The sequence below is a fragment of the Myotis daubentonii genome, chromosome 4 (assembly GCF_963259705.1).
Source record: "Myotis daubentonii chromosome 4, mMyoDau2.1, whole genome shotgun sequence".
Classification (NCBI taxonomy): domain Eukaryota; kingdom Metazoa; phylum Chordata; class Mammalia; order Chiroptera; family Vespertilionidae; genus Myotis; species Myotis daubentonii.
In genome coordinates this window covers 20522806-20666984 of record NC_081843.1, presented here as the reverse complement: position 1 = coordinate 20666984, position 144179 = coordinate 20522806, and the positions used below count along the sequence as shown (strand labels likewise).

General features: G+C 45.7%; 1 protein-coding gene, 1 non-coding gene and 2 pseudogenes across 5 annotated transcripts; 1 reads left to right on the top strand and 3 right to left on the bottom strand.

Moving 5' to 3' along the window:
- Positions 1–37770: 37770 nt before the first annotated feature.
- Positions 37771–37915, bottom strand: LOC132233950 (small nucleolar RNA SNORA57). Its single transcript, XR_009452794.1, has one exon. It is a non-coding gene; the product is annotated as a small nucleolar RNA SNORA57 (small nucleolar RNA).
- Positions 37916–90277: 52362 nt separating this feature from the next.
- HAPSTR1 (HUWE1 associated protein modifying stress responses) lies at positions 90278–125053 on the bottom strand. 4 transcript variants are annotated; one of them, XR_009452550.1, is made up of 5 exons: positions 124158–124981; positions 123512–123592; positions 112077–112352; positions 97104–98632; positions 93221–95151 (listed from the first exon to the last, which is right to left on the bottom strand). XR_009452550.1 is itself a non-coding variant. In XM_059693143.1 (4 exons), exons 1-4 carry the CDS (start codon positions 124381–124383, stop codon positions 91412–91414), a joined length of 852 nt encoding a protein of 283 aa, XP_059549126.1. In that variant the 5' UTR covers positions 124384–125053; the 3' UTR covers positions 90278–91411. The 4 variants fall into 4 exon arrangements, 2 of the variants coding, with proteins under 2 accessions (XP_059549126.1, XP_059549128.1); XR_009452549.1 differs by lacking the exon at positions 93221–95151 and adding an exon at positions 95604–95735; XM_059693143.1 differs by lacking the exons at positions 93221–95151; positions 97104–98632 and adding an exon at positions 90278–91680 and having other exon boundaries at positions 124158–125053.
- LOC132234037 (U2 spliceosomal RNA) lies at positions 112650–112809 on the top strand (annotated as a pseudogene).
- A 17090-nt stretch (positions 125054–142143) lies between the features above and the next one.
- LOC132232485 (mitotic spindle assembly checkpoint protein MAD2A-like) lies at positions 142144–143238 on the bottom strand (annotated as a pseudogene).
- Between the last annotated feature and the right edge of the window lie 941 nt (positions 143239–144179).

Sequence of the window (144179 nt, the reverse complement as noted above, 5' to 3'; positions counted from 1 at the left end):
GTGGACTATGTTGACCTGCACTGTGCGCGGCACTGAGCGCTATGGAACCCTGGCCTCTGGCCAGCAGGGCGCTGCCATAACAACGCGAGAGGCCTCGGCTGCTACTTGAAGGCCCGAAAGGTCCTTCTGATCAGCAGCTGAGTCAGCAGCTCATGGGCCCCCGAGAGCAAGGACATCATCCCAGCGCACAGCACGCCAGGCCCACGCCGTCAATGCTTGAGGAAGGAATGCCCAGCGCGGCTGCTTGGAGCTGGGCCCCCCAAGGCCGACAGGATGGCTCCTGGCCAAAGTGGGCAAGGGCCCAGGGATTCAAAAGTCTGGAGTGTGTGTGAGGGACCAGCATGCGGTGCCATCCAGCAGGGGCTGGATCTGGGACAGAGATAATCACCATCTGAAAATGGCCAGATGGTACATGCCTGAGGCTTTGCAGGCCGTGGGGTCTCTGTCGCAGCTCTTTCTGTGGCAACTACTCACCTTGCAACCTGAAAGCGCCATTGACAACACGTCATCAAATGAGCGTGTTGTGCACCAGTCGCACTTGATCTACAATGTGCTGTGGGCTGGACTGGGCATGATGAGAGGTGGCCGATCCAGAGGAAGGAGAAGGAAGCTGAGATGGAGCCGTGGAGCGAGTGCAGGAGTTTGGACCACGGAGTGAGACCCGGTCAGAGGCCAGCGGGGCAGAGCCTTTGGCAGACGTGTGTCTGGGGGGGAGATCAGGAGGTGCGGACACGGGGACAGTTAGGAGATGTGGGGATGGTTCCCAAGAGAGCTGGACGATGGAGAACGACAGTGAGGGCTGCAGAGGAGGCCTGGTGTATGTGGGACATTTTAGTGGCTGGATCCACAGGGCTCAGGTAGGGAGGGGCCAGAGAAAGTCACAGACAAAGTCTGTTTCTGGTCACTGGGGTGATGGGGGGATGCTGTGGCCAGAGGCAGGAGAGCCACGTGTGGGAGCTGAGGGAAGTGTGTGGCCTGCAGCCAGGTCAACTGCAGCATCACCCCCCTTTCCTGACCCCCACCCCCCTTCCCATCACACCTGAGTGCCCCGGCAGCTGGAGAAAAGCAGAAGAAAGGGCTAAGATGCAGGCGCTGCCTGAGGGCTGCTCTCTGGTAGCTGTGGGTCTGGGAGCTGGAGCTCACACAGGCATGGGTTAAACCCCAGTCTCCGGGGCTGAAAGGTGCCTGGTAGCTGAACTCCTCAAACTTCAATGCGCCACGAAATCCTCGGAGATGCTGTGAAGGAAGATTCTAGTTTCTGACAAACGCAGGTGTTACGGATGCTGCCGGCCTTTGAGAAGCTCCGCCTTGAGGATCATTCCTGCCACCCCCAACCAAGGGCAGTGAGGCCCCGTGAGTTACTGCTTGTTGGGCACCTGCTACATACCTGACCCTGGACACACTGAGAACGCAGCTGGCACTGGAGTCCCTGTGCGGCAGGCACTGCTGTAAGAAATCCACGTCTGTGACTCATCTATTCCTCACCGTGGCCCAGGAGGAGGCTCCAGGGGTGCCCTGTTCCCAGAGGATTCAGTGACCTTAGAACAAGGCCGCCACACTCCAGAGCCAAAACTCGCACCGTGCCTAAGGCCCAGACAGGGGAGCAACGAGCCACCTAGGGCAGAGCCATGAGCCTCAAATCGGTGCCTTTCCACCCAATCTAAGCTACCTCCCCTGGAAGATTCAAACCTTTAGCTATGACATTGGACCCAAAGCCTAATGGCGCCCGAAGTCCGGTAGGGTGGGGGAACACGCCAGCTGCAGGGCCACCACCGTGCTCAGGCCATTTTTTAGCTTCGCTTCCGAGGCACTAAGACAGCCCTGAGGAGAGAGGCTTCCGCGGAGCTCCTGCAATGCAAATAAACGCCCCAAATAAAAGGGAAATAATTTAGTGGGGAATTTTGTGGCTGGTGCGTATTTTATGGGCATCATTTTCACAAGTGGCTCTTTGTTACGGTCCTGGGGCGCGGTCCCCGCCGCGCGTTGCCATGCTGCCACCTAGTGGTGGCGGGGAAGGCTGCTGCGGAAGTCGAAGCGTCCACCGTCCCCAAATGACTGGGGAGGCTGCATCCTGTGAACATCAGTCTGGGCGGAGGCTGTTTTTAGCTGGGTCTCTCCTTCTGTGCCACTTTCATTATGGAAACTGGCTCTCCAGACCCAAAAAAAGCTGCAGCGTGCTCTGTGAAAGCTGTTCGAGGGCCAATTTTAGCTGCATTGGAATTTGGGCTCCCGGGAGGCAGGAGGGATATGCAAGTTCCCAGAAGTTGGGCATCTCCTCAGAACCTGCAGATCCTGGAGACTGGTTCTGGCCATGAGGGTGTAAGATCATAGATCCCTTGGCTTCCAGCTTCTGCACTGGGCCCGGCAAATGAATATATATTTGGGAGGGGGGGGGCGGGGGGTTAAAGGCAGCAGTGACTGTGTTCTGGGAGCTTTCACATGTACTGCTAAGAGCCTTCTTTACATGCACCATCTCATTGATGCCTCCAGATAACCCGAAGAGGAAGCCTAGAACTACATCCATTTGACAGATGAGGAAATTGAGGCTTGGAAAAGTTAATGCCTTGGCCAAGATCATAAAATTGGTAACTAGAAGAGCCATGATTTAGTTGTTAGAGTTTGTATATTAACCCAGAACCCAAAACAGCAATGAATCGAGAGCTGAAAGTCGTGAGTTCATCACTGTGTGACCTTGGGCAAGTCACTCAACCTCTCTGGGTCTCCATTTCCTCTACGGTAAAACAGGTAGGTTTTATTTCACAAGATGAAGTGAGGATCCAAATAAAAATCTGATATGCTTCAACCAAGAGGTTCCATTGCCTGGCCTGGGAGCCACTTAGACACCCAGAGTCTCCCACAGATTCCAGGGGATGGATGGATATAGGCTCAAGACTATACACACACACACACACACACACACACACACACACACACACACACACACACGAAAGAGCCTGGTGGCTCATTGTACCATAAAAATGGGCATCGCCTTTGTTTAGCCCCTGGGAATCAATACAGCAAATCAATCAGAGCCCCAGAGTCTGGGCTCCCCATCCAGTCCTGCCCCTAACTCGTCCCTACACTCTTAGGACCTGGTCCTGGCCTGTCGAATAGGGTTTAACACTGGTACTGATTGTACAGGGTTGTTCTGAGGATTCAATTGTGTAATATACTGTAACTCTCCTAGGCTGGTGCCAGCGCTAAAATAACCAGCCCGTTCCAATTTGCCCAGAACTTTCCCGGTTTTCATCTGAATGCTCTCCAGCCCAAGAAACCCCTCGGTTCTGGGGGAACTGAGATGGTTGGTCACCCTACAGGACACGCAGCTCAACCCTGACCACTGGGCTAGATGTCCCCACTCTGTCTGTGCTCTGACACCCTTTGTGGCTGCTTCTGTGGCTGGAAATGACGTAACTTTCTGTGTCTGGCTTCCCCCAGAGACGTAGTGCCATGAGCCAGGGGCTGTGTCTTGTCTGAGCACCACTGTGCCTGGCACAGGTAGGTGATCAGCAAAATGCACTGAGGGAAGAGATGACCACCTACTATGTGGCAGGCCCATGTGCTAGGCACTGGGAGTACAGAGTTGGACAAGAACCAGAGGCCATGGCCATGGGACAGAGACTGACAAGTCACCAAGTAGAACTCGAAGCATTGAGGACTGTGATGGGGTAAGCATGGGGGCGGGAGTCTCGGAGGAACCCCAACCCAGCTTGAGAGGGTGGGTGTCAGAGAGAGAAGCCTTCCTGGAGGGTCTGGCCCAAGTGGGGTCGATGGAGCTGAGTCAATCAGGGGGGAGAGAAAGAGGGAAGGGAAGCTCTGGGAGCTTTTCCTGACCAGGTGACAAGCGATGTCCTGAGTGTCAACCTGATCCAGAAGAGGGAGGCTTGGCCACATTGCACAATCTCCAAAATCCCAGAAATCTCCCAGGCAGCCCCGTTCCCTCCCGCTCCCAACGTAACCCAGTCACTACTCACCAGATTCCAGAAAGGGAATTTACATTAGCCAAGAGCTCCCAGCCTTCGTCTTTGTCCCCCAAAGTCCAAGTTCATGCCTTAAGATTTGGGTCGGTCATCGGAAGAATCCCTGCTGCCCCTATGCCAAGTCTCAAAACCCTAAATTATTGATTTACTACATAAATGGAATGACAGACTTGTCTTTCCTAGCCTTTACTCCTTGCCAGGCAGCTATCACCCAGACAGGACCTGAGGGCACAGCTGTTCAAGGGAGTCAGGACCCAGTAGATCTTAGCTGGAGTCATGCAGTCTTCCTGGGACTATTCAACAATGTCTGGAGGTGTTTGGGGTTGTCACAACTTGGGGGGTGCTACTGGCATCTAGTGGGTAAAGGCCAGGGATGCTGTTACACATCCTACAGTGCACAGGACAGCCCGCAGTCCAAAGCAGCAATACTGCCCAGGCGGGGAAACCTGTCCCGTTGGTGGCTGGCCACAGAGGGCACTAAAGGAAGCTATTAGGCAGCGGGTGCACTGTTCAGAGGCCTCCTGGACAGAGGTTGAGGGAACAGGGTTGGGCCTGAAGTTTTCTGTCCAACTCTATTTCCACTTGACCCCATGAATCCTCCATGTGATTCTCAACATTTTACCCCATCACTGACCACCAATGTTGACCTCATCCCTGCAAGAGGAAGACCAGGTGGGATCTCAGCCCTTCCCTGTTCCATGCACCCACCCACATTAATTGAGCATCTAGTATGTGCCAGGCACTGTGTGGGGTACTGGGCATACAGTGGTGACTAAAGCTAGACCTTGGCCTTCAGGAGCATTCGGTTTCCTGGATATGGCACCGTTTGTCCCCTTGTGTGACTGGAGGTCCATGGAAACAGGACCACCAGAGGCACACGATGAGGGGCCACCTGTCACCTTGTGGTCTATGGTGGGGGCCCCTCCAGCATGGCTCCAGCAAGGCAGATGAATGTTGCCTCCCTGAGGTTGGCAACATGATGGCCCCGTGAAAGGCTAAGACAGGAAAGGACAGATCGTGGAAGGAGGTGACTTAAAGGGAATGAGGGAGGCCAGGGGCCGACAGGAAGTGGATGGATAGTGGAATCAGTGGACAGATGTTTAATAGAGAAACAGATGCCAACCAGATGTTACAATATTACTTTAGCGCACAAAACTCATTGAGGGCTTTCTATGTTAGGGGCCTTATGTGAATGATCTTGTTTTGCCCTCACATCAACTCTGAAGTAGATATTATTATTATCATCTGCAAATTGCCAATAAGAAAAGTGAGGCTATGCTGTTACATGATTTACTCAAAGCTGCCCAAATCAGAGCAGGAACTGACCCCATGGAGGTTAATTCCAGAAACCATATGCGTAATGACCCCGTTAGCTGAGAAGAAACCTGTTCAAAAGCTCAGTGAGGAATGAGCATGTTGGAGCTCAGGGAACTGCCTGAGGCAGAAAATAAAGAGAGGCTCTGAAAAGCCACGAATGTCAGTCTGAGCAGCTTGACCTTGACACTGGAGACCTGGGAAGGCATACTGGTTTCCTCTTGCAGCCAAGCCCCGTTCACAGCCAGCAGTGGGAGAAGCCCTGCACAGAGGAGTGTGAGTATTGCTGTAATTGACTAGTGATGTCTGCCCAGGGTGCGGGAGTGGGGAATAACAGCACATGCACACAGAGACACACACACACACACACACAGACATACATATGCAAACACAGAGACACATAGGCACGTACATATACACATGTTTACACATACATGTGGTCACATATATAAACACACATGTATACAGAGACCCTGATGCATGTGTGCACATACACAGGTGCACACATACAACCTATAACATTTTGTGTAACACACATGAAGCATGCATACATAAACAGATACACATGCATAAACACACAAAGGCCCATATGTGTGCACACTAACATACATGCAGAGAGATGCACGCATAAGCACCCACATGCATGGGCATGTGCATACTTTAGCACACACAACTCATTTAGGGCTTTCTATATACTAGAAAGCCCTAAATGAGTTTCAAGCATATATGTATAATACACATACATACATACAGAGGTATACATACAGAGATATACACACATACACACAGAGATACACACATACACACACCTATGCAAATACACATACCCATACACTCAGGGACATGTAGAAGCACATAAATACACACAGAGACGCACAAGCACACGTACACAGTCATGCACACACATACACATATCAGGACTCATTACATAAGCTGCTGTGGACAAAGGAATCCCAGCTCAGGTCACCTGGAATGACGACCTCATGCACTTGGGGTCCATTCTCCCCCTACACAGTTTAAGGCCATTCTTCTCAAATAAGATCCTACATTAAAACCACCTGCGTGTTTACCACCCTCGGTGCTGGCACTGGCTTCTCACATCACCATGGAAACTGTGCTACCCCAGCCCTCGCCATTCACAAATTTTGTGCCATCCAAAAATTCAAAATGACGTTGGTACCCTCCAGACAGGTGACCCTCATTTTGAACGCAGTTCTGAGGACACTTTGAAGATAGAACGCAGGGTGACCTTGCGGCCACAGGCTGAGTCACCAGGAAAAGAAGGCAGCACTGTCTGTCCGTGTTTCTTAGATTCCTGTGTTTTAATGCCTCGGGCAGCCCAGCCCAGGGAAGAAAAGATGCCCCTAAGGAAACAATCACCTTGTAGCCTCTGTAATAAGTGCTTCGCTTTACATCCTCAACAGATGTCTGTAAAAACATAATGGCCCTAATCGGTTTGGCTCAGTGGATAGAGCGTCAGCCTGCAGACTGAAGGGTTCCAGGTTCGATTCTGGTCAAGGGCATGTACCTTGGTTGCGGGCACATCCCCAGTAGGGGGTGTGCAGGAGGCAGCTGTTGGATGTTTCTCTCTCGTCGATGTTTCTAACTCTCTATCCTCTCCCTTCCTTTCTGTAAAAAATCAATAAAATATATAGTTTTAAAAACATAATGCAGTTCTATTTGGTGTTCCTGGTCACTTATAGGATTTTATGTTATAAGGTGGGCCTCAGAAATAAATTCTCAGTGGATAACATGCTGCTTTTTCGGAAATATAGGTGCTCTGAGGCTCAGAGAAGTTAAGTAACCAGCCCAAGATCACATAGTAGAGCCAGATTTTAAATCCAAGGCCCCCACTCCATAACGCTCCCTTCCTATGTCAGGGCAGTTGAAGTTTCAAACCTAATGCAGGACCCTTACCTATTTATTTATGTCCTTGAGATACCCCCACCCCAAACTCCATACTCCACTCTTCCAAACCACTTGCATTTGTCTGTGTATTGGTGTCCTGGAGCTGCCATAACAAAGTACCACCAACTGAGTGTTTCAAACAACAGAAACCTATTGTCCACTCTTCTGGAGGCCAGAAGTTCAAGATCAAGGTGTCAGCAGGGCTGGTTCCCCCTAAGGGCTTTGAGGAGAAGTCTGTTCTAGGCCTCTCTCCTAGCTTCTGCTGGTTTGCTGGCAATCTTGCTTTTCCTTGGCTCATAGAAACATCACCCTGATCTCTGCTTCTGTCTTCACGTGGCCATGACCAGGCTCCCAAGGCACTAAGCAGCTGGCCATGGCCATTTGGGGCCCCAGTCCAAGAGCGCCCTCTGGGAAGGCCTCCCGGGAAGGTGACCCAGCTGGCAGGCAAGGGGAAGGCCCAAGGACACCTAAGCTAGAGTCCCCTCCAAGGCTGCAGAGTCGCCTGATACCGGCTTATGAGATGGGCCGAAGTAGCTTGACCCTGATAAGTAACCTCATGGCTCTGAGGGAGATGGGCAACGGAGGTCTGCTCTTTCTCATTCAAGACACACACACACGCACTGTCCATGCTCTGCCAGCAATAATCAACCAAGATATGCTGTGTTGCAAGCAGTTGTGAGCTGTATTAGCAAGTAATCTATTGCTAACTTTAAAAAGTGCTAAATGTTGCAAATGTGTGTTCAAGTAGACTCAAGGTTATTCCTATACAACATCAGTTTCACTCGCTGCATTCTGATTAGGGCTCGTCAGTGGGAGAAGGAAGGAGGGAAGTTACAGAGTCTAGATATGCCCACACTCGATGGAATAAAAAGCCTGGGACTGCCTCTCTGTATCCCATGTCCTGTGAGATCCACACAGAAATATCAAGCTTTCTTCTTGGTAACATATAGGGGTTGGGTCCTGGGAGGGAAGGAGGTAGGCATGGGCAATCGAGATCAGGAAAGATTCCAACCTCACCCGCGATCCAGAAATGCCAGTTAGAAAAAGGAGGCACCATTATTCATCCATCCAATAGATTAACATGTTGTATTTGATCTACACAGGTATTGGTCAGGGTGGAGGGGTGGACAGGGGGATTCTGCAAACTTGGTGGAGTAGAGTATAATTGACACATCTATTTTATGGTCTTTGGAGGACCTAGGATGCCATTACCTTTCTGATCTCAATTCCTACTACTCTCCCCCTCCTCACTCTGCCCTAAAATCTTCTTGAACTCACCAGGTATGTCCCTGCCGCAGGGCCTTGGCACTTGCTATGTCCTTTACCTGGAATGCTCTTCTATATGGCTCATTCCCTTTAGGTCTTTATTCCCATGTCATGTGTGTTCCTAGGCACACATTCATTTACACACACCTACATACACTCTGTCCCTCTCTCTCCCTCACTCTCTCCCTCTTCCCTGCCTTCTCTTTTTCCATAGAACCCACAAAACACTAGAGCTCTTCATATGTTGTACACGTTGCTTTTATTATCTGCCTCCCCCCGCAGAAGACCCCCCCCCCAGAATGTCAGCTTCAAGAGGCTCAGGTTTGTGATTGCGTTGTTCCCTGCCGCGTCTCCAAAGCCTGGGGTGCACCTGGCCCGGATGGGCAACACGTATCTGCTGAATGAACCCAGGTTTTAAGTGCAGATAACTATTGATTCTGCCTTTCAGAAACCATCTGCATTCGTCTTCTATTGCTGTGAAAGGAATTGCCAATGAACGCAACTCCCACTTATTAGCCTACAGTTCCCCGGGTGAGAAGTTCACCCAGTGTGGAGTCCCCGCGCAGACTGAAGTCACGGTGCCGGCCACTGCATCTCAGGGACCTCGGGTCCTCTCCAGGCTCGTTCCTGGTACGGGCAGGATTCGGTTCCTTGCAGCTCAGGGCTGAAGTCTCCAATCCAGAGGCCCTCTCAGCTCCTAAAGGTCACTCGAATTCCTCTTCACGTAGACTCTCCATCTTCAAGCCAACAGCAGCGTGCTGCACCTTCTTTTACTTCACATCCTGCTGGCTTCCTCTTCTGCTCCCAACCAGAGAAAACTCTGCTTTTAAAGGGTTTGTGAGCCTGGCTGGTGTGTGGCTAGGAACACATGTGACAACCTATGAACCAAGAGATCACGCTTCGATTCCTGGTCAGCCTTGACTGGGCCAATCAATGATTCTCTCTCATCATTGATGTTTCTATCTCTCTCTCCCTCTCCCTTCCTCTCTGAAATCAATAAAAATATATTTCAAAAATAATAATTAAATAAATAAAAGGCTCATGTGATCAGAAATCCACCTGGATAATCTTGGTATCTGAGGCGAGCTGGCTTGGAACTTTAATGACCACTATAGCATCCCTTCCCAGAAATGCCTAGATTGGAATAACCCGGGGACTGGCATCTTGGGGTTGTCGTTAGGACCTGCCCACCACACCATCCTGGAAAATGCTCAACGGTGCGCACTAGCAGATAGCCACATGCAGGTATGTTTCAGAATTATTTATAACAGGAAACCATGGGAACACCTGCACATCCATCAGGGAGGAACTGTTCAATGAGCCACGACACAGCCATGCTATGGGATACTCCACAGGCACAAAAGAGAATGGGCACGTTTTCACCCACCAGGCCAATGCAAGGGGCCGTGTCTTCTCCCGAGTTGAAAGCTGCTGCCCTGGATTAAGGCTCCACTTCGTTGCTTCCTAGCTGCGCGAGCGTGGCAATTTTGAAAGCCTTTCTGTGCCCCTGTTTCCTCATCTGTAACATGGAGATGATAGTAATAGTATTTTCCACAGGGGCTGCGTGAGTTAATTAAGGCGATGCACATAATACAGTGCCTGGTGCTATATTGGTACAGAGTGGATGCTAGAAACAGAGCAGCCATCATCATCATCATCATCTTTATTTCTGTTATTTCAGATGCACCAATGAGGACTCTTTTTTCTTTTAAAAATCGTTTATTGATTTTTAGAGGGAGCAGAAGGGAGAAGAGAGAAACATTGATGCGAGAGCATAACATCAATTGGCTGCCTTCTGCACGCCCCCTACTGGGGGTTGGGCCCACAACCCGGGCATGTGCCCTGGATGGGAATTGAGCCAGTGACCTTTCGGTGCAAGGGGATGACACCCAACCCACAGGGCCACACCAGCCAGGGCAAGGACTCTTTCTTCTGCATAATCCATGCTGGTGTGCCAAGATTTCATATTTCTATACATCCCAATACAATTGTTACGCCGCTGTAGATGGGAATATGGCATATTTTCACCGCATTTTTTATACCCGTCAGGCAAGTGCCACTGTTGGTTACACATACAGCATCAGGCACTTTATTCTGTTGTTTTTGGCAATGGTTTCTGGATGTTACTTATACGGTTAGGAGAGGTGTGTGTTTACTCCCCACAGTCCATACGTCCATCAGGAAGAAATGGGTTCAATAAGCTACGACATGGTCCTTGCCCTGGCTGGTGTGGCCCTGTGGGTTAGGTGTCATCCCTTTGCACCAAAAGGTCACTGGCTCGATTCCCATTCAGGGCACGTGCCCGGGTTGTGGGCTCAATCCCCAGTAGGGAGCGTGCAGAAGGTAGCTGGCATGTTTTGCTTGGTGACATATACTTAGCTCGTGTCACTGGCATACTAGTATACGGTGATGAGAGCTCAGAAGAGATTGGAAAAGACTGAGGCATTACAAAGTGACAAGGGTTCCCCGGACACAGGACTTTCAGGTTTAAAACCAAGAAAATCCCAGCAAACTGGAGCCAGCTGGTCACCCCAGACACAACTCTGGCCAGTGCTCCCCAAACACCACTCACTTGTACCCCACATCCATAACTAAGTAGGAGTACGGACTCTGCAGTCAGGGGTCTGGGTTCAAATCCCAGCTCCACCACTTACTAGTCACACAAGAAAGTCAAGTCTCTGTCCCTCCGGGAAGGCAGGGGAGGGTGGGTGGGAGGAGATCATCCAATGAACTTGTATGCATATATGCATAACCCGTGCACACAGACAATAGGGCGGTGAAGGCCTGGGGCGGGGGGTGAGTGGGCTAGAAGAGGTCAATGGCGGGGAAAAATGGGACACATGTCATACTTTCAACCATAAAGATTTTAAAAATAAAAAATTTTAAGATGATTTTTTAAAATTTAATAAATAAATAAAAGTCTCTGTCCCTCCGTTTGCTCCATTGTACAGCGGAGCTAGTAGTAACCAACCTCAATGGTTGGAGGATTAAATGAGCTAAACAGAAAGTGCTTAGAATCCTGGCTGGCCCATTGTAAGCACTCCATAAACCTTTGCAATTATTGTTATTGTCATATCTGCTACCATCTCTATTATCTATTCAAATATTTTTATATCTACACAATCTTAAGAAGCTTAAATGGATTTACTGTAAAATAAAATTGTGTCTCACTCCCCTAATTAGAACGCCAAAACTCTTAGCCATAAAAGAAGGTAACTGTAAGCATGATGCATAACTACTTACCAAGTCCAAGCATCGCAGGCCCATTTACGGGGCACTGGCCCTTGGGAAACCTAACTGTTCTGCACAAATGGAAACAGGCTCAGACAGGGAGGGGCACAAGGGGTAGAATCGGGGCTCAGAACTAACTTGTGACTGGCCTGTGAGCTGCAATTCAGACCTAAACACATCACACTGTGCCCTAGGCCGTTAAAAGGAGCCATCTCCTGGCCCGCATGGCTCAGTGGTTGAGCATTGACCTATGAACCAGGAGGTCACGGTTCCATTCCCAGTCAGGACACACGCCCAGGTTGCAGGCTTGAGCCCAAGAAGGGAGCATGTAGGAGGCACCTGATCAATGATGTTTCTTTCTCATCGATGTTTCTATCTTTCTATCCCCCTCCCTTCCTCTCTCTCTAAAAATTGATAAAAATATACATTTTTTTAAAAGCCATTCGAAGGCAGAAATTTCCATGGCCTGGCCCTTCACGGAGCAGGTCTCTAAAATGCCTCTGTTCTCAGCTCATTTGGTCTTCAACAGGCAGGTTGGGTTGTGGTTGGGACACCTCCCTGCTCTGGTCTGCCCCTTAGGACTAGTCACATCATCTCTGGGCCTCAGTGGTCCCATCTGCAAAAACAGGCATCACAATGCCTGCCTCTCAGGGTTACTAAGGTATCTACTAAGGTAACTAAGAAGGGATAAAGGTACACACACTTCATGACCTTCGAAACATCCAGGCTCACCATCTGGCCTTTTCAAATACCAAGAATGATTCTGTGAGGCGTTTCATCGCTTGGTGGAAATGATCTCATTGCCCAGCCTCAACGGCCTGGGTGAGCCATGAAGGCTCTGTAATCAGAAAGCTCTTCAGAAAGCCAAGCATGAAGGGAAGTTAATTTTACCACTTTTAGGCAATTGTTCTTTTTTTGTTTCCTGCACTTGAAAACCTGAGCTCCCACTTTAAAATACTTTAAATGTTGAGCTTTAATCACGGTATAAACTTCAAGTGACAGACTCATAATACAATTAGGGCAGCTGCTTATTATCTCCCATTATTGAATAATATGTTCATTAATCGTTCTTCCCTTCCTTCGCATAACATTTCCCTGCTAAAAATAAACATAAACTACCCGACGGTGCAGCTCAGTGGTTGAGAATCAACCCATGAACCAGAAGGTCACGGTTTGATTCCTGATCAGGGTGCATGCCCAGATTGTTGGCTCGATCCCCAGTGTGGGGCGTGTGGGAGGCAGCCAGTTGATGTTTCTCTGTCATTGATGTTTCTATCTCTCCCTCTCCCTTCCTCTCTCTAAAATCAATAAAAACATATTTTAAAAAATAAACATAAACACCAAGACCCAGCATGACTGAGAGCTGAACTTGACCTCAGAGTGGCCTGTGGGATCTAAGAGACGTGAAGTGAACATGACCAAATTCAGGAGCCCCCAGGCCATGCAGACACAGTAGGAATGAAAGGCCTGCACATGTTTTATCTGGTGTCATTCTAACCACATCCCTGCACACAAGGTATCATTACTATGACGTTCCATTCACAGATAAAGAGGTTGAGGGTCAGAGAGTTCCCTTGACTTGCCTGCCCAAGCCAGAGCAGTGAGGAAATATCGGAACCAGGATGTAAATGCTGCTCTCCACCTTGCAAATGTGTGTGACTGTGTGTTTGTTCTTTCCCACAAAACAGGTCGTTATCTGTATCACCCTCCTCCTCCTCCTCCTCCTCCTCCTCCTCCTCCTCCTCCTCCTCCTCCTCCTCCTCCTCCTCCTCCTCCTCTCCTGCCTCCCCTCCCTCCAGCAGGGACCTCCAAGGCAAGCACGGAGCCTCTCTGTAGGATTAGGAGAGACTGTGCCTGTCTATGTGCTCGGAGCTTGCACCAGGAGGGCTGTGCTTTCTCCCTTCTGGGGCTGAAATCATCTTTGTGGAAGAGCGGGGAAGTCATATAAATAGCTCTGGTACATGCCAACAGCCACCTTCAGGCTCTGATGTTACATTCTCCTCCCCTGAGATGACTCAGGGATTCAGGGAACGAGAGGCCTCAACTGGCAGGATCTTCTGCCCCACAACAGAGAGGAGTCTCCACCCAGAATCATCTTCATCCTGCTCCTCGGCACGCCCTCACTCACCCCCTGCACCCTCCTGTCCATTCTTCCCATTTATAGAAGAGCAGCTTGAAGGTCAAGGCCGGGACTGGTCTCCCATTCAGTGGGGCAACTGAGGCCCACAGAAACTGCCTCAGCAAATGGAACAGGTCATTTTGCATCAGCTTGTTCGGGCTCTGGTGCCTGGTTGTCTTGGTCAAACACTAGTCTAGATGTTGCTGTGGAGGTAATGTGTAGAGATGACTAGCATCTATAGTCAGTTGACGTTCGGTAAGGGAGATTACCCTCCATAACGCAGGTGGGCCTTATCTAATCAGTTGAAGGACTAGATGGCAAAACTGAGGTTTCCTGGAGAAGAAGGAATTCTGCCTCGAGGCTGCAACATAAAAGCTTTGCCTGAGTTCCCCGCCTGCTGGACTGCCCTACAGATGTCGGGCTTGCCAGCCGCTGCCATTGTGCAAGAGGTCCCTTGACTTGCCTGCCCATGAAATTTAAATTCCTTAAAGAAATTTAAATACAGCATACATATTTAAGTGTATGTTTATATATAAACTTATGTACACATGTGCTTATATATATTTATTTAACGACCTATAAAAATTTTTTACACACGCACTAGTGGTTGTGTTTCTCTGGAAGATGCTGACTGGTTAACAGAGCCGGTAAAGACAGAGCACAAGAAGACGGAGAGGACAGAGGACTTGTGTGTGAAGCACGTACTAAATGCCAGGAGCTCTTGCCCACGTTATCTCATTAAAGCCACACCCACCGCCCATAAAGGCAATTTTCTCCGTTTCAGAGGGCTTAAGGGACTTGGCCAGGGTAACTCAACTGGGAATCAACCCCATGCCATCAGCCTCACTGTCCATGCTCTCCATACACCAGCAGGAAGATGGGACCCAAGAGCCTGGGAGCCTCATTCCTTTCTAGGACCAGTGGGGAATTCTTCCTCCAGTCCTTCTATGAAAAGTCTTGAGGTCAGATGCAAAAAAAGGAAAACCCAACTCAAACTCTCTTTTTTTTTTTTTTTTTAATTAAATCTTTATTGTTCAGATTATTACATTTGTTCCTCTTTTTTTTCCCCCCCATAACTCCCCTCCTCCCAGTTCCCGCCCCACCCTCCACCCTCACTCCCCACCCACTGTCCTCATCCAAAGGTGCACGATTTTTGTCCAGTCTCTTCCCACATCTCCCACACCCCTTTCCCCCCCAAGAATAGTCAGTCCATTCCCTTTCTATGTCCCTGATTCTATTATAATCAACAGTTCATTCTGTTCATCAGATTATTAATTCACTTGATTCTTAGATTCACTTGTTGATAGATGCATATTTGTTGTTCATAATGTGTATCTTTACCTTTTTCTTCCTCTTCCTCTTCTTAAAGGATACCTTTCAGCATTTCATATAATCCTGGTTTGGTGGTGATGAACTCCTTTAGCTTTTCCTTATCTGTGAAGCTCTTTATCTGACCTTCAATTCTGAATGATAGCTTTGCTGGATAAAGTAATCTTGGTTGTAGGTTCTTGGTATTCATCACTTTGAATATTTCTTGCCACTCCCTTCTGGCCTGCAAAGTTTCTGTTGAGAAATCAGCTGACAGTCGTATGGGTATTCCCTTGTAGGTAACTGAGTTTCTTTCTCTTGCTGTTTTTAAGATTCTCTCTTTATCTTTTGCTCTTGGCATTTTAATTATGATGTGTCTTGGTGTGGTCCTTTTTGGATTCCTTTTGTTTGGGGTTCTCCACGCTTCTTGGACCTGTAAGTCCATTTCTTTCACCAGGTGGGGGAAGTTTTCTGTCATTATTTCTTCAAATAGGTTTTCAATATCTTGCTCTCTCTCATCTTCTGGCACCCCTATAATTCTGATGTTGGTACGCTTGAAGCTGTCCCAGAGGCTCCTTACACTATCCTCGCATTTTTGGATTCTCTTTTCATTTTGCTTTTCCGGTTGGATGTTTTTTGCTTCCTCGCATTTCAAATCATTGACTTGATTCTTGCGCTCCTCTGGTCTGCTGTCGGGCGTCTGTATAATATTCGTTATTTCAGTCCGTGTATGCTTAATTTCTAGTTGGTTCCCCAATATAAGATCGAGGGTCTTATTAGTTTTCGTGTAGATCTCATTAAGTTTATCGACAGCTTCTAAACAGTTCTTGAGAGACCTTAAAAGTGTGGTTCTGAACTCTATATCTTCCATTGACAATTTTGTCCTGTTTCTTTGTCTCCGCATTTTGTTATGCTTCCTTGGTGTACCCCCTAGTGGTCTTTGTTCGAAGTCTTATAGTTAAATCTTGATTGTTGTAGCTAATTCCAGGGAGGGTTTGACCTCCAGGCCAAGTGGCTATGAGAATCAGCTGTGTCAGCAGTGAGAGAACTTCTGTCCTCTAGGGAGGTGCTAATCTAGCCTTTGCCTGAGGCTATCCGGCAAATGCCTCTGTGCAGGGCTTGGGCGGGGCGGGTGGGTCGCACAGGATCAACAGGGTGGGCCGGAGAGAGCAGTTATGGCGGCTCTCAGTCCTGTGCCCAGGGGCTCTGCCTCTCTGAGTCCCAGCACCCGCTGCAAAGCTGGGAGAGAAAGCTGCACTCGCTCTGACCGAAGCCAGACAGTCCCGCTTCTCCCGTTTGAGTCTGGGTCCCTAAAGACTCGCCCGGATCTGGTGCTTAGAGTCTGGGACTCCCTCCCGATTGAAAACAACAACCGCGCCCTCCGCCGCCAGCCCGCTCCGCACACTCCGCACCTCAGAATTTGACTTCAGCACTGCGCCTCCTCTGAGTGTCCGTGTGCGTTTCTCTTTCCTCCTAGTTGTAGGACTTCCACTCAGCCAGCGTTCCTGTGGTTCTAGGTGATGTCCGTTCCGTGTTTTAGTTTCACTTTTGAAGTAGTTGTTCAAAGCAGCAAACTCCGGCGTTAACCTATGCCGCCATCTTGGTTCTCAAGGGTGTGTCCAACTCAAACTCTCTTAAGCAATAAAGGGAACGTCTTGGCTCATATGTGTGAGAAGCCTGGAGGTAGAGGCTCACACATGGGCGGAGATGGGGTGCCAACAGCCTCCTCAAGGTCTCCACAGGAAGGCCCCGTCTCTCCCCAGGTGGCAATAACCTCGTCCGGCTATGCACGGTGGCCATGGAAACATCCAGCTTTCATTGCCTGAACTGCTGACTGTTCCTCTGGAAAGAGAAATCCTCCCCTACATCCTGAGGCTTGGGATTAAGAGCCTTGGGGCTGGCTTGGCTGTCTTCTCCTGCACCTGAACTAATTGAGATGCAACCCAATGTGGTGGTCAAGAGCCAGACTACCTGGGTTCGAATCCCTGCTCCTCCACTTGCCCGCTGGGGACCTTGGACAATAGCCTTAACCCCTCTGTGCTTTCATTTTTCCAGCTGTAAAATAGGAAAAGGAATTCTACTTCCCTCCAAGGCTTGTGGTGAAGATAAAATGTATACGTTTGTAAAATGCTTAGCCTAGTGTCTAGTGCACAGCACACAGGATATGGAAGTGGCTTTGTTAAGTGACTGGAGCTGGGGTTGAAACGTGCTAAGTTGACAGGCCTGGGGTGCATACCCCTCTCTGGGAGGCAGGGGCTGCTTCTCCAAAAGGAAATGGCTGTGCTGTCGGCAAAAGGAGGGGGGTGGGGAGCAGGAAGGCAGAAACAGCAGCTGCCTCACGGAGTGGCCTCGGTGACGCCACCGTGCCTATTAGCTTCTTTCCCGTTGGGCACAGACCTGAGGTGGGAACTGCCTTAAGTTGGAAAGATCAAAAATAATATATCCTAATTATGTGCAAGAATAAAATGGGCAGGTCGCTCTGTCCTATTCTTGCACTTCTCTTTGTGCTTCTCCCCACTGAAAGCGAAACCAGTCAAATCAGGCATTTAAAATCTGCCTTTAACTCATCCGCTCATTCAGCAGACATTTAATGAGCTCTAGAGACGGTTTTGCCATGAAACTAAGAAGTCTTTAGCTTCAGGGGCCCGCTCTTAGCTGGGTCCCTTCCAAGGCCTTCTACCTAATGTATTTGTAATTCTGCATTCCTTTACGTAAAGAAGGCCCCCCCAAATTTTATAAGCTCCAGGATTCTCAAACCTAGATTTGCCCTCTATGAGCTCCTATTAAGTGCCAGGCCAAGAGGCCCGGCAGGTACAGAGATGACTGAGTGACGGTCCTGCCTTCAGGAGCGCCCTCTATTGAGGGAGACTGGGAATGAGAATGAGGAACATTTCCCAAGAAAAATATTCGCTATTCATTAACCCATTGAAGCCTATGTTTTGTGTGCCAGACACTGGGAATCCTGGGATGAGAAGGTAGGGAAAGGCTCTGGTCTCAAGGAGCCTACAATCAATTAATCACTCAATACAAAAAAAATCAGTCTCTCTCCTCCCTCCCCCACCCCCCAAAAAGGATGAGATGATAAAGAATGGCTGGAAGGACACTTTAGATCACGAGTCAGAAAAGGCCTGGTAAGATACACATTACGAACAAAAAAAGAAACACAAAAAATCTTGAACTGTTTTCATGGTCAAATCCTTAACGGTAGTGCTGTTCTTGTTTTCCTGAGACCATTCTCTGTGTGTTATGAATAAAGCAAATGAATCATTATGTCGGTTTCTTTGGGAATCAGGAATTCGGGTGTGGAAGAAAGAAGAAACTGACATGAAAGGGAAGATGTTATGTAAAAACATACTAGTCCTGAGTCTGAACTGAAGCCTCTGTATAAATTCAAGTATATCTCCTCCCCACCCCACCCCTACCCTCACCCCCCAAAAAAATCCCTGGCTCTAACCAATAAAAGGACTAGCAACAATGTTCAACCCAGGAACAATGAGCACCCCTAGCACCCAGACTGTAGTCCCTAAGCACCATTCCCAATTAGGAGAAGCCAGGGACCAATGGGAAATTGGCTGGCCCACATCTGGGCCAGAAGATAGCAAAGAATTGGAGAAGGGAAGTGAGAAAGGGAAATTGTAAAGTAGCGGCTGATGAATAGGAGGAAAACCAAGAGAGTGAGCGGACACTAAAGCCAAGAGGAAAAGGTGCTCTAAAAGGGCAGGAGTGGTCTACTGCTTTGAATGCTATTAATATGAAAAAAATAATAATAATAACAATAGCAATGCTGACCACTGAATGTGGCAATCTGGACCCGTGGCCTTGACAGGTGTGGTCCCTGTAGAGTGGCAAAAGCCCGATCGGAATAGTGAGAAGAGAATCCAAAGCATACTAATCACGTATGCCAGCCCTGGCCAGTTTGGCTCAGTTGGTAGAGCGTCAGTCCTCAGACTGAGGGGTCGAGAGTTCGATTCTGGTCAAGGGTACATACCTCAGTTGCAGGCTCCATGCCCGGCCCCGGTCAGGGTGCGTGCAGGAGGCAACCAACCAATGTGTCTCTCTCACATCGATGTTTCTCCTCCTCCCTTCCACTCTCTCTAAAAATCAATAGAAAAAATACCCTCAGGTGAGGATTAACACAAAATAAATGAATGAATAAGTAAGTAAGTAATCAAGTATGCCAGCAAAATTAAAAGATTGTTCCGGAAACTTCTTGTGACAAAATAAAACAGCCAAAGGAAAGAGATCCAAGCCCTGCCACCTGCAGAGCCCCCTCTAACAGGAGCCTGGCATTTAGAAAAGGGAAGGGAAGAAGATGCATACTCTTCCTTATGCCCTTCGTCAGAATGCAGGCGTCACCTCTGCCCACGGTGGGATTTACGCAGGAGAGCTTTATCTTGGCTCCCCTGACCCAGGCGAGGCAGTGAGCGCTCCATCTCTGAGGGTGACCCAGCTGAGGAAGGCGGGTCATCCTTCAGGGATACTCTAGAGGTGTCCCAGCCTCGGATACTGAACGAAGGCTCTTTGAGTATGGGCTCTCCAGAGCGGGAAAGCAATATGGCCCAGCAAACAACGGGCTTAATAAATGTTCCAGGCTGGTGTGTAGAACTGTCCCACTGTGCCTCCCATCTCCTCCAGCTCCAAGATCTTGTGATTGCTTGGTTTGTTTGCTCTGGATAAGGAGACTCCGATTCCTGTCCATGGAGCCTTTCTCCAGGTACTTCTCTCCACTGGTATCGCCTCCCCTCCGTCTGCCGGGGTGTCTCCTGCACATTCTGCTGCCAGGATTAGCCACAGAAAAATAAGCAAAAAGGCACCTTGGATGACACCACCAGCTGCACACGGAGCCCCAGGCCCTTCTGCAGACCCCCCAGCCATGGGACAGTTGGGCAGCAATCCAGGGCACATCTGTGCTTTCTTCTTCTCTTTACTCACAGAGATGGAAAGGGGAAATGACCCTTTCTCCAGCGTGACATCTGTATTAGTCAGGAATCTCCAGAGAAACAGACCAATAGGGGATAGAGCTCACACCCCAGGCATGTGTCCTAACCAGGAATCAAACCGTGATCTCCTGGTTCATAGTTTGACGCTCAACCACTAAGCCATACCGGCCAGGCAATAAAGTTGTTGTTGCTTTTAAGTGTTGGCACCAAGGGCCCCAGTGGACGAGCTGGAAGCAATTCCCATGCCAGGAGAACAGACAAGAGGCGCTCCAGGCAGAGAGAATGCAGCCCCATCAGCTGGGTATCAGGACCCTGGGAGCAGCAGCTTCCCCGGATGCGGTAGCCAACTTCCTGGTGAACATACCGGAGCACCCCAGGGTCCCACTAAATATTTAAAAGGGATTTCAGGCCAGAAGGAGTTTTGTTTCATTATGTTGGTGAGAGAAGGCATGGGGAGGGATGAGTTGCGATGAGGACCAGGAAACCATCCGTAGCAGGTTTAGAGTGACTCAGATTTAGGCTTGCTTTGCTTGACAACGGGGGCAAAGGGCAGGGGCGGTTTCCAGGATGGCAAGAGCCTGTTTCTCTGCAATTTATTAGTTGTGCCTGGCTGGATCCTTGTGTTGAAATGAATTCGTGATGTCTTCCATGGATACACGAGTGGGAGCATGAGCATGTGTGCTATTTATTTGCCAACCTGCTTAGACACTCAGAATCATTGCCCTGGTGAGAGAGGGAAGTGGGTTAGCCTGAGACACCTGGGAGGCCGGAGAGCATGATCCAGCAGAGAAGAAAACCCACCATACCAGGGGGGCCGCCCTGGTCTCAATGCCTCAGAAGCCAGAAGATAATTGTTTTCCCTTCGAGCCTTGTTCACACAGAGAATGTGCTAAAGAGAAACCATCCACTGGCACCAGAACGTCTGAGGAGCTCTATTTAAACTGCCAAATTCTCATTTCCTTAGAAGCAAGGAAACCACAAAACAAGGAGTGTGACCCCATCTCCCCCCAGCCCATCAGTGCAGTTGGGGATTTTTTCACAGCTCTTTATTTTAAAAATGTCTCATTCTATAGAAAAGTTAATGTAATAGGATAATGAAAACCTTGATAATGCTAGGATAACTATTTACCCATCATTAACAATTGATTATATTTGCTTATCTCTCTGTATATTTTCTTGCTGAACTATTTGAAAATAACTTTTAGCATCATGATATTTCAGCATGTATTTCCTAAGAACAAATGCATTTTCTAACATAGTCCACTGTGCAATAATACCACTATCACACCCAAGAGATTTAACAGTAATACACTACTACCTATATGCAGCCCACACTAACCTCTTCCCAACAGTCCCAGTATTGTCTTTCCGGGTATTTTTTAATATATTTTTATTTACTTATTACAGAGACGAAGGGACAGGGATAGAGAGTTAGAAACATCGATCAGCTGCCTCCTGCACACCCCCCACTGGGGATGTGCCCGCAACCAAGGTACATGCCCTTGACTGGAATCGAACCTGGGACCCTTCAGTCCGCAGCCGACGCTCTATCCACTGAGCCAAACCAGTCAGGGCTCCAGTTATTTTTAAAATCCAGAATCCAATCAAGGGTCATGTATTTTACTTAGTAGTCATATCTCTTTCATCTCCTTTAACCTAGGACTGCCTCACTGCTTTGTTTTAACTCTCATGTCATTGATGTCTTGATGCTTTTTCAGAATCCAGGCTAGATGACTTGTAGGAGGACCCCATCTTTTTGAAAGGGACACAGCTCTTCAAACAGGCTTCGCCTCATCCTCCTGCCTGCGATTATGAGATTTCAGTAGGCATCCTATGCATGGCTGATTTCATTCTGATTCTTCAGTTAAGAATGGATTTGAGGCACCTATCTCTTCCCTACACATTTTCCTCATTAAAGGTGATTGCCAATGGCAAGGCAGGTCCAAAGTCAAGTTAAGGTCAGCTGGCTGGCCATTGCCTACCCAAAGAAGAGAGAAACCTCGCTTAGGTTTGGGACTGTTGATACAGCTTGATGCGTTCCCAAAATAACCTTCTCGCTGCCTTATTAACTCCAGTGTATGTTTCATAACAGGTGACAGCTTTGCCCTTTAATTGTTGAGGGATTTTAATTACGCACTGCTGTTTGCTGTTCAAAATGATTTACCTTGGTTCATAAACACTTGAATCACAGGGACTTCCTCTATGGTTAGAAAAGTAAACTTGTGGGACGTGTGATTTGAACACACCCACGCACACACTCATAGCTTTAATTAGGGCAATAGCTCCTAGCATGAGAAGGTTCATATCACCTTCACCATGTGGGGCAATATTTGTGATTAGTATTTTTCTTTAAATGAAATTGCTCTTCTTACCTAAATAAATAACTTTTCCAGGAAGACCTTTAGCCTTAATGGGAAACTGGCATTCTTTTCCATAACTGGCTGTAAAATTAAATACAGTAAAAACCTAGATATCAGGGCCCTAGAAGGTCTGAGCCTGAGGCCCGTTCTGTCTTTTCTAAATGGGAGGTCATGAAGAGTTAAAGGCCAATGACCACCCTGGGACCTTCAGCTTTGAGTAATCAGAGGAAAGAGTGGAAATTGAAAGAGGATTGATTTTCACTATAAAGTTTGAAGTTATTTGAAGTAATTTCATGTTGGGTCAGGTGACCACCTAGAATGATTTTTCATGCCCACAGAATGGCACACACTCTATACTTTGCTTACCTAAAACACTGGATTTAGTCTTGCTATTGGCGGTGGTTTAGTGTTTATTTTTGTGTGTGTTTTTAATGTTCTATTCAAAGATCAATTCCTAGTGTTTGGAAAACTTGGTTATCATATCATGTCAGATGGATGGTTAGTTGGTAAAAACTTCAGCAAGAACTAAGGTTGAACTATATTGAAATCGCCATTTTTGTAGATTGACAATGGTCTATTGCTAGCAATTTCACATAATCTAGCCTAAAACAACCATCACCATGATCATCACCCATGGTCTTCACCATTGCCAAGTGCCTTCACAAACATCACCTCCCTTTGTCCCAACAGTATACGTTGACACAGCTTTATTTCTGTCTTCCTTTCTTCCTTTCTTTTCATGCCCCTTTCACAGAAGAGAAATTCCTCAAAGAGAAGAATGGGGTGTCCTGAGCCTAGCAGGGGGTCAGTGGCGGCCCCCAGGCTGAATCAGGGAGGCTGGTCCCAGGTCCTTCTTTTCTATCACAGCCTCATTGCCTCCCCAAGTTATCATTGTGAATATCACGGTAAACAAGGAACGGGCATCTGAAGCTAGTCTCCTGCTTTCCTGTGGCTCTGAGCCCTTCCTACTGGACTGAGTATTGCTCACAGTCTGAGGTTGTGCCTGCTTTGTACCCTCACTAATTGGCATGAATAAATGTCTCAGAAAGGAAGAGAGGGAGGGAGGGAGGGAGGGAGAGATGGCAGGCTAAATGCAGAATTTGATCTCTATTGTGGCTTATTTGGATATCTATGGGAGGGAAATGTGGGTTTAGGATTGAGGCAGGTGAGTATTCAGCTCCAGTGCCTCCCTCGCCCAGGTGTGACTTGGGCAAGCTACTCCACCTCTGTCGGCTGCAACTCTGTCATCCTGATAAAGCAGAAAAGAGCACCTATCCTAAGGGAGGCTGGGAGACTTTGAAGAGAAAATGAGCGCACAGTGAGTGTGTTGTTGTTACTGTTACTGTTGTCGTTGCTGGACTCCCTTCTTTTTGCTCTAATATTTCATCCGTACCCTTTGGGCAACCTTCCCAACTCAAGTCATTCTGACCTCAGATTTGTCCACAAAGAGAAGGAAAATGGATGAGAGCTACGGAGATGGTCACCCTGGAGTTGCAGCGGCCACCTGCATCAGAGGCTGTGGTCTGGGCAATGCTTCTCTGGGAAAACCTAAGCAGCGGGGTGCCCCTCTGGGTCTGAGAGGAACAAGCCGCCACCCACCGCTCTGTCTTGGTATAACCTTCCTTCAGGTGGTGAGCTCGGCAAGGTGGGAGCTTGATAAATGTTTGCGGAGCTGAGCCATTGATCGAGCAGGGGAGTAGGGCGTACAAATCACCATCCTGAGGCCCCTGTGGAGCTGTCAGGGAGAAAAGGTTACAAACTCATCCAGCCCAGAAGACAGGACAAGAACCACTGTCTGCAGCTTAGAGAGAAGCAACTCCCACTCTATATAAAGAAGCCCTTTCTAATAACTAGGATTTCCAGAAATCCAGTCCACTGCCTTTTATGTGGCAAAATGAGCCACTGGGTACGTTCAAGCAAAGACTCCCTGATCATCTAACAAGCACCCACAGGACTGGAGATCGGATTAGAGCGGATCTGAAACACTGGGCCCGTGTGGTCCACTATGGAAGCCACAGCCACGTGTGGCTTTCAGACACCTGAAATGGGGCTGGATTGATTAGTGTAAGCTGTGAGTGCAAAACAGACAACAGACTCCAGGGACTTCAGACCCAAAAAAAGGGTTCAAATTACCTTGTTAATAATTTTTATATTGGTCGCATGTCAAAGTGATGATATTTGGTATTTATTGTGTTCAAGAAAATATATTCTTAATATTCATCTCACCGCAACAAAGTCTAAGCTATAGAAAAAAGAATAGGATTCAACTCAGGTTTTTCAATATAAAAGTGGATGCAGGGTTACAACCAATACATTTAACATGTTAAAACACTGAAATGTGACAGTTTGTAATTTTCGTTTTTCTATATATTTTTTTCTATATAAGATGGACCACAATGAAAATCTTGGAGAAACAAATACAACAAGAAGAGAAATCAAGTCCATAAGATTTTGGAATAAAAATGGAAAGTAAAGTTAACAAAATATGTTGGTATGCTTCGTTTGGGGCAAAAAAAACACACACACACACAAAATAAATAAATATTAATAGTGGGAAAATTGATCTCACCTGTTTCTTTACATTTTTAATGTGGCTACTAGAAAATGTTTTACTGCACGTGCAGGCTCCCTTTGCAGTTCGTGTTAGAATTCTGCAGGATTTTTTTTTAACATCGATTTGTTTTTCTACTTACTCACGCATTCATTGCTTAATACTTGTATGGGCTCTAACTGGGGATCGAACCTACAACTCTGGCGCATCAGGACGATGCTCCAATTAACCAAGCTACCGAGTCAGGTTGGGATAGGGTCACTTTAGCGTTTAAGGCCAGCTGCTTCTCTCTGAAACAGTAGCACAATCTCCAAGTCAGAGTCCACAGTGGGAGAGAGAGAGAGAGAGAGAGAGAGAGAGAGAGAGAGAGAGAGAGAGAGAGAGAGAGAGAGAGAATTAGAAAGTATCTTAAAATGCCCATTTCACCCTTCCATTATCTAGTTTGGGAGTCAGCAAACTATAGCCCAGAGCCCAGCCCTGTCTACTGCCTTTCCTGGTTATTGAGGTGAGATTCATATCGCATAAAATTCTCCATTTGAAAGTAGCAATTTATTAGTGCCTTCACATTCTTGTGCAAGCAGCACCTCTATCTAGTTCCAAAACATTTTCATCACCCCAAATGGAAACCCAGCACCGTGAAGCAGCCACTCCTCATCCCCCCCCCCCCTTCTCCCCTGCCCCTGGCAACCACTGATCTACTTTCTGTACCTTTTGGATTTGTCTGTTGTGGCTATTTCATATGAATGGAATCCTACAATATATGACCTCTTGTGTCTGGTTTCTTTCACTGAGTATAATAATTTTGAGGCTCATCCCTATCAGAGCATGTATCAGTGCTTCATTCCTTTTTATGGCTGCATATTATTTCATTGTGTGTTTAAACCATGTTTTGTTTATCCACTTGTCTGTTGATGGACATTTTTGGTTGTTTCCATGACCAGCTGTTTTTGTAAAGACAGTTTTGTCAGAACACGGCCTCGCCAATTCATTTACACACCATCTGTCACTATTTTCCCACAACTATAGACTTGAGTAGTTGCAACAGAGATCACATGGTGCATAAAGCCTACAGAATTTACTATATGGTCCTTTGCATAAATAATTTGCTATCCTTTAATCTAGTAAAGGCAACTCCTTAAACACCTTTTTTCTTTTCTTAGACACCTCTTTTGAGGTGAAGGAACTGAGTCTAAACTGCCACCTACCCTTCCCTTCAAAAATCAGCTTCCTTTCTGTCATGGATTAAATGTTTGTGTCCCTTACCTCAAATTTTATATGTTGAAGCCCTACCCCACAATGTGATAACATTTGGAGCTGGGGCCTTTGGAAGGTGGCTAGGGTTAGATGAGGCCATGAGGATGGGGCCCTCCTGGTGAGATTAGTGTCCTTATAAGGAGAGAAAGATCTCTTTTTCTCTTTGCTTAGGCACAGAGGAAATTATAGCGGAGGGGCAGCCATCTATAAAATAGGAAGAGGGCTCTCGCCAGGAGCCAAATTGGCCAGCACCTCGACCTTGGACTTCCAGTCTCCAGAACTGTGAGAAATACACTTTTGTGGTTTCAGCCTCCCCATCTATGGCATACTGTTATGGTAGCCCCAGTGTCCACAGACATTCCTTTTGTTGTAAATGGAACCAACATCTTGGCATCTGGTGGCAGAGGCAATGGTTGGTGTTCATTGGCTTGTGTCACTTCAGTCTCTCCCCCGTCATCACATCATGTGCTCTTCTGGGTCGTCTCCTGTCCTAAATCCACTAGTCATTGAACCAGATAATCCAAAATGATCTAATCTCAAGGTCACATTCTCAAGGTCACATTCGCTGGTTCTGGGTGGACATATCTGCTGGGAGACTGCCCTTCCACACACCACAGGTATCCAACACTGTGACCCCGGCACGAGCAGCTTTCCTTCCGCAGAGGCACACCAGCCAGCATTTGCAAAGTGTTTATCAGGAGCCAGACTCTGTGCAAAGTGATTTCCACCCCTTAGCTCCTGTATTCCACTCGCGATTTGTTCCATCTCAGCACAGGGAAGTGTGGCCGTCATTTCCCCAGGCCCTCAGTGCCTGCAGAACAGTGGCACGTGAATTAATAAGTGGCGCCATCTGCAAGGGGAAGAGAGCGGCCGCCCTTCCTCCCCTGCCGTCCATTCTCCTTTGATGGCCCATAATTTGATCACTTACAGCATGTAAGTGATAGCTTCACAAGAGGCAGCTCTTTTATCTTCTCCACGGCTTTCATTCCGATGGAGACAAGGTTTCAGAATTCCATCAAACTGGCTGGTTTCTTTACAGCTCTCGTAATGGTGCTGGTGTGGGATGCGAGGGGCCGCGGGGAGGGGATACAAGCAAGTGTTTAAACAATGTCCAAGCTTGGGATTTCCAGCAGCACTTGGTGCCAAGGAGAAGTCATAGCAGTAAAATAATAATAGCAGCAGCAATAAAGGCTGGAGCGTCTTTACTGATTGCTTTCCAGGCTCGCTCCGTTCAATCCCGCAACAATGAGAGGGGAGGTACTAAATCCCTCCCCATTTTACAGATGAGGAAGCTGAGGCTCTTTGAGGATAAGCACTTTGCCTGCAGCTATGGAGCTAGAAAAGAGCGAGCTGGGGTTTGAACCCAGGAGAGCTGGCGGCAGGGGCATGGTCTGCACATCTGCGTTGTTCTACAGCAAGGAACCAGGTAAGTTCTAAGTCAGTGAGTGAGGAAGCAATCACCAAGACTCAGAATTGCTCTAGACAAGCCTGGACATAGTCTATAAAGCAGTGGGGGACCGTGGCTGTCAGAGAGGGAGAGCATGCATGTACAGCCTACTGGGTGGAGACCCTGGCTCATTCAAGAAGAGCTGGGCAGACACCCGGCTTGCTGGCAGGTGAGAGAATCCAGGCAGGGAGAACAGCCCACGCAAAGACCTAGACCCAAGAGGGAAGCCAATGAGTGAATCAGATATTGCTATGAATTATGAATATTCCTTGGGAACAGCTCTTGAGGACACACAATAGCAAATGCCTATGTGGACCTCAGCCACAGTCCTGGGCACTTTGCATATATTCCCTCGTGTGATCCTTGCAGCAACCCTGTGAGCTGGGTACTACCATAACCAGCTTTTTCAGCCTCCAGCGGACGGACCATTTTGGGCGAGCTGCCAAAGCTCCCGTTACGTGGTCACTACAAAGACAAATATTGAAAGTTCCGGTCCGCGCGATTTTCCTTCTCCATGCACATTTCTGGTGCTGCAGAAAATATTTTGACATCTGCTCATAGCCAGTTCTAACAAGTACCTTTTTCTCTTCCTTGTGCTAAACAGAACTTGAAAATTAAACGTAAGTAGCAGACTTTGCAGGTAGGACCTTAAGGATAATATGGGTCTCAATGGTTAGAGCACAAACTGAATCAGACTGGCCAGAGCGCTAATCCCAGCTCTGCTGTGTGATCTTAGACAAGCAACTTTGCCTCTCTGTGCCTCAGTTTCCCCACCTAGTATAAAGGGGGGTGATAATCAGGTTGTTATGAGAATTAAATGATTTAACATCATAAAGGAAGATTCAGCATACTTTTTCGGTAAAGGACCCGGTAGTAACTATTTTCAGCTTAGTATGCCACACCATCCCTATTAAACAGGCCATGGGCTAGGATGGGACTATTGTTGGCTGGCTTCCCATCCCAACTGAGCCTCTTATTAGCTGGGTGACTTGATGCAAGTTACTTAATGCTCAGGAGCCCAGGTATAGGGGACAGTTAGGTTCAGGGCCTCAGGTCTGGTAGACTTAAGCTTCACCACATCCCAGTGAGGTGGAAATTGTGCCTATTGCAGAAATTGCTAGTTGCTTCTCAGTATCCTCCCTTCTTTTAATAATATAGCCTTCTCCAAAGTTTAGCAAGATGCATATAGATAGAAATGACACTTCCCAGCTTCCCTTGCAACTAGATTTGACCATGTGACTAAATCTAGCCAATGGGAAATAAACAGGTGATATATGAAGCTTCCATGTCACCTCCTTAAAAGGAATTGCTAGTCCCCTTCCTAGATGTGTTGCTGGGAGCCCACTTTTGCCGAGCTGATGTTGGCAGAGTGACGGAGTAGAAGGGACCTGGATCCTTAAATGACTTCATGGAGTAGAGATTCCAGCCTTGAGGCATTCACCCTAAGATTCTTGTGCAAGAGAAATAAACTTCTATATACTTACAATCACTGGATTTGAGGCCTCTTTGTTACAGCCCTGTATCCTAACTGATACATTTGTAGTACCCTAAAAAATGCATCCATCTGGTGGATGAGGAGATGAGTCACAAAGTGATCATGTGAGTTGACCAAGAACTGTGTTTGACCCCAAAGTCTGTTATTGTCCTGGTCATGCTGCCTCTCAATTATGAAATTATGCTGTGCATGCTTCATCAATTTATAAAGTCCTTTCACATACAAGGATGTTGGGGGGGTTTTAGGCTCCTGCTAGCCTTGTGAGCAAAAGATTATGCCTCTCATTGTACAGATGAGGAAACTGAGGCTAGGCAGGTTTAGTCGGTGCCCAAGCTTATGCAGGTGGCAAGAGACAATGCTAGGATTTGAGCAGAGTCCTGGCTTTAAAGGCAGTTCCCCCTCTACTGCCCCACAGCTGCCCAGCTATTTCAATATTGACAAGATCCCCTAGAGAAAGGCTTCACAGGGCTGTCCCCACAGTAGAGATGTCATTATAAAGTCACAGGTGGCCGGCTGTCTCTGGCTGGGTTCCCCAGGAGCAGGCCCTGAGACAAGGTGTATTGGTCAGGGTTCTCCAGAGAACAGAACCAATGGGATATATATGTATTCACCATAAGGTATTGGCTCACACAGTTATGAAGACTGAGAAGTCCCACAATCTGCCCTCTATGAGCGGGAGAGTCAGAAAAGCCAGTGGTGTAGGAAGAGTAAGAAAATCAGTGGTGCAGGCAGAGTCAGGAAAGCCAGTGGTGTAGGAAGAGTAAGAAAATCAGTGGTGCAGGCAGAGTCAGGAAAGCCAGTGGTGTAGGAAGAGTAAGAAAATCGCTGGTGCAGGCAGAGTCAGGAAAGCCAGTGGTGTAGGAAGAGTAAGAAAATCTCTGGTGCAGGCAGAGTCAGGAAAGCCAGTGGTGTAGTGTGAAGGCCTGAGAACCAGGGAGCTGATGGTGCAGATTCCAGACCCAGGAGCCCGAGGGCAGGAGTAGAGCAATGTCCCAGCTCAGCCATCAGGCCCAGTGAAGTCGACACCTAAAACGAGCCATCACACCAGGATCCTAGTGCAAGTACTCTATTTGGAAGGAGATCCAGACGCGTCAGCAGGAAGAGTAGGAAAGTGAGACAGGGAGGGAGGGGCAGGCAGCCAGGATGCACCATGGAGCGCCATCCCACCATCCCACAATGCAGAACACCCCTCAGAGTCTCTGCCTAAGGCAGTGGTTCTCAACCTTCCTAATGCCACGTCCCTTTAATACAGTTCCTCATGTTGTGGTGACCCCCAATTTCATTGTTACAAATTGAACATAATTAAAGCATAGTGATTAATCACAAAAACAGTATGTAATTATATATGTGTTTTCCGATGGTCTTAGGCGACACCTGTGAAAGAGTCATTCGACCCCCAAAGGGTCGCGACCCACAGGTTGAGAACCGCTGGAAGGGGTGGTGAATCGGCGGTATTTTCCACCAACGCCCAGCCTTTGTGGGCTGAGGGGCTGCTTCTAGCGGGCTCCCTCTGACACGTCCAGCCGCCCCCACGCACAGGCACGCTGTGTTGTCAGCTAGAGGGTCCTCAGGTAGTGAAGCAGCACACAAATCACAGCGACCAGCCTGAAACCGTCCTGTCCCTTACAGCAGAGTGGGGGGTGATGCAGTCCGGGGGTTATTTTACAGACGGCACTGTGCTTGCGTCACGTCTGTCCCCGGGATGACCCAGAACCAAGAACCTTCAGTCTAAGGAACTCAAGAAATGGAAGTGCGGCCACTGGGGCCCTTCATGAAGCGAGGAGTCCTTCAATAAGGATGATCCCGTGCTTGGACCAAATACCGATAAATACAGAACTCGCCAGCCAAACCCTGCCAGGTGGGAATTGGCTTTGTGCTTTCTCTTGACTCTAGACAGTAATTGACCAAGTTTCAAAACCCTCCAATCAAAACTTGCCCCAGCCCTGGCAGGTGTGGCTCAGTTGGTTGGGCATCATCTCGTGCAGTAAGAGGTCGCCAGTTCAATTCCTGGTCAGGGCACAAGCCCAGGTTTCCGGCTCAGTCCCCAGTAGGGGGCATGCAGGAGGCAGCTCATTGATGTTTCTCTTTCACATTGATGTTTCTCTCTCCCTCTCCCTTCCTCTCTCTCTTTAAAATCAATAAAAACTTTTTTTAAAAAGCTGCCCTTAAAACTTGCCCAGACCCCAGACCAGGGAGACGGATTGGAGCAGTGCCGCCTGTCTTCTGCAAGGTGGCTCAGCATTCAATAAAAAGCTCTTTCTTTTCTCAAAGGCCAGTGTCATCACTGTGGCTCCTATGCACACAGGGCATCCGGCCCTTGCTCAGTAACAATAGAAGCACAGGAAGAGGGAGTCAGGTGGAGATAGAGGCAGAGGGCCTCAGGGTGCCAACATCTCCCACCATAATAGTGCTGGGACACTCCGTGCTCACTGGTCTACCTCCTCACAGTTCAGAAAAGAATGAGGAAATCTCATGTTAGACAGATAACTGGTTCAGGGAGTGTCAGCTCTGATTTCAAAACCACATTTGCTTGATTTTAAGGTACTATTGCCTGTAAGATGCACATTGGGTATAATAACAGCTTTTCCCAACTTTATTTTTTTAAATATGTTTTTATTGATTTTAGAGAGGGGAAAAGAAGGAAGAGGGATAGAGAGAAACATCAATGAGAGGAAAACATCATCCATCAGCTACCTTCTGCACAACCCCTACTAGGGATTGAGACCGCAACCTGGGCATGTACCCCGACCAGGAATGGAACTATGACCTCTTGGTTCATAGGTCGATGCTCAACCACTGAGCCATACCAGCTGGGTGCTTTTTCCAACTTTAAAAAAACTACTGTAAATGAGTATAAAAACCATACTAAAAAAAAACAACAACAACAACAACAAAAAACACACCTCATTTCAGATGTGTTAAGAAGCTTAAAAGAAAGCATTTCAAACTCCAGATGCTATGGCTTAGCTTTGCTCTCCCCATAAGAACACTTGTACCCTCTTGACCCTCTGTTCCAAGCTGGACCTAGAAAATGGAGTTATTTTGTTTGAATATCAGTTCTGGCTCTGAAGTTCTGTATTTCTTCTTGCTTGCAACATCCCTGTCATGGCAACACAATGCACATTTGCATTTCAAAACTACCCCTCCCTCCTCCGCACCTTAAAAGGAGAATGAGGATCCCATTTTACCATTTAACCACAGACTACAAAGCTATTTCAGCCACTTTGTGACCAGGTGCCCTCCTGTAGGCAACAAAAGGAGCTGCAGTTCCGTGTCAGCATCTTTAACATGCACATTTAGTAATTAGAGGGATCAGGAGCTGGCTAATTTTGTTGTAAAGGGAAAGTAAGGGAGCTAACATTTTTTTTTAACTTACTAGTGCATATACTTAATGTCTTCATCCATTTATGCCGCTATAGCAAAATATCATAGATTGGGTAGCTTATTTTTTAAAAAAAATTCTTTTTCATAGGTCTGAAGGCTGGGAAATCCAAGATCAGAGTGTCAGCAAATTAGGTGTCTGGTGGCTCTCAACCCTCTGTGGGATGCAGACACTGAGTTGGGTGGAAGGGAAAGAACTAACATTTCTTAATTGACTGCTGTGCCCAGATGCTGCATTAATGACTTGATCATTTCATCCAAGCCCCACAACCCCTCCAGGAACGAAAGAACCTAAATGTCAGCCGGGATGTGTCCCTTGCCCAAGATCACATCGCTGGCAAGTTGCAAATCTGACCTAATGTTGATGAAATCGAAGGGAGAGAGACGAGGGAAAGGGGGAAAAGGAAGAATTCCATCCCCAGAAGAGCTACCCTCCCCCGGGATGTTAGACCACCTGGTGTTGCTAAGGAACAAGGCAGGCTAGCTCTGCCTTCCGATTCCTAAAGATAGAGATGGAATCTCCCTGAGAACAGAGGTGGAAACTTTCCTTTTCCTTTCCCTTCCTTTCCCTCCTAAACATTCCCCAGCCTCCATCAGCAGACCAGAGTCCTTGGCTGTGAGATTTATCTTGTTATCTGTTCTCTGGTCCATGTAATTTAGCATGTCGATTTTATTGGTCTTTTTCTTTCTCCTTCGCTCTGAAAAAGTTTTAGAGAAGAGTAAATCTAGCCTCTTTATAATCCTACATGAATCTCTCAGACTTTGTTTTTCCACTTTGGGGTAATAAAATCAGTTGCTATATATTCAGCTGCATTAGCACAGCTGCCTGACAAGCATTGTATGTACGTGGCTAGTTGAGGAGGCTGCAGGCTGCTCCAGGCCCTGCTATCTATGCAATCCCCTGCAATATTTCCACCATTAAAGATTCATTCTTTTGGTTATTCAAAAGCCATCTGTAAAATCAGATGAGCCTGGGAGAAGGGACAGAGACCCAATATCCACTAATTCTTAACCTTCTTATGGTTTGAGAATGTTGGGGGTGGGGGGCGGGAGGAGGGAAGAAGGAAGGCTATGGATCTTCTTCCTAGAAAAATGCAGACAGATGCAAAATCCTACACAACCCTTGGACCCAGAGAGAAACCCTGCCTGACTCATCAGCTGATAGCTCAGGAAGTGAGCTGAGAGAATGGGATTATCCTACCTTGGCAAGAACTGAGGCCCTGCAGAGAAAAAAGCCGATAGGTTTAAGGAGAGTTGGGGAGGTGGGAGGAAACCAAAGAGCTTAAGGGACAAGGAGGGCAAGAGGATGGGAAAATTGAACTCAGTTTGTTGAAAGATAATCCTCAAGTGAGGAGGAAGCAGCTACCAGAATCTGAAGACAGAGTTGCAAGGAGAGGACTGTCAGGCAGGCGCTGTGACCCCTCAAGAGATGCAGTTGACCTTAATTGACCCTGCAAGGAGGGGAAAAGGCAAACAAATACCTTGCCTGGCCAGTGTGGCTCAGTAGTTGAGCATCAACCCATGAACCAAGAGGTCACCGGTTTGATTCCCAGTCAGAACACATGCCAGGGTTGGGGGCTCGATCCCCAGTAGGGGTGTGCAGGAGGCAGCTGATCCATGTTTCTCTCTCATCCATGTTTCTATCTCTCTATCCCTCTCCCTTCCTCTCTCTAACATATATAAACACATATTTTAAAAAGAAAATAAATGTCTTGACCTCACTGCCCCCTTCTTCTAAAGTTATTGTTCCCATTTTCAGATGAGCAAGATGAGGCTCAGGGAGATGAAGTCAACTAACTACCCAAGGCCACACAACTAACTACCCAAGGCCACACAGCTAACTATCCAAGGCCACACAACTAACTACCCAAGGCCACACAGCTAACTACCCAAGGCCACACAGCTAACTACCCAAGGCCACACAGCTAACTACCCAAGGCCACAGCTACCAAGCGCCAGAGCCAGGATCCACACCCAGCCAGGTTTTGTATTACCTGGGCTAAGCTTGGGAGGTAAGGCAGAGAACTAGGAACATTAGACGGGAACATTAGCAGTTTCTCTCCTTTTTTTTAATTTCAAAATTTAGTGTTGAAACAAGAGTGTTTTACTGTTAAATGGAATGGAATTACGGGAAGATGACCCTTCCCCCACCCCAATACTAAGCCAGGTGGCACCTTGGGATTGGAGGGGTGGGAGGAGTCTTCAGCCTGCTGTCTTCTTGGGGGACAGCAGAGCTGGGGGCAGGCCCCAGCAGGGTGCTGTGAATGAGGGAGACAAAAATCCGCATCTCTCCCAAATGCCTCCAAGTGACCTCCAGTCCCACGGGCTGAGGACACAATGATTAGTGGGTCAAGACCATTTGGCTTTATTAGAAATTTCGAGTAATCTGCTCCTGAGCCTGGGCAACTTTTGATGGGTGTGGGCACTACCCAGGGGCTGCCCTCAGGACTGAGCCTTTCATACCTTCAAATCTGAGGCAGGGGGGAAGGTGGAAGGAGGATGGGCCTGTTCTCTTTCTACAAAGCACCGCCATCTCCTTTGGGAGGGCAGGAGCACTGGGAAGTCTTTAAGATTCAGCCCAAACATCCTTACAGGTATGCAGGCATGGGCTAATCACAGCATAGGGTGCTGTGCCCAGCACTTACCTCAGTAAATACTGGCTGTTGCTACTGCCATTATGGTGGTTGTCATTATTATGATTATCATCATTACTATTGGGATCCTTGTGCTACACTGGACTATTAAAGAAATTAAATGAGATGATCCATTGAAAGCACTTAGCACATAGTAGAAACTCAATTATGATATCTATCTTTATGATTGTGATCACTTCACTGAGACATTAATGAAACAACCAACATTTTGGAAAATGTGTCCAAGGAACCAGAAAGGTAAATTGCCAGTTTTTGCAACCTAATGGCACCAGGCTAGCTCAGAGTAGCAACAAAAAATGGGACATTGTGGATCTCTTCTAATGAATATACAACCTCGGTAACCAAACCAAAGACACCTGTCCAAATATACACACGCCTTGGCCAGGTAGCTCAGTCAGTTGAAGCATCGTCCCATACACCAAAAGGTTGTGGGTTCAATTCCTAGTCAGGGCCTTACCTATGTTTCAGGTTTGGTTCCTGTTCGGGCACCTAAGGTAGGCAACTGATCAATGTTTCTCTCACATCGATGTCTCTCTATTTATCTCTCTATCTATCTTCCTCTGTCTCTCTTAAACCAATAAACATATGCTTGGATGAGGAGATATATATATATATATATCAAATTAATCCTACCATTTTCTAAGAAACAACCATTCTCTCAGCAGACAATTGAATTCAAACACTCATTCATTCATTCATTCAATAAAGAACTTTGATTTTGGCCTTGTGAGACTCGTCGAGCCAAAACACACCTGGACTTCTGCCCTCCAGAACTGCCACGTAATTGATAGGTAGTTTTTAAGCTGCTAAATTTGTTGTAATTTTTTACAGCAGCAGCAGAAACGAGTACACCCCCACAGGCTGTGAGAAGCTCAAGTCCTGGGGAGGGGTCCTGAAGGCTGAGACCCCATAGAGACAGAGGCGGAGCACCAGGAGCCAGTCGGGCCTTTGGATGACTCCAGCCCTCACTGTGCCTGAGTGAGCACTGCCTGATAGACCCCAAGCCAGAGCCGCCCAGCTGAGCCCAGCCACGCCACAGAAGTGGGAGAGGTGATGATCAATTGACTTTTTAAGCCACCTAGTTTCCCTGAATAGAAACCCAGAAGTCTCTGAGTATAAATGAGAGATAACACCCTAATACAGCGGTTCTCAACCTGTGGGTCGCGGCCCCTTTGGTGGTCAAAAGACCCTTTCACAGGGGTCGCCTAAGACCATCCTGCATATCAGATGTTTACACTGCGATTCATAACAGTAACAACTTTACAGTTATGAAGTAGCAACGAAAATAATTTTATGGTTGGGTCACAACATGAGGAACTGTATTTAAAGGGCCAGAAGGTTGAGAACCACTGCCCTAATGCATTTGGAACAGTAAGCGCTGCATCAATGTTGGCAGATGAAACTTTACTATGAGCACTTCCACCTGACAGATGAGGAAACGGGGACTTGGAGAGGTTCAGGGACATGTAGAGCTGGGACGTTCCACCGCTGTGTCTGACTCTAGATCCTACTCTTCCCACGGCCCTGGGCTGGGTCCTGACCCTCCCGCCTGCTCACAATGAAGGTGGTTATATTTCTTCCAGGGAAGCTGGCTTCCACGCTACCAGGCCAGTTAAGGCCATCCCCTTCTGCAGCCCATAACCTGGCTGCAGGAGGCTCACGCCCCACCCTTCCCCCCTGTCCCCCCAAGACTCTGGCATCCTTAGATTCCATTTCCTCTACCAGGGGCTGCAGGAAAGGTCAGCTGGGCATGAAGGGTGCACTAGCGAGCCTGGTGCCCACTGCTCAGCCCTGCCTCCCCCTCCCCTGTCTCTATGGTCCGAGAACCAAGCACAGGAGTCTGCCTCTGCTCCTAGGCCAGTGTCACAGCCAGGGCTGCTGGGCTGGCGTGGCTTTGAGCTCAGTAGATTCATTTCCACGTGAGCCTGCAGCGTCCAGCTTCCTGAACAGAATAGCAATGACCGGTTCCATCACCCACACTCCCTCCAGTGGAAGCTGAAAGACCAGATGTGTAGCTGAGAAGGGGTCCAGAGTGTGGGACCCGGGGCAGCCTCCTCCTCCTCCGTAAGAAGCAGGGGGAGAACACAGTGAAGAAAATAATGTGTTTTTCTGTTTTCTCTCTTCCCTTCCTTCACCTGCTCCTCTTATCATTTTCTCCCCCTCATTTCTTCACTCCTAGCCTCTTTGCTTTTTCTTTTTTTTAATTATTATTTTTCAATTACAGCTTACGTTCAATATTATTCTGTATCCGTTTCAGACATACAGTGTAGTGGTTAGACAATCATGTACTTTATAGATTCCCCCCACCCCATAATTCCAGTACCCATCTGGTACCGTAGTTATCATGATATTATTGACTGTATTCCCTCTGCTGTAATTTACATCTCTGTGACTGTTCTGTAACTACCAATCTGTACTTCATCCCTTCACCTTTTTCACCGGGTTCCCCAGCACCCCTCCCCTCCAGCAATGGTCAGTCTGTTCTCTGTAGCTTTGCGTCTGTTCTATTTTGCTTGTTTGTTTTGTTCTTCTCTCCCCCCCCCCACCCCCACCCCCCACCGCCTCCATTCTGGCTCTTGAGGATAGAACTGGCAGACTGGAAACCATTGGCACCCAAGGCAGGATGCCCAGGGGGCCGGGGCCCTTTCACTCTCCTCTGTACTTCAGGGCACCAGACCGTACGCCCAACCCCACCAAGAAGAGAAGGGTTGTCCATTTCGCTTTTAAGATTCCATATATAAGTGAAATCATATGGTATCTGTCCTTCTCTGACTTATTTCACTTAGCATAATGCCCTCTATGTCCATTCATACTGTTGAAAAAGGTAAGATTTCATGTTTGGGGTTTATTGTTTTGTTTTTTGCCGGGGGTCCAACCCCAGCCGGTCCAGGGGTCCCCAAAGGTGTGGACGGAGTCGGCGAAGAAGGAAGGACACGAAGACAGCGTTCAGTTGATCAGCAGCCTAGCCAGGATCTCCAGCCAGGATCTCCAGCCAAGTTCTGGTCTGGATCTCCAGAGAGGTTCTGCTTAGGATCTCCAGCCAGGTTCTGTCACCAGGTTCTAGTCAGGTTCTCTTGCTAATTTCTGTAGTCAGGTTCAGTCCAGGATCTTTTGCCATGTTCTCTCGCTAGGTTCTGTCTCTAGGTTCTGAGGCCAGTTTCTGTCCAGGATTTTTTGCCATGTTCTCTCCAGTGAAGTTCTTCTGTCTCTAGAGAACGTTCTGTGTAGGTTCTGTGCCTAGGTTCTGTGTTCTAAGTTCTGTGTCTTGCTGTCTTGTTACATCTGTATTTATACCAGTTGATTCAATCCTATCAATCTCTATTACAAAGGTTAGGGCGTTTCTTATCTCCATTCCAGGGAGTAAAGATTATGTAGCTTAAGCATGATTGTTCGTAGTTAAAGTGATTAATTACCCGCCTGGCACTTAGTTAAGAGGTTTTATTCCCTCCCTAACTTCAGGGGAAAATCCCTACCTGGGGAAACAACCTTTCTCAGAGACCTTGGTTAAAACACATAGTGCCAAGAATGTGAGCAAACATATTAAGAACAGTATGCCATAAATGCCAGGTCCCTTGAAACAGCAAGCATGGACCGGCTCCCGGCAGTTTTTTAAGTGTGTGTGTGTGTGTGTGTGTGTGTGTGTGTGTGTGTGTGTGTGTTATTGATGATAGAGAGAGAGGAAGGGAGAGGGATAGAGAGAAACATCGATGAGAAACATCATTGATCAGCCTTCTCCTGCATGCTCCCTGCTGGGGATTAAGCCCACAACCCAGGCATGTGACCCTATCAGGAATCGAACCAGTGACCTCTTGGTTCATGGGTCGATGCTCAACCCAGGCTCATGTTTGTTTTATTTTGTTTTGTTTTTTGGCCAAGTAGTGTTCTAGTGTGTAAATGTACCACAGCTTTCCTATCCTCTCATCTACTGATGGGCACTCAGGTTGCTTCCGTTTCTTGGCCATTGTGATACTGGGGGTGCATATATTCCTTTGAATTAGTGTTTGGATATATTGAATTAGTGTTTTGGATATTTTTGGATATATTCCCAGAAGTGGAGTCGCTTGGTCATAAGGAAATTTCATTTTTAATTTTTGAGAAACCTCCACACCATTTTCCGCAGTGGCTGCACCAATCTGCATTCCCACCAACAGTGGACAAGGGTTCCCTTTTTTCTCACATTCTTGCCGAAACTTGTAGTTTATTGACTTATTGATGATAGCCATTCTGACAGGTGTGAGGTGATATCTCGCCGTGGTTTTAATTTGCATTTCCCTGATAATTAGTGATGTTGAGCAACTTTTCACATGTCTGTTGGCCATCTGTATGTCTTCCTTGGAGAAGCATCTATTCTGGTCTTCTGCCCACTGTTCTCTCTTGTCCCTCTCTGTAAATCATTCTCTCCCTCCTCTCTCTCCTTTTTGTGTACACACATACGTGCATGGTCGCACACACACACACACACACACACACACGCACATACACACACACACACACACACGCACATACACATGCACGCACACACACACACGCACATACACACACACACACCCCATCTTCATAACCCGGGAGAGGGCACCAGCCCGGCCATGGAGCTACAGAGTGGAGGCTTGCCAGGCGGGCTCCTTGGATCTCGAGCGCAGAGGAGGCTGCTGTGGCCTCCAGAGGCAGCAGCCTCCTCCACCCTGAGGGCACCTCTGCCAAGCACCAGAGGAAAGGCTTTGCAGGGACAGGTGTCCTCGTCTCCCAGTCCCTGCTGCCCATCCCTGCCCACCTCTGCCCTCCGGCTATTCTAGAGGCCTGGGTGGTGGGGCGGACTCGCGGGCCACACTCAGAGGGGGTGGCTGGGTCCCGAGACGGCCAATGTTCCCTCTGTTGTAGAAGGCCGGAGGAAATCCAAGCAACACTTTAGAGAAGTGGAGTTGCACAGTTTATTATGCCAGCAGACCCAGAGGAATAATGTCCCAAGTCTGAGCAAAGTAACATGCAGGGAGCTTCTCCTTTATATTTTTCTGGTGTCTTTGTCCCCCAAATATGGATTATGCTTCCGGTCCTTTCTCGGGCTTTGCAAAAAAGGCCCCAGATGTTGGGGGTCTGGAGAGAATATCTAATGGTCTGGCCTGGCGCCAGTGCTAATAACCCCCACCCCCAGGGCTGTGCACTGTTCATAGTTTATGGCCTCTGTGAAATGTGAGCATTTAGGTAACAGGTCTTGCGAGACCAGTTTCTGGGAAAGAGGCAGTGACTTAATTATAGGTTATCAGGAATGTACACTGGGCTTGCTGGCGCAGATTCAGATTGCTAGCCCCTCCCCCACAAAGAAATATCAGGGTTACATTGGAATTAGCATTTTTAGCCTTCTCCCCTCCACAGAGACTGTGGATGGGGCCTTGGAGGTGAGGGGCCGAAGAGCCAAGATGTCAGAAAGCCCCTGGGCCCTGCCTGGTGACTGAGATCCTCTCCTTCGCCTGCCTCTCTTTCAAAATCTGGAGATGTGGCCAGGGCTTGATCTCCTCCAGAGGGCTGCGGGTGAAAGCTCACGTGTGGAGGAATTAAGCCGTATCCCTGGGGTCTTACAGTTAACCTGTGGAAGGTGGGAATTCTCAGATCACTCTCTTCCACCACACCCACATGCTGGCCACGCCTACCACCCCTCCTCCTCCTTCCATTCTGCATCAGAACTGGGCCTTCCCTCCCTTCTGTGTTGGGTTGGGATCCCAAAGATGAGGAACGAGCTGTTGGTCCCATACAGCCACCTCTCAGTTGTGTCCTTGAGGGGCTGCCTTCTCTTCTGGGACAATCGCTATGGCATGGGGGGGGGCGGGGAGACAGGGAAGAAGTCCTTGGGGAGACACCTAGGGAAAGTGATGGAGAAAGCCTCCAGATCTGAGTCAGCCCAGGAATCACCACCCATGTCCATCCATCCCTTCACCTGGGGGGAAGGGGACCTAGGGAAATAGTGTCATACAATTGTTTGTCTCCTTCAGTCCTAATAGCAGGCTCCACAGAACACATCTGAAGATCCAGAAGGGCCACCCTCCCCAGGTATGTGGCATCGCAGGAAGACAGCCTGTGACCAGTGGGATAAGAAGAGGAGCAGCTGTCATATCAAGAAACTCCATCTCCATGCCCCATAATCTGAGAACAGTGGAAAACCACACACTAACACCACCAGTAAATATCACTAGGCCCATTTTACAGATGAAGAAACTGACACCAGGAGGTGAGGTGGCTGCCCTGGGTCATACAGCTCATTACTGGATTCCAAATCAGGTCTCCCCAACTCCAAAACCATGGCCTCCACCCAGCTGAGGGCCGCCCGCCAACTTCCTTTCAAAACCTGTGTTCAGCAATGCCCCTGGAGGCCTCCAGGTTTACCCCAAAGCTGGGAGATTTACACAGCTAATTTCCATTAGGACTAATGGAAGGAAGAAAGAGCCATTTTTCTTATAATTAGAAGAGAATTCAGCCTTCACAGCCAACGAGTCTAATATCTCAGCTTATGTAACCAAAGAGAGAGAAAAGCAAATGAATATAATTAGGGAAGAGAGAAAAACAATTTGGATTACTGGCCACAGAAGGGATGAGGCGCAGGTATAATGCAATTCCAGATGGAAATCGTTTTCTGCTGCCAAGCAGGGCGGATTTCAAATCCCCGTCACCGTCCAAGCCTCCGCTTGTAGAAGATGTATGGTGTGCCAGCTGTGCCCAGCATCTGCAGCATCTCCTCATAACCCATGGCAACAGGCTATTATTATGCCCATCTCAGAGACGAAGAACGAAAGTTCAGAGAAACGATGGGCCTTGCCAATCATCACAACACGCATTCCATCATTCAGCACGTATTCAGCAGGCACCTACTCACCGCATGCCAGGCCCACACCAGGCACACAGAGGTACTCAGCAGAGCAGGGATGGCCCTGGATCCAAATCTGCACCTGTCTCACTCCCTTCAGAGTAGGAACTCGATCCGTATTTGTTGAATGAATGAATTCCTTCAAAGGTTTCATTCCGTGGCTATTTCTGTGTTGTTGACTAGAGTTCCAGGCCGGCCGAGGGGAGCGGACGAAACATCACAACCCTCTCAGGACGCAGCGTCCATAGGCTCTCATGCCCCAGGGACTGGATGCTTCTGCGAGAGCCAGGCCCTCATCCCGCAGCCCCTGTGAGCATCCCCACAGCAGCTCGCATTAGACAGCCTGCAGAAGGCGTTTGCTGATAGAGTATCGATTTACTTATTTTTTTTTTAAGAAACCAAAATCACAGGTTTTGCAGCAATCAATAGCCATGAAGAGGGAGTCAAAAGAGAGCATGGGCCCTAACCGGTTTGGCTCAGTGGATAGAGCATCGGCCTGCAGACTGAAGGGTCCCAGGTTCGATTCCAGTCAAGGGCATGTACCTTGGTTGCAGGCACATCCCCAGTAGGGGGTGTGCAGGAGGCAGCTGATCAATGTTTCTCTCTCATCGATGTTTCTAACTCTCTATCCCTCTCCCTTTCTCTCTGTAAAAAATCAATAAAATATATTTTTTTTAAAAAAAAAGAGAGAGCATGGTGAAAACTCAGCCCCTTAGGATCCCCAAAGCACATCCTCCCAGCCCTGCCAAGCTGATTTTCTCTCTGCAGCTGAGAGTCTAGGGACAGAAGAAGGAGCAAGAGGCTGGAAGGGACCCTGGCCAGGTAGCTCAGTTGGTTAGAGCATTGTCCCATTATGCCAAGGTTGCAGGTTCAATCCCTGGTCAGCATACATACAAGAATCAACCAATAAATGCACAAATAAGTGGAAAAACAAATTGATCTCTCTCTCTCTCTCTCTCTCTCTCTCTCTCTCTCTCTCTCTCTCTTTCTCATCAATAAATAAATGTCTTTAAAAAGAGGCTGAAGGGAAGTGGCACGTAGTGTGTGGGATCGTGTGCCTCCTGGAGCCTTTAAACAGCCCTGGAGCGGAGTTCCACCTCTACCTCATAGATGAGGAAGCCATGTGGAAAGGGGCGGTCCCTGGCCCAATGTCACTCAGCCACTGAGAGACAAAACTGGGACCTAAGTTTGTGCAGCTGTATAACCTGGGCTGTTTGTGCTGCACTGACAGCAAACTCCAGAAGCGTGTCTTGTCACGGAGCCTTGCTCAGGAGGGCCAGCAGCAAGGCCACATCCGAGCCCTGGGGCAGCTGGAGGATGTTGGGAACCTGGAGGAGTCAGGAAGAAGGGCCTCACACCTCGCTCAACAAAGATGCATTGGCTGCCCATTCTATACCAGACACAGGTGTTGTCCGTGGAAATTAGGCTCTTCCACGGGATCGCGAGAAAAGCATTTCACGAACCCACACAAGATGATTCATTTGTGAGGCAAAATCAAAAAAGTTCCCCTCCTGGCTTCCCAATGTCCCATCTCCACCCCTCCCGCCATGGAAAAAGTCCAACCTCGTCTTCATCAAGGCCAAAACGAAGGCCAGCGTCCAGAGCCTCTGCTTCATATTGAAGCTTAGTCCGGGAGCCGCGCTGGCTGCTGCAGGTCCCAGCAGCTGCTAGACCCGCATGGTCGCGTGCTCCCGGGTGGGAGAACTTGGCAATGCATGGGGGAGTGCGGGTCACCGCGCCAGACAGGAGAGCTTCTTGGTTCACCTGAGATTATAACCAGGAGGTTTTTTCAAAATAACCAATCCACTTCCCAAGCTTTCACGGGCTTCTGATGGGCCCACCCCCTGACCAATGACCCCTTTCCCAGGTTTAGACTTGACAGGCCTCTGTGGTCAAGACCTCCCCATGCACCATTTTGACATCTGTATGTCTGTTTATCTCTCCCTGCCCCCTCTATGCCTGCCACCACCACCCCCGCACCCCCCCACCTGCCCCCGCCACACACACACACTCAGTCCTGTATGGGAGCTGGCTGCTCCCTACATGGGGGAAGGAAGGGTGGTTAAGACGTAGCTTCCTGGTGAAGCAAACAGGTTCATGCTCCCCAGCTGACCATGCTTAACAATGTCTGACTCCCCTTGCTCTCCTTCTATTAATAACTAGCTAACTACGGTCACACTGGATTTGAAAGATTTGTACTGGGAAATTGGAAGAAGCAGAAGCAGACACAGTCCCTACCTTCCTGGAGCTTATGGCTCAGTGGGGGACACACGCTGATCAAAGGATCTCACAGATGACCCCTCAGCCAATAGGAGATGGAAATGGCTGAGTGATCGCCCCTGCCTCCCACTCTTGGGTAAGTCGGGTCTAAGCTGTATACTACACAGTTCCTCCAAGAGCCCCCGCTGAGATCGAGCGTCAATGCCCATAATATTTAACCAGCTCAAAACACACACCCACTCTGGTCTCTTCTCCCTTTCCTGTCTCACTCTCCCAGTGCCCTCACTGCTGCTCCCTGAGATCACTCCCCAAATAACCTACCTGTGCCCTGCCTCTATCCTGTAACCTACACCTGAGCAAGCCTTGCTTTGGGAAATATCCAAACAGAGTCAGAGTGTTGTCGTAGGACAGGGAAATGGAGGGGACTGGAAGTGGAGTGACAATAGGGGTTCACCGATGTTGTTTACTCGCTCACTCACACACTAACTCATCCATTCATTATCTCCCTGATCACTCATTCATTCATTCACTCCCTCACTCATTAATCTCCTCCTCCCTCCCTCCTCCCCCCCCACCCCGCCCCCACTTCTCCAGTGACTACAGAACCCATGGAAGGGTTAAGGAAAGTCTCCTGTCCTGGTTTCTATTGTTATCACTGGCGGACAGATCCCATTCTGTGACCTGTCATCACAACTTCACTTTCGTGCAGAGCGTTTCCAGCCCACTTCCCAGACAATGGAAGTCCATTAAAGAGTCCATTAAGGAGCTGTGAGCGAGTGGCCTAAAAACACAGGCTTCCCCAGGGGTCTTAGCCCCAGGTAGCACTTCTCACCTCAATGAAATGATCAAGCACATTCTTCCAGCCACCTCCTTCCACAGGGCAGGCTGTTTCTCCTGAAGGTGAGGTTGCATTTCCTACTTGCAAGTCTATTGTTCACCTCATCTCAATGCTGAAATAAATGTCTCTATAATCTGGAAAGACATCTTGGTGAGATGAGAAAATCATTCACAGGGTTTTCTATAAGCTTCATTGGATTCACTGGGTCCACCCTCCCTAACTTCTCCTACCCCTTCCATCTCCAAATGTTGTAAGAGCTACATTTATTGGGCACCTACTGGGTGCTAAATGCATTATGCTAATTAATTTATTGAATCTGCAAAACAGTCTCAGGGTGTACATGCTATTATTGGCACCCCTGTTTTTTTAATGAGAAAAAAAAAACACAGATCTAGAGAAGCTGCATGTCATCTGGTCAACCCAGCAAGAAGCTAGCATTTGAACTTCAGAGCTCAAGGTCGTAATTACACTGTATGACGGCCCTGCTTACCTCACTCAAAATCTTCAGGGTCTTAAACAAGAACTGCCAGCAAGGGCAGTATACACTGGAACGGGAAACACGGAATAAGATTCTGGGCTGGGGTCAAGGAGCCCAGCATTAGGAACCAGTTCCACCTGAGTTTGCTGCATGAGTGGGAACAAGTCACCAGTTCCTCTGATCTTCAGCACCCCCAACAGGTTCTGCAGGAGGTGGCCCTGCTGTCCGGTCTGCCCTTGTCCTCTAGTCCTCTATTCCTTCCTCTCGTTTCAGAAACACCTAATAGTTTCTAAATTCCTTGTGCTGTGAGGCCTTTGTCCAGGCAGGTCCTGACTCTTCAATGCCTTTCCACCTTTCTTCATCTGAGCTCATTTTTCCAGTCTCTGCTTAAATGTGAGCTATTAGGAATCATAAGGAAGTCTACTTTTATAAATATATTTTTATTGATTCCAGAGAGGAATAGAGAGGGAAAGAGAGATAGAAACATCAATGATGAGAGAGAATCATTGATTAGCTGCCCCCTGCAGACCCCACACTAGGGATCGAGCCTGCAACCCAGGCATGTGCCCTGACCAGGAATCGAACCTGACCTCCCGGTTCTTACGTGGACATTCAACCACTGAGCCACACGGATCTAATTTTAAAGCAGAACTGGCAGTGCACAGGAAGAGGTAGAAAATTGGTGAACATTCTACCTTCACAAAGCAAACATCATCTTATTGGGCCATCCATTATCTACTGCTAAGTAACAAATCACTCCAAAACTTCGTGGTTTAAAACAATTATTTGTTTTATTCACAAGTATGTGATTTGGGAAGAACTCAGCGGAAGCGGCTCCTCTGTCCCATGCAAAACGCACTGGGGTAGCTAGGTTAAGGGCTAGACATGACTCCATGACTGGCAGGTTGACGCTAGCTGGGCCCTTGGCCAGGACCCGGACCTCTGCTCCTCCTCACCTGGGCCTCCTCACCTGCTCCTCCTCACCTGCTCCTCCTCACCTGGGCCTCCTCACCTGGGCCTCCTCACCTTCTCCTCCTCACCTGCTCCTCCTCACCTGCTCCTCCTCACCTGGGCCTCCTCACCTGCTCCTCCTCACCTGCTCCTCCTCACCTGCTCCTCCTCACCTGCTCCTCCTCACCTGGGCCTCCTCACCTGCTCCTCCTCACCTGCTCCTCCTCACCTGGGCCTCCTCACCTGCTCCTCCTCACCTGCTCCTCCTCACCTGCTCCTCCTCACCTGGGCCTCCTCACCTGCTCCTCCTCACCTGCTCCTCCTCACCTGTTCCTCCTCACCTGCTCCTCCTCACCTGGGCCTCCTCACCTGTTCCTCCTCACCTGCTCCTCCTCACCTGGGCCTCCTCACCTGGGCCTCCTCACCTGCTCCTCCTCACCTGCTCCTCCTCACCTGGGCCTCCTCACCTGTTCCTCCTCACCTGCTCCTCCTCACCTGGGCCTCCTCACCTGGGCCTCCTCACCTGCTCCTCCTCACCTGCTCCTCCTCACCTGGGCCTCCTCACCTGGGCCTCCTCACCTGCTCCTCCTCACCTGCTCCTCCTCACCTGGGCCTCCTCACCTGGGCCTCCTCACCTGCTCCTCCTCACCTGCTCCTCCTCACCTGGGCCTCCTCACCTGCTCCTCCTCACCTGGGCCTCCTCACCTGTTCCTCCTCACCTGCTCCTCCTCACCTGGGCCTCCTCACCTGCTCCTCCTCACCTGGGCCTCCTCACCTGCTCCTCCTCACCTGGGCCTCCTCACCTGGGCCTCCTCACCTGGGCCTCTTCACCTGGGCCTCCTCACCTGCTCCTCCTCACCTGCTCCTCCTCACCTGGGCCTCCTCACCTGGGCCTCTTCACCTGGGCCTCCTCACCTGCTCCTCCTCACCTGCTCCTCCTCACCTGCTCCTCCTCACCTGCTCCTCCTCACCTGGGCCTCCTCACGGGGGCCTGGGCTTCCTCGCAGCACACTGGCCGCTTTCCAAGAGTGAGCACAAGGGGGATTGCATAGCATTTTTATGACCTGACCTCAGAAGTCATATCCCGTAAGCTGTGCCATACTCAGTAAAGACAGATACCAAAGCCCGTCCAGGGTCACAAGAAGGGGACAGAGACCACAGCTCCTGATGGGGCTGGTCAGGGTCCAGCACAGACTGTGGGACAGGAGATTTTGGCAGCCATCTTGGAAAATTATCTGCCACAATTTGCATCATGGTTTTCCTGTGACTTCCAGTTAATTGCTTTAGAATTTCTAGTTATTCCCATACCTCGCTGAGAGAAACCAACACTACAAAAAGAATCGATTCCAGGTAGCCCAACATATTCAACACAAACACGCAACGCGGAACTTTGCCAAGACGCTGGTCTCAGGGAATATCAAAGGGTGTGACACAGCACCAGGCAAGATAAGATCAAAAATCTTTCCTTCTGCCCTTTTTGTTTTGTGTGTTGCCATGGTGATAGGAAGGGTGGACTTGAGAGAAGACTAGAGACATTATCATAATGCTGGAGTTTATAAAATCTACGTCAAAGCGCTCTCTCTCTCTCTCTCACACACACACACACACACACACACTCACACACACACACACTCACACACACACACACACACACACACACACACACACGGACTTGCCCTAGGCAGGTTGAATTCGGTAATTACAGGAACTGGGGATATGAAATCCAAAAAAAAAAAAAAATCAATTAAATCTTTTAAGATTTTGCTGCCTGAAAGGCTTTTCTTGAGATCCCAAGGAGACGGCTACTGGGATGGTCTGTCACCTCCTCTGGGAGGTCTCCCCTGGTTCCTTGAAGAAGCTGTGTTCTGAGTCTCTGCCTCTATAACTTGCCTTCACCCACAAATGTATCCGATTAGAATCTGATCTATTGTTTCCCTTCCCATTGCATTGATTTTGTTCTTATTGTTGTCACACACAAACTTTTGCTTTTCAAGTGGCAAGTCACTTTTTAACCTGTTCATATCCATCTAATGGTGAAAAGGCTTGCAAATATATATCTACAGTAATTGCATTTTAATTGTCTGATCATTTTTTATATGCATTTTTACCACACACACATTCACACACACACATTCACACACACACACACTCACACACACACTGACCCTTATGGAGAACAAAACCCAAGGGGTGAAAATGGATATTTTTTGTTATTTTGTTTTTCATTTTCATTTTAAATTACAGTTTACACTCAATTTTATTTTATAGTAGTTTTTTCAAATGTTTTAAATCATTTTTTACACAGCATTTATTTATTGCTTGTGATGTTTTTCCATTTACAATAGAGTTATGGGGGAAAGTAGGAAACATCTATAATACTCTCAACAATAAAAATAATTTATTTAAAGTAGGACATTATCAAAGATAATCTTTTTATTTTTAATAAATTTGAGTCTTTGAAAAACAAAATAAAACTAAATTTGTATTAATGTAATTAATATATTACATAAATATAATATTTTATTAATAACATTTATGAAGCCCTAGTAGGTTTGGCTCAGTGGCTAGAGTGTTGGCCTGCGGACTGGAAGGTCCTGGGTTTGATTCTGGTCAAGGGCACATGCCTGGGTTGCAGGCTCAATCCCCAGTAGAGGGTGTGCAGGAGGAAGCCAATCAATGATTCTCTCTCTCTCTCTCTCTCTCTCTCCTTTCCTCTCTGAAATCAATAAAAATATATTTTAAAAAAATTACATTTATGAATATAAACATAATATATTATATATTATACACTTTAATATATAATATATTATGTTAATATAAATATAATATATTATACATTTTAATATATAATATATTGATATGTTTATATATTATATAACATAATGTAGTGCATAACATATATTATATATGACATGTATAATATCTAATAGGTTATAATGTGTATGATATATAATATATATTTTATATTGTATAATTTGTATATATTATATGTTATACACTTTAACATATATATAAGATATAAGAAGTTTTCAATTATAATTAGTATTGATTTAATTAATATACTATATGTTACAAAGTTACAAAGTGAGTTGGCTTTATATTAAGTAAATAGAACATGGCTATGAATATGGCAAAAATACACAGGTGGTGTGTGAATGACTCAAGTTTGGGTCACACTGGAAGCTTGATTCTTTTTTTACTATTTGGCTTCCTGAATTTTAACTTTTTGAAATGGAAACCACATCCTCTCTCTCAGGACAGGAAGGCTCAAAGGCAGCTGGAGTGGGGCTTGGAGCTAGAAGAGGTACGGGGAGTGGACGAGTGGAGGAGTGGAGGGTGGTAGGATGCATTACTTCCCCACGCCCACCCCACCCCCCACCCCCACTCCCCCGCCCCCCTGTTACTCCCAAGTTCCTAGCGCCTGGGAGCCAGCAGCCAGCTTGTCAGGCCCCTCCTCCCTGTTCATAAACAGGAGCAGACGGAGACCTATTGTACAGACCAATATGGGCTATTTTAAAGGAAGCAGTTTAATGAGCAGCAATTTGAATTGAGACCGATTTTAATGTCTTTTCTGTTTTCTACCAACCCTCATAGAAATTGCCACAAATGATGTGTTAATTCTGTTCCCTAGCGGGTCTCTGATATGGCAAAGGATGAATTTTAAATTGTTTGATCAGAATTAGCAACATTAGTCACTGCAAATAGCCTTTTAATTTCCACAGAGCTGCCAAGGGAAGCAAAAATAGAATTGGCAATGAAGGTTCCAGCAGGCGGATATGTTGGTGGTAGATGGGGCCACGTGACTTTGCTGCTGGGAGGTCCCAGGGTCCTCTCCAGGTGCCCGGGCTGGGTCTGAGCCCCAGCTTCCTACTTCCTGTAGATGGGAAGGTTTTGCGTCCCAGCAGCCCTGGAGGCAGAGGGCCATGCCTTCATTCCCCAAGGGAGCTGCAGCGGGCTGGCCACTCCTGCCCGAAGACCAAACCCCTTCCTGCAGCTCCAGCCACATCTCCTGGGTCTGGGGGCACCTGCCAGAGCTCCTAGGGAAATCCTCATTCTCACCACCAGTGACCTAATTCCAAAAACAGGCAACAACACTCCTCTCCTTATAACTCTCCAAGCGCTTCTCCTTGCACTTGGACTATAAACTAAATTCCTCACCTCAGCCCACAAGGCCCCACGCATCTTCACGCTCCTCCTCGCTCCCCCAGGCTGGCTTCTCTGCTCCCTCTAGAACACCCGAGTGGTTCTTGCTAGAGAGAGTTTTCACTGTAGAATACCCCTCCCCACCTTGGGCTTCCCTTAGCCAACTTTCCTCTTCCTGCAGGCTCAGCTTAAAAGCCACCTGAGCCCCCAGGCCTTCATTTTGTAGAGGGTTAAGTTGAAGCCTGGGGTGAGAAAGTAAGCCCCCTGCAAGATCCTCGCCCCCCACCCAACTCTCTGAACTGCAGCAGCCTTTGTTCCTTGGGCACCTCCCCCACACTGCACTGAGAGCCAACTGTCTCCTACTGATATTAATGTGGGGGAGCGTTAAACCAGGCTAGCACCTGCCGCCTTCCAGCCCATAACCCCTGGGCTGTGCAAGGGGCTCATTGACCACCAGGTGCCACTGGCTTAGGACATATAACAAAGCCCTGAGCCAGAGGAAACAGTGACATCAGATTGGTCTGCATTCGGGTGGGGAATATCAGAGAGGAGGACACAGATCTCACATGGGGAAAACTCATGAGCCACAGCCAAAAGGGCAAGACTTTTTCTTTACAGAGCCCTCTGCATCCTATCCTCACTCCAAGTCCTCCTCTCCCTAACATCCAAGAAGAATCATCATATCATTGTTCCCATCATCATCATCACCACCATCATCATCACCATCACCATCATCATCACCACCATCACCATCATCATTGTCACCACTGTCACCACCATCATCACCACCACCATCATCATCACCATCATCATCACCACCACCATCATCATCATCACCAGTCACCATCATCATTGTCACCACTGTCACCACCATCATCACCACCACCATCATCATCACCATCACCATCATCATCATCATCACCACTGTCACCATCATCATGATCATCATCACCACCACCACCATCATCATCGTCGTCACCACCATCACCATCATCATTACCACTGCCGTCATTACCATCATCATCATGATCACCACCATCACCATCATCAGCATCATCACCATTGTCACCATCATCACCACCACCGCCATCATCATCATTACCAGGAAAGGCACAGGAAGAACCCTTTCATGGAGAGCCAGTACCTGCTTTGGCACAAACAGAGGGTAACAATTGACCATCTTTGCTTAGAGTGATGGGATGAGCTCTGTGCTCAGCATCTGGAGTTCAGAACTGAGGTCCTGGCTCAGCTCGAAGCATGTGACCTTCACACAGGGTTTCTCAACATCTGGGGTCAGGTCATTCTGTACGGTGAAGACCAACCTCTGCACTGTAGGATCTTAGCTCATCCTTGGCCTCCATACACTAGATGCCAGTAGCAGCCTCCACCATCCGCCCAATTGTGACACCCAGTATTTCTCCTGAGAAAATCACCCTGGCTAAGAAGCACAGACTTAAGAAAATAAGTCACTTAATCTGTTAATCTTGGTTCTTCTGTTAAATGAGGTTCAGAACTCGGGTCCCACAGTCAACCTGCCTGCATTTGAATCATGGCTCCACCAACTGCTATTTGCATGTCTTTGTCTGCCAACCCCTTGGTTTCTTCCTCTGTACAATGGAGACAAAAATCATGCCTGCTGTCCTACCAGTTTCGCTCAGTGGTTAGAACCTTGACCTATGAACTGAAGGGTCCCAGGTTCCTTTCTGATCAAGGGCACATACCTTGGTTGCAGGATCGATTCCCCAACCCCAGTCCAGGCATGTGTGGGAGGCAACCAATCAATGTGTTTTCTCACATCAGTGTTTCTCCCTTTCTCCCCCTCCCTTCCACTCTATCTAAAAAAATCAATGGGGGAAAAAATAAAAAAGTTTTTAAAAATCCATGGAGAAAATGCCTTCTGGTGAGGATTAACAACAACAAAATCATGCCTATTGCATAGGATAATTGTGAGAATTCAGTAAACAGTGCAGGAAAAAATGCTTAGCACAGAGCCCGGCATGTAATCAGAGCCCATAAATGTAAGCTATTATTCTCATTATTACTACCCAATGCACAGACATAGAATCGAATTGATGTAAATGTGCTGACGCTCCTAACACAGACTCTCGTTTCAGTTATAGTTCTCTCTGCCCTTTCTCCGCTGCTTGGCCAAACCTGGGTGGGAATGGAAAACTCCCCGCAAGGAACCAGGCAGGACAGGTAGGCTCGCCTCTGAGTGCCTGGCAAAGTGCCCCATCCAATTGCTAGACTCCTGCAGACCCGAAAGAGTTAACACTGCAGTAACCCCAGCCTTGGCTCCAGCCCTGGAAAAGAGAGAGATGCGGCAGAAAATTCAAGGGTTGTAATATCCTCTGTCTGTTCATTACTACTGTTATGGTGCTTTTGGACAGCCTATTGTGCTTTTTAATCGGAGACTTGACATTTACCCAGCAGAGAGCGGTGTCGTGTTGGATGGCATATAGAAAGCGACTGCAAGAAGAGAACGATGCAGAAAGAGAAAGGGTGCGCACCTGCTGAAGAGAGGGAGTAATTTTTCACAGACAAAAAAAATCACGGTGCTTCTTCCTAGATCTCAAGGGAGTATCTCCTGGTCTCTGACAGGGATGGATGCGTATAGTAGAAGATATATGATTTTTTTTCTACCCAACATAATTGGGTTCTGCATTAATCGTGTCTTTCTAAATTTTATTTTATACTTCCGATGCTTTGACGTCTTGAAGCCTTGCTATCCCAGGAGGGACTGCCCCTTCCAGGGTTAGCTGATTTCAGAAGGTAGCAAATGACTCTCCTGAGAGCGCACATTCCTACAAAAACCAACCAATGCGGAGCCCACACCCCAACCACCTCCTTTATCCTTTATCAGCTCTGACACTCCCTCTAGCCACCATCCCCTTGCCTGAGTCGCCCAAGGTCAGGTACCTGGCAACCAGGAGCAGGCCCTTGCCCCAGAGGCCCTTGGAATTAGTCCAACTAGTCACCCTAAGCCTGCACTCCCTGCCTCCCCAAAACAAGTTGTCCTCCAGGCAGTGACGTTGGACAAGCATCTCCTTCCAGCGATGCCTCAATCTCCCCATCGACAAAATAGAAGCAACAGTCCTCTCCCGTGGGCGATGTGGTGAAGTTTAAAATGAATCTAAAGTGGCGGGGATGGTCGGTAATTCCTCAGAGTCCCACTAAGGAACGTGGCAGGAAGGGATGTGAGGAGGTGTGGGAGAGAACAATGAAGGTAGTGGGGGAAAATGAAGGGCCTCATAGACAGGGGCACAGACTGGCAGAAAAGGGGCACCTGGGATGTGAAGTAACCACAGGGAAGTGATCTTTCCCCCATCCCAGCCTGCTGGCAGAGCCCTGATTCAGTGACAAAGAGGGGCCCTTCCTATGTGCCCAGCCTGAGAACCACAGCCAACACCCCCCCCCAGGTCAGAAGGAGGAGCCCACGGCCCACAATCAGGACATGAGGAGCCGGGCGCTTAATCTGGGCTCTGGTGCAAACGCCCCAGATACTCAGGTAAGAAGTCCTAACGTTCCGCAGCGCCACCTCTCTGGGCCTTGGTTTTCTTGTCCCTGGAGTGAACCATAAAATATGCAGCTGCTAATATCGCTGAGACGCTGAGACGCTGCAGAGCTCAAGGGGTTAACATGTGCAAAATCAACGTCTTTGTCAACTGCAAAGGGCTGTACAAATGAGAGGGTGCCCGAGGGCCTTGTTACCAGGCAGTCTGCCTCCCCTGATGGTCCTCAGGTTCCGGCAGGTCCGGACGCTTGTTTCAACACCCCAAAACTCACCTGTCTTTTATGTGCACGCTCTCAGACCCATACATGCTCACGGAGTGCTGGGCACTCCTTTCTTTTCAGGCCATATCGTAAGCCCATTGTCATGAGTTAGGTCTTTCTGACACCTGGAAAATGCATCAGACAGCCACTAAAAACGGCACAAAGGAGCCAGCCACCGCTTAATCCTGAGGCACCCAGCAGATGCCCGGGAAATAGCGCATGAACTGGGCTGACTCCCAAGAACATCCAATAATCCATTAGATTCCTTGGCATGGCTTGGCAAAATCCACAGAGGGAATTTCTTTTTTAAAAAATCAATGCAAAACCCAAGCAAGAATTCATACTGTTGAAGCTTAGAGGAACAACAGATGTCTCCCTGTGCCTGCAAAGTAGGATGGTGACATTTAGAGCAGAGCAGAAGCAACACTTATAAAATACATATTTACATACATGCCTACATGCATGTAGACATGTGTGTACACACGTGTTCCTTGGAACAAAAGCTTGAGCTCCAAGAGTCGTTGCAGATATAATTCATTAAATTAAGATGAGGTCATACTGGAGCCTGGAGGGCCTTTAATCTATTATGACTGACGTCTTCATAAGAAGAAAAAAAAAGAGTTACAGAGACACACTGGGAAAAGGAGGCCAGATGATGATGGAGGCAGAGACTGGAGTGCTGCAGCTACCAGCCAAGGAACTCCAAGGATTGCTAGTCACCACCAGAAGCTGGGAAAAAGCAAAGAAGGATTCCCTCTGACACCCTGGCTATCCTTGCTGACACCCTGGCTTTGACTTCTAGCCTCCAGATCTTCACGGCTATACACGTCTGCTGTTTTAAGTTACTGGGTTTGTGGTAGTTTATTACGGGAGCCATGGGCCCCCAATACAACATCTCACAGTTAAATACGTCAAACAGAAGTTGCACATCAAAATCTGTACATCATGCTGGGCCGGCGTGGTTCAGTGGGTGTCAACCTATGAACCAGGAGGTCATGGTTTGATTCCCAGTCAGGGTACATCTCCAGGTTGCGGGCTCGATCCCTAGTAGGGGGCATGCAGGAGGCAATCATTCTCTCTCATCATTGATGTTTCTATCTCTCTCTCCCTCCCCCTTCCTCTCTGAAATCAAAAAAAGTATATTTAAAAACAAAATCTGTACATCATAATCCCAGTTCACATACCCTTTCCCACCTCCCTGCCTTCGCATATGCTGTTCCCTCCACCTGGAAAGCCAGCCTGTCCCTTGATCCACCCACCAAAATTCTACTTAACTTTTCAAAGTGCATCTCAGATGTCACGCCCTCCAGGAAACCTTCTCTGACTGCCCATGCTCCTCTCTGCCACCACTGCTCTTGTGCCCACCTCTGCTATGGCGCTTGTCCCAGTGCGGGACGATTCTGTTCCCTAGTACACCTCCCCAGTGGTCTGTGAGCCTGCAGAAGCTGAGAACTCGCTTATTCTTGTCAGTCTCCCCAGTACCCCCAGGGGCACAGGACCACTCCTCAGAGCCAGAATCCATCTACATTCTTGGTTAAATTGCTTTGTCTTCGCTGTAACTGTAATATTTCTTGTAAAGGAAGCAAATATGACAAAATGTTAACATCTGTTAACTTCAGAGGGTGGGTGCACGGGTGTCATATTATTTCCTGAACTTTTCTGAAAATTTGAAATGTTTCATAATGAAAATGTTCCCAGCCTTAAAAACAGAATGTAACGGGCTATCTTGGGACACCCAGTCCATTGGAGCCTGGCTTCTATTGGAAAAGGCATTTCTGGTTTCCAACATGTGCCTTCAAGCACATTTTTAGAACTCAGCCCACTCATGTGTCTGGGAAGCAGTAAGGTTTCTTGAGTACCCTCTTTGCCTCCTTAATTGTGTTCATCTGTTTTCACTGTTACCGCAGTCCTATGAGATTATATGATTATTCCCTCCTTCAGAAGAGGAAACTGAAGCCCTGGGGCTTGTCCAAGGTCACACAGCCAATAAATTTTGGATCTGGGATCGACACTCAGTCTGTGTTATTCCAAAGCTAAACAGCAGCAGCAGAAGCGTACCCAGTCTTACTGTGTGCCAGGGACATATTAGCTTGTTTTAACCTCACAGCATCCCTGTGAGGCTGGTCCTGTATCATCATCCCATTTTACAGATGAAGAATCTGAGGCACAAGGATGTTGAGTAGCTTTCCCATGACACAGCTAGACCATGACACAGCTAGACCATGGCACAGCTAGACCATGGCACAGCTAGACCATGACACAGCTAGACCATGGCACAGCTAGACCATGACACAGCTAGACCATGACACCGCTAGACCATGGCACAGCTAGACCATGACACAGCTAGACCATGACACAGCTAGACCATGACACAGCTAGACCATGGCGGGGCGGGGCTTTGAAACTGTGCAAACCGAGTAGCTTAAAATAACAGAAATTTTTTGTCTCACCAGGAGGCTAGAAGTTCAAGTTTGCAGTGTCAGCAGGGCCATCTTCCCTCTAAAGCAGCGGTTCTCAACCTGTGGGTCACAACCCCTCTGGGGGTCGAATGACCCTTTCACAGGGGTCGCCTAAGACCATCGGAAAACACATATATAATTACATATTGTTTTTGTGATTAATCACTATGCTTTAATTATGTTCAATTTGTAACAATGAAATTGGGGGTCACCACAACATGAGGAACTGTATTAAAGGGTCGCGGCATTAGGAAGGTTGAGAACCACTGCTCTAAAGGCTCTAGGGGAGAATCCTTCTTTGCCTTTTCCTAGCTCATATGGTTGCCAACAATCCTTGGCGTTCCTTGGCTTGTAGCTACATGCCTTCAGTCTCTGCCTCCATCATCACCCGGCCTCCTTGTGACAGCGGTAAACATGGTGCCATGAAGTAACGGCAACCCAGCTATATTTTGCTGTCTAAAGACCCAAAAGGACTTGCTAATGGGTTGGCTTTGGATGAGAAGAGAAGGAAATCAAGGACCGCTTCTAGGTTTGGGATCCATGCATTTTCCTGAGTAGCATCTTTTTCAGATATCAACATGGCTCCTGGGAAAAGAGAGTGGGACAAGATGGGGAATCTCAAATCCTACTTGGGCCATGTCGAGTTCGAAATGCTGATCAGACTTTGAAGTGAGGAAGCAATTGAATTCAATTGGGGATAAAATTCAGGAGTCATGGGATTTAAAGGCATGGGGCGGGATGAGGTGATGAAGAGAGAAGATGCAACTAGAGGGCTCAGTAGGTCCGGGGAATGCTCACATTCAGAGATCTGATGGAGAGGAGAGGCAGCAAAAAGAGATTGAGCAAAAGTGGCCATACTGAGGGCCGCACAGGAGTGTAGCACCTTGGAGGCATAAGAAAAAGCTGTTTCCCGAAGAGGAGGATGATTGAAATGCCCATGCTGCTGTCCTAGTAAGATGAAGACAGGAAACTGACCAATGTTCGCAAGAAGGCCCAATTCAGGGAGGTCAAAAGCTTGATTGGAGTGGGTTAAAGACAGGAAAGAGGGGAGGAAGGAGAGACTGTGGATGTGAGCATTTTGGAGGAGACCTGCTAAGGGAAAAGAACAGGACATGGGCTTTTAGCTGAAAGCGGATGTGGAATCAGACATTAGAGGAGGTGTGGTGTCTTCCGTGTCCTTTAGGTGAGCTGTGTTACGGCATGATGCTGATGAAAATGATCTCGGAGAGAAGAGACCGTCATCAATGTAGGATCAAAGGAATCGATGTAGGAAAAAAGCTTTGAAAGGATAAGAAAGAGTGAGATCTGGAGTCCAAGACCTTAGACAGGAGTGTGGGCATGTCTCTCACGGTCATAGAGCAGAAGGCAGAGAATATGGCACCGGCGTGCATAGGCTACGGAGCACCAGGCCAGTTCTCGCTAATGAGCAAACACAGCCCCTGCTTTCAGGGATTTCCCCATCGAGAAGGAGCAACTGCCAAGTCAACAAACAACTATATTTCAGCACAACCAGAGCTGTGACAGGGTGGGTACTGGAGAAACAAACAGGCTAAGGAGCAGGGAGGCTGATATTTGCTGAAATTGTGTGTCTCTGCCAAAATTCAAATGTCGAAGCACTACCTTCATTGTGATGGTATTTGGAGGCCAGGCCTTCGAGAGCTAATTAGGTTGAAATGAGGTCATGAGGGTCGGAACCCTATGATAGGATGAATGTCCTTAAAAGAGGGAAGGAGGGAAGTGGAAGGAAGGAAGACAGAGAGAGAGAGAGAGAGAGAGAGAGAGAGAGAGAGAGAGAGAGAGAGTCTCTTTCCATGCTCATGCTCCAAGGCAAGGCCATGTGAGCACACAGCACGCAGGTGGCCGTCTGCAAGACGGGAAGGGGGGTCCGGCCCTGCTGGCTCTGACCTCAGACTTCCAGCCCCCAGAACTCTAAAAAATAAATCAATGCCTGTTGTTTGAGCCACCCCTCTATGGTCGTCTGTTAGAGCAGCCCAAGCTGACTAACACAGAAGAGTTCTGAGCTGACATCTGAACGATGAATAATTCATAAGCCAGTAGGAGGAGGAAGGACTACTCTCCTCCCAGCAGAATGGCTAGAATGAAAAAGACTAACGATTCCAAGTGCTGACAAAAATGTGAAGCAGCTGGAATTCACACGCTGCTGGTGGGAGTCTAAATTGATACAAGCACTTGGGAAAACTGTCCATAAATTTCTTACAAGGTTAAACACAGACCTCCCCTGTAGCCCGGAAATTCCACTCCTAGGTTTACAACCCATATAAATGCCTTCATTTAATCCAACAAAAGCCATACAGGAGAATGTTTATAGCAGCTTTATTGGTTTAGCCCCAAACTGGAAAAACTCTAAATATCCATCAATGGGAGAATGATACATAAGAGTGGTCAAGTCTCACAGTGGAATGCCAGACAGCAATAAAGTGAGCACAAAAGGCATGGATTAATTTCACAGAAATGAGATGAGTGAAGCCAAAGTCCTCAAGAGAACATGTATGATTCCACTTCCATGAAGGTCAAAAACAAGAAAAACAATCGATGGTAACGACAGTTGGAACAGTGCTTCTTTCCGGGTAGAGGGTATTGGCTGGGAAGGAACATGAGAGAACTCTCTGGGGGAGCTGGAAATAGTCCACATCCTGAACTGGGTGGTGGTTACACGCATGTATACATATTTAACACCCGTTAAGCTACATACTAAGATGTGTACATTGTACACACACAGAAGCTATGTTATACTTCAAATTTTTTTTAAGTTTTTTTAAAAGAGGGGAATGGGTGCCCTGGCCAGTTTGGTTCAGTGGATAGAGCATCGGCCTGTGGACTGAAGTGTCCCCAGTTCAATTCCGGTCAAGAGTACAGGCCTAGGTTTGGCTCGATTCCCAGTAGGGGGCATGCAGGAGGCAGCTGATCAATGATTCTCTCTCATTGATGTTTCTATCTCTCTCTCCCACTCCCATCCTCTCTGAAATCAATAAAAATAATTAATAATAAAAAATAAAAGAGGGGAATGGGTAATACATCTCAGGCAAAAAGGTAATCCAAAGACTAGGAGATGAGAAAGTCTAGTACATTCTCAGGTCTAGCAACACTTTCATGTGGCTGAAAGAGTGACTGAGGTGAAGCGTGCAGACATGAGGCTGGTCAGCAAATGGGGGCCATGTCCGAAGAAGCCCAGTTGTCAAAGATCCACATTTTGGATTTCTCTGTAGCCTTTTACCAAGTCCAATGGGCAAGCTTCCAAGCTCTGAGAGCTGCCAACCAGAAAGGCCCGCTGAGTCAACCTCTTGGAGACAACCATCCCTTAAGGTGCACAGGGGAATAATGACAAGATTTAGGGCCCGTGGCATGAAGATGAATGTGCTGGAGCCAATGACAGTGGGTGCAGGGGGGAAGGGAGATGGGGAAAGGTGGCCCTCCCACTGTGCGTTTATCCAGCGAGGGTGTCTGTCCATCCTGAGGCAGAGGGACGAGAGGACAGAAGAGAAGATGACCCCGTGACTGGAAGCAGAGGGAATTCAGTGGACATGCCAATGAATGTCTGCTCTTATCCCATTACTGGGGTCCCCTCTACACAGCACATAAAAACGCAACCAGGTGCCCAGCTGGCATGGCTCAGTGGTTGAATGTTGACCTATGAAGCAGGAGGTCACAGTTCCGATTCCCAGTCAGGGCACATGCCCAGGTTGCGGGCTCGATTCCCAGAGAGGGGTGAACAGGAGGCAGCCAATCAATGATTCTCTCTTATCATTGATGTTCATATCTCTCTCTCCCTCTCCCCTCCTCTCTGAAATCAATAAAAATATATTTAAAAAAAAAAAAAAAAAAACACAACCAGCGTCTCAACAGTCACCCTTTCTGCTCAGCCTGGCTCATGTCTTCATAACTGTGAAGTGACATCCCAGCAGTTTTAATTAATAAGTCGAGTCTCTATCCCACTGTACATTTATTTAACGGCTCGATGCGCCAACCAGGTGCCTTTAGGGAAGGAGGAGAATTTTAAGAAGGTGGGAGGGGGGGAGGGGGAGCTGTTAAAGAGTGTCAAATGAACAGGTGCAAGCTTGTTAGTCACAGAGAATGAATGCATAAGTCTTTGAAATTAATTTCACCGATGGTTCATTTTTCATTAATGTTTTCCAGGCCAAAAAAAGACTAACACTCTATTCTCCTGCACCCAAGGGGACAAAGACACGTTATTGGAGAGCGGACCGGACTCACACACATTCATTCATTCCCAAGGCAGGACCCCAATCATCTCAGTGAGGACCCAGGGGAAGGAAGGTGGCTCACGAAAGACCCTGGACCAGGAGCTGGAGACACAGGTGTAAGGCTGCTTCCGGCCACCTGCCAGCTGAGGAGACAGAGCAAGTCATTGGCCCGTCTGACCCCCGGGTCTTCCCAATGAAGGGAAAGAGAAGATACATCGCAAAACTCTTGTAAATATGAAATAAACCAAAGGTGAGCCGAAGAGGGTGGTAAACGAAGCACTGAACTCGCATATATTCATTAAGGTTTGGGCTTTTCACATGTTTGATTTCGACAGGTAATAAAAAATGACTCTGGCTACAATTAGAGTAATTTTTCAAAAGGAAAGATGGAAATGTCATTCGGAGGATCCAAGGGCAGAGAGTTACGGGGGCAGCCTAAGCGCATTGATTCTTCTTTTGTCCATTCGCCCGCCAGATAATAAGCAGTTTATGAGCTCCTGCCATGTTCCAGGTAGAAGTTTAGGTGAAGCAAACAAGATAATTACAATCTCTGCCCACTCTGAACATACAGCCTGGTGAAGATTTTAGAGAAGTAAACAGGTCATTATAACCTTTCTTAGTAAATGTGATTGTGGGTAAATACAGGTGGGTGATGAGAGCACAGGAAGGAAACTATCAGTCATAACGAACAATCGAACAATCGGGTTCAATTTCAGTCAAGGGCACGTACCTGGGTTGCCGGTTCCCCATCCCAGTTGGGGCACATGTGGGAGGCAAACTATTGATGTGGCTCTTTCACCCGGATGTTTCTCTCTCTCTCTCTCTCTCTCTCGCTCTCGCTCTCGCTCTCGCTCTCGCTCTCCTCTCTCACCCTCCCCCCTCCCTTCCACTCTCTCTCAAATCAATGGAAAACATATCCTCCAGTGAGGATTAACCAAAAAAAATTAAAATAATAAAAAAAGTATTGCCCAGTGGAAATTGGCTCAGAGACGTGCTTGCTCCATAAGAACCTATTTACATGTCACTAATCTGTCCCACATCACCAGCTTTAAGTCCACACTGAGGTTACAGTGCTTATTAATATTCTATTTACATGACGTGGGGCGCATAAATTGGTTTAACATTCTTGGAGGGCAATTTGCTGGTACCTCCCCAAATTTGAAATCTGCTTACCTTTGGACTCAGGATTTCAACCTCTCTGAAGCACCCTACAGAAATACTTGCACAAACACATAATAAAGAGATGTGTCTGTGCAAGAATGTTTGTTGGAGCATTGTATGGAAAAGAGCAAAAGAAATGGGACCAACTTGATGGCCAATTAGCAGGGGACCCGGTTACTAAGAGTGAGGTGGGTATTGACGGTCTTGTTTCAGGAAACCCCCAAGGCCATCATCTAGTGACAACACAGTCACCAAACCACACAGACAGCACAGTGACATGTATATTTAAAAATGCACTATCTAGCCCTGGCCAGTTTGGCTCAGTGGATACAGCGTCGGCCTGGGGACTGAAGGGTCCTGGGTTTGATTCCAGTCAAGGGTACATGCCCAGGTTGTGGGCTTCATCCCCAGTAGGGAGTGTGCAGGAGGCAGCCCATCAATGATTCTCTCTCATCATTGTTGTTTCTATCTTTCTCTCCCTTCCTCTCTGAAACCAATAAAAATATATTTTTAAAAAAATAATAAAAATAAATAAAATAGCCAAAACCGGTTTGGCTCAGTGGATAGAGCGTCGGCCTGCGGACTGAGAGGTCCCAGGTTCGATTCCGGTCAAGGGCATGTGCCAGGGTTGCGGGCACATCCCCAGTGGGAGATGTGCAGGAGGCAGCTGATCCATGTTTCTCTCTCATCGATGTTTCTGACTCTCTATCTCTCTCCCTTCCTCTCTGTAAAAAATCAATAAAATATATTTTAAAAATAAATAAATAAATAAATAAATAAATAAAATAAAAATGTACTGTCTATCTCTCTTTATACCTATAGATGTAGACATGTCTATACCTATATCTACATCTATGTCCTTATCCAAAGCTATCTACATAGATGTGTATCTATGTCTATATCTAATCTATAGCCATAGCTAGCTATCTATAGCTACATCTGTCTATAGCTGCAGGTGACCTTGAATAATGCGGATTTGAACTTCAAAGTTTCTCTATCCACAGAGTTTATTCAATAAATACTGTAAATTTATTTTCTCTCCATTATGATTTTCTTTCTTTAATATATTTTATTGATTTCAGAGAGGAAGGGAGAGAGAGATAGAAACAGCAATGATGACAATCATTGATCGGCTGCCTCCTGCAGGCCCCCACTGGGGATGGAGCCCATAACATGGGCATGTGCCCTGACCAGGAATTGAACCGTGACCTCCTGGTTCATAGGTTGACATTCAACCACTGAGTCACACCAACCAGACCCTTATGATTTTTTTGATCACATTTTCTTTTCTCTAGCTCACTTTATTGTAAGAATACAGTACATAATACATATAACATAGAAACTGTGTGTTAATCGACTGTTTATGTTATCAGTAAGGCTTCCAGTCGACAGTAGACTATTAGTAGTTGAGCTTTGGTAGAGTCAAAAGTTACTGTGCAGAGTGTCGGGGCCCGTAACCCCCACATTGTTCAAGGGTCAACTGTATATCATTGTCTGAGAAAGGAAATATTACCAAGAAACAAGGGGAAGGGGCACTTTCTGTTTTTTTAAACATATTTTTTTATTAATTTCAGAGAGGAAGGGAGAGGGAGAGATAGAAACATCAATGATGAGCGGGAATCACTGATGAGCTGCCTCCTGCATGCCCCTGCTGGGGACTGAGCCCACAACCAGGCATGTGCCCCAACCAGGAATTGAGCATGACCTTCTGATTCATAGGTCAACGCTCAAACACTGAGCCACACTGGCCGGGCTCGCTTTTGACTCTGAAGGTTTCTGTGCTGGAGTTTTTCACATACCTGCATATTTCTAATGTAATTTTCAAAATTCAAAGGATTCTGAGCCCCATCATATGTCCAAGGGAGAACGTCTTTCTTCCTGCCCCAGATCTCCCAGCTGTGACTGCACCCAGGCCAGTGTCATGGCGGGGGAGGGGCGGGACCTGGGCGGAGACCTGGGAGGAGCATGTGCCGCACCCGCTGCCTGCAAGCGGCTCAGGGAGCAACCGCGTCCTGCGGGCCTCTGGGTGCGGTGGCGGAACACAGGATGCTGGACCAGAAAGATGATGCCATTTGCACCTGAATGAGCCAAAAGGTAAGGACCAGAGAGAAACAAGGGCATCTCGGGCTGGCGAGGTGGTGGCACAGCCGGGACATCGAGGCCTGGGATCACAGCAGCCCCTTTGTGAGAACTAGACACAGCGTGGGGGGACCGGAGGCAAGGACCCCACAGGGAAGGGGACGGCCCACCAGCCAACGCGCTGCGGGCTCAGTACGGGCATAGCGTGACCTTTCTGCACGCCAGAGGTTGTGATGGAGGTCTTTCCAGTGCACAGTGCACACACACACGTGCGTGCACACACATGCACACACATGTACACATGTGCACACATGCACACGGGAGGTCAAGATTTGTCTCAGAAGCAGACTCTGAGAAGGAAATTCAAGTGCCAGTTGCTTCCAGGATTAGGACGTCCATGTCTTTTGAAAGTCATAAATCCTGCATATAAATCCTGCTAGCACGCACTGGCCTGCAGGGAGCGCCCCGCCCTGGGGCCCAGAGGACAGGCGCAGGGCACCAACCGCATCTCCGCGCCTCGGAACCGTGATGGGCCTTCTCCCGGCTGCTCTTCCGATGCAGGGCACATTGCGTGAAAGCTGAAGCGGCCATCAGTCCCTCGAGCAGGACTAAAAGATTAAGTCCCGCCTCCAAACCAAAACCCAGTGTTCTCTGGGGCCACGGCTCTGGCTTGCTCGGCTGCCAAGTGGTCATAGTGGGGATGAGCAGCGGCCTAGCGGGAAGTGCCCGCTGATGGCCCCTCAAATCATTTCATTTAAAGTTGCAGGGAAGTCTATGGCTGACTCCCGAGTTGTGCCGGGAAGGCCATTAGGTTAATCAAAATGCGAGGACAGCTCACCATCTACTCTTAATTAACAAAGTGGGTCCCAGCGCTGACTCAGCAAGACGCGAGCTGGCCAGTGACCCTCGGGGCAGTCACAGGGCTTAGGGCACCCTGCCATCGCTGACAGCCAACCAGGACTTCAAGGAGGACTGGGCGCTGGAAGGAGGTTTGTTCTCACTGTAAGTGAACAAGAAGAGCTCCAAACCAGCTCTTTAACCACCCAAATACCTATCCTACTTGACTATTTGTTTCTCTGTCTTCCTGTGCTAAAATGTAAGCTCCACGAGGTAACCGCCCATCCTAGTCCACACAGGACTGAGGCATGTCCTGGGACAATGGAACTTCAGTGCTAAAACCAAGATGGTCCCAGGCAAACCGGACATCTGGTCACTCCAGCTGCATGAAAGCCAAGATTTGGTCTGTCTTGTTTCTGGCTGTATCCCCACGGCTACAACGCCTGACACACAGCAGACCTTAAATAAATACTAATTGAATGAAAACATGAATGAACAAATGAATGAGTGGGTGAGGATATAAATGAAGAAATGAATGAATGAATGAGTTTGTCCCTCTCTCCAGTTCCACAAAGTAACTAATTCAAACAGTCTGGAGTATATTCTTCCGTACCTTTTTTTTTTAGTATGTTTTTAATATTCATTTTTAGAGAGAGAGGACGAGAAAGGGAGAGAGTGAAACACCGATGAGAGAAACATGGATCAGCTGCCTTCTGCACACCTCCTACTGGGAATCGAGCCTGCAACCTGAGCATGTGCCCCAACAGGGAGTCCAACCAGCGACCCTTCAGTGCATGGGACAACGCTCAACCATCTAAGCTACACCAGCCAGGGCCCTTGCTTTGTTTTATGCGTGCACACACACACACACACACACATAATATGGAGACTCATTGTCCAAAACAGGAGAAAAGAATCATGTTACAGACATGAGCCAACAATTGCTTTTTCACTGAGCAATATATAGTTTTTCTCATAAATGTAGAGCTATCCAATTCTTTTTAATGGTTCATGTTGTGCCGTAATACTGAATATGCTCCGATTTATCCTATTATTCGCCTACTGGTAAAGTTATGTTTCCAATTATTTCCAGGGCAAACAGCACACCAGTAAATATCTTTGCACACATATCCTAACATGCTGGCCCTTTTGTTTGTATCAGGACAGATTCCTAAAGGTCAAGGGGACTATGGGTCTTTAACTTAAATAGACAGGGCTGACTTAAGACAAAGCAAAGGTCACCCTAGCCCAGTGGTCGGCAAACGCATTAGTCAACAGCCAAATACCAACGGTACAATGATTGAAATTTCTTTTGAGAGTCAAATTTTTTAAACTTAAACTATATAGGTAGGTACATTGTTATTCACTTAATTAGGGTACTCCTAAGGCTTAGGAAGAGCCACGCTCAAGGGGCCAAAGAGCCGCATGTGGCTCGCGAGCCACAGTTTGCCGACCATGGCCCTAGCCTGTCCCAGCAAGACAGTCAGGTAAGAAATCCAGTAGCTAAGCATCTCGGATGCCCACTTCCCCAGCTCTCTCCCAGAGATGGGTCTCTCTCTCTCTCTCTCTCTCTCTCTCTCTCTCTCTCTCTCTCTCTCTTCCTCTCTGAAAGTAATAAAAGCATATTTTTTAAAAAAAGAAAAACTAAATAAACAATTCTTCAAGAGAGGAAACATTATCTCAATTCTACGAAAGAGGGCCTGTGGGTCAGAGAAGTGGCTTGCCTTGCCCAGGGTCAAACCGCTAGTAAGTGATAAAGCTGGGATTGAACTTGGGTCAGGCTAGCCCCAAAACCACTTGACACGACATCAGTGGCTTGACCTTGGCTCTATTGGAATCACCTGGGGGGTTTCAAAAACCCACAGAGGCTGGTCCCAACCCCAGAGGGCCTGACATAACTGGTCTGGGGTGTGGTCCCCTCGTCAGGGCCTGAAAAAGACAAGTGATTCCAATGTGCAGCCAACATTGGAAACAACTATAGGACACTAACGAGTCTCCCGCTTGAGCATCATCAGAGTCACCTGGAGAAGTTGTTAGAGGCCCCTTGCTGGCCCCACCCGCAGTGTTGACTCAGGGTGCCTTGGCTGGGACCCCCGAACATGTGTTTCTAAGCAGCTCCCAGTGATGCTGGCACTGCTGGTCTGGGGCCATGCTTGTAGACACTGCACTACCCAGTGGACCTATCACTGACGTTTCTGCCTGTTTCCCAGGTGGGGACACAAAGAATCATGGAGTAGATCACCTTCATCAAGACAAGGGCAGGTAGCACTGGCCAGTGGATAGAGCAGTGGTTCTCGACCTTGGCTGCACGTTAGAATCACCTGGGAATCTTTTTAAAATCCTGATTTCTGGGCCTCGTCCTCCGGAAATTCTGTTTCTTTGTTATTAATGTTGTGGCCCCACCCCATAACAAAGAAACAGAATTTCCGGAGGACGAGGCCCAGAAATCAGGATTTTAGAAAGATTCCCAGGTGATTCTAATGTGCAGCCAAGGTTGAGAACCACTGGGATAGAGCGTCAGTCCTCAGACTGAAGGGTCACAGGTTCAATTCGGGTCAAGGGCATGATCCTGGGTTGCAGGCTGCATAACTGGCCCTGGGATGCACACAGGAGGCAACCAATCGATGTGTCTCTCTCACATTGATGTCTCTCTATCTCCCCCCCCCCCCTCACTTCCACTCTCTCTAAAAATCAATGGAAAAATCCTCAGGTGAGGATGAATAAATAAAATTTTTTAAAAAAGGGCAGATACCCATGGGAAGCAGTCGGATGGTCTTGCTTCCCGGCTTATTTGAGGTTTTAAAGGCTAAAAGAGTGTCATCTGTGGTCCTTAGTGTCCAAGTCCAAACCCATCTGACCATTTTTTTTTCCTGCCTGGTATTTGTCATGTGTTTAAGGGGCTTGCCTTTAGTTAAAGAAAGCCCCATTAACCCATCCATAAACACATGCATACTCGCCCAAGGAGTGACCAGGGAACACACTGAAACCAGGATGACAGCCACCTGCAACATGGCTGCGTTTTCAGTGTCTTCCACCGCCGGGGAAAGGGGGCTGCTCCTCCCGAGCCCCGGCTGCTGCCAGCTAGCTTCGGGCAGCTCATCCCGTGCCTCCATCTGAAAAAATGGCCTAGACTCAATAGGCAGAAAAAAGACAATTGGAGGTCATCTGGACCATCTCCCGAATCTCCCATCTCCGGGCAGAGCGCAGCTGACGACTTCCCCACTGCAGACACCCAGAGGAAAGCGGTCCCTCAGCGCCCCCTGCCGGCGACATTGGGAATGGCTGAGAAGCCAGTGCTGCCAGAGTTAGAATTTCCGAGGTCTCTGTACCCTTGGGTATTCAGCGTTTCCTGCCTCCTCTTGTAAGATGCAAATTCCCCTGAAAGGGGCTTCAGTCTTTCCAAAACCACCTTGAGTATCTGAAGCATGCCTACCCGTTCATATGCCTATTCCTACCTAATTTCCACAATGTTATCTGTGCAAGATACATAGACATTCAGTATCTCAGTAATTCCTAAGTCTAAAATATTTGCTCTTTGGGAGAGCAGATTTTTGTGATGACCTGCTGCTCTCCCATACTGCTGGCATTATTGGAGTAAACGCTCATGTATTATTTTTAAAAATAAATAAGATATGAATAAATAAATAAAATATTTGCTCTTTGTTCCTTTCCCGTCCCTGGTCTACAAGAAGAAAAAAAAAAAAAAAAAGAAGAGTTAAAAGAGAACTGGCTTTAGCTGAGCACCTACTACATGTCAATTTCTGTGTGAAGCACTCTATGCACATGATCTCTTTAATCCCCAGGACAGCCCTGTAGGCCACCCTTCTTACCCACGTTGCAGATGAGGAAACTGAGGCTCAGAGAGGTCAATCAACTTACTCAAGACCACACAGCTAAGAGGTAGAAGAGCTGGGTTCAGAGCTGTCTGGTGTTTATTCTATTCCCCCTAGGTTGCTTCTCAACCCACAAGCTAAGCACCTGTTCTATGTGCGGTGAGACATCTGTGGCTCCTCGAGGTTCAGTGACTTGCTCTCAAAGGGCCCTCAGCTAGCACGTGGTGGAGGAAGGACTTGAACCCTGGCATCCGACTGCACATCCAGTGTTCCATCCCAGACTGGATGGGAATCCGTTCATCAGATGAATTCTCTATAACGATAAAACCCTGGAACATAATAGTAAGTACCAAGAGGGAAAGAAGTGACAGGTTTAATGCTTTTCCTTGAGGGTGACTCCTGCCAGCCCCAAACTGGTAGCTATTCTACAGCAAACATATAACCAACCCTCCAGGGCAGTGGTTGGCAAACTCTCTTCTATGGGAAGCACCAAGGACTGGCAAAGGTTAGGTGAGAAAACAGTGGAGCCAGCCTGGCCAGTGTGGCCTGATGGCTGAGCATCGACCCATGAACCAGGAGGTCACGGTTTGATTCTCGGTCAGGGCACATGCCCGGGTTGCAGGCTCAATTCCCAGTAGGGGGCGTGCAGGAGGCAGCCCATAGATGATTCTCTCTCATCATAGATGTTTCTCCCTCCCTTCCTCTCTGAAATCAATAAAAAAAAATATATTTTTAATAGTGGAGCTGCCTTAGCCAGTTTGGCTCAGTGGATAGAGCATCAGCCTGGGACCCAAGGGTCCCGGGTTCAATTTCAGTCAAGAGCACGTACCTTGATTGCAGGATCCTCCCCAGCCCAGGCCCTGGTCAGGGCTCATGCAAGAGGCAACCAATCGATGTGTTTCTCTCACATCGATATTTCTCTGTCTTTCCATCTGGCTTCCACTCTCTCTAAAACTCAATGGAAAAATATCCTTGGGTGAGGAATATATATATATATATACCAGTATATAATGGAGCCAGGCAGCTCCTCCTATGGCTTCAATCAACTGGAACAACTCTACTTTCCTGTTCTATTTATCGAGCTGTCAAATAAGATTTCATTTGGAAAAGACAGCCATGTGGTGAAGGAAATAAAGCTTGAAAACGGTCACAGGGATGAGTGCTGGCTCATTGGGGGGGCCCCGAGGTCCTGGGGCAGAGTGGGAGTGGGCAGTCGTCTGCTAGGGACCAGGGGGCTCCAACAGCAAAAGCCCACCCTCAGGTTCCGGAGGCTGGGAGACAGCCCACGGTGCTGGCAGCTCGGCTCCCCCTGAGGCTCTCCCTGGCGTGTGGATGACCGTCTTCGTGTTTGCGTGGCATTCTTGCTCTATGCGTGTCCGTGGCCACATTTCCTCTTTTTATCAAGAAGCCAGTCATATCAGATGGCAGTCCACCCTAATGGCCTCATTTTAACTTAATTACATCTCTAAAGACCCATCTCCAAATAGTCTACTCTGAGGTCCTAGAACAGTGGTTCTCAACCTTGGCTGCACATTAGAATCACCTGGGAATCTTTTTAAAATCCTGATTTCTGGGCCTCCTCCTCCGGAAATTCTGTTTCTTTGTCATGGGGTGGGGCCACAACGTTAGTAACAAAGAAACAGAATTTCCGGAGGACAGGGCCCAGAAATCAGAATTTTAAAAAGATTCCCAGGTGATTCTAATGTGCAGCCAAGGTTGAGAACCACTGTTCTGGGGGTTAGGACTTCAACAGATGAATGGGAGGGTGGGACACAGAGTGTTAGGGCAAGTGCATCACCTGCTCCTCTGTCCTACAGGCCCACCTTCAGGGCCAGGAGGGCCTGTAAGAGGTGAGAAGGCCCAGCGTCCACCGAGAGGGGCTGGCTGATAATGGCTGGAGCAGGCCTGAGTGGGACCCGCCCAGCCTGCAGGTGCCCAGCCTTCGGTGAACAGGATCTATCACTGCAGTCACCAGGGTAATTGGAAAAAAGCAGGGTAGTGGGCAGGTCATACGGACTTCGTTTCAAAGTGAACCTGCCCCCTCCCGGCTAACCACCACCACCACCCCCGACCCCCCACCAAGCCCCTCCATACTCCACGAGTTATTGCACCTGTGAGGTCATTCCATCCTGGGCTGTGCAGAGGCGAGTATTTGTCTTCTTGAATTCAGGATCGCCTTTCTGAGTACCTCCCTTTCCCCCACTCTGTCACTCACCTGGTTGGGAGGCAGTACCTCTGCACCACCACCTTTTTTTTTAAGTAGCAACTTTTTAAAAATATATATATATATGTTTTTATTGATTTGAGAGAGAGAGAAACATAGACTGACCCCTGCACGCCCCCTACTGGGGCTTGAGCACGTGCCCTGATGGGGAATCCAGCCAAGGACCTCTGGGGTCCTCAACCTCAGGTGCTCCACGCAACCACCTGCAGGGCCCACCCCCAGCAGCGCTGACTTAATGGAAGCTCTCCTCCCACCACCCGAGCTCCAGATCTGAGCAGAAAACTACTCCCTCGCAGAGAACATTCTGGCATTGGATTCTGCCCAGCTATCTAAATGTTTAAGCTCGCTATCTCCCTCTCTCTCTCTCTCTCTACCCCCCCTCCCCCTGCCCCTCTGTCACAAGCAGGAGCCTCATGAAGAAGTGTCTCCAACTCCCTTGCTGGGTTCAGATCAGGCCCTGGACCCCCTCCCCACCCCATCTGACCTCTCCTTTGTATCCCCTCCCCCAGTGAGGGGTCCCCTCTCCATCCTCAGGCTTCCAGCCCTGGCCCTGGGCATGCACCACTGGATCTGGACAGGGCCCTTTGCCCCGAGAAGTCACCAAGAAGACGTGGGATGGATCAGGAAGAGATGGGCGCTGTCATGGGGCAAAGTGTCCCCCCAGAATTCATGTCCATCCAGCACCTCAGGATGTGCCCTTATTTGGTCATAGCACCTCTACAGACTCAATAGTTAAGCGGAGGGCATCCTGGCTTGGGGAGGGGACTAAGTGCAATGGCTGGTGTCTTCATGAGAAGGAAGTTTGGACACGCACATAGGGAGATGGAGTGAGGCAGCTACAAGCCACGTGACACCCAGGGTTCTTCTGACTTTGATAAAATTAATTTTATTTTTTTAAATATATTTTATTGATTTTTTACAGAGAGGAAGGGAGAGAGATAGTTAGAAACATCGATGAGAGAGAAACATCGATCAGCCGCCTCCTGCACATCTCCTACTGGGGATGTGCCCGCAACCCAGGTACATGCCCTTGGCCGGAATCGAACCTGGGACCTTTCAGTCCGCAGGCCGACGCTCTATCCACTGAGCCAAACCGGTTTCGGCGATAAAATTAATTTTAAATCCTAGCTCTAGAATTCACACATTTCTCTTTGTATGCCCCTCAGAGACCAGCCTTTTCCCTGGACAATCAGCAACCCCCAGGCAGCAGAAGGCAGTAAGCCAGACCTGACTAACGTTCACCATGTCCTACCCTCTATCTAGCAAACTAAGGATAACATCTTTTTTTTTTTTTTAGATGAGCTGGATTTCTAGAGGGGCTCTGTTGTTTTGTTTTGTTTCTTAGAGAGAGAGGAAAGGACTAGGAGAGAGAGAGAGAGAGAGAGAGAGAGAGAGAGAGAGAGAGAGAGAGAGAGAGAAACATCAATGGTGAGAGAGAATCACTGATTGGCTGCCTCCTGCATGCCCCACTCTGGGGATGGAGCCTGAAACCTGGGCATGTGCCCTGACCGGGAAGTGAACCATGACCTCCTGGTTTATACGTCGATGCTCAACCACTGAGCAACACTGGCTGGGCATGATGTACAGATTTTGATGTGCAACTTTTGCCTGACGTTTTGAACTGTGAGATGTTGTATCTGGTTCCTATGGCTTCCATAACAAACTACCACCAACCCATTATGCCCTGAATGGGAATAGAACTGTGACCTCCTCATTCACAGGGTGTGGGCCAACCTCTTGACCTAGTTATGTTTCAGCTCCTGACCCCTAAGGTGGAACAATCCCCTGGCTACTCTCCCATGAGACTGGACAGAGGGACGCAGAGCAGACCTGAGAACTGTTCTCAAGACTTGAAGAAATCATGTATTACCCTTACCGCACCTCTGATCATCCCCTCCCAGCATAGCCCTGAACCCCTAACCACGATGTCTTGTGATTTTCCCTGTATAATCCGTAACCTACACACCGTTGGGCATTCGGATCTTAAACACTAGCTCCCCGCCTCTGGACTGGCCAATTCAATATTGAACTATTTTTCTTTCTATGCTGCAGACTCCAGCTCATGCATCACCTCGCACCAGTGTGCTCAGGCAGACGGACTCAAACATTGCGGTCCCAGTAGCACAAGGAAGGCCTAGGACTGCCTGCCCCAACCAGATCAGGAGAGAGGCAGGGAGCAGGGTCTCCCTCAGAGCCCACAGAGGGAATCAACCCTGTGGACACCTGGATCTTGGGCTTCTAAGCTCCAAAACGGTGAGAGAATGAAGTCCTGTTGCTTTAAGCTGCTGCATTGGGGTCTTTTGGTACAATGTCCCTGGGAAACTGACACAGGGCCCCAAACTGGGGTGCAACAAGGATACCCCAAACAAGGCAAACCTCAGATTTCTGACAACCAAGGGGTAGGAAAGAGCTGGAGAAACTGGCCTGACAGATACCAAGTAAGAAAAATCAGGACACAGACACTCACACACTTCACGGGAGTCCAGGTATGCAAACGTGGGAGCTGGGAGATGTGCATGGGAGTGCCAGATGCCAGCTCACTTAGCCTCAGTGTCTTCATCCTGAAATGAGGTGTGGCGGGTGAAGGTGGGCCAGTGTGCACCGGAAGCCACACTGCCCACACTCGGTCAGGATCCCGCCCCCTCCCGCCCCCAGTTACTGTAGGACAGACACAGCTAAGCCTACAGCATCCTGCTCCCACAGCTCTGCTCCCAGCCCGTCTCTAAATGCCTCGCTGTTCCACGCTTTGTCAGTGGAATTTACTTTAAGGATTTTAATAAAAAGGGCATCTTATGTGCGCTCTAACTCATATTCCCAAAACAGAGGCTCAGGGCAACGTGAGTTATTCTTTCTTCCCCCAGCAAATTCCATGGAAAACCAGCATCAAGTGCAATTGTTGAAAATTCCTGTGTTCCTGGAGGGGCTTTCAGAGGGGACACGTGCTCTGTGCCTGAAGGAGGCCACACCTGAGATTAGAAAAGTTCATAAGCCGGCGGTGGGCAGCCGGGCAGTAGAGTGCGGCTCAGGCCACACTGACCAGGACAGAGGCAGCAGTTATGTATCAAATGCCCACTACACACGGGGAGCGTGCGGGTGCTCCCTGCGCATGGCCGCGAATCCCAATCCACAGCCCAGTGGTGTTGGGGGCACAGCCCACCCCGGGCGGGCAGTCAGCCGGGTTACGTCTTGTAGGCAGAACCTAAAACAAGGATTAATTCGATCACAAGTGGACCGTCTTTTGTGATCACCGTGGGAACCAGGCAATCCTCTTCCCCAAAATATCTCTTGTTGGTTTAAGTTCTAAACACTTGCTGCCATGACTGTTGTTTTAATCATATATCCGGAAACTTCAAATCAGCGCGTTTGGACTACTTATCCTTTAATAAGCATTATATCCTCCGTGGAAGTTCATGCTGAGAGTGCCCAGCAACACAGCCAGACCCGGCCACCCACCAGTGTTTGTTTTGAGAGTAAATTCCTAGATGCTGGGCAGCCCAGGCCCGGTGGCTCAGTTGGTTGGAGCATCACCCCGTACACCAAAAAGGTGGTCAGTTGGATTCCTGGTCCAAGCATATGCCTTTTGGGTTTGTTCCCTGGGTCGGGGCACGTACAGGAGGCAACAGATCAATGTTTCTCCCTCACTTTGAAGCCTCTCTCTCTCTCTCTCTCTCTCTCTCTCTCTCTCTCTCTCTCTCTCTCTCTCTCTCTCTCTCAAACTTATCCAGTACAGAACAGCTCAACTGTGCTGCAGCATGGCTGTGAGGTAACCCTAGAGCCAGGCCCTCTCAGGCTAGACAGCTCTGCTCTGCTCTGAGACACCGTTGGTATTTCAGCTTGGCTGGGGAAGCACAAGACATCAATGGGAAGGGAATGTGCGCTCCCAGAGCCAGAGGGGAGCTGGCTTATATACAAAGAAGTCCCTGCGCCCCGCCCCACCCCCCCAATCCCTTTTTGGTCCATCTTTATGTAAATGAGGACTCCAAATCCTCACAGTATGAAGAGTCCAACAGGCATTTTCCTGATTGGTCAGAATGGAGCTGCTCGGATTGGTTAGTGAGATGTTGATGATTGTGTGGGGGGGGAAGGGGGGGGGAAACAGGGGGAGGGGGCCACATAGCTGATTGGATAGGGAAAGCCTCGGACCTATTGGTTGAAATAGGATTCAGAAACTCTTTTTTTAAAATATGTTTTTATTGATTTTAGACAAAGAGAAATAGAAAGAGAGACATCCATGTGAGATGGAAGCATCAATTGGTTGCCTCATGTACACACCCTAACCGGGGATCAAACCCACCACAACCTGGGCATGTGCCCTGATGGGGAATCCAACCGGTGATCTTCCGGTGCAGAGGGCGATGCTCCCACCAACTGAGCCACACTGGCCAGGGCCAGGAGCTCCTTTCTAGGCCTGGCTCCGGTGGCAGGAACACAGGGCAGCAGGCAGTTCAGTGCCGAGGCAGGTAGTTCACTGCCAGCTTCTCCCTGAAGTGCAGCTTGCGTGAGAGGCCCCTGTAGAGAAATGGCTGCAAGGCCCCATTAGCCTCCAGGAGCCTTTCTTAGTAGGTATCTTCTTTCTCGGGGTTCACATGAGTATCAAGATCATTTTATGGGAGAGAAGAGAAGGTGCTAATGTAAGTAACACCACTGATTTGCACATTTAAAAATGGTCAAAATAATGCATTTTAGGTGCTATATATTTTACCACAAATTTTTAAATGAGTAATGTAATATGCAAAAATACATCGAATTGTACATTCAAAGGGTGAAGTATATCGTATGTGAATTATCTATGAACTAGAGGCCCGGTGCACGGATTCATGCACTGGTGGGGTCTCTTGGCCTGTCCTGCGGGGATCGGGCCAAAACTGGCTCTCCGATATCCCCCGAGGGGTCCCAGATTTCGAGAGGGTGGTTCTCGGGTGACACACCCTGGAATCAGGCTCCCTCCTCTCTGGTTCCAGGTGTGTCACCCGAGAACTGCCACTGCCAGTGACCACAGCTCGGCAGCTCCTGCATTGAGCGTCTGCCCCCTGGTGGTCAGTATGCATCATAGCTACTGGCCAGTTGGCTGGTCAGCCAGTCGCTTAGGCTTTTAAATCCTATCTAATAAAGAGGGAATATGCTAATTGACCCTCATGCTGTTGCAAAGATGGCCCCACAGCCAATAAGGAGAGAATATGCTAATTGACTGCCACATCAGCAAAGACGGCAGCACCCACAGCCACAAGATGGCGGCGCCCAGTCCCCTCAGCCCCGCCACGCACCTGCCTCTGGAGTCCCCCAGTTCCCTCAGCCCCCCAGCCGCCCAGGTCTGGCCCGCGGCGCAGGCAAGCCTCGGGTAACCAGGGCTGGCTGAGGATTGCGCTGCCGTCAGTGGCAGCAACAGAGGTGTGATGGGGGCATAGCCTTCCCCTGATTGCCAGGTCACCTCCTGCCCCTGAGGGCTCCCGTGCTGTGAGAGGGGGCAGGCCAGGCTGAGGGACCCCCTCCAGTGCATGAATTTTCATGCACCCGGCCTCTAGTATGTAGATAAAGCTGCAGAAAAGGATCCATTGTGGATGTCATATAAGCTACCTATGCCACTGGGTGGTGGTGTCCCTATTTTATAGAAGAGGAAACAGAGGCTCAGAGAGGTGAAGTGACTTGCTCAAGGTCACACAGCTGTTCAGAGGCAGAGCCTGGCTTCCAGGTCAGGTCTGTGGGTCCCCTCTCACGTGAGGCCTCCTTCTGCTCTGCCATCTGCAGCCTTTGGCACCTGCTGCGGCCCCTCCCTCCGTGGTTCAGGGAGAGGAGAGGACGGGCGCAGCGCTTCACAGTCCACCTGGGGGAGAGAGCTGGGCCACACGTGGGCATCCAGGGAGAGGAGATGCTGTCGGCAGTGAGTGCACGGCCTGGACAGAGAACAGGCTCACTCAGGTTTCTGGGCGGCGGAGCTCGCCTGATAGATTAGAATGTAGACGTGGCTGAGCTGCATCAGCCCCTGCAGAGGGCATAGCCAGAGTCCACGCCGCCGGGAATTCAGGACCCTTGGCACCGGGGAATTACTGTTCACAAGCTGGCCCTACCTACCCTCGACCCCCCGAATGCACCCTGACAGGCTGGGCATGTGCCCTGATCAGGAATCAAACCTGCCACCTCCTGGTGCACGGGACGATGCTCCAACCAGCCCAGCCACACCAGCCAGGACCAAGTGTAATGTTTAATGTCTCTTAGCTTTCACTCATTGACAATAAACCTTGTAACAATTTTCTTTCTTCCGTTTTCCTGTCCTTGCCCTCTTTCCCTTAGGAGTCCTTAGGAATCGAGGTTTGCGTTCTTTATACAGGCAATGTTTTGCAGAACCAGAGAACTTGAGAGCTAACCAAGATCTTAGAAACTACTGAGTCAACAAACGTTCATTGGATATTGACTGTTTGCTAGATGGGCCAGCCAAACGCTACAAAGCACAAGGTTGGCCTGGGGCCGTGGGCTTCTGGAACACATTCCAGCATGTTTTCCCAAGCGGAAAAAGCCAAGGAGAAGAATGCACCTACATTGTTTTCAAAGGCTGGGTTTCAACTGCAGAACAATTGAGCTTGTGTTTATAAACGCAGCTATTTAAAGGGATATATGACTTATCTTCCAGTTAACATACCATGCAAATGTGTAAGGCTGAGCTTTGTCAGCTGAAACTAGTAAACAGGAGAACAGAAGCGCTCCAATGAAATCATTTCTATTAAATGAACTGTTTATGAGGATGCTATTTTCTTTCTTTGTGACTGTTTGGGAACAAAACGAAAATTAACAGCACAATCTTGATAACTCTTCTTTGCAGAACTCTCCTCTAGCATTCTCCTTGGGGATGTGGGACAGTTATTATAATTAGATGCTTGAGAAGCTACTAAGAGGAAGCTAACATTACCGAGTGTTTATAATGTGCTAGCTATTGTGATAAGCAGGCTATACCCAGTACCTCATTTTATCTTCCCCCCAAATCTGAGATTATACATTTATTAGAACTGAGTTCAGTTCAAGTTCACAGAGACTCAAAATGACAGTGGCCTGAATAAGGTAGAAGTTTACTTTTCTGTCACATAAAAATCTGTTATAGCCTGGCTGGCATGGCTCAGTGGTTGAGCATTGACCTATGAACCAGGAGGTCCCGGTTCAATTCCCAGTCAGGGCACATGCCTGGGTTGTGAGCTCGATTCCCCAGTGTGGGGTGTGCAGGAGACAGCCAATCAATGATTCTCTCTCATCATTAATATTTATATCTCTCTCTCCCTCTCTTTTCCTCTCAGAAATCAATAAAAATAAAATTTTTAAAAATAAAATAAAAATTTTTTTTTAAATCTTGAGAGGAAACCAAGATGACGGCATAGGTTAACGCCAGAGATTGCTGCCTCGAACAACCACTTCAGAGATATAACTAAAGGACAGAATGGACATCATCCAGAACCACAGGAAGGCTGTCTGAGTGGAAATTCTACAACTAGGAGGAAAGAGAATATCATACCCAGACTCAGAGGAGGCGCAGTGCTGAAGTGAAATACTCAGGTGCGGAGTGCGCATGCGCGGAGCAGGCTGGCGGCGGAGGGCGCGGTTGTTGTTGTCAATCGGGAGGGAGTTTCAGACTCTGAGCTCCAGATCCGGGCGAGTCTCTGGGGACCCAGACTCAAACGGGAGAAGCGGGACTGTCTGGCTTCGGTCGGAACTCGAAGGCAGCTTTCTCTCCGAGGTTTGCAACCATTGCTGGGACTCTGAGAGGCAGAGCCCCTGGGGAAGGAACTGAGAGCAGCCATAACTGCTTGCTCCGTCCACCTTGTAGATCCCCAGGGACCCGCCCCGCCCAAGCCCTGCGCAGAGCCATTTGCCAGATTGCCTCAGGCAAACGCTAGATTAGCACCGCCCTAGAGATCCAGCACAGAAGCTCTCCCACTGCAGACACAAGTGACTCTCATAGCCAGTTAGCCTGGAGGTCAAATCACCCCCGGTATTGCCGACAATCAAGGCTTAACTACAACAAGACTTCGCACAAAGACCACTAGGGGGTGCACCAAGAAAAGATAAAAAATGCGGAGACAAAGAAACAGGACGCAAATGTCAGAAATGGAAGATATAGAGCACAAAACCACACTTTTAAGGTCTCTCAAGAACTGTCTAGAAGCTGCCGATAAACTTAGTAAGGCCCTCGAAAAGACTGGTGAGACCACCGATAAATGTAGTGAGATCTTCAAGAAATCTAATGAGACCCTCGATGTTGTGATAAAGAACCAACTAGAAATTAAGCATACACTGACTAAAATAAAGAATATTATACAGACACCCAACAGCAGACCAGAGGAGCGCAAGAATCAAGTCAAAGATTTGAAATGCGAAGAAGCAAAAAACACCCAACTGGAAAAGCGAAATGAAAAAAGAATCCGAAAATACGAAGATAGTGTAAGGAGCCTCTGGGACAGCTTCAAGCGTACCAACATCAGAATTATAGGGGTGCCAGAAGATGAGAGAGAGCAAGATATTGAAAACCTATTTGAAGAAATAATGACAGAAAACTTCCCCCACCTGGTGAAAGAAATAGACTTACAGGTCCAGGAAGCGCAGAGAACCCCAAACAAAAGGAATCCAAAGAGGACCACACCAAGACACATCATAATTAAAATGCCAAGAGCAAAAGACAAAGAGAGAACTTAAAAGCAGCAAGAGAAAGAAACCCAGTTACCTACAAGGGAATACCCATACGACTGTCAGCTGATTTCTCAATAGAAACTTTGCAGGCCAGGAGGGAGTGGCAAGAAATATTCAAAGTGATGAATACCAAGAACCTACAACCAAGATTACTTTATCCAGCAAAGCTATCATTCAGAACGGAAGGTCAGATAAAGAGCTTCACAGATAAGGAAAAGCTAAAAGAGTTCATCACCACCAAACCAGTATTATATGAAATGCTGAAAGGTATCCTTTAAGAAGAGGAAGAAGAAAAAAAAGGTAAAGATACAAATTATGAACAACAAATATGCATCTATCAACAAGTGAATCTAAGAATCAAGTGAATAAATAATCTGGTGATCATAATAGAATCAGGGACATAGAAAGGGAATGGACTGACTATTCTTGGGGGGGAAAGGGGTGTGGGAGATGCGGGAAGAGACTGGACAAAAATCGTGCACTTATGGATGAAGACAGTGGGTGGGGAGTGAGGGTGGAGGGTGGGGCGGGAACTGGGAGGAGGGGAGTTATGGGGGGAAAAAAGAGGAACAAATGTAATAATCTGAACAATAAAGATTTAATTAAAAAAAATGTTTAAAATCTTAAGTAAAGTGGTCCAGGGCTGGGGTGGCAACTCCCTGGTGTCAGGAAAACAACGTTGTTCTGTCTTATTCGTCTACTATGGATGCCCTCCATTCTGCAGTCACGGTCCACATGGCTCCTCCATCTCCAGCCATTACACCTACAACCCAGCTCAGGGGAAGGGGAGGGGGGAAGGGAAACAGCCCCCAGAAGTTTCCCACACCACTTTTACCTATGTCCCATTGGCCAGAACTTGGTCACATGGCTACACATAGCTGCAAGGGAGGTTGAGAAGTACAGTCATTCTTTGGTACAACCATGTGCCCCAGCAGTTGTTGCCACAAGTAAGATACTATTGTTAATCCTCTTTTACAGACGAGAAAACTTAGAAGAAAGTGACTAAACCAAGGTCACAACTTCAATAGGTGATGAGCTAGGATTTACAAAACCCTATGTTTGATTTTTTTTTTATGCACCTTACATCAGTAAGGTATTCATTATTAACTCCTATATGTTGCTCAGAAGAAATTACACAAAAACAGTGCATTTAGAATTTTACTCTTTTACACTCACATCACTGCTTATCAAATAGAAATTTTGAAAGGACAGCTGTCTCTGTGACCGAGAATGGTGCGCAGACTAACAAACAATAGTGTTTCCTTCTTCTCTGGGGAAAGTGGGCAAATGGGCCAGCCCTGCTCACCCCTAGGGCGTTTGTAAGTGTAGATCAGCCTTCCTCCTCTGTCCAGGACTCACTATGGCTGCAGCACCTTATACCCTTCACAGAATTAACCCAACATAGATTGCAGACCTAAACTTGAAGTGTAAAATTATAAAACTCCTAGAAGATAACATAGGAGAAACCTAGACCTTGAGTATAGCAATGACTTTTTAGATACACCACCAAAGGCATAATCCATGAAAGAAACCATTGGTAAATTGAACGTCATTAAAATTTAAAATCTCTGGCCTGGCCAGTGTTGCTCAGTGGTTGGGGGTCGACCTATAAACCAGGAAGTCAAGGATCAATTCCTGGTGAGGGCACATGCGGGCTTGATTCCCAGTAGGGGGTGTGCAGGAGGCAGGAGATCTATGATTCTATCTCTCTCTCCCTCTCCCTTCCTCTCTGAAATAAAAAAAAATACGTTTTTTTAATTTTAAAAATCTTCTGCTCTATGAAAGACAGTATCAAGAATATTAGAAGATAAACCAGAGAAGCCACAGACTGAGAGAAAATATTTGCAAATGACACATGCAATAAAGGACTGTTATCCAAAATATACAAAGAACTCTCAAAACTCAACAATAAGGAACAAACAACCTGATTTAAAAAATGGGCCAAAGACCTTAATAGACACCTCACCAAAGAAGATACACATGATACAGCCACTTTGGAAGATGGTCTGGCAGTTTCTTATAAAACTAAATGTACTCTTATCATATAATCCAGCAATCTGGCTCCTTGGTATTTGCCCAAAGGAGCTGAACACTATGTCCCCACAAAAACCTTCACCTGGATGATTACAACAGCTTTAGTCATAAGCTGTGTTACATTCAGATGAGAGAATATTACTCAACACTAAAAGGAAACGCGCTATTGCCCTAGCCGGTTTGGCTCAGTGGATAGAGAGTCGGCCCTCGGACCAAAGAGTCCCAGGTTCAGTTCCGGTTAAGGAAGGGCATGTACCCCCTCGGTTTCAGGCTCAATCCCTGGCCCCACGTCTGTGTGCAAGCGGGGGCAACCAGTCAATGTGTCTCTCTCACATTGATGTTTCTCGCTCTGTCTCTCTCCCTTCCACTCTCTCTCTAAAAATCAATGGGGAAATACCCTCAGGTGAGAATTAACAACAACAACAACAAATGCTTAAAAGAAATGAATTATCAAGCCATGAGAAGACATGGAGGACCCTCACTGCGTGTTACTAAGTGAAAGAGTCAGTCTGAGAAGGCTACCTACTGCTTGATTCCAACTCTCCGGCATTGTGAAAAAGGTAAAAGTTCGGAAATAATAAAAACATCAGTGGTTGCCAGGGACTGTGGCAGAGGGAGGAATGAGTAGGTGGAGCACAGAGGGCCATTAAGGCAGCAAAAATACTCTGTCTGACACCATAGTGATGGAAACACGTCACTGGCATTTGTGCAAACCCACTCTTATACACCACCAGGAGTGATCCCTAATGTCAACTATGGGCTCTGGGTGATATATCATTGTAGGCTCCGCAATTGTAACAAATGTACCACTATGGTGGGGAGGGTGCTGAAAATGGGGGAGGCTGGACATCTGTATCTTGCCCCCAATTTTGCTGTGATCCTAAGACTGCTCTTAAAAAAAAAAGAAGTCTTAGCATACAGTCAAGGAGCCTCCTAAAATGTACCTATGTGTATGTTTCTAGGAAGAAGGTCAACGGCTCTGTGCCAAGCCCCCGCCCCCACCCCCACCCTTAAATTATAAATATCAGTGGTCTGGGTTGATGGCTCTCAAACGTCAACACGCCTCAGAATCCCTGGGGGGCGTGGTAAAATTCCGGGTATTCAGCAACCCTGCTCCCTCCAGGAGGTCTGATTCAAGCCGGTTGGGTTGGGTCCTGGATCTTCATTTTTAAGTCTCCCACGAGCTGACCGTGATGCAGGTCCCAAGACCAGGCTCGAAGGGATACTGCCCCACAGGTCCCTTGACATAAGCTTCTTGAAGGTATTTCTAGCGTCGATGTCTTCAGAGGCTTCCAGAAAACAAGCAGCCCTCCCCGGGGGCTCCCCGGCTCAGGCTGCAAAGGACAGCTGCCCTGTGGGCCAGAAGCCTCTAGATGGCAGTGCCCTGCCAGAAACGCAGCCCGCTGAAGGCCCAGGGAGAGGAGCCCGGAGCCACCAGCCCCACATCCTGCCCCAACTGGCTCACACGAGGAACACTCAGATACATACGTGTCAACTGCGTGATGCATGACCGAAAGAATGAACAGTTGAGGGGTTGAAATTCTCAATGATAGTAGCTAACACGTATTGCAAACTTGCTGCTTGGCACTCTTCTAGCCAAATTAGAATCATGCTGTCCATATTTCTCATTATATTCTGAGCATTTCCCCATTTTGATTTCAGAGAGGGAGGGAGAGGGAGATAGAAACATCAATGATGAGAGAATCATTGATTGGCTGCCTCCTGCACGCCCCCGCTCCCCGCACTGGGGATGGAGTCCAAAACCCCGGGATATGCCCTGATTGGGAATCAAACCATGACCTGCTGGTTCATAGGTCAAAGCTCAACCACTGAGCCACACCAGTCGGGATCCCAATTTCTTTTCTTTTCTCCAAAAGCATCCTTTATATAGGGCTTCAAAATTTTCTGCCTAATGAAACTGGTGTGTTGAATCGACTAGTCCAGTGATGGCGAACCTTTTGAGCTCGGCGTGTCAGCATTTTGAAAAACCCTAACTTAACACTTGGTGCTGTGTCACATATAGAAATTTTTTGATATTTGCAACCATCGTAAAACCAAGATTTATATTTTTGATATTTATTTTATATATTTAAATGCCATTTAACAAAGAAAAATCAACCAAAAAAATGAGTTTGCATGTCACCCTCTGACACGCGTGTCATAGGTTCGCCATCACTGGACTAGTCCATTACTCTTGGTTTTTAGATTATTTCTCTCGTCTACTCCAAATACATTTCATATTGTTACATAAAAATAAGCTTCCAAAACTCTGATTATTCCCCTCCTGGTATTAAGGTTTAGAAGTGGACTTTATATGATCAAAAGCTAGGGCCTTGTTTAGAGGTCTTGATATATTTGGCCAACTTATTTTTCAAAATGCTGTAACAGTTTGCTCTCTTAGAGCAGCATGTAGGGAGTTACACCATCTCAGACCTCCCAGCACAATGGTATCCAGTTATCTTTTCTAATTGCATGCAAAACAGTCTCTCTTCTGAAAATTTGAATTTCTCAAAGGTGAACCTTTTATTCATATATTGATTGGTCATTGGTATTTCTGAAATCTCCCTGTAATATCATTTATCCTTTGTGACATATTACCTTCTTATTCACATATATATATCGCCAACTGTGTACGTACTAGTATGTGTGTATGTGTGTATGATTACATTTGTCATACTCCTTTTCTTTCAATTCTGTTTATATTGATGAAGTTTAACTTTATACCCATAGCCCTGGCCAGTTTGGTTCAGTGGACAGAGTGTCAGCCTACAGGCTGAAGGGTCATGGGTTCAATTTCAGTCAAAGTCACATGCCCCTGGGTTGTGGGCTTGATCCCCAGTGAAGGGCGTGCAGGAGGCAGCTGATTGATGATGCTCCCTCATCATTGATGTTTCTATCTCTCTCTCCCTCTCTCTTCCTCTCTGAAATCAATAAAAATATATTTTAAAAATAACATTAAATAAATTTATACTCATAATCAAGCTTTTGTTTTATTTTTTAAAGATTTACATTTTATTTTTATCTTATTTTTTTGTTAATCCTCACCCAAGGATATTTCTTCCATTGATTTTTTTAGAGAGATTGGGAGAGAGGAAGGGAGGGAGGGAAAGAGAAACATCAATGAGAGAAATTGGTTGCCTCCCTCAGAGGCCAGACAGGGACCAGGGATCCAACCTAAAACCCCAGTACTTGCCCTTGATCGAAAATTGAACCCGAGACCCTTAGGTGCATGGGCCAACGCTCTAACCACTGGTCCACCCCAGCCAAGGCTCAAGCTTTTGTTTGAAAAAATATTGTCCATTACCTTTATGCTTATAAAGTTAAATATTCACATATATTTTCCTCCAGTGTTTAATCATCTGTTTTACATTTAGCCTTTAATCTGGGAACATGAAGTGGTGCTCTAACAATTTTCCCCCAAATAGTCAATTTTCCTACTACTTGTTGACTAATCCATCCCTTCCCTCTTGTTTTGCTCTATTTTTTTTATAATTTTTTTGATTAAGGCATTACATATGTCCTTATTGCCCTATTGTCCCCCCACACCCCCACTCATGCCTTCACCCCCCCCTCCCCAGTTGTCTGTGTCCATTGGTTAAGCTTATATGCATGCATACAAGTTCCCTTACCCCCACCCTCCCCTACCTTCCCTCTGAGGTTTCACAGTCTGATCAATGCTTCTTTGTCTCTGGATCTGTTTTTGTTCTATTTTCTGATGGAATACCAAGTTCTTACATAAACCAGGGTATTTTCTAGAGTATCTATCCTGTTTTAGCATTGGTGCTAATGCCTAACTTTTAATTATTGCTGTTTTATGTTTTAATTTCTATCTTTTATTTCAAAATCTCCTTAGCTGTTCCAGTTGTGAATTCTTTCAGCTGAACCTAAATACTTCTGACTTGTTTCCACAAATCCCTTTGGACTTTTACTAAAACTATAAATTCAACTATAAGTTAATTTGGAAAGAACCAATGCTCAAGTGTGGGGGGAAAAAATGGGCACTTGAAGACATTGTTGGAGGATATATAAATCGGCCTTTTAGGAAGATAACGGGACAGTCTCTATCAAACTTTTAAATGTATTGATGCACTGACGCAGAATTTCCACTTCTTGGTACCTAGAAACCTCACACATATACAAAACAAAAAAAATGTTCACTGCCCGACTTTTTACAATAGATGACACATAAACAACATCACAGAGATCGGCTAATGAATTATGGGTAAAGCCAAATCTACAATCCTAGCAGCAGGCTGGCACACATGTACAGAGAAGGAAGGAAATTCTCGATTTAATGTTAAATGAAGAAAAGCAAACTGCTAAACAAATGCCTACAGTGTGATTCCTTTTTTTGCTTAAGTGCATTTTATTTTTAGACAACCTACATGACATGTTTTTTTCTTAAAAAACAATGCCCCTGCTCCAAGTAAACCAAGGTAGTCAACTTCGGCAAATGCTTTCTGTTAAGGACCAGTTAGCAAATACTTTAGCTTTGTGAACCATAAGGTCTCTGTCACTGTCAATATGTAAACAAGTGAGTGTAAATAAAACTTTATTTACAAAACCTGACAGTGGGCTGAATTTGGCCCTCAGGCTGTGTAGTTTGCTGACTCTTGGTCCAGAAAGAAAATTAGCCCTGAGGTGTGGCTCAGTTGGTTAGGGCTTTGTCCCGAGACACCAAGGTTGAGGGTTCAATCCCCAAAGCACATAGAAGAATCCACCAATGACTGCACAAATAAGTGGAACAAGTCAATGTTTCTGTTTCTCTTTCTCTCTCTCATTCTCTGTCTCTTTCATCCCCCCTCATCTCTCTCTAAAAATCAAGAAATTTAAAAATAAAAAAAATAAAAGCTTTATTTAAAAAAAAAGAAAAAGAAAGAAAATTCCCAAAATTATATCAGCGGTTGTCTCTGTGAAAGAACCAGGACTGGGGCTTGGGGGAGAAAGAAGGCTATTAGCTTTGTCTGTTACCGGTAAGGATGCTTCCACATGGTATTTATCTATCTTCTCATTAAATAAACACTTTTAGAGTGCTTTCCATACGGCAAATGCTACTCTACCTTTATAAAGTAATTAAATTCATTTCGGCCTCATAACAACTTTAAATAGAAACTATCATTATCCACATCTTACAGATGCGGAAACTGAGACACAGAAAGGTTAAGTAGGTTTGCTGGGGTCACACACACTTGCTGAGTTCGAGCGGTGGAGCCAGGATTCAAACCCAGCAGCCTAAGCCCAGAGATTACACATCAGCACTACTTTTTTAGTCCCGCTGTGTTGTTCTTTTTTAAAATAGTGCTCTAATGTTCTAAACCAGCCACTTTAATCAAGAATTCCATTTTTATACTAAAGAAAAAGCATGAGTGGACAAAGAAGCTATTTTCTCTCTTTATGCTGAGACCATGAAACTGTGCTTTAACTGGAGTGAATAAAGAGCCAAGTTGAACATATCTGATACTGAATGCCATACTTCCTACTGGATCACAAGTTCCAGGGAAGGAAAGTTGCACAGAAGAGAGTCCAGATTTTAAAGACACAAAATCCCTTTGAATTCCAGCGGGGCATTTCCAGACAAGTCACTCAACCTCTCTGAGCAATGGCTTATCCATTGGCAAAACAGGCACATACATGCCTTAGGGGTTGCCATCACCATGCAATGGGATTTGCATGCAAAGCACTCAAGAGAGAGTTGAGAAATGGACATTACATAAATTCCTGCACAGTTGGAGGACTTCCTGTTTGTCTGGCAGGGAAACCAGAGCTGGCTCTGCCCACAGCCACAGTTTCATCTCCTGCCAAAGGCTAAGAGAAGGATTATAGCCACAAGGGCAACCTAAGAAGGGACTTTCTGAGGCAAAGCCCTGATGGGCAGGCCCAAGGCACCATCAGAACCCCATGATAGTCTGGGAATGGAGGATGTTGAGGATGGGAAGCAGCGTCTAACCAGTGGTTCTCAACCTGTGGTCGCAAGCCCTTTGGCGGTCGAACGACCCTTTCACAGGGGTCGCCTAAGGCCATCCTGCATATCAGATATTTACGTTACAATTCATAACAGTAGCAACATTACAGTTATGAAGTAGCAACGAAAATAATTTTATGGTTGGGTCACAACATGAGGAACTGTATTAAAATGGCCAGAAGGTTGAGAAACACTGGAAACCCTGAGAGTAATTATCTGCAAGTTACAGTTCACTGATTGCCGAGTATCCCAACCCAGGAGACCCAAATCCAGGATTGGCAAGGCGCCCATTTCAGAGGTGGGCAAGGTGAAGCCCAAAAAGCTGCAAGGCTGGTTCTGAAGGAGCCGGGAAAGGCATCCACCCATTCTTCCAGGCTTTCTGACCCAGGAGATGCCAAAGCCAACCTCATCCTCAGAATGTGCTGGCTGGGCCAGCGGAGTCTTTGAACACATTCTAAGTGTCCTTAAATCGATGTGCACTTTGCAAATCGCTGTCGTCTCAGGGCTGCCAGCTTTAGTCATGTATCAGCATCCCAGTGTCCCACCACCACATCACCCTCATAGAGTTTTCACTATCAGCCTTGGGTATTGTTATCCAGTTTGATAGAAGCAACAGAAGGCCCAGAGTAGGCAGAAGTTCAAGATTAGAGTGTCGATCCCTCCAAAATGGCCTAGGAACTGGGTTGGGCATGGGGGAAAGGTGTTCCCTAGGGTAAGAGGACTGTGGGATCTGGCAGCAGACTTCCTGGGTTCACACCCTGACTCCGAATTTCTGGGACCATTCATCAGCACTCCAATCCTTACCAGGGACCCCTCCAGACAAGCCCTGCCCAGGGAGAACTGTCCCTTTAAGATTCTGGTGGGCAGGTCCAGCCATTTTCAGGAAGCTGACTCTGACATTTCTGTCTTCCAAATTCCAGGCCCAAACAGGAAGTGAGTCACCACAGGAGAATGTGTGGCTCCCAGCCTTAGGCAGACTAGCAAGGCCAACCAAGGACCAGCCCTCTGTGGGGGTCAGGCCTTTATGGAGTGTATGACTGATTTCTAAGCCGAGGAACAAGATTTCAGCATCTGCTTGCATTACTGAATAGCGAGCAACTAGAGAAAGTCTCAAATGCAATCCAAGTTCATCTGAGTTGACCAGTCAAGCAGGTCACATGGGCATCTTTTGGTGACTGGCAAGGCCAGACCCCCAAACAAGAGGTTACTGAGCACACACTCAAGCCAGCTAAATGATTTATGTGCTCACAACACTATGAGGCAGTTATTTTTGTCATCCCTACTTTGCAGATGAGCTAACTGAGGCCCAGGTTAAAGTAACTTGCCCTAGTTCCTACCTGCCCCACTCTCCTATTCTCTTGAGTTAGAAGCCACAGATTTGGGTTCAGATCCTGGTTTGGCCACCCCCCTCCCCTTAACCTTTTATTTCTAACCTGTAAAATGGGGTCCCCTCATCCCTTCAAAAACTATTTACTGGATGCCTACTTGGTGACAGGCACAAAGACAGGTTAAAGAGTGAACACTGACTCCAGGAAAGGCTGACTAAAACACAAGTACACCAGTAAATAAAATCACAAGACATAATGAAAAACAAAGGGCAGATAAAAATGCAGGAGGGGGACATCCAAAACGAATAAAAACGTGACAGCCTTTTTAAAAAGTGGGTAGAAGGGCACCCCAGGAGCAGACGTAAATCAAAAGAATTCCACAATATTTCTACAACTTGCAGCTGGAGTAAATGTTAACCAGAGGCTTCGCGGTTTCAGTGGGGTGACCCCAGACCCTGCCATGCCCAAGGGAAGGAAATCCTCATTGCTGGCACCCACTGAGAATGCCAGCTGGGGTGACAGCAGACACAGGCCAGGCCCTGGTCCTCCCCAGCCTCAGACAGCACCAGCTCCACACCTAGGTGCTGGGGAAAAACCCACCCCTTCCCCTTTAGCTCCACCCTCTGCCTTCAAGGAACCTCCCCCACGGCTGGGCTGTGAGCCTGTGCCAGGAGGTAAAACTAGCCAGTGATTGTACACTAGCCCACTGCTCATGCCCAGGAATGCCACTGCTCTGGCTTCCACAGCCGGAAGTCCACTGCATGGTGGCCTCAGCGGTCAGGAGTCCATTTAAAACGGGATTTCACTGGGATCTCAGGTCCCAGGCAGCTTCACAGGAGCCCACCTGCTGTCCTCATGTTGCACGTGGCTGTGAGCTGCTGGGAACAGACTGTTCCTTCCTTGGGGTGGATGTCACCAAGGCCATTCCTGGTGACATTCCCTGCACATCAGCACATTCTTTCCCTCTCCCTCCCCCCACTTCTCACTTGGGAACAGCCTCCAACCTGAGTCACCCCTTACCAGCCTCAAGACAATTTGCCAACCACTTCAATCCCCCCAACCCCTGTGAAAAAATGAAGAGAATACTATTTTGTAGCCACTTCCTTATAGCCAGGATTAAGAATTCAGTGCTCACCTTGAGCCAGGTGCCCTTGTAATCACAAGGTTCTAGGACTTCCAGGCACAGCAGCAGTGAGGGATCCACAAGAGTCCGTGGCATGCCCAGCGCCACACAGATCGGTGGCCACAAAGCCAGGCACTGAAGCATCTGGTCAACGGGTAAATGGAAACAACAGTACCTACCCAACAGCAGAATGAGCTCCCAGGAACTTTATTCCTTGCTCATGAATATTCATACATAGTAAAAGATGCAGATCAGTATAGGCTGGTAAGGGGAAGAGCTCCACCCAACTTTAACTGAAAACAAAAGTGCAGTTTAAGAATGTACATGACCTTTTTTGTATGTTTCAGGAAAACATAGGTCCATGTAAGTAGTTAAGTACACTAAGTAATTCTTGACATGGTAGGGAGATGTGGAGTCTGTAGGGATGTGGATGAGTGTACCCCACCCTGACTTGGGGAATTGCTTTTAATTAACAGGATTCCAAGTGGAGCCAGCATGCTCAAGGAACAAGGTTCTTCCTATTTCCTGCTGTGGTCACCAACCTTGGCATTGGCCTGCTTCCCTCATGGCGGCAGGCCACACATCTCAGGCTCACCTGCACACACAATGACATCCACAAGGAGACCGCTCAGGAAGACTCCACCTTGAACCTTTCTGTACAATTTTCCCCGAAGTGTAATGTTTTAAATGTAAACAGAGGTAAGCGGATGGTAGGACTTAGGATCCATTTTCTTGAATTAGCTTTCTTTTTAAGATACCGTCCCCACGCCAGACCTTTGGATTTAGTGTAAATGGGGAGTCCAGGATCTGTATTGTAACCCTTTACCACGGGAGACAGCCCCCCAGGTAGAGAGGCCCCTCCTGGTGAGCCAGGATTCACCTCACCCTGGGGCCTTGTGGGTGTGAACTTCCTCCTGCCCACTGCCCCAGGCTCTGGTCATGTCCAGACTTCCTCAAAGCCTGAGGAACTAAAGGTAGATGAGCAGGGCGCATGAGGTTTCCGAAAGGCGCAGACCTCAGCAGCCCCAGCTGCCCTCAGCCTCAGGGCTACGCGAGGAAGTCCAGACCCATGGGCCATCTGTCCAGGAACAACCTGTAAAGAGCCAAAGTAACATTCCCCTTGGAATTCTCTGAAGAATGCCCTGGAGATCCTTGGATGCTGGTTCTCTACCGGAGGAGCTGGAAAAAGGCTGGTGCCTGGTCCCATCTGACAGAGTCCCAGTTAGTTGTCTGAGCACATTCTGAGCACAGCTGATCCTGTGCAGGCAGGTTGAGAACCACAGAACTGGAGGGGAAAGGAAATGGAAACTGACTAGCATGGATCCCAGGAGAGCTCCCCTCAGTCTACGGAAATTTTATCCAGCCAGCCAGTGAGGTGACCACATTTAATGGCTAACGTGTAAGTGCTTACCATGTGCCAGCCATCAACTGGGCTTCATCATCTCGACACAGACCCAAGGCAGTGGCTCACCTACATCGCACCGACCCCAAAGTCCTGCTCTTGAGACTGTTAGGGCCCAAGAGGAAAAATAGGGACTCTTCATGAAAACCTAGAAAATTTCTTCAAGTCACCTTTTATCTACTCACTCATTCAAGAAATGTCCAAGTACCTAAAAAGGGCAGGGAGCTGCCTTCCAGAGAGCCAGGTTTCCAAACTGGTTGTGGAAGCAATGCAGTAGTTCACATACAGCATAGCATACTGCAATGTTTTAAATGTAAACAGAGGTATGCGGATGGCAGGACTTAGGATCCAGTGCACCAGATATGGGTAAGAGAACAGCTCTCTACAACTCGTATTACTTACGGTGGATGTGTGTGTGTCTGCACATGAGGTCTTGATGGGAGGTATCTCTGTGGACCACAGTACAAAATATTTAATCAACACTGAGATGGACAAGAAATAAGCCATAATATACAGAATGTAATCGTGTTAGCAAACAGTTCTGGTGTTAACCTAGGAACCCTCAAACAACAAACCAAAACTGCTCAGCAGTCATCAATTTCTAGATGCGCCATGAAATCAACACTGCCACTGTGGTTACGACACCACCTTGGGAAAAAAGATGGGGAGAGTCCTAGCTGGTTTGCCTCAGTTAATAGAGCGTTGGCCTGTGGACTTAAGAGTCCAGGGTTGTGGGTACAATCCCCAGTAGGGGGCATGCAGGAGGCAGCCAATCAATGATTCTCATCATTGATGTTTCTCTCTCCCTCTCTGAAATCAATAAAAATATATTTAAATTAACAAAAACTAGGACTTTTGAAACTCTCACAGCAGCTCCACACTTCCGGCAGCTCAGCAACACGTCCACCAGACTTAAAAGAAGTGATGTCACAGCCCTCACTACTAACGTGTACAGTTGTGCTAACAGGGAGCTGTATCAAAGCCCTTGCAGCACACACCAAACACCTCAACTTTGGTTCACAAGACACGGCGCCCTGACCTACTACGTGAGCATTGAGCACTAAGGTTAGGCTGCCTGTAGTTGCTGGTCTGTGGCATCTCCTTGGCAGGCATTCAACCTGTCTGAAAAATAGGATCTTACTGACATATGGACAAGCTTTCACAGCACACAAATGTCACTGTGTATTTGGTACCTACCCCCCCCCCCCCCAGTCTGGTTTCAAACTGCACCAAAACAAGGTGAAATCAGTCTACTTTCAAGACTGTAGCTTCCAAATTCCCATTAACCAGAATGACTGACATCATACTTATAAACATAGAAAGTGATCTGGAAGATTACTCTCCAAAACTAGTCAGTTTTTACCTGAGAGGAGGGTGAAGGAGGACAAGTTATAAAAGGACCTGTATAGGAACATCGAACATTGTTTTTACAGAAATTCATGTTAATTTGTTCTGCCATTCCAGTCCTCAAGGGGCCCACTGAAGGAAGACAGATTACAAAAGTAAATGTAAATTATTCATGGAATCCAGATCACCAAGCTTCATGTCATTTTTTTTTTAGATTATACCTATTTCACAGATGATGCAATTGAGCCCAGGGAGGCCCAGGTACCCACACATAATTAAGTCAGCATTCAAATCCACATAATTTCAAGCAAAGGTTCTTTCTCCATATGAGGGGGCAAAAAGCAAATGAAAATATAAGCTCCCTTCTGCCTGCAAGTAGTATACTTAGCCAATCTCGGCTAAGACACGGGGAAAAAGGCACACTTGTCGTCACCTTGTTCACAGTTTAACTGTTCCTTGCAGAAAGTACTTTGGTAGGATTCATCAATGTCTTAAATTTGAATTCCTTTAAACCAGCAATTTTACCTACAGAAATATATCCTATAGAACCCTAAGGAAACTAGAATAGTGCCTGACCAGTGTGGCTCAGTGGTTGAGCATGGACCTATGATCCAGGTCACAGTTCCATTCCCGGTCAGGCCACATGCCCAGGTTGCAGGCTCAATCCCAGTGTGGGGTGTGCAAGAGGCAGCTGACCAATGATTCTCTCATCATTGATGTTTCTCTCTCTCTCCTCCCTTCCTCTCTGAAATCATTAAAGTATTTTTTTTAGAAAAAACTAGAATATTCACTGCTGTGCAGTATACTAATAATTAAGCTGTAATTCCCTTAAGGCCCACCCATACAATGAGGTATTAGGTCATAAAACATCTGTACATATATTTCATGCAGAAAGACATGCATACACTATAACCAGTTGTGTGGCTTCATTTTTGCAGTTTTAGATTTCTTTAAATCATTAATTCAATATAAATAAAATGAGGAGACATCAGAAACTTGGAATAGCGTCAATGAAACTTCCGAGTTTTGCTGAGGGCTACAAGTTTGTGTTGAATCCTGAAAACTCTCTCATGTCACAGGCTGCTATCTGCTGAACTTTAAGAAAACATGCATGTCCCATCACAGGAAGTAAAACCCTGGATCTCACCATGTCAAATGCATTAGTCCAAGACAAGGAATATCAACCAAAATACTGTCCCCACTAAAACATCACACACCTCACAAACATTCTAATATGGAGTCTGGAAGGTCATCTGAACTGGTTGAAGTTTTAACAACTTTCAAAAGGGGTGGGGGAGAGCAGGCACTATAAACATCTGATCAGAATAATCTTCTTTAATTAATAAATCTTAAGTTTAGCCCTGACCGGTTTGACTCAGTGGATGGAGCGTCGGCCCTGCGGACTGAAGGGTCCCTGATTCCATTCTGGTCAAGAGCATGTGCCTTGGTTGCGGGCACATCCCCAGTGGGGGGTGTGCAGGAGGCAGCTGATCAATGTTTTTCTCTCATTGCTGTTTCTAACTCTCTATCCCTCTCTCTTCCTCTCTGTAAAAATCAATAAAATATATTTTAAAAAATAATAATAATAAATCTTAAGTTTAACTTTAATAAACATGGGTTTTACCCTAGCCAGTTTGGGTCAATGGATAGAGCACCAGCCTGAGGACCAAAGGGTCCCGGGTTCGATTCCGGTCAAGGGCAGGTACCTTGATTGGATGGATACTCCTCCCCAGCCCGCGACCTGGTCGGAACTCATGAAGGAGGCAACCGATGTGTTTCTCTCACATCGATTTCTCCCCGTCTTTCCCTCTCTCTTCCACTCTCCCTAAAAATCAATGGAAAAACATCCTCAGGTGAAGATGAACAAACATTAAAATATTAAGTAAACAAACATGGGTTTGTTTTTTACCTTGTTTGGAGGGACCTTCCAAGTCACTCCATTCCTAGAGGACAGAATGTATTTCTGAAGATTCCCAACTTCATCACTAGACACCCTAACGAATCAACCTAATAGACAAAGTGACAGTTGTATGAAATAAAATGCAATGAGATTTACTAACAGTCACTACATGCCTCAAACAATCTAGGCAGTAACCATGCCAAAAATTTAAGGATTTGTTCATAAATTTTCTAAAATTAACTGTGCTGTCCATATCCCCAACTAAAGGCCCCATTTCCAAATCACCTCTTGGTATCTTGCACCTTCACTACACTCAGGTTGGCTCACCCTCACGGTCAGACCTTGGCCATGCCCTTGCTATACAGAGAGCTTGCCCACCTTTCACTGCTGTATGGAAACCTGGAGACCCAAAGCCGCAATTACTCAAGTTGAGTGAGTTCCAACAGCCCTTAGGGGAAAAAATGTAGGCTAGTTCCTTTTTAAAAGCCTGGACTTCATTTGATTACAAAGAGTTATTCAGATGTGATGAACACAACAAAACTGCAGACAAGCCCCATGGTTTTTTGGTTTTTTGAAATATTTATTCATTGAATGATTTAAGGTGTGTACCACTACTCCAGTTGGGTAAACCACATTGAAGAATTTGACTGCAGGTCTTCAGATTCAGCCAAATGTTTCCATTAATTTCACTCTATAAAATACCAGACATTATAATTAAGGTTTTAATGCTTCAGCCATGCTCAGAACACTGCAGTGTAAGGATGACTTCAACCCACTCATGCCAAGTTAGGATGAAAGGAACAGAATTAATGAGCTACGATGTCTAAAAGAATCTGATAATCTCAAGATGAAAAGAGATTCTGTTCCCCAAAAGCAAAGTGTTAAGTTTTAAAATTCAGCCTACAATGTTCTCAAGAGACTGGGGGGAGAAAAAAAATCATTATTTTAAAAGTACCACACATATATGCAATCTTCCATGATTCGTTTTATATCTAAAATGGTACAAAGAAAGGCTTTAAAAATCTAGCAGTCAGAACTAACTTTTGCTAAGAAATAATTTTCTTTTCTAACCTAGGTCTCGGGGTTAGTCTGTGCTCAGGTGGCACAGGAGAAAGCAAGGGGATAGAAACGGAGGGAGTTACAAGTGATTAAATACAATGGAAAAAAGTAACGAATGCTAAAGTTTTCAAAAAGTTTAATGGAGCCAATAAGGCATATAAATTGTGTTCTGGCAGACAAGACCTGCTTTCTCTTACCAAAGAAAATGGCACATATTTTATCAAAATTTGACAATCAAGAGTAAAGGGTACTGAGATTAAGCGTCAGAGCACCAACTAAAACAAACCCCCCCCCCAAATTGTCACTCAACTTGGAAAGAGGAACTAGACAGAACCAAGGCATAAAGGGGAGATTAAATATTCGTTCCTCAATCTCAAAAAAAATCCTTTAGGAGTTCTGGCCACATGTGAGCAACTTATCACACCTCCAAACCCCAACTCCAGAATCTAAATTTACAACGACAGAAAAACACAGATATCTCCAACTGCATTTCTTTGTATAGTCCCAAGGGCAGCTTGAAAGTATTCATATTACAGAGGTTTGTCCATTTCAGGTAAAATGAGAGATTGCTATAATTCTTCCTGCTATAATATTAAAACAAAAATAATCCACTTTTGCCAAAATTTAGAAATATCTTTCATTCCTAGTTTTAGCATGGAATTGACTTTTTTTTTTTAAATAAAAGGTTTTATATATAATGATTACAGAACCTCAGTTCACACATTTCTAACATTCTGTTTACATCCCACCCAGTCGATGAATATTATGGTTAACTTAGCAAAGTTTTTTCACATAAAGATATTAAATGGCTGAAGAAATTGCAAACTTTAACAAAGTGCTGTGAGTAAATTACTGGAAAAACCCTTACATTGGATTTGCAATGGTCTTTTAAGGATAAAAGAAGTAACTGATACTGAACTACAAATTTGCAAGGAAACATTTTTTCACTGTCCTACTTGATATATATTATATAATAATATGGTAGAATAAATTACAGTACCTGGCAGGCTGACATCAGTTCTTCATCTAAAAAAAGACTATCATTCAGTTCGAGATATTAAAAATGAAGATGAAACATGCTCTAAAACATTGTAGCTACAAGAGGTCTTATATTTTACTCAAAAGAGGAATCTAGTGAGAACTTTTATTTAGGTCTACCTAACATCTAGAGAACCTCCATGCGATTCCATCTTTTCCAGAATGAGATTCCAAACTGCCCTTTTTAGGAGAGGGATTCGAGTTGGGTTTTGCTATTTAAGTTGTAATCACACTGTAAGCAGATCAAGACCTATTTTAACCTGCCACCCATTCTAATGGAAACTGCACAATGTAGGGCACTCATAAAAAATGTAAAACAGGACAGAAAGGCTGGAATACCTACACTCCCACCATCCATCTCCCTTCTCATGAATACTATACCAAAAAGGAAGTCCACTCTCAAATTTCATGACCTCTCTACTTTAGGTCACCTTGAGTGCAGTCTACATGTTTACATTTACCATAAGAATAAGTACCCTGCATGGGAAGCAGTACTTGTCTTAAAACTGGAGTTTAAGCCTAAAGGGTTCATTCATCTGGGGGCGATTAAAATATTGCTACTTTTAGAGCACTAACACACACAAAGTGAATCCAATAAAGTTCTGTGTATTGATTCAATATTAAGTATTAATTGCATGACCATCATAGCACCTCTTTACATCACACAATCACCAGAATTAGCAACTGCTTTGAAAACTGAAAACAGGGCACAGTCCAAGAATTAGAAGTTGCACACTGTTACTATATAGAAATCAGGTGCATGGTACAGTGCTGCTGTGCAAAAATGGAAGCCTGCAGATTTGACGAGGAAGCCAAATCGTGTTTTAGACAATTTTAGGAACCTGGCAATACTGTTGAAGCAAAATACTCAACACAGCAGGAAATGGAGGGGGGGAAAAGCATTCTATAACCAAATAAACATCTGATATTTCCTTTCCCTTTGAGAATAAATACAGTTAAGGTCACTTTTAGCCTTGGAACGGATATATGTTTGCCTATGATGATCTTGCTAACTACACAATATCTGATGTCCTCTGCTAGGATTATAGTTTTAAGAAAGCCATGGTTACAAGAGGCATCTACTGTAAATACCTAGAACTTCCTTTTATGGCAACCACTATAGAATTCACTTGTCTTAGAAACAGTGAACAAGGGAAGATGGCCTCATGTTTCCTTTGCAATAATAGTATATGTTGAGGATCAAGTGGCTTTCAAGCAGCATGGTGGGTGTGAAAATGTTTTCAGTTTAGATCATTCTGTTGCGTTTATGGGTTGGTGAGTCTGTAATGACATCGCCACACTGGGCTGAGGTACGCTTTCTAGTTCCACCATTGTCCAAGTGGAGTGCCATTTCTTCTGATATGAAAGTGTTCAAATCGACATCATGGAGTCCATTTCTCCTTCGACTAGCATTCGATCCACTGCTTACATGTGTAGGAGAGCCTGGGGTACTCGAACGCACGCTTATACTAGCCATTGCACCACTAAGACCTAGGAAGAAGAAAAAAGGTTTTAGAGTTGCTCAATTATTCAACCCTCTTGAAAGCAACCCACTTTACTTTCAATGTTGTCATAGTGTCAAAGGATGCCTGACATTTTTTGTAAGGGGTCCCCAGAGAGCAAAGCTTTATTCTGGAAAGAGGAATTGTCTGGCTTTCACATGAGATGTTTTATTGGTAATACTACCAATACAATATTGGTAGGTACCAACTATTGGAAGCATATGTAGCAAGCACCATGCTAGGTGTACAAACAGATCATGAAATCCTCCCTCTTTCTTAGCTAGGTACTGTATACGCAATTTATAGCTGAAGACAGAAGGTGCTTGTTTTAAATAATTTCAATTATTGAAAGTCACCATTCCAACAGATCCCTCTCTCTGATGTGTCTGTGCATCTAGGGTGATGGTGTGTGTGTACATGCACAAAGGGGAACAAGCAATCATTCCAGGCCTGAGTGAGCTTTCAACATCCCCTTCTAGATAAGGTGACTTTATAATTTATCATCCAAAACATCCACTATCAAACCCAAAAAAAGGGCTCACTGCTATAAATTTCGCTGGGACATCAAGTACTAAATGAATCTGCCCTGGCCTGCCAACATGGCTCAGTGGTTGAGCGTTGACCTGTGAACCAGGTCACGGTTCTATTCCCAGTCAGAGCACATGCCCAGGTTGTGAGCTCGATCCCCAGTAGGGGGTGTGCAGGAGGCAGCCAGATAGTTGATTCTCATCACTGATGTTTCTATCTCTCTCTCCCTTCCTCTCTGAAATCAATAAAAACATATTTTAAAAAACAAGTCTGCCCTGGACAACTTGGGCTGCCTGATTACTCAAGTTCTGGACTCTATTTGTTAGATACCCCCTTAAGACAACCTAACTCATTATCATCTATAATCCAGTGGGGAAGGGCAAGAGAACCATAAAAAATCCTACTGCTCTGCTTGCACAGTTAAGTTTTATTAAATCCAGAATAGACGTAACACTCATTGCTGAACACTCAATTCCTTACTCTTGAACAGTTAAGGAGGCAAACATGTTCCACTCCTAAATGTTCAGGATAAACCTGTAAAAGGCGTGAGACAAGAAAACATAAACCACAGCACTGAATTTAAAAGCCTAACACCATTGGCAGTAGGTATTTCTTCTCACGAATTTCCCCTTATGCTATTCTAGCATCACCATGGGATTCTGCTGTCGCTTGATTAAATTTATATAACATGATCTAGTATTATCAATGTTTCCAAAGAATAAGAAGAGGTTGGTTTCATAGGGGCCCATTCTTTCTAATTTTATGATTTGTAAATATGAATTAAATGTGAACATTAAGTTGAAAAAGAATTCTCTGCCTCCTACCACATCAAACCTATTAAATTCCCTTTGACATTCTTCACTCTACAAATACTGTAAACATTTTCAAGCCCACAGCCTCAACCACCTCCGACATGCTAAGCATGTTTCTGCAGCCCTCACCTCTCTTCTAAACTGCTCTAACCAACCTGTCCCCTCACTGCTCTCCCTGTAGACAACACATCCAGCCCTTCCCACTGATGGCCAGAGGAAATCTAATCGTGTCCCTTTTAAGCTCTAACCACCTTTCCAAGGCTAGCAACTATTAAAAAAAAAAAATAGAGTACAAGCACTAAGTACTTTTCAATTTCATCCTCAAAATAACCCTATGACACCTGTATTATATCCATTTTGTAGATGAAACATCAAGATTAAGTGAGCCACCCAAGATCACACAGCTAATAAAACAAGAACTGGGACTTAAACTCAAGTAGATTCCATATTCCTATTCACTGTTATACTGCCCCCTCTTAAAAGTCTAAAGTATTTCAGTGTGAAGTGACTTTAGGGTCTATTAGGGCCTAGCCTGCCTTAGGCCCCATCTCTTTGAAAGTACTCTCCTTTTCTGCCTTCCTCTGCCCCCATAAGACTGAATCGTGACTGCCTGTACCTGAGAATTTGCAGTTCCTACAATGGCTGGGCCTGGGCCTACCTTCCAACATCTGCTTCCCACTGGTTCTTCTAGTGCCTCTGATACCGTTGTAATTAACTAGTCAGTAATAATAGGAAAGGAGCAAAGGGAAGCCAGACATTATAGGCATGTCATTTGGACCAGTGGGAGATGAGCCGAGCCAAGCCGAGCCCCTCTCCTATCTGGTCTCAAACCTCCCTTCTGAGGGCTTCTTCCCTGGTTTTCCCACCTCTCCTTTTTATAGTCTCTTGCGGGCTCCCCTTCCTTCCTGCCTCAAACTCTCTGCTCCTTTCTCAGTGGCCTGTGTGGGCCTCTTTCTGACCCACAGGTTGGTATGGCCTTGACCCATTCGCTTACCCAGTTTCCAAATCAGTGCGCCACAGGAGCAGACATTTCTCTTGAGCTCAAGGACCTATCCATTTTTCTAACTGCCTGTTGGACATCTCAAACTTCACATTTTCAAAAAGAACTGGGCTCCTTCCCTAGCCCACACGGATTTACTAAAAATAAATGTTAAAAAGGAAAGCCACTTCTCCTGTTAAGTTTCATCTCAAACTTAACATTTGCAAAAGGAACTGTACTCCTCCTTTCCCAGCCCACACATGCTAATTAAAAAAATAAAAGGAGGGAAAGCAGCATCTCAGGCTCATTTTCTAGAATAGCACAGCAGCATCATACCATCATTCAACTATCTTTTCAACTCTAGCTAATAAATTTAATACGGTGCCTGGCACATAACATTCACTGAATTCTGAAAAACAATGATGCTTCAGAGTCCTATCCAATATTTTGAAACCCACTGAAATCCAAAGCTGTTAATGTTTATTCACTTCTCCAACACCAGAAAATAAACTCAAGTAGCCCTCTTCACTTAAAGCTTTGCCATCAACTTAAAAATTCAATTATTCCCAAATTACTGGCATTTTTAAAATTTTTTCACCAAGTCTGTAAACTCAAGAAAGCTGTGTCTGTAACCTCAATCTTCACAACATACTACTGAAAGATGTCCAAATACTTTAAACAATAACCATCATACTTGTTTCATAATGCAGGAGGTTCTAAGGTAATTATACTGCAAAATTTGGACCTTCAGCGATAGACTAAACTACTGCAGTAATTCAACTCAGGATATCATTTGAAACCACACACACAAACTTCAAGAAATCCACCCCACCCCAATGCTCCTCTTAAGGTAGCGGTTTCATGGCAGTATGATTTAACACGTAAGGACAAACACCTAAGGCTCATGAGTCACTCCATCAGAAGTGAACAGGCACACCCTGCCATTCTCCATGAAAAAGATGAGCATAAATATCAATTTGAAAATTCCCCAGTAACTTCCACAAAATTTATCTTTTTCTGTTGGGTGTTTGACTTGGGTTTAGTTTGACAGCTAAAGTAAACTTACAATGTGCAACATTACCTACTCTTAGCAGTGAGATTTCTTTTCAAAATTTAACTAATCTTCCCCAAAAAGACTTTCCAAGTGTCCAAAAAAAAAAAAAAAATTAAGATTAACAACCAAAAAAAATGTGTATTTTAAACAGCCCAAATTTTATTTAATAAACCAATGACAGCTACTAGAAGATGCTTTAGAAAACCTTAGCTAAGCCACATGAATAATCAGGCCTATACAAGTACAGACAATCTAAACATGCTTCAGAACTAAAAGTGAAGTTGTATAGCCCAAGGGCATACACCCAACAAAAACACACTTTTTCAAAAGGGCTATAGGAATATCAATTGACAAAAAGCAATAGAACAAGTAGTATGATTAGACAGAAAAGTCTCAATTGCTTAATACAAGATAAACTTTATCAGTTTTAAAGTTTCTGCATCCATTTTAAATGATTAGTGAAGGAATGAGGGGGAAAAAATTATAATTTAATCATACTTTGAAAAGAAAGCTCCCACTGGAGCTAAAACAAAGTTACAAGTCCAGGTTATAGGAATCTAGGTTACATGGTAAATTGTTAAAAGCAGCACATTACTATTATCTTCATATCAAGTTCATGCTTAGCATAATAAGAAAATCCTATTTTGAGAATTACATGATTCCAGCTTACCAACACATAGTTAGGTCACACATAGGCAGTGAAAGAGTAAATGCAGAACCAATCCACCTCCTTCCTCCACCAGCAGCCTCTGGCCTGGAAGCCAGGTCTACACCCTATTTGCTTACCACCACCACCGCCCCACCCTGCCCCACCCTGCCCCACCCCACCCCCAGCCCTGTGAGGGATAGCCCTGAAAGAGAAGGCAGACTGTTATTACTGTTGATCCACTCAGCAAGACAGATTCAGGACCCTCTGCAGATGTGCTCCACCAGTTTTCTCACCTCCAGCAGAAAGGGGGGAATTTGAAATCCCCACAACTAGAACAAAGTGGTTAACATCCTAACTGAACCCTAAGAAACTGGTATTCTTGGATATGAAATGAATTGCACTAGTCAAATGGATAGCCCTCCCTTTTCACAAAGTTGTGTTCAGAGGCTTTAAGCAAAAAGCACTGTGTGTAAGTGTGGTGTTTTAAATGCATCAGGGGGAGTTCAATCATTGAAAAAGAAATTCCACTAGGAAGATTTTGGTAATTTGAAGTAGACCACTCCCCACCCCAATCTGTAAATTGCAATACTGAACTTTTATTGAAGCAAAGCACACTAAATCAAATCAATTACAAAGATACATGTCACACCAAGAAAACATTTTCAGTTACGCTGACAGCCCAAAATGCTTTCAATTTTTCAAAGACAGTTTTAATGCCATGGGGAAATGCTCATGTTAAAATGAAAAAAAAGCAAGATACAGTACCACATATTGCAGTATGATCTCAACTATGAAATAATTTTAATATTTATACATTGAAGAAAGACTGGAAGAAAATGCACCAAACATTTAACTGCTGTTATCTTTGTATAGTTGGATAACAAGATACTGAATATTTACTTTTGGGAAATTTTTCAATTTTCCAAGAAATCAGTATTAATAAAATCAGAAAACTAGAAAAAAAATAATAAATTCAAATGTTAAATCCCTTCATTAACTACCAATGGATTTTTTAAGAAGTACTAGGTGAGTAAACTGGCTTTGAGACATGGCTACATGAATTCCTTTATCTATATGGACTCCTTTTTCACCTTAATGGAGAAAAAAAGGCCATAATAATTTTATTGCAAGTTCAAGCAATTTTGTACCATTGATGTTGGAAGCTTTAAGTCCTAGACCCCCCCCAGAAAGTTCAGCAACTTATATCTAACATTAACATACAGAAAATGCCAACTTTTCGTCAAAAATTTTAATGCTATCTTAATTGCCTTAATTATTCTTGTTCTCAGAGGCTGGTCTGAACAATGGGCATTAGTTTAGAAATTCCAGCCTTAAGAGGAATTTTAAAGAATAGTCTTTGAAATAATCGATCTTAAGCAATTAAGAAATGAGACGGCTTTCGTGCATTAATCTCTTATATCTTAATTTCCAAGTAAGTTCTTAAAACATTTTACTGTTAAGTAACTCTTGACAGCTGTTATTCAAGAAGATACAGACCACAACATTCAAGCATTTATTAAGAATCTACAGCTCCACACACTGTGCTAGAAGTTGGGCAAGAGGAGAAAAGGGACTTTAAAGGGTGGATGTACAAAAATCCCCCACAGGTCAGTTCGAAATAGTCCTCTGCAACAGACAGTTCCAAGGAGTTTCTTTTATAACATACCATCAGTTTAAAAATAGTTAATCTAAATTTTTGTGCTCAACTGTCAAATTTTGTGTCTAAATATTTAGCTTTACAAATGGAAGAGATGAAGAGTGACAGGGAAGGGGGAGAGACAGAGAACCAAGTACAATTACTTAAATTTCTTCCGAAATGTACCAGACAGACCTCAACTGTCTAAGAAACTTTAAGAGGAAGATTTAGTAACTTCTATTATCACTCTAGTGCACACAGGCCTAACAATGACAAAATAACAAAAGCTGCAAAACCTGTGCTCAAGGAGAAAGACAATCCTGTTGTGGTTCAGGCTGCCCAGAATCAGTTTCCCATAAATTCTAGGGGAAGAAGAGTTTTACTCAGTTTTATGTAAGTATGACAAATTAAGAACTTACCTTACATTTTTTCTAGGTAAAAATTCCTAGCTGACCTTATATCCCTGAAAACAATTTCAAACAATTACATTTTTCTTATAAGGCCCTATACCCAGTTTCTCCAGATCCAAGGATTTGTCAAATAATTTAATAATTTATGAGAATAAGGATCTCCACAACCCTCTGAGAAAGACTGTGTTAGGCAAAAAGGGAGAAAACAGAATTGGAGCCTATTAACTCCCAACGAGTTGGCACTGTCCCTCTATCTGATTGCCTGGGTTTATAAACTTCAAACTGTCTAATGTAATTCTATTAGGCTAGAAATTCCTTGAGATTATTTGATTCTCCTTTGTATCACCCTGCTCCTACCACTAGCCTCTCTAATATATCGCTTGCTATTTACCATGTTCAGTAAATGCTGGGCAATAGGAAAGGCTACAGAATAATACTTTATTTTTTAAATGACTACAACCTTCCACAGAAGGAATTTAATTGCAAAAGTCAGAATTTTATAACACTGCATCCACACACACACAAAACACAACAACAAAGACTTTAGACTTCAATACTCACTAAATAGGTACTGTTATCTCACAAAGTTATTTCTTAAAAAAAAAAAAAAAGAAAAAGAAAACTTTACTTTTGTTTCTTTCCTTTTTCAAATTCTCGTTTTGTATTAAAGGCTAGACTACCTATGTTTGCCTAAGTCCCTCCCAGCACTTACACTGTATTTTTTTAAACTTGTTTTAAAGAAAACAAACTTAAAATTGGACAAGGTGACATTTCAAAGCCAAATGCCACTTAATAGCAATGGTTCCCACCAGACACGAGACCCTATTGTGCTAGAGGCCTTTTGAGTTTGAACTGATGAATTTTACAAAGGGTTAACCCAGGCCCAGTTCCTAGTACAGCAGTAGAGATTATCAAAATGACTTCTGGAACTAAAGCAAAGTGTCTCTGATTTTTCTGGAATAGTCTGAACCAGGGCCAGAAACCTACAAAGACCACCTATGAGATGATTTGAATGAGAGCAAGGCTTTGAATAAAGTTTAAGCGAAGTCTGACTTGGCATCCTGCTTCCTCTTCCATCCAGGTCTCCATCTTCTCCCTATATGAAGGCATGTCCCAATCTTACTCTGGACCCTTACAACACCTAAATCCCATGATGACAAACAGAACTCAGAATAAAGACACTAGGTTTCAATCTAAGGCTTTTCCAGACACAACCCTGATACAACCACTAGCTTGGGCATGCCAATTCAGAATCTCTCTCCCCATACAGTAGAAAGAGAACATCACCAACCTCACTGATTTATATCAACATGAAACAAGCTCAAGGTCTTAGCAAGTAATGTAAGTAATTAACAGTAATTTGCAAGTTATCCCTGTCCCTCTGGAGTGATTTCTGAAATTTTAAAAAGCCACCCTTACTAAAAAGGGAGGGGGAAAAGTATCCCCGAATGCCACTGGAACTCTAAGTCTAAATTTGCATTCAGGGGCAGAGAGAGCACTCACAGGACTTAGAACTAACCAAAGGTCCTGCTCCTCTCAAGTCAAAGAACACTTACACAGTGTTGTGGAAGGGTAGGTACTTTGCGTAGTTTCTCACTTACTACATTACTTATTAAGGAAGTATTACACCTTTTACAACAAAGGAGACTGCCTTGGAGAGGCTAACCATCTTGCCCAAGGTCATACTGGGAAAGCAGCCTGTATACAAAGTTTAAATGGTCACAGCCATTGATCTTCAAGCCTACCTTGTCCACATTTCCTTATGGGGAAAACACCAAAAGATACAAATTCATGTTATTTTCTGATGTCTTTAGAAAAGTAGGCCTAGAGACCTATCCCATCCCATCCCCTAGCCCTACCAAGGGAGGGAGTAGAGAAACCCCAAATGTGCAAACATTGAGGCACGGTGGTTAGGAACATTCATTTAGATATTCAGACAGAATTGGAATATCTATTTTACTACTTACTGACCGCTTCCATTTTATCCAAATAAACCTTTCTTCACTGATAAAATGGCAATGACTCAAGGTAAGAGTGTGGATTAAAGGAGACCCTCCTTATTAGTGGGGTCCTGACACCAAGTAAACTTAAAAGTATAGTTCTTATTATGAGTCATCCTCAGGCCCCACTCCAAGTCTTGGTTGTTCTAATTTAGGTTTACTTTGTAGCACTCCGAAGGAACACCAGTTAGTGTACCCATATTGTAGTCATCTAGGGAACTGTATCCTTAACTCTTTCTAAAGGTTCTCTGCCCACACTGTGTTGCACCCATTTACCTAACAGACCTCTGAACCAGCATTAAGCCCAGAACACATCTACACCAGGTTCTATTAAAGTCAGAAGCTGTGAGACAAGGCCACTTCCCTAAGGTACCCCTGTCTAATGGAAGGAAAAGCCATGGAAACAATTCAAACTGGAAGAGCAAAGATAAAGATACTGTTCAGTGAAAGATTGAGAAAATGAGAATTGAAAGAAAGCTTTGTCACAAGAAACTTTTAATTAATCTGAAAGGATAAACAGGCATAGGGAAAATTTCAAAAGAGAATGGAGAAGATAGACACAAAAAGAAAAAAAAGAAAATAGCGGTACTTAATAGATCAAACAATATGACTAAGATACCTGACCCAAGGTTAAGACCAAGTCATAAGGCCCTTGCAATGCCATTCTGAGTTCTGACTTCACCCTATAGGCCATAGGAAAACAAAGGTTATTTTTTCAGTAAAGAGAAGAGATCCAAAAGATCGACTCCCAATGGCCCCAGGAAAAATGGACTGGTAAATGGGTCAATTCAGGACTGGGAAATAAGAGCAGGAAGTTATTCCGAGAGCCCAGGTCTCACCTCCTCCAGAGAGCCTTTTCTTTTTTTTTTTTCTTTTTTAATATATTTTTAAATCTCATTTTTTATAGGGAGGAAGGGAGAGAGATAGAGAGTTAGAAACATCGATGAGAGAGAAACATTGATCAGCTGCCTCCTGCACACTCCACACTGGAGATGTGCCTGCAACCAAGGTACATGCCCTTGACCGGAATTGAACCTGGGACCTTTCAGTCCGCAGGCCGACGCTCTATCCACTGAGCCAAACCGGTTACGGCCAGAGAGCCTTTTCTGAATCCATTGCCAGACTGCCCCAGAATATCTTACACATAACGGGGTTCAAAACATTAAATTATTATCTAATACAACTGTGTTGACCTCAACAGAAAAGAAAGCACTCCATTCATTTATACATGCCCAGAGACTTTATAAAATCTGCATGTACACGTCTGCTGTATGGTTAAATGAGGAAAAGACATGTGTTTGCTGTGGTTGGGACCGGAAGGATGAGTCTAATTTGAAATCTGAGATAGATGCTTGTGGGACACCTGTGGAGATGTCCGCCAGAAGACAATGGTGCACATTATATTTGGCAGTAAGGAGGGTCTCAACTGAAGTATAAATTTTGAAAATTAAGATTGAGATGGCCCTCGAAGTATTTAAAGTCAGTGGGAGAGCCTGAGGAAAAGTCTGAGAGCCTAAGAAGAGAAGAAAAGGAAAATTTCTAGAAGAGAATGGATGACTAAAAGAGGGACAATGAGAAAGATAGAGAACCACAAAAAGTCCAGATAATTTTGGTCTATCTCAAATGTTTAAATAAAAACAAGGTGGCAGGCATTAAGTCAGTGCTCAGTAAATTTGCTCAGTATTTGTTCAGTATATTTTTGATAATGTTAAGACAAGGACTAAAGGAGTAATCAGTTTAGCGTATGCTTGTGTTTCTTTGACTTCTCTGAATTTAGTATCAGATGACTAGATCCCATAGTACATAGAAAATAAGTTCCAAAATAATGCACTGGATTATATTTTTTAAGCCTCAATACCCCTTGGTTGACATTTTTTATTGAAACTGTTTGATAACCATTAACTGATGCACTTTTGACTGAAACTGTATAAAGTCTAAAGCTGATGAGGGTACTGATCAGAGGGATCTCATCCTCACTGTCTACATGAAGTACTCTACAGATATCGTACATCTTTGCCATTTTCTTTGAATAAAGAACATATTTTAGGTATATTTGGGTGCATTTGGTACAGGTGAGAATTAGAAGCTGATAAAGAAAAAACTAGCCCTGACTGGTTTGGCTCAGTGGATAGAGAATGGGCCTGTGGATTGAAGGGTCACAGGTTCAATTCCAGTCAAGATCATGTACCTTGGTTGCAGGCACATCCCCAGTAGGGGGTGTGCAGGAGACAGCTGATGGATGTCTCTCTTCGAATTTCTAACTCTCTATCCCTCTCTGTAAAAAATTAATAAAAAAAATAAAAAATATTATCTATATATATAAAAGCCTAAGCGACTGTTCGACTGGTAGCTATAATGTGCACTGACCACCATGGGGCAGACGCTCAATGCATAGACATGGAAACGTGGAACAGACTGATGAATCTCAGAGGGAAGAGGGGAGGGGGAGAACAGGAAGAGATTAACCATAAAATCTTACATGTATACTAGAAGCCCGGTGTATGGATTCATGCACTAGTGGGGTCCCTCAGCCTGGCCTGCAAGGATCGGGCCGAAATCAGCAGTCCAATATCCCCCGAGGAGTCCCGGATTGTGAGAGGGTGCAGGCCAGGCTGAGGGACCCCACTGGTGCACAAATTCGTGCACTGGGCTCTAGTCCTTTAATAAAAAAAAGAAACTAGAAAGGTAATTATCCTCTGGTAAAAATGGACAGGACATGATATGTGAATCAATGTGACCTACACTCATGTTCGCTTTGATTATAAACTCAAAAAGTCTGCCTCAATATACCAATTATTTTTACCTATGCCCCCTCTTGCATTCCAAACTTCATGAATTTAATTCTTCCTTCTTCTTCCTTCAATTGTATTTGGCTAAGCAAATTATATGCAAAACTGAATTCTGACAAGCATGTGCCCTAATTAAGATGTTTCAAATACATTTTAAAAGATCATCTGAACAATTTTCACTTCAATTTACAGACTATTCAATAAAACAGATTACGAGTCATTACAAAGTTAGTCATTAAGCTGTATTTACAATTTAGTTAACAATACCCTACCATTAAAAATAATTCAAATTACTTGAAACACTCAAATCAGACTAGTATTTCCAATAGGCTGATGCTCTCTAAAACCACTAGAGCACAAAACTCAGTATCAATTAGGTTTCTGTATACTCTTTCAAGGGGCCCTATTACTTTACCACAACACACATAATTTTAACTACATTAATTAAGTGTATGGACCCTAGTAATAAGAGCCCACTTAGTCTCCGATATATTCTGGATTGGCACTACTTGTTATATTTACTGGTAAATTTATTGAAGGAAAAGATTATTTTTCTACACAGCTTTGTAAGTAAACTTTTTTAAACCCTCACAACTTAAACTAAGTTAAAACTATAAAGAATCCCTTCTTAAACCTATTATTTAAACTCCTAAAGTTCAGTAAAATATTGAATCACAAACTGAACAGATTCAATTTAAAAAAATGTAAGGGGAGTTGGAGAATATAGTTGTTGTTTGGGAAGAAGGCTGGCTTCGCCCTTTGTACAATGTGGGCAAAAAGTAGGTTTACAGTTTTGAGTATGCAAAACAGAGATTATTCGTCTATTGTTATTTATTAATTATTGTATTATTTTCCAAATGAACAACTGTACACCTACTTTTGCCTACCCCTGTATATAACTGCATTAAAACTGAAAACAAGAGTGGCTCTTACGTTTCTCAAAACTATCTTCTAAAGTATAATATTGCATAACACAGAAAAAGACACTTTTAACAGTAGAAATAGAGTCATAAATTCGCTTGATAAAAAAAAAGCAAAAGACTTAAGACAACTACATCAAATGCATTAAAATTAATCTGACAGCCCTGGATGGGTAGCTCAGTTGGTTAGAGCATCGTTCCCATATGCCAAGCTTGCGGGTTCAATCCCCGGTCAGGCACGTACGTATAAGGACCAACCAATCAATGCATAGATGAGTGGAACAACAAATTGATGTTCCTCACTTGCTCTCCTTTTCACTCTCTCTAAAAATCAATTTAAAATATTTTTTAAATAAAATTAATATGACAAACTCTATACTTTTAGTAAATTTTCCAAATTAATGGTAAAAGATGTGAAACTATAATTCAATAGGAACAGATAAATCTGTATTTTGCCTGAGTCTCAAAAGTTCTGATGGCGTAACTATTCCACTCTATTAGAAAGAGCAAGCAGTAAATATCACATCCATACATCATAGTTTCCTGCAATAAATGTTTTTGTATTTTTTAATTTATCCTAAACTAACTCACAATGGGGGGGGGGGGGGGGGGGAGGCAAAAACTTTTCAAATCCCATGTTCTAGTTTTAAGATAAGGAATCAAAGTTTGCCACAGAGAACAAAAATCTCTATAAGCATTAAAGTTTCAAGGATATAGAAGCCCTTTGTGTATATTCCACTATTTTTATTACCAGCTTACTTTGTTTTAAATGACCTACACTATGGCCCAAATGTTAACTTTTAACAGGACTCACTAATCACTTCTATATGCTTAGTCACTGGCACAATCCATGTTTCACCTTGGCTTCAATCAAGTATTATTTTATTGTTTATAGCAGTATTAAATGTTGTCCTCTAGAAGTATTTCTCCTAGTTCTATTTGAAAGTCTGTATTAGAGAACAAGCAACAACAGACTCATTGACTACATACATACCCAGACTTCTCCAGTAATATTAAACCCCTCAGCCAAGAATGCCTTTTTAATGACAGGTCTGGCCCGGGGAGATGGTAGCAATAATTAATGAAGTGGACCTGTCCTCTGACAGTCTGCCTAACAAAGCAAAGGAACCTAAGGGACAATAGACATAAGGGAAGTTGATTATTCTTCCATTTACCCACTCCCACTTGGTTCATCATCACAGCTCTCACCTTCTACAGGCACATGAACTTGGGGTGTCAAAAGAAGTTCCCCTGAGAGCTATACCAGCCTGTCATTGACTAGGCTCCTCCAGGAAATTATTACTCTGGTAGAATTCTTAGAACACAAGAACTTCCTCTTTGCCTCAGAGAGTAAGAAAACATGTACAATATAAGTGTAAAGCAATAAATTCTAATCAATGCTGCGAAAGACTGTTATTGTAAAATCAGTAAGCTCAAACTAACTTTCTAAAAACATTTTTTAGAATGGGTTGGCTAATATTAAAAAATTTGCCCATATATGTTCTTAGCTTCCATTCTATTTAAACATTTCTAAAGCAAGTAGTTACTATAATGGGGAAAAAAAATCATATATCTGGACCTAAACCTAAATATGAAAATGGATCCACAGGCACACTCTTAACCATTTTCCAAAGAAATATGTTTAAACGGCTTTACCATGCAGAGCTATGGCTTCCCGGAAGGGTTGCAAATCAGTCTCTACAGATGAGCTAGTTTCCGTTGAAGTAGCTCGGTTAGGGGACACTACAGTCAGTCTTGGGGGAGCTCTAGAGTTTCGTGGTGGAGGAACTTTCCCACACAGGAAGCTGATCAAATCTTCTCTACGAATAGTTCTTCTGCGCTTTTTAACCCAAGCCAACACATCCTTATTGCGTCGCTGATAGCCAATCTGAATTCCAATATCAAAACTTCGCTGATGGGTGTCCACGCTTTCTGTTGGAAAAAAGAAAATGATACATGATTATCAGTAGAACCATATTGCATTTAAAAAAAAAAAAAATTTACAAGTTAACCAAAATGAGTATCATGAAGTATGGAGCACTCTAAATCTATCAGTAATCTATTAAACTGAATTATATTTTTGTTTGTTATACATCACATTTAATCATAATGTTCTAAATTCAGATAACATATCACATAGTCCTGGAGCTTCTGCCATGTTCTTTACAAAACTTAAATAAAAAGAGAGACTACTTATTAGCCAAATTTCCATCTTTAAATTGCTATTCCATCGCTTCTCGGCCTTTTGGCTAAGATCAAGTGTAAATTGCTATTCCCTTAAAAAGCTTGCTATGAAATAGTTCGTTTAATAATGCTAACAATGGGTAAATTATTAAATGTTTATTAGTACTATCTATACTCAGCTTCACCTGAGAAAAGGTTAATACAAATCCGTATCTTGAGAGTGGTATTGCTGTCCCCTTACTGCAAGAGAAAACAGGAATTGAGCACCTGAGTAACTTCACGAAGGTCACAGAATAATATATACTACAAGAGCTAGAACTTTGCTCAAGAGACTGTGGTTCTTATCCATTAATCTATACTGCTCTCCTTCAGGAAAAAAAAAAGTGAATTCTCATGAATTCTAAATAGGATCGTTCAATGGATGACTAAATATTGCATATCAATCAGGCCTCGCTCACCCAGCAGCATTCATCACGTTATTTTGGAGATGCACTCCTACTGACCAGTTCAGCACTGACCGGGGGAACATACTGAAAGCAGCAGCAAACTTTTTAGAAACGAGGGAAATTAATTCAGATCGACTACTCAACAAAACTAAACAGTACGGTGGAAACAAAAAGGTTTCACTCATTTCCCTAGGTATAGCTTCATTCTACTCCAGTACCCAACAGTTTTCCATAAACTCATAACCATTCCAATTCCGAAAGACCTTGCCTTAAAATTTCTGGCCTCCCAGTCTCCCTGTAGATATTTCCCCCTTATATAAAGAACCAGAATGTTCAAGAAAACAATCCCTGAAATTTATTTTTAGTTGTGCTACTCAAGCAGCAGAAAACCACCAGTATATCTTTAATAGCCCAGCTGGTGTGACTCAGTGGTTGAGCATCAACCTATGAATAAGGAGGTCACGGTTCGATTCCTGGTCAGGGCACATGTCTGGGTTGCAGGCTCGATCCCCAGTGTGGGTTGTGCAAGAGGTAGCCGATCAATGATTCTCTCTCATCACTGATGTTTCTCTCTCTCGCCCTCTCCCTTCCTCTCTGAAATCAATAAAAGGCCAAGAAATGTAGATAATTTTTTTGTGTGTTAAGCAAGAATTTGCTTTTACAATAGATCCAGAGATAAAGAAGAACTACCTGTAATTTTTTAGAAATATTTTTACTAGAGGCCCGATGCACGAAATTCATGCAAGAGTAGTCCTTCCGTCCCCCAGCACCGGCTTCCCTCTGGCACCCAAGACCTGAGCTTCCCTCCCGCCGCCGGCAGGCACCCAGGACCCAGGCTTCCTTCGCAACCACGGCTTCGTCTGGGAGGTAGTCTGGAAAGATGTTCGGTCTATAATTAGCATATTACACTTTTATTATTACAGATTGACTTCAGAGAGGAAAGGGGAGCGGGGGCGGGGGGAGAGAAACATCAATGAGAGAATCAATGATCAGCTGCCTTCCGCCCACCCTACAATGGGATCGAGCCTACAATCCAGGCATGTGCCCTCACCAGGATTTGGATTGTGACCTTCTGGTTCATAGATCTACATTCAACCATTGAGCCATGCGGTGCAGCATGGCCTTTTTTTCTTTTTAAATCCCTTGTCTGCTACAAAGATAAATTCTGAAAGGAGTAGCAATAATCAATGAAGAGCAGTGTCCCAAAAAGAAAAACAAGAATTCAGACATCACAGAGGCTCTTAAACTGTATGAATTTCTATTATTAAAAAAAGATGGCAAAGAGGGCAACACAAGCAGAACATTACAAAAGTTATTCCTTACCAGATGATCATTCCTTATTGCCAAAAAGTTAAACAGAAAAAGGGAAGTTGTCCATGGGAGCACTCTTAAAAATATTAAAACTCCATCCCAATTTTGAAAAAGTAGATTCTAATTTTACAGACATAAAAAGCAGCTCAAAAATGAAGTCATTTCTCCAGTATTTCACTACCAGAATAATGGCCAACTTACATGAATCAATGTCTTCTAATTTCTCATTTCACATAAACAAAAAGGAAGCATGAACTCCATCTTAAAGGCAAATGGTATTTAAGAGGACAATAGAGCACTTTTCCACCTCTCAGTATTAAAGACTTAGATGAAGCCACCCCTTAGAGGAGTAGATAAAAATTCTAAGATGACCTTGTTAAACTGTGTCTAGACCAGCCGTGGGCAAACTACGGCCCGCAGGCCGTTTGAAATAATAAAACTAAAAAAAAAAAAAAAAAAAAAAAAAAGACCGTACCCTTTTATGTAATGATGTTTACTTTGAATTTATATTAGTTCACACAAACACTCCATCCATGCTTTTGTTCCGGCCCTCCGGTCCAGTTTAAGAACCCATTGTGGCCCTCGAGTCAAAAAGTTTGCCCACCCCTGGTCTAGACCTTAAGTTTTCTGAAGAAATGGAAGCATTTTAAGAGAAACCAAGTCATCAAGAAAACTAAGCCCATCCCAAAGAAGAAGGGAGAAAAAGAAACACAAAATATATGAACCTAGAGCAGTGATGGCGAACCTATGACACGCGTGTCAGAGGTGACACGCAAACTCATTTTTTTGGTTGATTTTTCTTTGTTAAATGGCATTTAAATATATAAAATAAATATCGAAAATATAAATCTTTGTTTTACTATGGTTGTAAATATCAAAAAATTTCTATATGTGACACAGCACCAGAGTTAAGTTTGGGTTTTTCAAAATGCTGACACGCCGAGCTCAAAAGGTTCGCCATCACTGACCTAGAGGAACCCAGGTTTCTAAAAACCTGCCCTACACCTAAAAGTATTGTAATCAAGTTCATAACTGGAGAAGCTTCTCTTTTTCCAAACACAATGACTAAGGAAATTTCATTTTTCAAGAACTAAATGGAGGTAGGCCCAGAACTAGATATAAAGAGGGGGAAAAGTTGGAAGCATGAAAGGGATACAACAAACCCAAAGAAGGCTTTGATGGCACAAAGATGAAGCAGACATGTAAATGTACATCTGACAAAACAGACAGCAAAAAAGAGAAGCTACACCTGCTACAAACTTTCAGTAAGGTGGTTTAGTTTAAAGAAACTGACAATCCAGGAAAGAAAGAGCTTGGCAAACAAAGTTTTGGTTTGTTCTGATTAAAGGCACAATAAAGTCTCAAAATTTAGATCTGCAAAGAGTTGATGATTTAATCAGATTTGAAGAAAGTTGGAAAACTCAATATTCACTGGTGTCGATGAGTTATATAACTAGTTGTGAACTTCTTTTATAGTGTATGCAACTGACAAATCATTTCATCTAAAAAATTCTGCACAAGTCTCAATATCCAAACCAAGAGCACACTAAAAATTAGGCATTTTGTGACTTTAACCTACTAGAAGATAGAGTAGGAGAAAAGCAGATATAACATTTAAGGTCTTCTGGTACACGCTTTTGCATTGCCTGGACATAGCTTAGTTTTATACCATTAACAACATCTCCTGAAAACAAATCCAATTACTTTCCCACCCAGATTAATCCAACCTGTTATTTTCCCTGAATAGAAAATCTCATGTTGACACTAAAGCATTTAAAATATAGTCCTGTGTTTGGGACTTTAGCTACTTGGTTGAAAATAAAAACCCTCCCGCAATACCTTCAACTAAGTAGGAAAAACCTAAATGCTTATTGGAGAATCTTAGGCATGACTAGATTAGCTTTTAATTTAAATCGCAGGTTAATTTAGTATCCAGCTAAACATAAACACACAGGATGGCCTCCTGAAAACTCTCAGCTAGACTGCTTTGAATACATCTGAACCCTGACAATATTACCCAAATTCTCAAAGTACAACTCAAAGAAACAGTGGGGGACAGTCTTTGGTCCAATACCATCTGACACCAATGTCACCATGGAAAGGGGCCATTAAGCTTGAAGGTTAGGCAAACCCCAAGGGCATCACAAAATGCCAATCTAACCTTTAATCATAACACATTCATATCCTCATTCAAGAAATACTGATTCATGGCAGTCAGATGTCCCACATTTCATATTTTTTAAAAAATGTTTGTATATAAGCAACTGAAATTTTAATTTGAGAGATTTTTAGAAGTCTAATCCTCCCACCACTGGAATGGGGCAGTTGGCAAATGATTTCTGAGGTCAAAACCAAATGCAACACTTCCTTACATGATACACTGACAAAATTAATCAAATTTCACTATTCATTGTTTTTCTGATACAAACGTTATGAGTCCACCAAAGCAAATATTCCAATTTCATAAACTGAGGAACTGAAACTAAGGCTCCAAGGGCCTTACCCAAAGTTAGGTGGCACAGTTACTTCTACAAGGTATTTCTTCCTCAACAATAGAGAAGCCATTTTCCATTCTCCTTAGAGCAGGGGTGGGGAACATAAGGCCCGATAAATCATCTGATCTGGCCTTGTGAAAGCACTAGGGGTGAGCTAATTGTTTGATCAAATATAGGAGGCTAATTTTTAAGTTAACTGTCTATGGCCCTCGAATAATGTTATAACTATCCAAATGGCCCTTGGCACAAAAAAAGGGTTCCCCACCCCTGCCTTAGAGGATCTACAAACCAGAATAGCACACCACTACATCAAAGCAACTCTTCAAAGGAATATTCAAGAATCAAATCTGCACTAACCCAACAGTCTTGGGGGGGGGGGGTAAATAAAAAACAAAGATCTGGCCCTGCTCGTGTGCCTCAGCTCAGAGGTTGAAATGTTTACCCATGCACCAAGAGGTCACTGGTTGGATTCCCGATCAGGGCACATGCCTGGGTTTCAGGCTCATTCCCCAGTGTGGGACATGCATTATTGATATTTTGAGCTCTCTCTCCCTTTCCTTCCCTCTCTAAAATTAATAAAAACATTTTTAAAAAAAAGAAACAAATATCTGAGTCATAGCCAAAATATAATTCTTTTAAGAAAATAACTATGTATCCCCCAAAGAGGTAGTATCCAAAAATAAGCACTAACTTCTAGCTAATTACATGTTTACTTAATCTTCACCTACCACACAAAACAAAGGGCAGGAACCAAGGAAGAATCATTGCAGCCACAGTTGCCTGGCATCCCATCCTTCTTCCTTTTCTAAAGGCCCTCCAAGTTTTTGTTTGAATAGCTCTTAGGGAAGCTTCTGCAGCAAATTTGCTCAAGGGGTGGAACATGTGGTTTAGTCCTTAATTAACCTGCACAATCCCAACCTGTGGCTATGATGCTGAACTCTGAGTAAGCATGTGACCCAATTTTGGCCAAGAAACTGTAGAAGTCATTTGCTAGTAGCTCCTGGGGAAAAAACTTTCCCGGCTCTTCTAAGCTTTACTGAGTGGCTCTAAGATGTGAGTTGCCAACTTACTGTAATTAGCCTGAAGACAAAGCTCATACATACATGTGTGAGTACACAAGAGTGCAGAGCTGCAGAGCCAGGGAGACTGAGCCACTGAATTCAGTCAACCTCACCCTCCAAGTGAGGAGCCAACCCATGTCCATACCATTGAAGCCAGCCTAACTTGTATTTTTCTGGTATTTTGCTGCCAAAACAGCCTTTTACACATTAAGTAAAATTATTGTCTTTTATAAAAACTTACAAACAGCCCTAACTGGTTTGGCACAGTGGATAGAGCATTGGCCTGCAGACTGAAGGGTCCCAGGTTCGATTCCAGCCAAGGGCATATACCTTGGTTGCGGGCACATCCCCAATAGGGGGAGTTGCAGGAGACAGCTGATCAATGTTTCTCTCTCATCGATGCTTCTAACTATCCCTCTCCCTTCCTCTCTGTAAAAAATCAATAAAATATATTTAAAAAAACAACAAAAAAACTTACAAACAGCCTAGCCCAGTGGTCGGCAAACTCATTAGTCAACAGAGCCAAATATCAACAGTACAACGATTGAAATTTCTTTTGAGAGCCAAATTTTTTAAACAAACTATATAGGTAGGTACATTGTTATTAACTTAATTAGGGTACTCCACACTCAAGGGGCCAAAGAGCTGCACGTGGCTCGCGAGCCAAAGTTTGCCGACCACTGCCCTAGCCGGTTTGGCTCAGTGGATAGAGCATCGGTCTCCGGACTGGGTTCGATTCCAGGCATGCCCAGGTTGTGGGCTCTATCCCCAGTAGGAGGCACGCAGGAGGTAGCTGATCAATGATTTTTTCTCATCATTGATGTTTCTATCTCTCTCCCTCTCCTTTCCTCTCTGAAATCAATAAAAATATATTTTTAAAAAATTACAGACAGAATCTAATAACAATATTAGGAATAACTGAGGCTACTACTGCTCCTTATAAGTTTAATACAATTTAAGACAGAATTTCTAATTGTGATCCATACTAAGGCATTTTGTACAAAGTCTTAAAGTTCAATAGTTTTTGCAGCAAGGATAGTCACAAACAAGCTCCAAAAATTGTAAAAAGCTGAAATCCCAGTATCTGTCTTCAGGCAGCATATGCTTGTCTGCCCGTTTGCTTATATATCAATCCACAAATTTTCAGTATGTTCAGTTCACTTTCAGTTTATATGTATATATTTGTGTGTGTGTGTGTGTGTGTGTGTGTGTGTAATACATATATATCCAAAATGGCCCACTGTAGTGAGACAACATATTATAAACAGAATTTAGCACCAAGATGTCTCAAAAAGCATACTATTTTTCACCTGAAAATTTTATTATATTTAGCCATTTTAGGGGAAAATGAAGTAAAGTACACACCATGTAGTTTATTCCAACACAAGAAAAAAAGTATAGACAAAAAATAAATTAGAATATCTTCCCTTCCTCTTCAGTACTGTCCACAGCCAGAAACATCTGAAAAAATAAAACCTGATCACCAACAATCAACCCTAACACTTGAATACTCACTATATGCCAGCACTAAACTAAGAGCTTTGTACTAAGCTGTGAAGACTAATCCCCACCACTTACAGTTAAGAAAATGAAGGAGCACAATGGGTAAACATCTTGCTCCACTGTCTGTCTCCAGAAGTTTACAGCTATGTTGTATTAAGTCTAAATTCTGAACTCAGATAATCCAGCAGTAGACTCCATAAGGTTGCTGGCCTGGGGCAAATGCTATTAACAGGGAGACCAGAAACATCTTTAATATAAACAATATCAAGAGAAAGCTCTCAACATGTGGTAGAAGTCAGCATGCAACTGAAGTTTCAGAAGCAGTTTTAAAATGCGAAGAGGCAAACAAGGCATAGCATAAAAAAAAGAATTAAAGAAGAAAAACCTTCACAAACTGAGAGAAACAAAGAAGTGGCTCTACAGGTTAATATCAAAAGCACTAGCTTATAGGGTCTGCTGAAGAGCTGAGCACCAGCTGACACCTCAGTCTGACCATGTGAGGCTCCTAGGATGGCCTTGTCCTAGAAGACAACCTGAACAAGTAGCCCCATGAAGGAGGAATCTGGAATTAGATAAGGAGAGTATGTACTTTCCTAATGAAGAGTCAAAAGACAGAGACTGGAAATCAATCACCCAAGAAAATGTGGTGGGTGGGTGGTGGAATTAAGAAGCAACACACAGGCTTGGCCAGTATTTCCCAGTAAGCATCAACCTGGAATATATTAAAATGACCTCAGTTAACTTTTCACTCCCTTTAGTTGCAGACATCAAAAAATGCACTAGACTAGGCAAAGGAGACACAACCTGACTAAATATTGAACGAACACCGCCCTCTTTAGAGTTATCAAATCAACATAAAAACGAGAACCAGCAAGAGTTATCGAATCAACATAAAAACAAGAACCAGCATCAGGATTTTCCTTCCCCTTTCCAAAAAAGGCTGGCAAAGTCTGGCCCTACTTTGTGGAGAAGGAAGCATGCATTCCATTTTGTTGAATTCTGTCCACTCACATATCCCAACTCACTCTCCTCCAAATCCTTCCAGCTATATTTTCTGCCTAACCAACATAATGTTCAATTTTTCATAAGACCACAGGGGCCCTCTTATAGGCTTGTACCTCATTTCTGACCTTCCAATGTGCTCATTTTTAGAGATTATGAAGAAGTTGGTGAATGTACCAAGCTAACCCTAGGCTGCAAAATGAGCCATTTTTTAGCTTGCTAGGTTAATTGCTTAATCATACAAAATACAGGAGCACCACTCAATTAAAAAGATCCCCTCAAATTGCCCCCCTGTAAATTACATTTAAATAATCAGAACTGTGAACATTCTGATTGAAATTTACCACTACTTAATGCTGCATACACCTGTGACACTACCTTGCCAATTTTATTAGACCTATTTACGGTATTCAATTATTCCTATAGTTGAATTGTGTTCTCTACACCACACCCTGAAAAGGAATAACAATGTAACTTCAGAGCACTATCCACACTCTCCTTAAATCAGATAAAATATGTTGCTACACTACCAAACTCCACAAACCACAACTTACCTTTTCTATCAGGTACAAAGGAATGCATTTAACAAAAATAAAATACAAAGTAAGAGTAATTCAGTCTAACAATTCAGCATTTGCAATTCAGCATTTGCAATAATGCAAGAATCTCAGGTGATGTTTATTTCTAAATAAATGAATATTACATTGTTTCTAAACAAATAAAACTAATAGACTTTTTGTAAATCAAGTAATCAACTGGAGATTTCAAAGTTCAGCTTCTAAGCCCATCTACTTATATGAAGAATTTGCACTAAAGAAAACTGGCAGCTTTAGCCCTAAAGAAGTAGAATCTTGTAGACAAGAGCACCAAAAACTAAAAAAAAAAAAAAAAAAACCAACTAGAAAGCATTCCTATTTTTGTATAACCTAGGCCAGTGGTCGGCAAACTGCGGCTCACGAGCCACATGCAGCTCTTTGGCCCCTTGAGTGTGGCTCTTCCACAAAATACCGACTTCTGCACACGGGCCACGAAGTTTCAATCGCACTGTACATGCGCGCCCACACATGGTATTTTGTGGAAGAACCACACTCAAGGGGCCAAAGAGCCACAGTTTGCCTACCACTGACTGACGTGGGCAAACCTGGCACATACAAGGCACTAAAAATGTGTTGCCTTCCCCTTTAAATAAAAAGCCAATTGCAACAAGCAAATGGATACCCCATGGTACCATCATACAACAGAAAGCTACTCAACAAAACGAAAAAGAAAAAAAGGCACTGAGCTATTTATTAATGCATGCAATGTGAACTCAATCTCAGCAAAAGAAGCCATACACAAAAGCTGCATACTGTAAGGTTCTATTTATGAAATTATGGAAACAGGAAAAACCATATATTCAACAATCAGATCAGTGGTTGCTTAGGGACTGTGGTGGAGATAGAATTTCTTAACAGTGTTTGTCAAGCTCAAGCTTACATCTTTTAAAGGGTAATTTTAAAGCATGTAAGTTATACCCCAAGAAATCTGAATATTTTAAAAAATGAGTTCTATGTCTTCAAATTTCCCTGTCTGGATGAAACCAAGAGCCATCCCAGAGAATATTCCTGTTAGCAAACTACTCAGGAGTCAAAATTTAAGGAACTCGCCCTAGCTGATGTACTTCTGAGCATCAGGCAGGTTCGTTTGTACCTGGGTTGCAGGTTATGTGCAGGGGAAGCAACCAATTGACAGTCTCTCTCATATCTGTTTCTGTTAATCTCCCTCCCTCCCTCCCTTCCACTCTCTCTAGAAAAATCAATGGAAAAATATCCTCAGATGAGGATTAACAATAAAATCAAAGTTGATCACTGGGGCACGTTTTGTTTCCCTTTTTTTGATAAGCCTGGACTATCGGTTCTTCATTCCCTAAAATTAACATTTTACTCACCAGTTTGTTTACATTATCAAAAAAACGCAAATTCTACCCACAAAATCTCACAAGAGTATTTTTCTTATAGAATGCTACCATCATTTGCACATTCTTACACAAAAAAAAGAATCTGAGAATCAAGTCATCCACAGCCTATTTTGATAATTTTGAAATGCAATGAGTTCCATTACTGTTACCAGCAGCTTCTATAAGTTTGAGAGCATTTAATCATATCTTTATTAACAGTCAAATTCAAATCCTTTTTCCATAGAAACCTTGCCCCACCACCCAAAACTTAAACCCAAATTTCCAAATCTTCAAAATCAGTAAGACACAAAATCTCAACCCATTGTCACGAAGAGAGCACAATGGGCAAGAACGTTTACTTTAACATATCTTCGTGTCATCACAGAAGAGAAAAATTAACTCCAGAAAGGCACTACCATAAAACACAACTCTTAACTCACACTCAGATCACAGATTTCCTGTCAATACTGTACAAGTAGATACAAGGTAGTTTTCAAGATAAATACTTGAAGTTGCTAGGGAAGCGCAGCGTGTTGAGATGGGCACAGGTTATTTCAATTAGCTAGTTTACAACGCACTTACAAATGCGACAGACGATCAGGCTCTAAGCTGTCCATCACAAGAATCTTTTCCACAAGGTGCCAACAATTCTCCACACGCCCCCCAGCTCCCCCCCCCCCCCCAACCTCGCTGTGGCGCAAAACCATAAACTTTCTTCCCTTGGGCGCCTTTTCCAAAGAGAAGCTCCTCTCACCCAAAGTCAGCTCAGGGCTTCTTGACCTGCGCACTATTTGACATTTGGAGCATGGAGGTGGGGTGGGGTGAGGGTAACGGGTCTGCCTCTAGCGAACAGAATATTCAGCAGCCCCTCCAGTGATGACATTCAAAAACGCCCCTAGACGTAACCAAATGTACGGGGGGGCGGGGGTGGAGAGGGGAGGAGCGTCAAAATCGCCCCCAGCTGAAGATCCTCGATCTCGCTAGAATACCACCATTTCCAAGTTGCAAGTTCCAAGTTCATCTTTGGGTACAGGAGCAAACACTCCGGCAGTCTGGGTCCGGGTACAGGCGGCCCACACACTTGGAACGCGGGCCTTTCACCCTGACGCAGGCGCCCTTCCCCTAATCGGCAATGCAGCAAGGTTATCTTTACCTTTGTAGAGGTTGGTGACGGCGGTGGCTGCGTTTTGGAAGGGGACCCAGAGAGAAAGTCCTTGTTGCTGACACACTCGGTCTGAAAAAGTGGGAAAAGGGAGGAGGGGGGAAAAAACGGAGAAAGAAATGTTATTTGGGCGTCAATCATTCAGGAACGGCCATATTAGGTTTCGCCATTTTGTTCCAGGGTTTCGGGATCCCACAGTGACTGGGAGGAAGGCAGAAAAGGGGGCCGCGGAGGGGTGGAAGGGGAGCCTCGGGGTCCGGGGCGCAGCCCGAGGCCCAGCCACGGCGCAGGGAGGTGCCCTGTCCCCGCCCCGAGGCCGGCTTCGGGCACAATAGGGCCGGCCCTGTCGCCTCCCTTCGCCATTTTGTGACTGGGGGCTCCTCCCCTGCCCTCCCCGGCCCGGGCCCCCCGGCAGCCAGGCCCGAGGAGCGGGCGGCCTCCTCGGGGCCGGCCCCCAAAGCAGACCTCCCCGCGCCGGCCCCGGCCTCCCCCGGGCGCCCCCGCGGCCCGGCCTCCGCGCCGCCATCTTGTGAGGAGGGGGCAGCGGGGCGGCGGCCGGGCCGGGGAGGCCGCCCGGGGCCCTCGGCCGAGGGTCGGGCCGAGGTGGCGGCGGCAAGATGGCGGCGGCGGCCCTCACCTTTGTAGAGCTGGGCCACGGCGGTGGCCGAGTTCTGGAAGAGGTGCCACAGCTTCTGTTGCTTGTGCTCGGGCTGCGCCCCGGCCGCCGCCTCGTCCTGCAGCTCCGGGGGTAGCTGCTCGTCCTGCTCGGCCTCGGCCAGGCACTGCCGCTCCCACTTGGAGAACCAATGCTCGGGCCCGTGCTCCTGAATCTCTGCCTCGCCCTCTTCCTTCCGCTCCTCCATCCTCCGCGGCCTCCCGCGGCCTCGCCGCCGCCGCCGCCGCGTCCTCCTCAGGCTAGGCTCCCGCGGAAGCGTCGTCGTCAAGCGGCCCGGTGGCGGGGCCCAGCGGCCGGCGGCGGCTCCTCGCGGCGGCCCAGGCCTCTTGCTCCCCAATGACCTGCGAGCCCCGCCCCGCGGCCCCGCGCTGCCCGGGACGACCCCCGCCCCGGGCCTCCCCACCCCTGGGCCCCGCCGAAGGTCGCCGAGGGCCGGAGGACCGCCGCCGCCTCTCGCCTCTAGAGTCGGAGCCCGTCTACCGTCCCCCCATGGCGCCGCGGCCCCCCGCCGTAGGGCCGCCGCTGCTGACAACCGAGCCCTCCCAGCAGCCGTGCCAGCGCCAATGAGCCCACACCGAAAACTAAGGAACGTCGTCGCCACCGCCGTCGACGCCTCTGCGGCTGCTGATCCCCGCCCACATGCCGACTGAGGAAGCACCGCCCACTGGGCCCTCCCCTGCCCAATTGGGGCGCGTCCGCTCCGTGGGTTTCCATTGGTCCGATACAACCTGTTCCGCGTGCCGGTGTCTGAATACAGCCCCGTGATTGGTTCCTCCACCTGTCTGCCATAACAACCAATCGGCGGGGGAAAGGGAGAGCACGTCGGGAAGGGTGAAGTCGTAGAAAGAGGGGGGAGAGCTGACAGTGGTTGCGTCCAAGCCAAAAAAAAAAAAAGTGCGCATGCGCACTTGCCCGCTGCCCCAGCCCCTGGGCCTCCAGTGGGAGTCACGTGACAGGCCCTGCGACCGCACCCGCGGCGGGGGTTTTTCCGGTGCTTCCAGGCCCTAGGAGACGCAAAATTGGATCCGGCCACTGGGCCGCGGGGCTGGAAGGGCGTGATGGGTGACAGCCTGGTTAGTCCGGTCCCTTGGGCTTCCACAAGGAGGAGGGAAATGGAGGAATTGAATAAAACACCCAACTTCTGTCCAAGTGTACAAAGTGCTTCCCATCTGTGTATTTCACTGTCCCATTTCTTAGATGGGCAAGTCGAACCTCAGAGCCCAAAGAAAAATTTTCCAGGTTGCAGGCCGGCGGGCCCTTCCTGTGTCCTGCAGGGCGGCCCACACCCACAGAGCTTATCGCGGGGAACTCTCTGCCGCCCATCTCCCCGCCTCCACCGCGAGCAACCCGCGTCCTCCGCGGACACGTCTCTGGACTAGACGGCAGCTGCCGCCCAGCCGGCCCGCGAAACCGAGAGCCGAACAGGAGAGGGTGCCGAGGCCCTGGCGCGTCTGAGCTTTTGCGGGTGAGGCGGGCAGCCCCCGCACCTGTCCCTACAGCACACTCCCGGCCCACGTGCGGCCGCTGGCGTCACGCGGCAGCCCCCGCCTCCTCCGACCGGAACCCGCGTGGCCGCGCTGAGTGGGCGGCCCCGCTTCCAGGGGGAAAGTTCTGCGCGGACTCTCGCCAACAGGCCGCGCGCAACAGCCCTGTCACCTGTGTGCCCGCACGGGGCTGTGCGCCCCCACGTGCGCACCTGGGGCGGGGCTGCGCGCCGCGGGTACCGGTGGGGCAGCCTCTGGGGCTCAGGGTCTGGGGAACGGGCAGCCACGTAAGTGGGCGTGGACCACTCAGAGGCAAACTGGCCCTGTTGCAGGTCACGCTGGCGGCGACCGGGAGCCCCTGGGGCGTGGGGAGGTCGGCGTGCAGCACCATCTCCCACCAGCTGCCGGGTTGCGCTCCTACAAATGTGGCTTTAAAGCCACCGCCCCTGGAATAAAATCAGACCTCCCGGAGACCATCGCGTCCCCGCAGGGTTGGGTCCCGCCGCCTCTGTTCATCTCACGCCGGCCGCTGCTCCGCTCGTGCGGTTCCAGCACACGGGCCGCCGTTCCGTTCTCCCGGGGACTAAGCGCTTTTCTGCCTCAGGGCCTTTGCCCTAGGAGTTTCCTCTCCGGATTCTTTTCCTCCCCGCTCCCCCCACCCCCACCCCGCCCCTTGGCTGTCATCCTCCGGGCTCGACTCGAGGCCCCTGAGCACAGAGCCCCGTTCAGACCAGCCTGTTTCAAAGCGGCGCCCTCCCCCCTCTCTCCCATTGCCCGGTTGTTGTCTTTTCATACCTTGATCACCTTGAACAATCTGCTATTGATATGTGTGTTTCCTTAGTATGCTCCTCTCACCAAAAAGTGAGTTCTTAGAGCAGGAATCTGGGCAGATTCCTGGTTGGATCTGAAAACAGATTTAGGAAGCAAGGGGGATGGAGGCCATGGCGGAAAGGACGTGCCAGGCAAAAGTAAGGGTTGTAGGGGAACCCTAAGTTCATCAGGCCCCCCGAAGGGCAGGGCACTTTGTCCATCCGGATTCGAGGCACACAGCCTAGCAGTGATGGCGGACTTAGGACACGCGTGTCAGAGGTGACACGCGAACTCATTTTTTTGGTTGATTTTTCTTTGTTAAATGGCATTTAAACATATAAAATAAATATCAAAAATATAAATCTTTGTTTTACTATGGTTGCAAATATCAAAAAATTTCTATATGTGACACGGCACCAGAGGTAAGTTCGGGTTTTTCAAAATGCTGACACGCAGAGCTCAAAAGGTTCGCCATCACTGGAGTCTACCTATTTTTACAGGCATTACAAACACAACTTATTCTGTACTATGAACATTTTTTCAATAATGCTTACAATACAAAAAAAAAATCTGAAAACCTTCAGTTATACAGCAAAAAAATAGGTTAAGCTGTGTGCATGTTAATATATTTTCTGAGACCTGCCAAGGTTTTCTTTCCCTCTCTCTCTCTCTCTCTCTCTCTCTCTCTCTCTCTCTCTCTCTTTCTTTCTCTTTCTCTTTCTCTCTCTCTCTCTCAAGCACACACACAGAAGATAACTCTAGAGACCGGGCTACTGGATGATTTTTTTTCATTCTAAACTACCCTTTATAAAAAGATCTAAGCAACATTATTACACATCAGCACTTGGTGGGTGCTCATGGCCAACCTGCAAGAGCTGTGAGGATGAGGCTCACAGGAGGGCACTCTGAAAAGCAGTCTGCTAAATGCCATGAGGGCATAAAATCAGATTAGTGGGGATAAAAGGGCGATGGAATCTGGGAGGACTTCCTGGGAGAGGAAGCATTTTCACTGGGCCTTGAAGCACTGACAAGGGCTCCTGGAAGGAAGAGGCCCCTCAGAGCAGGGGACACAGACTCAAAGGCTCAGAAGTGGAAAAGGCTTAAAGAACCCAGATTTATCTGGTTTGAATCGAATTATCTTTTTTTCTGCTGCTATCTCATTTGGTTTTCTCAGTAATTGTACAGATACTTCCTAGCCGAGTAACCTTGGGCAAATTACTTCCATTTCCCTGAGCATCATGAATGGAGATGATGACAGAAACTCATAGTGTTTGCTCTCAGGATTAAATGAGAATAAGTGAAGAAAGAACTGAGTACGTACCAGTACACCAACTCACTCAATACAGACACGTGGGAAAGTGCTCCTTGATTAGCCTCCAACCTTGGAATTAGAAGGCCCATCTGAAACAATGTCAATATGACATCTTTCAGCTAAGATCTGGAAACTTTACCTCCATTTAAAGTCACTAGAGAATGATGACTCAAGATAAGTGGATTAATGTACCCTTTTATATTTAATACTCTTGCAGACTTTTCAATATGTATATGTAAATACTTTTAACATAAAAGCTGTATTACACAGCTAATTATGAAACCTACCTTTTATTTTATAATACATCTAGGATATCTTTTCAATATAGTAGCCTCATTCCTTCTTATTAATAGTCATATAGTGTTCCAGGGTATGGGTACATCATAATGTATTTAACAGTTCTGTGCTAAAGGGCATTTGGGTTGTGTTCTCTGTGTGTGTTTTAATTTGTTTTTATTGATTTTAGAAAGGAAGGGAGATGGGTAGAGAGATAGAAACATCGATAAGAGACTAGATCAGCTGCCTCCTGCATGCCCCCGACTGGGGATCGAGCCGGAAACCTGGGCATGTGCCCTGACTGGGAATCCAACCGGGGCTAGAACCTAGGACCAAACCATGGACCTCTTGGTTCATGGGTCGATACTCAACCACTGAGCCACACTGGCTGGGCTGTTTTCTGTGTTTTAGTACTACATTTACTCATCACCCTTGTACATTCATCTTTGCACACTCATTCAATTTCTTCCTTTGTATAAATGCCACAAAGTGGTATCACTTGGTGAAAACACTGTATTTTTCTGTATTCATTGGTGGGGTTATTATTATTACTCCATATTTCAACTGAAGAATTCCAGTTGTACAGAACAATATAAATGGAAAAGTAAAAATCATTCTACCTACCTACCTCATTCCAGATCTTCAATCCTGTTTCCAATAAAAAACTTGTAATTTTTAGGTGTGTCCATGTGTATGTCACAAGTGGTATGTATGTTCCCCTCTTAAGGGAAAAAGTGATCATTTTATTTGTACTATTATGCATACTTGTTTCCCTTCACATAATTTGGATATCTTTCCACATCAGGACATAAATTCTTTTAAAATGTTGTGCAATACTTTATTGTATGGATTAATTATAAACAGGTTCCAATTGATGGAATTTAGATCATACCAGTCTTTGACTACAATAAACAATGCTATAATGAATATCCTTGTATATATGTGCTATAGTGAACATCCTTGCATGTGTGTACATGGATACGTGAGCAAATATATATACTCAGAAATAGTATTTTAGGGTCAAAGGTATATGATTCAAATATTTTATGAGACTTCTAAAATGCCCTTCAGAGCCCTAGCCGGTTCGGCTCAGTGGATAGAGCATCAGGGCCAAAGGACGCTCCTCCCTGGCCCAGGCCCTGGTCAGGGCGTGTGCAGGAGGCAACCAATCAATGTGTTTTTCTCACATCAATATTTCTCTCTGTCTTTCCCTCTCTCTTCCACTCTCTCTAAAAATTAGTGGGAAAATATCCTCAGGTGAGGATTAAAAATAAAATTTTAAAAAAAGAAAATGCCCTTCAGAAAGGCAGAGTGAGAGTCATTGCCTCCAATAAATATGAGCGTGCTATTTTTCTAGACTTGTCAATAGTGACTATTATAAAATACTTTGCACTTTGCTGATCAAATAAATGAAAAAAGGGCCTCCTTATGGTCACACTTTGATTAGTCCAGCTTCCCAGGTTGTCATTTTTTTTTTACTGTGTTTTTTTTTTTTTTTTCACTTTTCTTGACTTGCAAATTTTTTCAAAATAGACAAGGGTTTTATTTTATAGTTTCTGAGTTTTGCATCAGGCTTAGAAAGGCTTTCCACATTCCAGGATTATTTGTTGACACAATTGAGTTAAAATGAAAATGGCAGCCCATCTTCCCTCATCTATTTGACTACCAAACAGAATGTCAAGAGAATACATACTACCAATAGCTTCTCTGTTATAAAGCATGCATTCATCAGAGTAGGCAGTAAAATGGTCTCAAAGATTAATTACTGCCAGAAAAAGTCAAAGTTAGACTCACGGGCATGAGTCAAAAAACATGAGAGAAGTAAACAATATGGTAAGCACAAAAAAGCAATACAAATAACAAGACAAAATAAAACATTTTATTTAACATTCAACAGCATACAAGTCAACAAGCATGTTTAAATAAGAGCAGTGTTTTTGTATATTTGAATACATGCCCTGTCCAAGTTTAGGACCAATGCTGACATATGAAGTGCACCCTTGAATCGATGCCTGCATTTCACTTCTGTTGCAGTGGGATATGAGAAGGGCAGCTCTGCACATTTAGGTTTTAGCAGAGGAAAGAACACAACTTATCCATTTTGCTGCCTTCAGGCACAGCGTCAGAAGTCACATACCACTTCATCTTTGATAGCCCACAACTTTATATGTGCTTATTGGTCACTTGTTTTTCTTCTAGCCATTCAATTCCTCTGCCCGTTATTTATTTATTTTTTTAAAAATATATTTTATTGATTTTTTTACATAGAGGAAGGGAGAGGGATAGAGAGTTCGAAACATCGATGAGAGAGAAACATCGATCAGCTGCCTCCTGCACACCCCTTACTGGGGATGTGCCCGCAACCACAGTACATGCCCTTGACTGGAATTGAACCTGGGACCCTTCAGTCCACAGGCCGATGCTCTATCCACTCAGCCAAACCAGTTCGGGCCCTCTGCCCATTTTTTAATTGGATTGTCTTTGTCTTATTGAGTTGTCAGATTTCATTATATAATCTAGATATACCTGTTCCTTATCAGATATATGATTTGCAAATTGTTCTCCCTTTCTGTGAGTTGTCTTTTCACTTTATTAATGGCATCCTTGGAAACACAAAAGGTGGAAACTTTGATATAGTACAATTTATCTATTTTTTTCTTTTGCTGCTGCTGCTCACATATCTTTTTTTAAAAATTCATGTATTTTTATTGATTTCAGAGAGGAAGGGAGAGGGAGAGAGAGATAGAAACATCAATGATGAAAGAGAATCATTGACTGACTGCCTCCTGCACGCCCCCTAGTGGGCATTGAGCCCACAATCTTGGCATAGGCTTCTACCAGGAATTGAACCATGACCTCCTATTTTATAGGTCAACACTCAACCATTGAGGCTTGTGGCTAGGGCATCACATACCTTTTTTTAAGTGACTAGAATCCACATAGCATGAGATTCAACATTTTGCCTAAATTGTAAAAAATAATTTTGTCACAAAAATGCAAGTAGCATCTTAAAAAAAAAAAAAAAAACCAACGCAGGAAAAAACATTGCTTAAACCTAATAGTGTTGCACTCTGAAAAGAGAAAATAGTCATGATGTTTGCTACGCACCATGCACAGAACTAAGTTACCTAGATCAGTGGTTCTTAATGGAGGGCTTGGTAATGTCTGGAGATATTTGGTTGTCATAACTGACGGGTCGGGAAGTACTACTGGCATCTAACGGGTAGAGCCCAGGGATGCTTCTAAACATCTTACAGTGCTCCATGACAAAGGATTATTTGGCCAAATGTCAGTAGTGGTGAGGTTGAGAAACCCTGATTCAGATCCATCAATTGTCCCCTTTTACGATGAGGAAACCGAGGCTTAGAGAGAGGTTAACTAACTCATGTAAAACCACGAGGCATGTAGGTCCAGGATTGGACCTCGGGCAGTGTGTCTCCGGAATCTCCACCCCTTGCTGGGGCAAGGACAGCAGGAAGGAGATGACCTTGGGAGAAGGTCTCTTGGAGAGGAAAAAAAAATCCAAACGTTATCACTGAGAAATCTGGTATTCCTGGTCCACAGTCTGATCTTGCAGGGAACCGGGATGGTAGAATGAACAATGAAGCAACCTGAAGCTGAGGAGGATGTTTTCTTCTAGAAAATTCTCCCAAACGCAGGAGAGTGGGCTCCATAATAGCCTAGATATGGTTCTAGAGCAGTGATGGCGAACCTTTTGAGCTCGGCGGGCCAGCATTGTGAAAAACCCTCATTTAACTCTGGTGCCGTGTCACATATAGAAATTTTTTTTTAATATATTTTATTGATTTTTTACAGAGAGGAAGGGAGAGAGATAGAGAGTTAGAAACATCGATGAGAGAGACACATCGATCAGCTGCCTCCTGCACATCTCCTACTGGGGATGTGCCCGCAACCCAGGTACATGCCCTTGACCGGAATCGAACCTGGGACCTTTCAGTCCGCAGGCCGACGCTCTATCCACTGAGCCAAACCGGTTTCGGCTAGAAATTTTTTTATATTTGCCACCATCGTAAAAACAAAGACTTATATTTTTAATGTTTATTTTATATATTTAAATGCCATTGAACAAAGAAAAATCAACCAAACGAATGAGTTCACGTGCCACCTCTGACACGCGTGTCACAGGTTCGCCATCACTGTTCCAGATTATGTGAATTGTTGCTCCTCGGAATTACCTGGGGCTTTTTAGAAATATAGGTCCTTGGGGCCCAAAGCTACAGAACCTAGTCCCCAGGTCCCCCGGCGTGGGGCTCAGGAATCTGTATTTTCAAAAGTCCTCCGGTTTGTCAGTGGCATTCTCATGCAATTACCACATCATGGGGTGGCTAAGTCTATTTTCAGATGTTCTGGAATCAAGTGTGATTTTATTTCCTCTGGCCTAGACCATTATTGATTTGAGAGAGAGTGAAAGGGAGAGGGAGAGACAGAGAGAAACATCAATGTGAGAAAGATCAATCAGTTGCCTCCCATATGCACCCCAACCTTAACTGGACCTGAAACCTAGGCATGTTTCAGGCAGGAATCAAACCATCGACCTTTCGGTGCACAGGATGATGCTCAACCACTGAGCAACACCAGCCAGGGCTTTACTTGATTATTTTAATCACAAATGAGAAGCTTCAGGAAACCTAGAGGCAGAAACCAACAAAGAATATCTCTCTCCAGCCCTAGCCGGTTTGGCTCAGTGGAAAGGGCATCAACCTGTGGACTGAGGCTCCCGGGTTTGATTCCAGTTAAGAGCACATACCTGGGTTGCAGGTTCCATCTTTGGCCGTGGTCGGGACATATGCAAGGCAACTAATCCATTGTCTCTCTCACATTGATGTTTCTCTCACTCTCTGTCTCTCTCCCACTCTCTCTAAAAAATATCAATGGGAAAAATATCCTCAGGTGAGGATTAACAACAACAAAAAAGAATATCTCCCTCCATTTATTCCCTCTCATAATATTTAATGTCCAGTGTATTAGTTATCTACTGCTGTGTAACAAACCAACAGTGGTATAAAACAACAATAAACAACAAGAATTCAGGAGTAGCTTAGTTGAGTGTTCTGACATGGGGCTCCCTCATGAGGTTGTAATCAGGTGTTGATGAGGCCTGCAGTCATCTGAAGACTTGACTGACGCTGGAGGATCCACTTCCAAGATAGTATCCTCACAGGGCTGGCAAGTTGATGCTGGCTGTTGGCGAGAGACCTCAGACAATTTGAGTGTACTCAAGACATGGTGGCTGGCTTCCTTTGGAGTGGGTGAGCTGAGAGACACCAGGCAGAAGCTATTTTTGGGGGAGTCGGGGGAGGAGTGGAGAACCTGGCCTCAGAAGTCATATAGCGTCATTCTGCCACATTCTATTCCTCAGAAGCAAGACACTGAGTCTGGGCCACATTCAAGGGGAGGGGAATTAGGTCCCACCTTTTGAAGGGAGGAATGTCATAGAATTTAGGGACATATTTTAAAACCACCACATCTAGCCCTAACCGGTTTGGCTTAGTGGATAGAGTGTCGGCCTGCAGACTGAAGTGTCCCAGGTTCTATTCCGGTCAAGGGCATGTACCTTGGTTGCAGGCATGCTGGGAACCAATTCCAGCATGTCATAATTTCAAGAGTTTCATCAAAAGGTTGATGAGACTTGGGGACTCAACAGGGTTGAGTCACACATGTAGTCACCTGTTGAGAATGGCTAAAGGCATTTCCCCAAACCTGAATAGGAAACTGATTGTGGCTGCCAGACAGTTAAAGGGCGTCTTAATCTACATGTTATTGCCTCCTACTGACCAAACACCTGGATAGCCGTAGGCTAATTTCCCCATTCTGACAATGGACTCTGTACCCTTTGAAACCTTACCCTTTGAAGTATATTACCTCAACCTTGCCTTAGGACAAATTGTGTTAATAAAAGCAAGGGTCCTAGACAAGGAGGGAGTCTTCAGTTCCTTTAGCTGAAGGTCCTCTGACCCCCAATGCCTTTCAAAATTATATCTCGTCTTCGGACTCTTTATTAGTCTCTGGATTTCTATGTCATCTACACGCAGCCCCTTTTCCAGATTCCTGAACCCTTCTTGATGCTGGGACGTGAACCCCGGCACAGGCACATCCCCAGTAGGGGGCGTGCAGAAGGCAGCAGATCAGTGATTCTCTCTCATGGATGTTTCTAACTTTCTTTCCCTCTCCCTTCCTCTCTGTAAAAAAATCAATAAAATATATTTTAAAAAACAAAACAAAACAACAACAAAACACCACATCTAGGTCTTACCCATGCTGCATTCAGATCTCTACTGAAGGTGAAATTCTTTTTGACTCTACAGTCCTAGACTTCAAAGGTGTCATGGCTCGCCTGGGGAGCCCACCACTCACATTTCACAGCTCTCTTGCACAGCAACAACTAAGTCGATGACTGTTCTGCCAAGTGCAGAATTGAGCAGGGAAAGAAATGTGTTCTGACCTCTTTTTACTTCCTTTCCTGGGGCAGAAATGGCAAGCTCATGATTGAACTCAGCCAAAACTCTCTTACCTCATTTGGTAAACTGAAGGACATTTTCTCTCTAAACTCTGTTCTAAATAAAAACAGTAAATAAAGTTAAATATTAAATAAGGAGATTTTAGCAGAAATTGGAAGGTTTATATATTCTTCTTCCCTTGTTATACTTGGGCAAGTAAATTCTACCTGTCTTAAAAAGAAATGAAAAGACTACAAGTTTTATCTATAAGATTAAAAAACAAAACAAAAATCTTTTGCCCAAAGAGTCAAAAAATTTCAGACCTCATGGGGGAAATTTTCCTAAGGGTTTCTCAAAACTAAACCTATAGGGCTGGGGGGGAGTAGAAGAGGGTACAAGGGGGATAAATGGTGATGAAAGGAGATTTGACTTGGGATGGTGAACGAACAGCACAATATACAGATGATGTATTATAGAATTGTACACCTGAAGCCTACATAATTTTATTTACTAACTAGTGGCCTGGGTGCACGAAATTCGTGCATGGGGTGGGGCGGGGGGGGTTGTCCATCAGCCAGGCCTGCACCTTCTCCAATCTGCTCACCCCCAACTGCCCTCCCCAGCCTGCTCGCACCCAACTGTCCCCCCCCGCCCGCCGGCCTTATCACCCCCAACTGCCCCCCCCCTTGCCAGTCTGCTTGCCCCTAACCGCCTCTGCTTTGACCCCACCACCATGTCTTTGTTCGGAAGGTCTCCCGGAAGGTCTCCCAGTCTAATTAGCATATTACCCTTTTATTAGTATAGATGTAACCCCAATAAATTCAATAAAAAGGAACAAAAAAGAAACAGAAAAAAACCCTGAGCATATAATGGAAGATTATGTGCAGAACAAAGTTGGCTCAGTCCCTTCCCCATATCCATTCCACAAGTATTTACTAACAGAGCCTAAATTGTATTCAAGTGGGCAATGCGCCCAGCTTAAGGACTACATTTCCCAGTCCCCTTTGCAACTGAGGGAGGGTGATGAAATAAGGGGAAGTCATTGGGTGGGGCTTCCAGGAAAGCTATTTAAAGGGAACTGACTTGGCTTGCGCTGTTGCTCTTGTACTTCCTCCTTCCTGTTGCCTGGAACACAAACAAAATAGCTAGGGCTGTAGCAGCCATTTTTGACCATGAGGTAACCTTGAGGAAGGAAGCCGTACGCTAAGGACAGTGGAACAGAAAGGAGGAAGTCTGTGATGAGTTTGTGGTCGTCCTGGGGCTACCTCTAGAGCAGTGGTTCTCAACCTTCCTAATGCTGCGACCCTTTAATACAGTTCCTCATGTTGCGGTGACCCCCAATTTCATTGTTACAAATTGAACATAATTAAAGCATAGTGATTCATCATAAAAACAATATGTAATTATATAAGTGTTTTCCGATAGTCTTAGGCGAGCCCTGTGAAAGGGTCGTTCAATCCCCAAAGGGGTCGCGACCCACAGGTTGAGAATCACTGCTCTAGATTGTTTTGTTGTTAATCCTCACCAGAGGATATTTTTCCCAATGCTTTTCAGAGAGAGTGTGGAAGGAAGCGGGGGAGGGGAGAGAGAGAGAGAGAGAGAGAAACATCAATGTGAGAAAGACACATCAACTAGCTGTCTCCCACACCTGCCCCAACCGGGGGCAGGGAACAACCCCGAAACCTAGGTACATGCCCTTGACTCGGAATCGAACCTGAGACCCTTTGATACACTGGCCAACACTCTAATCTTGGAGCCTCACTGGCCAGGGTGAGACTTGTTTTAAGTAGAGTTAAGAAACCTCTAGTTTATATAAGCAACTGTGGTCAGTTCTCTGTACCAGCAGCTGAACACAATTCATTACTGCTTATGTAATGTAACGCTCATGGTAATTTGCACAGTGCTAAATAAATGTAATACTCCGTAGTTTGGGGGGACTTGCGGGTTTTTCTTTGAGGTGTGTGTGTGTGTCTCTGTGTGTGTTTTATTGCTTTTAACCACTGTTTATGCAACTTTTCCCCATTAGAACAGCATGTTCCTTCATGGCTAGTCCTCAGCCTGGAACTGTAGCTGCAAGTTCTGTGGGTTATCAGATAGTACTCAGGTTAAAAATGTGACCTCTGTTATCTGAGGGGCGAATCACAGGCAAATAAATGCATTTTCAGAAGATTGCCTGTGGCCTTCCCAACTTGATACAACCTTGCGGGCGGTACTTAGAGCCTGGGTTAGAGGCCTGCTTCAGCATAGTGGTAATATCACCATGAAAGGCCCTTCGTGGTAAACTGTTTCTCAGGTCTCCTGCTCTGACTGCTAAATGATTCCTTGATTTTCCTGAAAAGTGTTTTAAAAGTGGCACAGCTCTGCTGGCCAGCGTGGCTCAGTTGGTTGGAGCATCGTCCTCTGCGCCCTTTCCCTGCTCAATCCTGCACTTGCCGGAACCAAAGGGTTGCGGGTTCAATTCCCAACCAGGGCTCATGCCTAGGTTACGGGTACAATTCCTAGTCTGGGTGTGTACGAAAGACAACCGATCGATGTTTCTCTCTCACATCAATGTTTCTCTCTCTTTCTCTCTCTCTCTCTCTCTCTCTCTATCTATCTCTATCTCTCTTTCTCTGTCTCAAAAATCACTACGCATGCCCTCTGGTGAGGACTTAATAATAATTTTTTAAAAAGTGGCACTTGGATTGCAATAAATGTGACTCTTTAATTCGAAAAAAAAAAAGTGGAACAGCTCTGAAAACAAAAAGGCTCAGGTCGCTTTGCCAACACAGGTGTCACAAATAAAGAAACAGCTTCTCTGTAAGGCAAGATGTCTACATCCCAGAGCCTCGCTCCTGGTCACGCCTGCATCCTGAAACACCAGTCATGCAGGCCCTCATATTCAATCCACTTCTCTGCGACTCGCAGGAATCACCTGGGAATCATGTTCAAATGCAGCCTGGTTCTGTAGGTCTGGGCTGGGACCCGAGAGTCTGCATTTCTAACCAGCTCCCATCGATGCCAAGGCGGCTGGTCCACAGACTGCATCTTGAGTAGGAAGGCACTTGCTGGCTGTTCTCACAGCACAGGCCCTCGATCTGTCAGGCTCCTTCCTGTCACTCAGGTCTCCATTCAAATGGCACTTCCTTCGAGCAGCCCTCCCTGACCAGCTGGGCCAATCACACCCCCATTGCGTTTTCCCACTTCACCCAGATTTCTCATCATGGTAAATACTTATTTCTCTTGGGATGAACGAGGCAAATCTCCTCACGGCCACTAGAATGCCCCATGAGGGCAGAGGCCATGTCTGCCCGCTGCCCTGTTCATCTCTACATCTCCAATCTCTAGGCCAGTTCCTGGCATGCGGTAGGCACTTGATAAATACCTCAACCTCTCCTTCAACTAGAATGTTCTTCCAGAGATGAGGTGATCGCTCTTAGATATCTCAAGACTTGAAAAAAAATGTTTATTTTCTGATGAGGAGAATATTGTGTCTGCTATGAAAGAAATTTTAAAAATACTTAGGTTGGGTTCTCCCAGAAGCAGAACCTGGAACAAGGATCAGAGAGCAGGTAGCTGATTTGAGAGGTGACCCAAAGACAGGGAAGGAGAGGAACCAATTCGGGGTGTACTAGTGGGCAAGTTACTGCTGTGGGCAGTAGGGGTTCTATCCCTCTGGGGACCTCCAGGGGTGAGGACGCTGGGGTCCATCCCTGGTTGAGATTGGTGGGTGGTGTTAATGTCCCAGCACTCCCAGCCACCCCATGCGCAGGTTGAGCACACTTCTGCAGCTGGAGCAAGGTCTCAGCCAGAGAACCATAGAAACTAACCGAGGGATGACGTTCACGGGCACGGCGAAAGCCAAGGAGACACTGGCAGGTGCCACTGGGGTCTGCCACACTGTCTTTCCATAAAAGAAGCTTGCTTTCTTTCTGCGACCTCCTGCTCCCCATGCCTAGGTCACCAAGATGAACTCCTAGAACAGTGGTTCTCAAACTTCTGGCCCTTTAAATACAGTTCCTCATGTTGTGACCCAACCATAAAATTATTTTCGTTGCTACTTCATAACTGTAATGTTGCTACTGTTATGAATCGTAATGTAAATATCTGATATGCAGGATGGTCTTAGGCGACCCCTGTGAAAGGGTCGTTCGACCCCCAAAGGGGTTGCGACCCATGGGTTGAGAACCGCTGTCCTAGATGCTTTGTTTTGGGGACCACTGTCAGCCCATACATGTCTAGCCTATGTGCAAACTAGAACAAAGCGCACCGCCCTCAAATTATTTTCATTATTGAAATACAATTTGCACACCATTAAGCCCACCATTTTAAAGTGTACAGGTCAGTGGTTTTAGTATATTCACTATGTTGTACAACTATCAACACTATCTAATTCCAGAACATTCTCATGACCCTGATAAGAAACCCCATGCCCACCAGCAGTCACTCCCCATTCCCTCAGCCCCCACCCACTGAGAACCACTAATCCACTTTCTGCCTATGGACTTGCTATTCTGGATATTTTGTAGAAATGGAATCATAAAACATGTAGCCTTTTGTGTCTGACTTCTTTCATTGGTCACAATGTTTTTGAAGTTTACATACATTGTAGTATGTATCAGTTCTTCATTCTTGTTTTATGGCTGAATAATATTTCATTGTATGGATAGACCACCCTTTCCATTCATCCATTCATGGTCATTTGGATTGTTTCCACTTTTGGGGCTAGGATAACTAAGACTGCTATGAGCATTTGTGTACAAGTTTTTGTGCGAACATATGTTTTTATTTTTATTATATATATTTGTATTGATTTCAGAGAGGAAGGGAGAGAAAGATAGAAACATCAATGATGAGAGAGAATCATTGATCAGCTGCCTCCTACACGGCCCCAGCTGGGGATTGAGCCCACAACCCAGGCATGTGCCCTTGATTGGAATTAAATCCGGGACCCTTCAGTCCGCAGGCGACACTCTATCCACTGAGCCAAACCAGCTAGGGCTGAACATATGTTTTTAATTCTCTTGAGTATCCAATGATCTTTTAAAAGAGTTCTCAGTGCCTTCCATGGCCATGTAGGCAGCAGCCTTGCTGAGGGTCAAATATACCCTCACTTTTACCCACTTGAAGGCACCCCAGAACTTCCATGTCTCAGCAACCTCAATACCCCAGTGCCCTCTCCTCCGTGTTGAACAGCCGACAGCTTCAGTGCTGGGGTTGAGGGGGGCAGAACTGGGGATCTGAGAAATGAGGAGGTCACATGTGTCTGCATCACAAGACCGCGTGTCCGTGTGCTCTCCAGAGTGCATACATGGCCATCGGTCCACAGGGTTTATAACAAAGGGTGTTACCCCACTGCCTTGGGACTCAGAGCCCCAAACCTCTGAGCCCATCTGCATTCTTTTATGCAAGTTCATATGTGTCTATCAATGGGCCCAGATGTGCTGCCTTCATGCAGTTCAGAACCTGAACACCTACACTACTTGCCCCAAATAGGTATATCCCCCCACTCCCACCACAGTTGACATAAGATTGTGTCAGCTGATTCTCTCAGTCAGGAGTTTGGAATTTGGATAGAGACCAGAAATTGGGAGCCACGTCATATTAATGGGCATGTTATTCCAGTCTTTCTTGAAGGACGTAAACTAGACAAGGAGCCATCCTCACATATTCATTTGTTATTATGCTGGGGCTTAATGGTTTCTAATATATGCATGATCCCACTGCTCCACCATTAACATTTTAGCATTCTCCCTTCCAGCCTTTTTTGATTAATATAATTCTTTCCAATGTTGTGCTGGGGCTGGCTCCTATGGGTGTGGCGAGCCAGCTGTGTACACTTACCCAACTCCTTTGTCAGTGACACCCTGAGGGAGCTGATAAATCAGCCACAGTGGGAGTCTTTACACCATGGAAATAAGCAAATGCTACAAATGAGGGGTTTTCTTTTCAGATAGTCGGTTATTAAACTTACCAGCACAGCACTGATTTTTCTTCCAAGACATCAGGTTTGCCCAGCCGGTGTGACTCAGTGATTGAGCATGGACCTATGAACCAGAGGTCATGGTTCGATTTCCGGTCAGGGCACATGCCCGGGTTGCAGGCTTGATCCCCAGTAGAGGCGTGCAGGAGGCAGCCGATCAGTAATTCTCTCTCATCATTGATATTTCTACCTTTCTCTCCCTCTAAAATCAATAAACCATATATTAAAAAAAAAAAAAAAGGACATCAGGGTTACCCATCCGAGTGTCCACCAACTATTTAATGCTTTCCTAAAATATACCAGGACCTTACATCCCAGGAAATGAAGACAGAGGTTGTATAAGTAAACATAGAAACAGGCAAGATAGAGTGTGTGATAAAGTCTGAAGAAACTTAAATGAAACAGCTGGTAGGTTGAAAACACCCCTTTTATCCTATTTGTTTCTTTGACATCATATCAGGAACAATTCCCCAAGTTTTACAAAGGTCTAAGGGGCATTCTTCTTAAGGGTTGGCTGGGTAATAGCTTTCTCTTGTGAAAATTTTCTTCTAATTTCTTTAAGCAGTCCCCTATAGGTCAGGGTTTCTCAACCTTGACACTATTGACATTTGGGTGAAACAATTCTTGTGGGGGTTGTTCCGTGTATTGTAGGGTGCTGGCAGCATCCCTGGCTTCTACCCACTAGATGCCAGCTTCAGTCCCCCCACATCAGTTATGTCTCAAGATTTGTCTCTTTGGGGTGAGGGCACAAAATCACATTGGTTGAAGATCACTGCCATAGTTAGACTTTATTTTTTTATCTTTAACATACACGGTTAACTTTATTTGACATTGTCATTTAAAGCTTGATTTTATGAGACAGAAAAAGACATTGAGTTCTGTATCACTGGAATTTAAACAGTACAAATAGTGACAGCTTCATAAGGGTAAATGATATACATTGAAATCAAATAATTGGAGATTTTTTCCGTATGGAAACTATACAAATGAAATGAATGGCAAAAGGACCTTATAGGAATATTTTGTTGATTGTGGGTTATCAATTACTTTAGGACCTAAACAAAGACTGAATATTCAGACTCCTTTTGCTACTTCAGTGTTTAAAAATATACCTTTATTCTTTTTAAAAATATATTTTTTTAAATTGATTTCAGAGAGGAAGGGACAGGGAGAGAGAGACAGAAACATCAATGATGAGAGAGAATCATTGATCGGCTGCCTCCTGCATGCCCCACACTGGGTATCAAGCCACAACCTGGGCATCGAGCCACAACCTGGGCATGTGCCCTGACCCGTAATTGCGTCGTGACCTCCTGGTTTATAGGCCAATGCTCAACCACTGAGCGATGCTGGCTGGGCTTTACCTCTATTCTGAGTAAAGATACTTGACCATGAGGTGTGATTTGGGAAGGCATTTAACTTTATAGCAAAAGTTTTCCATCTCCAGTTACCACCTTCAAAGGAATTGACATTACAGTTCTGATATAATCTGCTGGTTCCCTTTGAATAGTGTGCAAAAAATGACATCAACCCTATGGAAAGTCAAACAGATACCATGTGCACAGTTCAGTAAAGTATAATGTTAAGTTTTCCCCATCTGAAAATGAACCAGTGAAATAAAACATGAACCATAGCAGACATGGTTTCAGGAAACACATATGAGAATGTGTGTTCTTGTCTTATCTCCAGTCATGAGCAGGATTCCATCGGCCACCATGCTGCTTACTTTGTGGGTTGTAGCTGAAGGAACACAGGCCCACTTGCTCAGACGTGGTAATGAACCGTAGTCCTAACTCTTCCCACTTCTCAGGTACAACAACCAAATCTTTGTCTGCATAGATCAGCAAATCAAATTGACAAGAAACTTCCCACAGTGGCAGAAATGTCACCGTAGCGGTGACCTGTCTGATCACCGAGCGGATTTCATCCTGGAGAGCTTTGAGGCTTTTCTCCGGGTTGTGTCATCTTTGACAGTCTTGTCACACTCTAAGTCAAACTGCCGTCTTTCAAGGACCTCCCCGCTTTCAATATTCGAGACGACTACCACACGTTTCTGCACTGAACACTTGTACGTATAACCAATCTCTTAGTTGTTCTGCCGCATTATTTAGGTATTTCATGAGCTCAGGATCAGTAGTCACAAGCAAGGTGAGTCCACATTTTCTACACTTGAGGAAAGGACTCAGATGGGTAAATGTCACACTGATAGAAAATGCTGTTGATGCCAAATGAGAAGAACCGGGCCACTATGTCTGCACTCCCGTGCTGGGCGATGCCTTGCTCCCGGGAGAGCTGTCTTGCCCTGGACAAGTGTGCAAAAAAATGACATCAACCCTATGGAAAGTCAAACATACCATAGGGTTGTTTGACTCCCATTAGCTAGACTTTATTTTTATTTTTTTTTAAATATATTTTGTTGATTTTTTACAGAGAGGAAGGGAGAGAGATAGAGAGTTAGAAACATCGATGAGAGAGAAACATCGATCACCTGCCTCCTGCACATCTCCTACTGGGGATATGCCCGCAACCCAGGTACATGCCCTTGACCGGAATCGAACCTGGGACCTTTCAGTCCGCAGGCCGACGCTCTATCCACTGAGCCAAACCGGTTTCGGCAGACTTTAAATCGAGGCTTCCAATAGGAAAGCGGGTGTCAGAGCGTGGCCCCTGGACCAGCAGCGTCAGCCCCACCTGGACACTTGTTAGAAATGAAAATTCTCACGCACCTCTCCAGCTGCATGACATCGGAATCTCTAGCGGTGGGACCAGGCAGTCTGTGTTTCTCAAGCCCTCGAGGGGATTCTGAGGCCCCGTCCAGCTTAATAGGGGGCTGGAAGGAAGGCTTTAGAAATCAAAGAAGTATTTGAGCGTGGGTGGCACCCTGCAATGCCTGGTCGTGGTTGCATCATAGTGATGTTTCCCCCTCTGATCCATGGCTGGGGTAGGTGATTAGTGCAAATTAGCTGAGTTCAGGTGTACTTTTGAGTTAAGTACCACCTTTCAGCTCGGGATTACCAAACACCACTTATTTTTACCCCAGGGAGGCTCTGGGAGGCTCCAGGGCCAGAGGGAAAATTAAAAATAGAAAGTAAACGGATCATCTGACTTTAGCTCTAACCACCATGCCTATAAACCTTCATTCTTTAAATAAGAGCATTTTCGTCTTTTCAGAAACCGAAGAACCACAGAATGCCTGGCCAGGCCACGCCGTACCGCTGCCAGTCACCCCTCATTCTTGTAACCGTCTTCTACCTCGGCTTCCATGAATTCAGTTCACAAACTTGGGGTCACACATGTTTCTTCCTTGGCTCCTGAAGGCGGGCTTTTCTTTGGCTACCGCTGGAACAAAGAGCTCCTGATCCTCAGCTGGGGCAGCTCTGCTCCATGGGGGGCGGGGGGGGGGTGGACATTTGTAAAGGGAGTTGGGGTTAAGTTGCCACCATGACTGGGACCGCTGGTATTTAGTGGTTTAGTGCCAGGGTTGCGAAACGTCCTATAGAATGCTTGTGGGAATGTAAAATGGTACAATCACTTTGAAAAATAACTCAAGAGTTTGTATTTTTATGAAGGAAAAATTGGTATGTAAGTTTCAGGTGCACAATATTATAATTTGACATCTGTATACATTGCAAAGTGATCACCCCCCCCCAAAGTCTAGTTACCATACAGTTGACTCCCTTA

What these genes read in the sequence shown, in the direction of transcription:
- HAPSTR1 (XM_059693143.1), bottom strand. Translation starts at nt 124,383, where the DNA reads ATGGAGGAGCGGAAGGAAGAGGGCGAGGCAGAGATTCAGGAGCACGGG. An exon ending in CGTCACCAACCTCTACAAAG is followed by an intron (nt 112,353 to 123,511) that starts GTAAAGATAACC and finishes TTTTTCCAACAG; the next exon opens with AAAGCGTGGACACCCATCAG. An exon ending in GGAAGCCATAGCTCTGCATG is followed by an intron (nt 91,681 to 112,076) that starts GTAAAGCCGTTT and finishes TTTCCCCTCCAG; the next exon opens with TTCTGTGGTTCTCAACCTGC.